This window comes from Lytechinus pictus, chromosome 2 (genome assembly GCF_037042905.1).
Source record: "Lytechinus pictus isolate F3 Inbred chromosome 2, Lp3.0, whole genome shotgun sequence".
In the NCBI taxonomy this organism is placed as follows: Eukaryota; Metazoa; Echinodermata; class Echinoidea; order Temnopleuroida; family Toxopneustidae; genus Lytechinus; species Lytechinus pictus.
Genome location: NC_087246.1, coordinates 27,248,187 through 27,392,365, shown reverse-complemented (window position 1 = coordinate 27,392,365; position 144,179 = coordinate 27,248,187). Strand labels below are relative to the sequence as shown.

General features: G+C 37.3%; 4 protein-coding genes and 1 long non-coding RNA gene across 5 annotated transcripts in view; 3 read left to right on the top strand and 2 right to left on the bottom strand.

Annotated features, from left to right (window-relative positions):
- LOC135157753 (uncharacterized) overlaps positions 1–5,434 on the bottom strand; it is a 9,280-nt gene extending 3,846 nt beyond the window's left edge. Inside the window, exons 1-3 of the mRNA XM_064114569.1 lie at positions 5,326–5,434; positions 1,477–1,561; positions 1–346 (exon numbers count right to left, since the gene is read on the bottom strand). The exon at positions 1–346 is cut by the window's left edge and continues 3,846 nt beyond it. Of these exons, the coding sequence (XP_063970639.1) occupies positions 1–346; positions 1,477–1,561; positions 5,326–5,333 (439 nt within the window). The 5' untranslated portion in view covers positions 5,334–5,434. The remainder of the gene's footprint in view (positions 347–1,476; positions 1,562–5,325) is intronic.
- A 39,412-nt stretch (positions 5,435–44,846) lies between these two features.
- Positions 44,847–50,071, top strand: LOC129273176 (homeobox protein Hox-A3-like). Its single transcript, XM_054910213.2, has 2 exons — positions 44,847–45,404; positions 47,462–50,071. The coding sequence occupies exons 1-2, from the start codon at positions 44,942–44,944 to the stop codon at positions 47,749–47,751; spliced, it is 753 nt and encodes a 250-aa protein (XP_054766188.1). The 5' UTR covers positions 44,847–44,941; the 3' UTR covers positions 47,752–50,071.
- Positions 50,072–73,341: 23,270 nt separating this feature from the next.
- LOC129273184 (amine oxidase [flavin-containing] B-like) lies at positions 73,342–110,803 on the bottom strand. The gene is made up of 17 exons (XM_054910221.2): positions 110,639–110,803; positions 102,253–102,347; positions 100,043–100,180; positions 97,636–97,740; positions 96,747–96,942; positions 86,750–86,787; positions 86,104–86,167; positions 85,268–85,356; positions 84,723–84,806; positions 83,565–83,640; positions 82,933–83,020; positions 82,573–82,626; positions 81,794–81,851; positions 81,050–81,147; positions 80,551–80,662; positions 79,802–79,864; positions 73,342–75,431 (listed from the first exon to the last, which is right to left on the bottom strand). The coding sequence occupies exons 1-17, from the start codon at positions 110,685–110,687 to the stop codon at positions 75,273–75,275; spliced, it is 1,566 nt and encodes a 521-aa protein (XP_054766196.2). The 5' UTR covers positions 110,688–110,803; the 3' UTR covers positions 73,342–75,272.
- LOC135157751 (uncharacterized) lies at positions 87,890–91,175 on the top strand. The gene is made up of 3 exons (XR_010296740.1): positions 87,890–87,966; positions 90,135–90,251; positions 90,816–91,175. It is a non-coding gene; the product is annotated as an uncharacterized LOC135157751 (long non-coding RNA).
- Positions 110,804–122,659: 11,856 nt separating the features above from the next.
- LOC129273196 (uncharacterized) lies at positions 122,660–130,686 on the top strand. Its single transcript, XM_054910232.2, has 2 exons — positions 122,660–123,373; positions 126,526–130,686. The coding sequence occupies exons 1-2, from the start codon at positions 122,981–122,983 to the stop codon at positions 127,063–127,065; spliced, it is 933 nt and encodes a 310-aa protein (XP_054766207.2). The 5' UTR covers positions 122,660–122,980; the 3' UTR covers positions 127,066–130,686.
- Positions 130,687–144,179: the final 13,493 nt, after the last annotated feature.

Below are 144,179 nucleotides of genomic sequence, written 5' to 3'. Positions count from 1 at the left end.
CTGTTGCATTTTTCCCCAACTTTAGATGCCTCGTTCTGCCACCCTTAGATGTTCGAATCTGCTTGTACTCCATACTGGCCACATCAAAGTCTTTCCACCCTATCTCCACCCTCCTTTCCTCTTTTTCTGCATTCCTGTTACCAATATTTTTCTTCTGAGATTTCTTGATCTTAATTTTTAATCTGTTGTCTACCATTGATGGCTTTGCTGCTTTTGGTGAACTAGTAGAGCATGATGGCCCTGATTCACACTTGCAAAATGTTACCACTGCTACCCGGTCTCCATATGCTGGGATGTACTCGGCAAGTTTCTTATCATCAAGCAATGGGATTATTTCCACATCAACCTAATAAGAACAAACAAAAAGATAAAATCTTAGCTTTACTGAATATTGAATTAACATAAAATAATATATGATAGACACCTGGATATCTTCCCCAAAAGTCAATATTGTGCACCACCCCCTGCAACCAATCAGAAGCGCACATTTTGGACTTGAGATTCAATTTCAACCAATCAGAAGCACGCATTTTGGACTTGCGAATAATTTTTTTGAGGTGCAATATTAAATGTAGTTTTCCTAATTAAGTTCTTTCTTCCCCATCACAACTCATTGTTTTTTTCTTCTCCAAATTGGTGCTGTGCGAAAGGGTGGGTAGTGTCGCGTCACGTTGCGTGGAATGCCCCCACCCCCCCCCCCTCCACCCCCGGTTTTGCCGAATGGGTGCATTAGGACTTTTCTATTATAATATTGATATTTGATAATAGGTCTTCTGATAATAAAAATAATGATGATGATGATAATAATAATAATATTTATAATTGATAGAAAGAGAGGAGTCTCAAGCCTCCCCCTCCCCTTCTTAAATTCCCATAAAAAGTGTCCCTTTATCTTAATATTTATAATTCATTGATTTTATTCATACCTTTTTTAAATTCAAATCTCATGTGCCCCTCTGGGTTATCAAAGGGCATGGCCACAAATGATGTCAGTTCAGCATTCACTACAAATTTTGTTGGGGGAGTGGGGGGGGGGTAGACATTTTTTTAATTCGAAATTTAGTCCATAAATTACTGTTAAAAAGACATTTTATGTTTTGAATTTTTGGAAATAAAACCTCATTTGAACTGTTGAACTGAACTGTATATGTCTCTCTTCAAACCCTGCCTTAGTATCTTGTTAGAGGTGTGCTTTGTCTTCTGTGTGTGTGGGTGTACATGTGTCCAGGTGTGTTAGGGTGTGTGTGCATTTGTGTGTCTTTGACACAAGACTTGCACCCCAAGCATCACTTCTCCAACAGCATTTCATCACATTTCCAGCAGATGGATGAGATGGTATCATTTTGCCTTCTTTGGAGATGAAGCAATGTAGGGTGCTTCCCAGCCGTCCTTTTGTCATTGGACGGCAGAAAAGTAGCAACACTTCTTTACAGTTATGCTCAAAACTCTGCAGCCAACTCTTGTACAGGTACTAACCTTATCTTCAACCATTTTCTGGATTATGTCTTCCTTCAGCCCTCTCTGTCTGAGGAAATCTTTCAATTTCTCCATGATGACTATACTGCAGATGGAAAGAAAAGTGAATAGAAATAAATAAATGAAAAGTGATGAATAAAAGAAAAAAAGTTTTGGGTATGCATAATGCATCCTTACCAGGTTCGAATGTGAAGGGATGGGATGTTATACAGCAGATATATCACATATATTCCACTAATATTTTCATAACTGCAGTATTTTCTTTCATCATTGATATGCTATGTGAGTATTCTAACAAAGTTTCTTATAGTCACATAGAACATTAAAGATGTACTTTTCCTGTATGTTCAAGCCCAGTTACCGGTACTCGCAATGACAATAAAAAAGAACAAAAGTAACAACAAGAATACTACTATAATGAGAACATTAATAGATGTGAGATATTGTGAGTAGGCTATGTACCACATGTTTGTGTACACACACTTGGGTCGACCCCCGTCAATAGCAAATAATCCCTCCAGCCCACGATCATCATTCTATCATTGTCATAAAGTATCCATATCCCCCCCTGGCTACGCAAAACACATTTCTATACTCTTTCTCGACTGTGAATACGTCTGACTGACATTATAGTTTTATTTTCTCCTTTTGTCTTAACTGAGCCCACGGGCGGATCCAGCCGGTGGCAAGGGAGGGGGCCTAAAAAGGGGCCCACTTCGTGCGAAAAATTGAAAATCGTGCCGGCCGATTTTTGGCCTAGTGGGGGGGGGGTAGTGAGCACAATTTTTTTTTTTTTTTTTTTTTGGGGGGGGGCACCCGAAAAATTTTTTACTATGAGAATACTTTTTTTTTCCACCGCCACCCCCCCCCCCTTGGGCGCCAGGGGTAGTGAGCACAATTTTATTTGGGGGGCACCCCAAAAAAAATTTACTATGAGAAGGCTTATTTTTTTTCCACCGCCACCACCCCCCCCCCCCCCGTTGCCCCCCTCTTTCTTTCTCTCTCCCTCTCTCTTTTTTTCTCTCTACCCCTCTCTCTATATTGATAGGTTCACATGGTGTGATTACCATGATAATCAGAATAGATTGATATATATGATGACGGTACGTAAATGTAAGGTGAGGTAGATCTAGGCCTATATCAGTATATGTAATTAAGAAAAGTAATATTTCAAAATGATATTGTGTGGGTTTACGTTAATTTTTAAACTCACCTAGCTGGCAATCACATTCACAACAGTACTTGGAAGTGTAATTATTTAAGCTTTGGAAATGTCTGACTTGTTATAGTTATAACAGGACCCCCTCCCCGCCCCCCCCCCTTCTCTCGATTCCTCTCTTGATCCAACTCTCTCCCTATATATGGATCGAGGTTGATTAATCATGATATTAAGAAGAGATTGGTAGATATGACAACGGTATATAAATGTTTAGTGAGGTATTCTTAATTAAGAAAATAATTATTATGGGCCTACTCTTGATTTTGGGTATGTTTTAGTAGGATATCTCCACGCCGGAGTTATGGGTCAAATCTAGATACGATTCCGGACTAGCGTCGGCTAGGCTAGACAGAAAAATCTGTTCCGACTCTGAGGAGAACAGACGGATTTTTGTGTCTAGAGCTATAGGCCTACGTCACTCAAGGCTTGGTGATAATGTGAAATATTGATATCAATATTTCACATTATCACCAAGCCCTTAAGGCTACTCAAGCCAAGACCAAGCCATAGCTAGCTTCAAAACAATCAAGCTGCAGCTGCATACATTCGGATGGCTAAGCGCTGAAGGAGGAGCTCGCCGGCGATGGCTAACCGGCCTGGGGATGCAGCGGCACCCTCCGTTGATACCCTTTTCGCCGGCCTGGTCGGAACGAAGTCAGTCCTAACTAGAACTGCAATCGTTTCATTACGATGTGCATGCATTGACGTGTCTGATTTAGAGGTCAAGTCCACCTCATAAAAATGTTGATTTGAATCAATAGGGAAAAATCAGAGAAGCACAATGCTGAAAATTTCATCAAAATCGGATGTAAAAAAAGAAAGTTATGACATTTCAAAGTTTCGCTTATTTTTAACAAAAGAGTTATATGAACGAGCCAGTTACATCCAAATGAGAGAGATGATGATGTCACTCACTCAAAATGGTGCATGCACTGTCATGCATGAATGAGTTTAGAAAATGAAATATAAGGTACACAATAATGCATCATGGATAACATGTCTACCAAATCGGAATGAATTTGGATGAGGAGCGGAGGCAGGGGAGGACTAACAAAAATTACATGTTAATCAAAGTGGATTTTGGTACATTTTGCCCTCCATAGGAAGTTACATTCTCAAGTCAAAAGGATTTCGTCCATTGGGCCATTTTTAGACCATATGGCCGCTCAAAAAAAAGAGAGAGAACAGTTCATTAACGTAACTCAGTGTAAAGTACATAGCAGAACGATGTGCATGCATAATACGTTATGCCATAGACATTGTGTACAATTCTGTTGTTGATAATGTGTGCATTGTGAGTAGTATACCATGTGTTCAGATTGGCTTATCTTGAAATTTTCTGTTGTAACCTATGTCGTATTTGGTATCACTGGATAGAGCATTCCAATGCGGTGACATTGATACCACTTTTATTTGTGCGCAAGCAATAGACCGGAAGTAAATGCCATATAAAGAAAGACATTAAAAATGACAGTTTTGCACAATAATTTTGAGCTTACGTCAGCTCTATGTCAGTTTCTGTCACAAAAGGTTAACGAACGATTGAAGTATATATCAATACTCATATCTGCCAAGTTAGAAAGGATAAACTTCAATAATAAGGAAATAAGAGCAAGTTCAAGTTGTGCTGGCATTATAGTGCATTTTTGCGAATTTTGCTGATTTTCGGGAGCATTTTTCAGATATTTCGTCAGTGGTAAGGTATATTTTTTTCTAAATGGCATGAAAGGGCATATCTTGAACACCCTAAATCTAAAAAAGGGTACGGGTTTGGCCATGCATGACGCAATGAGGAGCATTCAAAGATAAGCGTTTTTGAAACTTTAGAGGGCGCTATTTCAGTAACGGAAATTTAGTGATGCGTGAAAACTAATTCCTATGTATGATATGGTACCAGTATCAATTCCTGAAAATATGAGCTCGAAATGAATAAAAACAAGAAAGTTATGGCCATTTAACGATTTTTTAACTTTACATTTCAATAAATATCAAGTTTTTGAAGGAAGGCTATTTCGGATTTGAATTTAAGGCATGAAAATGGCATTTTAAAGGTCAGGTTATACGTCGCAGATGATGGAGCAACTCTTTGACTATCTATAGCAATTTGTTAGAAGTCTGTAGCATGCAGGATGCGGGATTTAGGACGAGATTAGTAATGGTATGCAAATGGACTTGAAATTTACAAAATGGCGCATCGATGGTCATGCATGAGTGATTTTGGAAAATGGAAGACGAGGTGCACAACTACGGATGCTGGACAACATGTCTACCAAGTTTGGTTTAATTTGGATGAGGGACGGAGCCAGGGTAGAGCTAACAAAAACCATGTGTTAAACAAATGGGATTTTGTGGAAGAAGAAGAAGAAGACGACGGAATAGGAATACGGAACAAGAACAATGCATTGTCGCCATTGGGCGTCAATGCAAAGAAGAAGAAGAAGACGACGGAATAGGAATACGGAACAAGAACAATGCATTGTCGCCATTGGGCGTCAATGCAATTAGACCTAACGTTACAAGACTGTGAAGACTCTCAATTAAATATAAATCGCTCTATCCTAGGCCTATAGGATAAAGGTTTATAGTCGATCTGTAGTCACGTTAAAAGCAGTAAAATAAAGTAAACGTACCAATACATCTATCCAGGTCTTACTTGTCTCCGTCCTCGGCATGCATGACCGACCCCACTCAGAAAATCGTCAGTAGCATGCTTCTTCTTCTTGTTGTTATAATGTTGGGTACCCAGGTCTGTTGACGTTGGCGCTATATCCATCGATTTCGATGATTTTCGCCAGGCTTGGTTTGAGAGCTTCGGCGTCGGAGCTTCCTGGAGTTAGGGCGCGGCGTACTGCTCCCTTCTTCATAATTATATGCCATCAGGTGGTAGTTATAAATAAGTGGTGGGAACGACTTATAAGTGGTGGGAACCACTTATAAGTGGTGGGAACCACTTATAAGTGGTGGTAACGACTTATAAGTGGTGGTAACGACTTATAAGTGGTGGGAACCACTTATAAGTGGTGGGAACGACTTATAAGTGGTGGGAACGACTTATAAGTGGTGGGAACCACTTATAAGTGGTGGGAACGACTTATAAGTGGTGGTAACGACTTATAAGTGGTGGGAACCACTTATAAGTGGTGGGAACGACTTATAAGTGGTGGTAACGACTTATAAGTGGTGGGAACCACTTATAAGTGGTGGTAACGACTTATAAGTGATGGGAACCACTTATAAGTGGTGGGAACCACTTATAAGTGGTGGGAACCACTTATAAGTGGTGGGAACGACTTATAAGTGGTGGTAACGACTTATAAGTGGTGGGAACCACTTATAAGTGGTGGTAACGACTTATAAGTGGTGGGAACCACTTATAAGTGGTGGGAACGACTTATTAAAAAAATATTGTCATGCATGTCCCCTCCCGGGCTCCGTAGTTAAGGGTAAATATACTGATAAATTTGCCGTACGAACAATTTATATTAATAGGTAGGGCGTTAGTGCTGTGCTGGGATCGACCCCCATGTCTTAATAGAGTAAACATAAGTACCTCAACTGTCGAAATGAGGATGTCTATATCAAGACAGGATATTATCTGGGAAATGACAATTGATTGGCTTACGTTACTATCACAATCAGCAGTTTTAATGAGCGTTCGAAATTGTTGTTGACTGAAACCCCTTTCTGCACAAGTTATGTTTGTTTAGTCTAAATTTCCGTCTTAACATAATCTAGTACAAGAAGAGGCGAATCATAATCCTAGGGATGATGGCTATTAAGTCTGTTTGTGTTATCATTTTCTTTTTTTGTTATTCTAACATAAATCTATAATAGTTAAATTATCTTGCATCCACGCGATTTTACTAACCTTTTATAATCATCATCTAATACGCTTTTAATCATTAGACTACTTTACTGGCGTGCTGTCTGGGGAAATGAAAGTGAAATTGTGAAAACACAACAGGTACTTGTGTGTGGACCCGTGGGAACGTACAAGCACCTGCTAAATTAAGAAACCTACCCCCCCCCTTAAAAAAGTGATGCATCAATATGATAATGAGAAGATGAAGCCCCGGCATTGATTGAAAGCGAGTCTGTGAATGTACTTTAATGCGCGCGCTCGTCGTGTGTGAAGAAATCGACAAGCACGGGGTTTTTTTTAACCATTTTTTTTGTCCAGCCGTTAACGCAAGGGCAGGTTAAACGAGGACAGCAGTTATTACTATGGAATGCGAACTTGTCTGTATCATTTATCTTCGTGGCAACCGGTCTGCATACGGGCAATGATCGTATACTGGCCTAAGATTGAACTTTGATGGATTGAAAATGTTTTGCGCTTTGACCTTTGGATGGCATCTTGATTCAACTTGGTTTAGTCGTAAGATGATTATAAGGAATACTTCAATCGATATCATACATTATATGTTAAGAAAGATGCTGAAAGAAAACATGGCTGGCACTGGCGTGAGGATGGGGGGAGGCTTGGAGGGCTCTTGCCCCCCCCCCCCAAAAAAAAAAAAAAAATTACAACCATGAAAAAAAAGAGAAAGGGAAACTTAGGGGAAAGAGAGAAGGGTGAAATATGATATAACTAGCTGAATATCATGTCAAAATCTATCACAAAATTGGATTTTTGTCATCAAAATGTCGAAATTGTTGCTCACTCGATTCGCTTGCAACTAGTTATACAATTTTACGCTATACACCATATCTAGCCCCCACCAATTTTTTTGCTCATTACGCCACTGATGGCTGGGAGTTGAACCTACACCCCCCCCCTGATTGGAAAGAGTCAAAACCACTAGGCCAAGACGCCCCATCACCATTAGTGTTATGATTTATTGGTATTATTATTATTAGTAGTAGTAGAAGTAGTAGTAGTAGTAGTAGTAGTAGTAGTAGTAGTAGTAGTAGTAGTAGTAGTAGTAGTAGTAGTAGTAGTATAGTAGTAGTAGTAGTAGTAGTAGTAGGAGTAGTAGTAGTAGTAGTAGTAGTAGTAGTAGTAGTAGTAGTAGTAGTAGTAGTAGTAGTAGTATAGTAGTAGTAGTAGTAGTAGTAGTAGTAGTAGGAGTAGTAGTAGTAGTAGTAGTAGTAGTAGTAGTAGTAGTAGTATAGTAGTAGTATAGTAGTAGTAGTAGTAGTAGTAGTAGTAGTAGTAGTAGTAGTAGTAGTAGTAGTAGTAGTAGTAGTAGTAGTAGTAGTATAGTAGTAGTAGTAGTAGTAGTAGTAGTAGTAGTAGTAGTAGTAGTAGTAGTAGTAGTAGTAGTAGTAGTAGTAGTAGTATTACTATTACTGGTTATCTATTTCCCAAACACGTCAAAATACTAGATACATAATGTCAGTGACCTAAGCACTGATAATCACTTGTCAATCGTCAAACAGCTGAGCTTGACCCACCTGTAAATAGGATATCAGCGTGATACTGTATGTCTTTTCCAGGTAAAAAAAAAAAGGGAAAGAAGAGATCCCTTGCTCATCTCTGCACCCAGTAGCACTACTCTATCTCAGGCATGCTGGGTTCTAATCCTCACCTCAGTTATCGTACAGGGTATGAATATATTTTTACTAGCAATCATTACTGGATATAAATTCTGCACAAGTGCCGATATGCAGAGATTCTGGTCGATGACCTCTTGACTAAACTTAAGAGAGGCTATACTTAAATTTTTGAAATCTAACTATTAAAAAAAGTAGAAAATATAATATTTGCGTAATTTAGCACTCGCTTATTCACTTTAGTTGAGAATGACCTGTTGGTAAGCTTGCAAAACGTGAATGTTCAGAAGCTATTTCGCCAATTACAGTATTCGCTGGGGTTGCTTCGAGTCACTTTTAATTCATGATTAATTTTAAAAAATCTGAATATTAAGCGCACGTTTACAAATGTTTGACTTGGCTATTTTTGACATTCGCGTCCTTCGTAAAACGTTCTTGAGCCCCTGAAAACGGCGCTTTACATACACATTCAGCAAAATTACGAGTTTCTGATTGTTTTCCCTCTAAATTATTAGTTATTAATGTCTCTGTGTCAAGCCATCAGCCCATCAGTCCTTTTTTCCACACCGCTCCTCAAATCGTCACCTCCTAGACCGACCTAGCGGTAAATCTCACACCTTCTAGTCCGGTTTCACAGCGTGATGCCCGACCGTTCTTGCCCCCTTGCTGAAATATTGGAAGAGGTTTCTCATCCTGAAGGTAATTTGGACTTTTATTCACGGAAGAAAAATACAGGAGTTAGAAAAAATCGGACGATAAGCGAGAAGAAATTGTGAAAAGTATGAACTTTTCATGAAATGTGTAGAATGTTCTGCGAGTGAAAATGGGAGGTCACAATAAAAAAAACCAGCATAAATTGGAAAAGCCCCCGACCGCCCAATTATCGTCCCATTATTACCAAAAATTGTAAAATGTCAAGCAACGTAAGCATTAGAAAGCAATACAAGGTGGAAGCAAACAAACAATAAATTAATCATTAAGTTTCTTTATTTTGCGAGGTTGAATTGAACCAGGGGTCCGTTTCATAAAGCTGTTCGTAAGTTAACGACTGGTGATCCTTTCTTGTGGTAAGTGGTATATTGTATTGGCAATGGTTTAGCGCGTAAGAAGGGTTCTTAAAGTCGCTCTTAACTTACGAACAACTTTATGATACGACCCCATGTACTCATTACCAGCAGTCCATTTTCCTAACAGTTACGAACAGCACTGAAATAGTTATCAAACTTTGCACTCTATTGGGATTTTTGTTTAGAATAAAACAAAATGACGCATTGAATGTCGATATTCCAATAGTCAACACAATTAATGCGAATCTAAAGAATAAAATATGAATCTTCCGTTAATGAAGCTAGCCGCTGAAGTGATTTTTTTGGGGGAAACCTTCATGTATAATGAAACCAGTGCATGTGTTGGAATAATTCGGCACATTAGGTCATATTTCGGCACACTTACAGCATCGGCATGTTTCGGCATGTGCAGTCGACGATGAGACGACGAGGGGGAAGAAACAGAAAATACATTGTTGTTGCCCTGACAACTTATGATCAACAAGGAGTTGAGTTGGGGAGGTGTAATTTTTATGCATTCTCCTAACAATTGTCAACATTTTGATTTAATTTGTCAGTTTTTGTCTCACCTGCATAGCAGAGTGAGACTATAGGCGCCGCTTTTCCGACGGCGACGGCGACGGCGGCGGCGGCGTCAACACCAAATCTTAACCTGAGGTTAAGTTTTTGAAATGACAGCATAACTTAGAAAGTATATGGACCTAGTTCATGAAACTTGGCCATAAGGTTAATCAAGTATTACTGAACATCCTGCCTGAGTTTCATGTCACATGACCAAGGTCAAAGGTCATTTAGGGTCAATGAACTTAGACCATGTTGGGGGAATCAACATCAAAATCTTAACCTAAGGTTAAGTTTTTGAAATGTCATCATAACTTAGAAAGTATATGGACCTAGTTCATGAAACTTGGCCATAAGGTTAATCAAGTATCAATGAACATCCTGCATGAGTTTCACATCACATGACCAAGGTCAAAGGTCATTTAGGGTCAATGAACTTTGGCCGAATTGGGGTATTTGTTGAATTACAGCCATAAATTTGAAAGTGTGTTGGTTTAGTTCATGAAACTTGGACATAATAGTAATCAAGTATTACTGAACATCCTGTGCAAGTTTCAGGTCACATGATCAAGGTCAAAGGTCATTTAGGGTCAATGAACTTTGGCCAAATTGGGGTATTTGTTGAATTACAGCCATAAATTTGAAAGTGTGTTGGTTTAGTTCATAAAACTTGGACATAATAGTAATCAAGTATCACTGAACATCCTGTGCAAGTTTCAGGTCACATGATCAAGGTCAAAGGTCATGTTAAGGTCAAAGAACTTTGGCCACGTTGGGGGTATTTGTTGAATTGCCATCATATCTCTATAAGTGTATTGGTCTAGTTCATAAAACGTGGAAATAAGAGTAACCAAGTATCACTGAACATCTTGTGCGAGTTATAGTAGTTTTCAAAATCAGCACTGCTGCTATATTGAATCGCGTGATGCAGGTGAGACGGCCAGAGGCATTCCACTTGTTTACTTTATAGGCTTTCACCTGTTTTCAACATCAGATCGTTTTTGTCAATGCTTCCTATACCATATAGGTGACCTACATGTTACAGATTATTGTCTAACCCTCTGTCTTTGTTTTACAAAGTTGAAGTCTGCCTCCAACTACACAACATTTGGGAAAGGTATATTACAATGGGCGTTATTTACATGCCATTTCCCACTGAATTTCGACAAATTTTGATTGTTCAATTCCGATATTACAAAGCTATTTCTGAATTCCCCCTCAAGTAACACATGATGATAATGTCAAACAAGTTCATCGATGGGAAATTTTGTATATCCACTTATGTTTTATTTGAGTAACTATCTTGCAAATATTATTCGTGAATCGCAATTACTGATGATTAATACCTCAGTCTGCAAATTTCTTACCCCATGTAAATTTGAACTTAAACAAACTCTGTCATGTCTGTATCATACCCATTACATGAATTCATGGATGCGGCTTGTATTTTTGGGGGTGTAAAATTCTTATGAATTTCTGAATCAACGGCTATGAAAGACAACATATATTATTTCGATATAATTTTCCCCGTTGCGGTGCTGATGACATGAATTAATAAATGTAACATGTTGACTTTCGCCTTTATCTCAATGCACTTTGCGTTTATACATACATGCACCCTACTATACACAAAAGATGAAGAAAAAAAAATCGACCACGCTTATTTCACGAAAAAAACAGACAAGCAGAATCTTGCAAGTCTGGAGTAATAATTGAAGTATATCTGTCTGGTACGAGAAGCAAGTGAACGTGTGCTTTTACTCCTGATCCGAGATGATAAGGGGAGCAAATCCACACAATTCCACCGATAAATGGGGGTAAAGCTATCCCCCATCCCGGAACAGTGGTGGTATAGCTTATTCGTGGACGCTTGATGCCGAACATGAATAAGTGGTGTCGACTTCTCATGGTCATCTGGAAATACTCTACCATTCTGCGCTGTCAAATATACAGTTTTCCTATTGGGAAGAGACCAAAGTTCCATTTTCTTGACACTCTCAATCGTGACGAGGGGTACTGATCTAGCCCCCTATATGGCAGAATTTGGCTTTATTGGGGCTAATTTTGTGGTAGTCTGATGTTCCGAGGGGTGAACCAGGTTTGACTTTGTCAAGGTCTTTTTCCAAATACAGTGGTATTATGTTGTCTGTCATTTCAAAATGGAACCAATTAAAGCTCACAGCAGATATTGTACTCTGTAAGGTGGAATTCGACAGTCTTTTTTGTTTGTTTATAGTTTCCGTTTATGTGATCTACAGCGTTAAATAATAGGCCTACATGACAAATGGAAGGAAGGATATTCATGCCGTGTCAAGGAAGAAAGCGATGAAACGCACTCACCGTGCTGTTCATGGTAACTCCTTGATTTCTCATACTAGTAATTCATTTGCACTTTTTAGTCCAAGAAAATAACACTGGGGCCAAAGAGACTATGTTTGGCATGTTAAAAGGAAAAAAATACCCCTGATCAATTCATAGCTAAACTACAAGTCTAATTCATGATTTACGCCCATTCCATCCATAAAACTCCTTCGAGTCTTTTAGCAATTCCCTTTTCAAGAACTTTTTAAAAGTATGAAGTGCTCACTCAAGCGGAATCTTTTGTCGACAGTCGTACTGTCGCTCCATACGCTCGCTCAGAAAGACTTATAGCATTACATAAATGTGGAAAGGTCTAATAATACACCAAATATTTCATTTTATATGATTTTTTTTTCAAATTGTAAATATTTTTTTCACATACGCAGCGCAGTATTTAGGGAAGATAGAACAGAGAAGAGGGAGTTAAAACACAAACGATCAAAAGAGACGCTGTCAACGAACGCAGTTTGGTATATGATCTAAAAGGCATAAAATATCATTCCAGTGGGAAATTTGTTCTAGCAACGAAAATATTTATCCAATCTCGCTACTTTAGAACAGATTTATCACCATGAGAAAAAAATATGCGGGGTAGATGGTCCATTCAAAATTTCGTGAATGGGGGATTCCATAAACCGGAGAGAGAGAGGGAGAGAGAGTGGGGGGGGGGGGGGACACAAGAAAGTTGGAATATAGGCATGATAAAGAAAGTCAAGGCATAATTTCAAGAGGTACCAAAAACCATATATTACATCGCATAATCATAATAAAGAGAAAAAAAGAATAACGGGGTTTCACTTTTCATTGTGTTTAAATCATTGTCCACAGACATGAAACCAGCACAGAAATGTAACACATTTTTTAAGATTGTTTTTTTTTGCCTATATTAAAATGTCAAAATTTTACTTTTGGATCTGCAAATGCTTCGGAATAGGAAATCATATTATTATGTACACGAAGCAATCAGGATTCGACAGCCTTGTATACCATCATCTCTTGTCCACTACTGCTCAAATCTGGTCAGGTTTCCAACCCACAATGTAACGTTCTCGGCGGTGTAGTATTGTAATTATATAGAACCTCTTGAATCAGGGGTGGATCCAGATTTTCCAAAGGGGGCAGGGGGCAAATTTTCCCGATGAAGATTTGACCCCAAAAAAGAAAAATAAATGGTTTTCACTTAAATTGAAGGCCATTTCGTCCGCAGAAAATTTGACAAGCCCCCCCCCCCAAAAAAAAAAAAGACAAGAGGCCCTCACTCTCGAAAAGGGGGGAGGGCACTTGGGTCATATCGGTATATTCACATTACACATTTTGATTATGGCTCTCAAGGGGGGGGGGGGGCACTGTCTTGAATGATAACACTAATTCACTATTCAATAAATTCATACTGCAAAACTTATATTATCAAGTCGCAAAACGAGTACGTGTCCTTTAAAAACAGTTTGTTTATGTCTACAAATAAAATTACAATGTAGGCTTTTTTTTTTGCATCAAAAGGTATATTTCCAAGACTCAGACTGAGTCAATAAAGACACCATACACTGCACCATGGTAATTTCATTTCCGCTTGGAAAACCTTTCATACATTTTCTTTTTTTAAATACCTGTTTCATTTATACTACCATGCACATTACGTTTAATTTGAATGTCAAGTCCACTCCAAAAAAAAAATGATGATTGGAATAAAAGAGAAATCGGATGTAAAGCAACAAAAAAAAAATGCAATTTTTTTTTCAATGAAAGTTATTTTTATTTGTGGGGTGGATATTGCTATCATCAGAAACATTATTCCATATCCCCTTCTATATGAAAAGAACATATTCATCCATGTTCCATTTAAAGTGGAATTCATGGAATTTATATTTTGGGGAAATAAAAAAATGATAGAAAATCACAACTCTTTCATTATTTGGTGCATTTTCCTGAAAGCTTCATCAAAATTGTTCTCGATTTTTTTTTCAGGGTGAACTTCCCCTTCAAAACATGTTACAAGGTGTAAAATTAATTCCATTTCGAACGAATCGTCATGGCCTTTTTACCGTTGAGGTACCCTTTCTCCTACATTAGTTAACAAAACACACACTAATATTAACATTGTCATATATTAAATTGATTCATATCCTTGGTAGGAATAAGACATGCAGTCAAAATAATGATCTCTTGACCAGAATGAGGGAGGTCTGCATATTTGAAAACGTTAGGCGTTATCACCCTTTAAGAAACCATTTCATTCATGAATTAACATACGTTAAATATCAAATTTGAGGAGGAAGGAAGCGAAAGCCACCAAAACGGAAGAGATAAATTAGACAGGTATCAAACCGATATGCTTTCAGCAGAATTTTAGATTACTATTAGAGACATCAAAAATAAAGACAATTGAAAATACATATCGCGATTAAAATAACATGCCTATCGCGTTTACGTCGTATTCAAAGTAATACTTCCGGTCCATCTGTTTTTATTTTCTTCTTGATAATTATTTTGGATTTCCCAAGCAGGCCGCAGAAGTGGTCGAGATGTCTCAAATAGATAATTCATTAATACATCATGATATGCGGTACTTTTCCTATCAGTTTGAGTGTAATATACATTGATACTACACTCTTAAAAAATATTTGGTAAAAATGCTCCATGAGGGTAATTATGTGTCCAACCAACATTGGGCATTTTCATTTATCCAGTGTGATGAAAAATGTGCCCATTCTAAAGTGATTGCTGCTTATTTTTTAACCTTACTGGATGCTTCCCGCATTGGGTAAAATACTGCCCGAAATTGGTTGGACACATTATGACCCACGTGCTGGTTAAAATTTTACCCAATATTTTTTACAGTGTACTACAAATAGTAAGATCCATAACATTCATACGCTTATTTTATTTCCAAGAATAATAATTTCTATCGTTACACCTTTGATACGTCAAGTAAATACTGGTACAATAATCATCTTGAAAGACATGTTAAATCCTAAGAGCATATCATTTGTCTATAATTATTAAAGGACAAGTCCAACCCAACAGCTAGTTGATTTGAATGAAAAGAGACAAATCAATCGAACATTACGCTGAAAATTTCATCAAAATCGGATGTAAATTAAGAAAGTTGTGTCAGTTTCGCGTTCTTTCACAAAACACTATATGCACATTCAGGTCTGTATGCAAATGAGGGAACTGATTGCATCACCCACTCACTATTTCTTTTGTGTTCATTAAATGAATTATGAAGTATTTTAATGTTCTCCTCATGTGAAACAAACCTTTATTCCTCGTTGAACAAGTAGAATTGTATCTTTTTTACATTTTTGTGAAAATTAGAGAAACTTTATAATGTCATAACTTTCTTATTTAACAACCGATTTTGATGAATTTTTCAGCGTTATGCTTGTTGGATTTTTCTCTTGATTCAAATCAGCATTTATCTGGGGTGGACTTGACTTTTAATGTGACCTACTCTGTCGGTTTCTTATAGTCTATCTGGAAACCGTGTAAACAGTGGTGGTTTAGATGTTACCAGAATACACCAAAATGCTACAAAGTGTAAATAAAATGTAAGGTTTCTTTCAAAAGTGCAAAATATGCCTGTATACAATAATGTCGCAATTGCATGATCCCTAGCAGAACGGATGTTCAAAGTGGACTTGGTAGAATGAGAAAATATTAATGTCTTCCTTCGCTTTGCGATACGGTCGATCACACGCATGACACATGACTAGTTCAGTCGTGAAGTTCACAATTTTCATCGCAAACTTTACAATATTAATCTTGAAGTTCTCGATTTTCGTTGCAAACATTGCAAAGCGTGTAATTTGTTAGTCGTGAAGTTCGCGACTTTCGTTGCAAACTTTGCAATTTTAGTCGTGAAGTTCGCGACTTTCGTTGGAAACTTAGCACTGATGTTCACGATTTTCGTTGCAAACTTTGCAATTTTAGTCGTGAAGTTCGCGACTTTCGTTGTAAACTTTGTAATTTTTGTCGAAGAGCTCGCGACTTTCGTTGCAAACCTTGCGATTTTAAAATCGCGAATTTCACGACTGAAATTGCAAATTTGCAACGAAAATCGCGAACTTTACGACTGAAGTCGTGTGTCATACTTGCGTACAGCTGGGGGGCTTGGGGGGCTCTTGCCCCCCCCCCCAAAAAAAAAACAAAGAACAAGAAAACATTACGCCACTGGTGTGTCATGTGCATACATGGTTGTGTGTGATCGAACGTACTTCAGAGCGACTATAGGTAGAACAGCACTTAATGTCGTCTCATCCCTTGATCCAAATCAAACTTGTTATTTTCTCCAATCTCTCTTTTTTATTTCAATCAATCATCGCAGATCATCGGCTCGTTATCCGCCCACTAATGCTGAACAGAATATCGTCACCAAGCATCAAGATAAAAGGGGAGCAAGCAAACACGCGCCTACCCTAAAACATGAATTAATTTCAAGTTATATTCGCGGAAATGCGTCGCGAGATACCAAATTGAGATCAAATGATGCGGCATTTCAACAAGTCCAACCACGTGGACACCAAATGAGAGATCTTCAAACAGCATTCTCCCCCCCCCCAAAAAAAAAAAAGAGAGAGAAAATTTCACGACTGAAATTGCAAAGTTGCAACGAAAATCGCGAATTTCACGACTGAAGTCGTGTGTTACACTGGCGTACACAAGGAAGGGGGGATCCCGAATTTCCATGCCCAAGGGGGCAAAATAAAAAAAGAGAACAGGAAAGAAAGGGAAAGAGAATATGATATACTTTAAAATCAACATTTAAGAAATTTTCCCATATACGACATGTTGTACCCTGGCATTTTTTTTCGGGGGGGGGGGGGTGGGTCATTACGCCACTTGTTCAACCAATATTATCCCCGTTCATATTTGTCGTTCGGGGATAAGGCAAAGCCATGGCAACATAATGATTTAAAATTCTATAAAAAAACTCTTGAAAAAAAAGGTTAAACGATGTAACTCTGGAACTATGGTCTAAACCAAGCTATTAAAGTTGGATGCTAACACGTCACTCCGCTCAACCGGAGACATATTTATTTTCTTTATCTCCTTTGTATGGCTGTCTTGATTTCGTTGCGTGCCGCATGTTACAGTTTTGTTTTCAGACTTCATATTTTTGTCACGATCAGCAATGACTTTGAGAACATCTGCTATCCATCATGTTTTACATTCTAATATCAACCCTCCTCCTCTGCATTTGCTTTAAAGCTTTCGATTTCTCCTCGCTGTTAGTAGACTGGGTTTTCAACAGGTTGTTACATATTGGACTCATTTCACAGTTGAGGTGTGGGGGGAAACGGTTCATAGATGACGCGAAACATGCTCGCGCGTCGATGGATAATGGCGTGCGAGATGCGGGCGACAAGTTACATTCCCATAGCAACACATAACGCTGACAATCATCTTATATTGGGCTAACATTTGTCCCAAATATGATAAAAATCAGTCTTCTGGGAACCAATTACTTAATCAAGCGATAAAAGTTATCATTCATCGGTCTGAGCTCAATAAATGAAAAAAAAAATGAATCCAAATCTGTACTTACTATTGATAATTAATATCCCATGACGGAAACATAAGTCTTAATATGGTCATAATGAAGAGATAACAATGATGACAAATGCAATGTGTATGACGGAATATTGTTATCACATCCAATCAAACAGCACTGCACATAAAATTACATGGATGAAAAAAATGTAATGACCTTGAAGTCACGCTATTCTATATTGCATACATGTTGCATAATGTCGTTACGCGCGAAAACGCGCACGCAATTTTGTTTAAATGATCCGAAACGATCTTTGGTTTGGTCAGTGGGTGATTTTGAGCATTCTAAAATTTTGAAACTAAGTGATTTAAATTTGTTTTATATTTTATTATCCGTTATGACGATATGGTAAATCATGTCATTTAACAAAATGGCGCCTGGATGATGTCATGATGACCTAAAAATAGATTAAGTGCAAACATGGTTTATGTTATAAATGTATGTTGTAAATAGAATGTTCTAAAATTGTCCAAATAAGGACGAGTACACATTCATAATTAAAAAATAAAGATACTAAAAATGTATCTACAATAACGAAGCATACACACAAATAATGTCTACAGATTACAAATTATGAAGGCGATGTAAAATGTGCCGACGGTTGCTATGGAGTTGCCTATGATTACAAGGTGTTTTTTAACAGTGTTTTTCCACAGAAATGATGTTTCTGGAAAAAAAAATAGAGGGATGATTGATTAAAGACGAACTTGGAAGAAACTTGACATGATTTCGGATGTCATGGTGGTCTCAGGGGATAAAACGATGTGAAACTGTACGTCATGCTCAATTTAAGAACTGGATCTCGATAAAATACATTCTAACAGTATAACTTCTTTTTATCCATTAGAACCAAGGGACAAAAAGTTGAAAACATCCACCAAGTTATGAGATCAGAGTTGAAATAATTCTTCACATTAAGTATATTAATTAGGTAAATGCCTATTAAGTATGAAACTAAAGTCCGAAAAAATACTTTTATAAAAGGATTGTGTCATTTTGTCAGCGTAAAATAGTGCATACATAAAGTCAGATTACCCCTCCTTTCAACTAAAGAAAACACAAGAAATATAATTTAAAAATATCACGTAGGAGTCTTTGTCAACAATAATATTACCATGGTTACGATGTGAAATAAGCCTCGATTAAGCAGCAAGTTTTCTCTTTCCAAACAAACAAATCGGTAACCAACAATCAAATACTCATTCAGTACGCCTAACTCGCCTGGGGACGTCATTAAGAATATATAAAGAAAGAGGAAAAGGCAGTATAGCTGCAGTTTCTTCAACCTTTACATTAAGTAAACAAGTAATTAGAATAATAATCTCATGTGGCATTATTTTGTTTTGTATATTGTACATTAATTTGTTTATTTAAGACATTTTAAAGTAAACAAGAAATTATGACATTATAACTCGGACCAACTGTGAATCAGACTCTGACCATCGTGTCTAGGATTCGGACTCGGAACAAAAGTCACGCCAAGAAATGAAAATAAAACTCCGATCAGAATGAGGTTCACTTATGAGTTCTGAATGGGACCAGAAAAGGCAAAAATGTAGATACGAATTCTCCTCATCCCCCTTACCCAAAATAGCAGGACTAACAAATGTACAATCGGACTCGGACCATGTGACTGGGGCTATGACTCGGACCATGGTTACTCGGATTCGAACTCAGAACTTGGGTACTCAGACTCCGACTCGGACCACGGTGATTAAGGTTCGGACTCGGACCATGGTGACTGGGGCTAGGACTCGGACCATGGTTACTCGGATTCGAACTCAGAACTTGGGTACTCAGACTCAGACCATGGTGATTCAGATTCGGACTCGGACCATGGAGACTGGGGCTAGGACTCAGACCACTGTGATCCGGACTCGGACCATGGCTACTCGAATTCGAAATCGGAACTTGGGTACTTAGACTCGGACTCGCACCATGGTGATTAAGATTCGGACTCGGACCATGGTGACTGTGGCTAGGACTCGGACCACGGTGATTCGGACTCTGACCATGGCTACTCGGATTCGAAATCGGAACTTGGGTACTCGGACTCAGACCATGGTGATTAAGATTCGGACTCGGACCATGGTGACTGAGGCTAGGACTCGGACCACGGTGATTCGGACTCGGACCATGGTTACTCGGATTCGAACTCGGAACTTGGATACTCAAACTCGGACCATGGTAATTGAGATTCGGACTCGGACCATGGGGACTCAGACTCGGACCAAGGTGACTCGGCTACAACACAGTCTAGTTCACTGACAAAATGTTTATTTTTTTCAGAGCGAGAGAAACTCTGCACCAATAGCTTGCCTTGCCCAGGGCCAGCAACCAACCCCTATGAACACATCATTAAATATGAAAAAGAAGAAAATTATCCATAAAGAGATTCATTTAACGATGTAACCTGAATCTTACGCATTCTTTTGTTTATCATGTCTTAATCGTAATAAATAGGGAAACACCTGTGGGAAAATTCTTGTCATTTTCCTCACTGGGTCGTTTCTGTAAGGAAATCCGCAGTGACAATTTGCTCAAAAGAAACTGATATCAATATTTCCTTGTTTCATTCATTTTTGCTTTGATTTTTTGCTATTTTCGATGAGCACTTTCGTTGAGGGGGAGGAGAAGAATTTATATTTACATTTCGCCTCTTCCGCTCCCATTGAGTCCTCATATGTCAACCTCATTCTGATCGGGGTTTTTTATCTTCATTTCTTTGCGTGACCTCTGACCCCATGACATGATTCAGTTCCTTGAGGAGTGGATACACAGCTTTTTGAAGGCAAAATGCATGAATGAGTTGAGACGACGTCACATTCGCAAACACACACACACACACACACCCACACTCACACACCTGAGGGGATGAAATCATAGACTATAGATTTCGTATAATGATGTATGTGGATTGGATGTGGCGAGGAGAAGGCGGGGGGGGGGGGTCAAATAATAACCTGTTTTGCTGCAGCCCGAAAACACTCTTTCTTCATCCTAACATGGCATACTCAGTGATGGATTTGACATGCTTGTTCTTGCATTTCAAGACAATCCAAGATGAAAATAAATGAAGGGGTGCCCCTGTGCACCCTCTCCCCCGAACCAGTGTAACGAAACATAAGCTTTCACCATCAACCAGGTGTTCAATGAAATTCTTGGGTCTCTTGAAACCTCAATATGTAGATTGATTTCCCGAAATGTTACACAATGCGAAGACCAACCATTAGTCATGTTAGTACCTCTATGGATCAAAATGTACATACGGACTATATGTAGTCTGCTGGGCAAACCCTTCGCTCGAGTTAAGGGTCTGAATGTGCAGCCTACTCATGCCTCGTGTACTGAAGGCTTTCTCGCGAAGTATTGGAACAGCAAGTTTTGTATGTGCTAGTCTTTGCGTGGAGGCACACTTGTTGATCAAAGTTCCAATGAGGGTCTGTGCCTGCAGACTAGACTATACGCGTGGAGCTCGCGACCCCCTGTAATCTAGCGCAATGTGTGTGAAAGATTGAAGTCACCCATGCGTGATGACCGAAGAATCACCAAGCAAGCTAACTTCTTCAGTAGATTCGAACTTAGCGCATCAAGATTTCTGATTGCAGTTCAGACGTCCTACCCTTTTAATGTCTTAACTTGTAGATAAGCTGGAGATATTTGTGGTTTACTACCAGGTACAATAACGATGCTTCGAAATACCTCGGTCTTTTTTTAAACTAAGAAAAACGTGCTCCTTTCAAAATAGTAGTCTTATTTGTTATTACTTGCGTGGTCCCTTATAACTCTATATCCTAATTCGTCAATAGGTAGGGTTACTTAATTCCTACCCCCCCCCTCTCTCTCTCTCTGTCCCCATTTCGGTCTTTACCTCCCCCTCCTCCCCCTCTCAAGATTTCTGATAACTCAATTCAAACATTTTGTGTCTTTCTCATACCAAACATATCTCAGCGTGGTATCAATTCCCAACGTCAAACATGTCGATGACTTTTGTAAACACCTCATCGGAGCGTGGGACCCCTTGGCAGCCCAGGTAAGGCTTGGGAAAGGGGGGAAACACTGCACCCACCGCAACCACCTCACAGGTGCTACTATGTGCGACCTCCTATAACCACGCGCCCAATTATCGGAAGAGCAGTGGGCATTGCCTTTTATGGCGAAGATGAGATAGCAAGTGACGGCTTGCCCCAAGCTTCTATAGCGTCTTCTGATCTTAGCCTGTTTCCCAGATTAGGCTTGCAAATTAACAGAAGAACTTCTCCCACACTTGTCTTTTACGCTCAACTGTCAACCAAAGACGATAAATAAGATAAAATAAGAGAAAATAAATGGACACCTCTCTGAATATATACATTTTTCTTATATGTAGCGGAATGGTTTACCATTCTCCAATTGTATCCAAATGGTACGAGGGAAAATTAAATTGAACCATTTTGGTATTTGATGTCAATTTATCAGTTTTTACTAGAAATTGTCCCTTGTTCATCATCTACTCCAAACCTGTTTGTGTGATAATATTGATTGTATATTTTTTTATGTAGAAATTGGTTAATTGTATTATTTTTAATATCAAGATGTACAGAATACATTGTACATAAACTTTGGAATGAAAATAAACGAAATTAATTGAAATAATGGGCCATTTATGTTCATTGAATTATTTGTATGTCATAATGATCATAATGATTGCAAGGTGATTACAAAAATATCTTAGTGTGATATAATATGATACGTTACGCTAAGACAAAGTGACAGATATTTTTTATTTCACAATACATTTTCTTCAAGATGCTGTACACATTCAGCAAGTTTGGCTGTATGATTTATCGGAATAATTTTGGAGGTGTTTATTTTGTGAAAACGTAGCACAATGTGAAAAGAACTAAATGTTGATTTACTTACATCGATATATTGATAAATCAATAAATAAATGTGGTTGCATCTACACTGCCTTCTACATCACCATCAAAACTGTCATAAATTGTAGTGGTATCATCGTTGTTGATAATTATTGAACAGGTTGAATATATATTTTTAAAAGCTTTCCTTTTCATTAAACACGATTGGTAAATTTAAAAAAATGTCACTGGGAATTTCGATTTCGTGGCTCTTCTCCAATCATTGATTTTGCTCGTCATTTGTGTTTTCAGAAAAGAAAACGAAATCATATATTGATCTTAAATGTGAAAAGGGAAGACGAGGGCTTGCCTATATACTATAGCTACAGGCTTAGGGGGGAAGGGTGTTGTCAGATCGCTTATTATAGAAATTGGGGACTTGGTTTGATCAGTGTGGGAAACAAACGGAGGGTTAAGGGTAGGGGGGGTGACAACGACCGTGGGAGGAGGTGGGATGGGAGAAAAACAAGTTGTGGGAATCTTCATTTGATGGCTTGACTTCTCGGACTTTGTGTTATGATATTGTTGTCATCGAGATCCCACGAAAGAGAGGATGAATGGATGGATGGCTGACAAGCAACAACACGCTTGTACATTTGATTCTATCCCGCTCTCTCTTTCGGTCGCCATTTCCTCTCTATCTTCCTCTCCTCCTCATATTATCCAGACTATTTTACCCTTCTCTAACCTTTTTTTTTAAAACAAGGATATCCCGAAAAGTAAAAGTCACCCACCCTCTCCTTTCTTCTCTCCCCAAATTTCTCCGAACTCACTGCATCTACAATGTCAATATTCATTGAATGTTCTCATAAATTATTTTCAATGGTCCATGTTATTCATTTCAAAATAAGAATACCTAAATCAATCTGATCGTTATATCCTCACATTACTACCCCTTGTATCAAAGAAAAATAGTATAACAGATCACCCCTTTTCATTTTCCTTCCCATTTCCATTCTTTCACATATATCCGTGTCTTCTTATAATCTTTCTTTAGATCCGAACTCCATGTCTGTTCGACGTCTTGTCTACCTAAACCTCTATCTTTTTTGCACCGTCCCCCCTTTCTCTCTTCCTTTCTATCGTTCACTGCCCCCTCATTCTATTAAGAGTGACCCACTTATGGATTGTTTTGTGATTATTCGCATGTACCCCCAAGAATTTACAACTCAAGCCGAAAATAAAGCCGTAACCCTCGTCATCAAAGTCAACTTAATAGAAAGACAATTTTACGCGCCAAGATGAGTTACGTTTTGATAGAATAAAGAAGAGATGATGAGAAAGGTGGGAAAATATTTCGAGCCCTTCCGAGTCGCCTAAAGATTCTTGTGTGTTGTGATTTGCACCGGGACTTGAATATAATTTAGGTTGCAACTTCATCACCAAAAACATTGTAATTCAATATACAGTATTATCTAATGTATTTTTTTTTTTTTTTCTTTCAATATGTATTGTTCATTTTTACAAACGTTTGCCATTTTCAACCACGCTTCTATTTTTTTTTACTTATTTCATTTAGGTTATAAAAAAATTTAGAAAAACGAACATTTCGAGAAATGAATATAAACATAACATAATCGAACAAAACATATCTCTTTTAAACAATTTTCATCCATAATACATACAAAGATACTCTTTCAGACTACAAAATATTATTGTCTGCTTATTTTACTTTCACTTCAACAATGTACTTTCCTTTTCGCAGTAATTAAGTCTTCATTTTTTATTCATGGATTGACGCGCGTCGCATGATTGATTCCACTCTTGCTTTGCATCCGGTCTACATTAATATCATCAATTTTATCATCATTATAGAACTTCACCCACCCCCACCCCCTTTTACGTAATTTCTTTCGTTCTTCTTGACTTCTGCGAATTCAGGTTGGCGTGCAACCGGTCAAAACAACGGTCATCTATGATGTACAGTTTGTTTTCGTATCGGTTACGCTAGTGTGAATAATGGGCACTTTTGGCGAAATCAAATCCTTTGGAAGAATCCCGGCAAGCTCTCAAGACGAGAAGGCACCAATCAAACCTCAATCCGCAACTGAAACAAAACTTCCCGTCTCGGGTATGGATGCTGCGTTTTGGGGAGAACAAGACACGAAGATTTGCAATAAATCTCCGAAAAGTGCGAAGTGTTATACCCCGGTGTCTAGAGCAGGGCTTTCGGGTGTCTCATTACTCAGCTCCGTTCCCACTGAAAATATTTCCCTGTGGAGATGACATTTTCATTTTATTTAAACAAAAACTCCTTCAATGTGCTCAACTACACATTTGGTATCTCACCATCATTAGCCAAAGGTACTAGACATTACAGGCCAACATATTTTCATTAAACCAAAAGAAAGAATATACAGTCTCCGTAACCATTCCATAAACCTGTTTGAAATTAACTCAATACTTAACGCATGACTGTGGATCTGTTCTAGTGCTAAATTTATCTTTCCTGTTGTACCATTAAAGTTTGACAAATAATAAATATTGTATTAAGCTGGTTATTAACATCGAGCATATCGATTCGAAAAGATCGGATTTCAACTTTCAGCTAAATGGGAATAATACCTATTGAAAATTTTATAAAAAAAGAAAATTAAGGACTGAGAGGATGAAAAGAGAAGAAGAAAAGAAAATACAGGGAAAGAAGTGAATTAATTTAGGAGAGGGAAGAACTGGAAATAAGAAAATCTTTCAAATCAACGAATGAAATTTCGCTCTGTTTAATGAACTATTATTGTTATTGTAGTCTAAAATTTGAGGTGATGCCGTTCAAAGTGAAAATAACAATTTATTGTAAAGACAATTGCAAGAGTGTATTAATTTTCCAACGAATCACTCAAATTGCCTAATATTCATGCCAAACAGGTTAATATGTTTTTGGGGGGTTACGTTCAAGATTTCGGAACTGTCTACCAATTCATATCGCGCCATAACATATATCGAGCAGTTAAAACTATTTACAAAGTACTTGGTGTCGAAAGTTTCAAGAATGGTCGAATTGAGAGCTATAGTTTAATCTGTAACTTACCCCACTTTGTAGACACTCTCATCCATCTGTTACTACCATTAATTTTTGTTTTGTTTTGCATTTGCCCCCGCCCCTCCCCTCCCCCCCCCCCCACCTCGTCCTCCACTCTTAAAGGTCAAGTCCACCAAAGAAAAATGTCGATTTGAATAAATAGAGAAAAATCAAACTAGCATAATGCTGAAAATTTCATCAAAATCGGAGGTAAATTTAAAGTTTCGCTTATTTTTTTTTACAAAACAGTGATATGCACAACTCAGTGACATGCAAATGAGAGAGTCGATGATGTCCCTCACTCACTATTTCTTTTGTTTTTTATTGTTTGAATTAAACAATATTTCATTTTTTACAGATTTGACAATAAGGACCAACTTGACTGAACCATATATTATTAAACAATGCTAACTCAACATGTTCAGGGAGGAATTAATCATTGTTTCACTTGACAATGAGGAGAATATTTGAATATTTCATATTTCAAATAATAAAATGCAAAAGAAATAGTGATGGGGTGACGTCATCAGTCATCTCATTTGCATATCGAACAAGATGTGCATACAACTGTTTTGTGAAATTAAGCAAAACTTTAAAATGTCATAACTTTCTTATTTTACATCCGATTTTGGTGAAATTTTCAGTGTTATGCTTGTTGGATTTTTCTCTCTTTATTCAAGTCAACTTTTTGTTGGGGTGGACTTGTCCTTTAAGAAAAATGAAAGGGGTAAATCACTCCTTAAAACGGCCAAGGTGTGGCATTCCTTTTTAAAGGGCTGAAAATGCTGTTACTCCTCGGCCCTTTCCTCCTTTCCGCCCGCCCTTTGTGTTTGTAGAGTGTCTTTTTTATAACTGAAAAGCATAATGTTCTTTCCATCTTGTTAAGATCTGGATCACAACTATTACAAGGAGGCGGATTGTTACATCCTACGCGTGGCCGAGCTGGCATTGAATTCAGTTAGGTTTAACATGAGAAATAATCGTGTTAATCTCGTAGACGGCGGAGAGGAAAGGGGGGGGGGGTAAGCATGGTGGTTTTTCTTCAAGTTCATAACGAGGTCGATGACAATTCCATAGCTTCTTGCTAGGTAGGCACTGTACTTTGTTCGATGACAAGGTGGTTTCTCGAGTTAAGAAATGCATCTCGAAGTTGCCACAAGACACCCACATCAGGACATTGTGTGAAATATAGAACTTTCTTTTTGAAAATCACAATTTGCTTAAGATTCAGTAGAGCAGACATTTTACGGATACCTAACGATTTTTTTTCCTTCATTTTTTTTGCACAGAAATGTAACAATTACAAAGCAACAATTACAGAACACTTGTTTTTCTACTACTACTTCTTATTCTACCCTTTTCCTTTTCGTCGTCATCATCATCATCATCATCATAATCATTATCATCATCATTATCATCATCATAATCATTATCATCATCATTATCATCATCATCATCATCATAATAATTATCATCATCATCATCATCATAATCATTATCATCATAATCATTATCATCATCATCATCATCCCCATCATCATCATCATCATCGTCATAATCATTATCATCATAATCATTATCATCATAATCATTATCATAATCATAATCATTATCATCATTATCATCATCATCATTATCATCATTTTATATATTGGTGAAGCATGAAAATCCATCTATGATGGGGTGTAACGCCTGTAACCTGCGGCTATTCGACTACACTGAGCGTATACACTGAGTACTCTACAAGGGTACTGCAACGAAGCCTGTTGTCAAACTTTAAAAAAATAGTTTGTTCTGTGTTGCAAACTTTATCCGTTTTTTTATGTCTGACATGTTTAAAAAAATAGTAAAATATATATACCGCTTCCAAACTGTCTATCACCCCTCCACTTTGACCACTGGTTGGATGTCGCGGTACAGTGGTTTATTGAATTCATATGACTTTCAGTCAAACGACTATGGGTTCGAATATCATCCACATAAGAACGTCATTTAAAAAGACACCAATTCATAATTGTTTTTGTCAAATTACAGGGCTTAATTTTTTTAGGGCAAGGCCCTATTTTATTTTCATATTTCCAAAGGTAGTGAGTAGGCCCTACCTCTTCAGATGCACTCGATTGACTGCTTAAATTAATTTGCATAAATCCTCAATCATTTCAATGTTCTAATCACTATTGTAAGGATTGGGGGCGATTTTTTTTTACCTGATTGCTACTAAAGCATGAATGCTTGTTAGCAAGTAACCATCGGACCAAAGGCTTAAGGTCCTCCCCGAGGGACATGACAATGAGGATAGATAGATGCCTTGCCAAAGGGCAATAGCGCACCAAGTGGGAATCGAACCTGGGTCAACAGAATCCGAACCCCAGCTCTACCTATCGAGCCATCACGCATCCTCTATATCCAACATGTGTCGTCTGCTGTCGATAAACCATCATCACATTGTTATCTGTAATCTTGAAATTGCCAACCATAATTTTTACCTATCAGGTAAAAAAATCAGGTTAAAAAAAAATCGCCCCCCCCCCAAAAAAAAAAAAAAAAAAAAAACTGGTTGTCTATTCGTTTGCCACATATTGAACTTGTAAATTATTTCAATTATTTTAAATTATTTGAGATATCTTCCCATGCCCTTCAAACGTTTCATTCTATTCGTATCAAAATAATGTAATTGTCAGAGTTCGTACAGGTTGGGTTCGTTGAGGCAAAGACCCTACAAACAATGTTTACCTTAACAAGATATTTATTGCAAATTTAACATTTTCCATGTTCGACAATATTTATTTCCTCCCACATTTAAACATTCTCACCCACTCCTATATCCTCCCCTATTTTTATGAGAGACGCGGTAAGATGTTTGGGAATGTCCTTATTTGGAAAGCGAAAAATGAGTGAGTCTGGGACATAATATTTTTATGATTTGGCGTGGATTGACGGGAGTTTAACGGTAGTGGTTTGAAGACGCGAACGGTGTGACAGATTGAATCTGATGGTGGCAGGAGCGAAAGTCAGTGCTGAGTATTTGGTGTGCTAAAATAATGTAAAGATGTTCAGTCATTAAATATGGTGTAGAGCTGGTGTTCGGTGTAGTGTAAATGTAATGTGTATCTGGTTGCCGTGTGTATGATGTACAGATAGCAGTTGCGCTTTCAGTGTATTTTGAGAGAAGAAAAGACGAAATAAATAAAGGTGAAGTCATATTTTTTTCCTCAACTGAATACTATACATAGGGGTATATATCATCAAACACTCTAAACAATATTGGGTAAAAATACTCCATGAGGGTAATTATGTGTCCAACCAACATTGGGCATTTCTTTTGGGCATTTTTATTTATCCAGTGTGATGAAAATTTTGCCCATTCTAAAGTTATTGCTGCTTATTTTTTAACCTTACTTTACTGGACAATATGCTTCCCGCATTGGGTAAAATACTGCCCAAAATTGTTACCCTCGTGCTGGTTAAAATTTCACCTAATATATGGGTTTTTTTTTACAGTGTATAATTTAATCAACCCAGACCAAGGGGGAGGGGGGGGGGGGCTAAGAGTTCACCCTGGTCACGGGTTTTTTTTTCAACACGGGCAAAAAGTTAGTGTTGATGATGAACAATGCTTTTCAAAAAAGACAATCACAACATTATGATGCGAAAACAGAGCCATCTAAAGATGTCTTATATGAATCTAAAAAGAGAATTCCTGTATGAATTTGATTACATTTATTCGTCAACGGTACTTTTCTTTGTACGGTACTACAGTTTGAAAAAAAAATTAACATCGAAAATCATTTTGAGAAATAGACTGAGAAGCTACAAGTAAGATAGGGTGGTGTTGGTGGTGATGGTAGTGGTGCGTGTGTAAGGGTGTGTGTGTGGGGTGTGGGAGGGGGTGACATTGAGATATGGAAGCGGGGAGCGAGGTCATAAATCAAGAATGGGGAAGGCTTGCATGTTATAACAGACAAACTAAGAAAAGTTATTTTCAAGACAAAGCGGAATCGTCCGGCTTCACCCTTCCCATAAAACCACTTTGTGAAAGGAAAGAAAAGCACAAAAGTCAAGCAATCAATATCCATGACCATGATCACAAACAAAAAATAAAAGCATTTTGTTAATTCAATCTATTGGCAGCTAAACAAAGGCAACATGAACAATACGAATGCCATTTGGCATTGACTATTCCACTTATAACCGAGAGTGTGTTAACATCGAGATTATATGCACGTTAATTTCTAGTAGAATATTATCATTAACTCAATTTCGTACAGGTCATCATTATATACCGCATATTAGCGATAAAAGCTAAGCCCACATTCTCTGGTATGATATGAACATGATTGAAGTGAAAAAAAATGAAAAAAGCACAACGGTGCAAATTTCATCTAAATCGGAGGTAAAATAAAAAAACAAACAGACAGAACAGGGATTTTCATCGTTCATGAAATAAATGCGAGGCATGGAAATGGGTGAGCTGATATCGTCACACTATTTTTTTTTTATGTACAATATTCCTATTTCTTTGTGGAGTTAAAGGGACATTTTGAGGGAATCGCAAAACATCTGCCATAGCAAGCTAACGCAGTAGAACCAGACACTAATACCCTTTTCATTTCTTTTTAAACAGAATGGTGGAAAACTCTCTGTAATTAAAACCCCTGAAAAGAATCGATACATTTCCCCGAAAAAAACGAGTATACCTTATATATCACGAATAACTTTCTTAATTCTAGAATGCTCAACTTAACCTTGACTATCAATAGCCTTGATTCATCGGTTACACTTCGTAATTCTTTGATTCCGGAATTACGAATGTATGCGGATTCATCCGCTGTACCATATCCTCATACCAACTTTAGGGGTTATATTATATTTAAAAAAAAAACACAGGGAAGTGTACCGAATGGCCGAGGAGAGGGGGAGGGGCTAACATTTTCTAACACTTTCATGTATTTTTTATGAAGATTTGGAAACATCTAATAATTGTATTTAATCTCTACATCGTACTTCACACAAATCCTGACAAATCATATTTTCAAAGTTAGCAAATCCTTTTAAAACATTTATGAACATGATCAAGAGAAGAGGAATAGATATAACTATTATTCTTTGAAAAGGAATTAACATCTGTGCTATTCTTTTCTCTCATACAACACGAACATATTATGAGAGAGACAGTCCAAGAAAGTACTATGCCCCCTTTCTCAGAAAGCTAAATTTGTAAAGCCGGAAATAAAATTGATTGGAAATTCAATCGCGAACCCTTCAGTATACCTACATAGACTCATACAACACTGTCTCATACCCCACCTCGTCCACTATCTCTCTCTCTCATTCATTTATTCATTCATTCATCAATTATTCATCCAGGTTTGTTCCATGAATTTTACATATTTTATGGGTATATTTTCATATTATTTTTCGTTATTCTCATCTAGCCCCCCTCCCGCTCCCCCTGTCTCTCCAATGTCTCTCTGTCTCTTTCGCTCTTCACTTTGCACACAACTACACCTTCTTCTTAATTATCCACACGAATTCGCCGAACTTACCACTCATCTCTCATCTGTAATAGTCGGCAATGCATTTCCCCTGATTTTGTCGAAGAATTAATAAGCGAACTTCCTGGATTGGTCTTAATTTGTCTAATCTGTACCTTTTGGAGAAAACCGGAACGATGTTCCATCTTTCTACGAAGTATACAGACCTGCGATTCGTAAAAAACTCCATATCATTTGAACAGATATTATTAAAGAGACATCCTTTCAAAGTATGATATCAATGATCAAAAACAGAATTGTTCATCACATAAGTATTTATGTCTATTAAAGGAAAAGGCCACCCCAACAAAATGTCGATTTGAATAAAAAGAGAAAACCCAACGAGCATAACACTGAAAATTTCATCAAAATCGGATGTAAAATAAGAAAGTTGTGACATTTTTAAAGTTTCGCTTAATTTCACATAATAGATATATATGCACATCCCGGTCGGTATGCAAATGAGGTAACTGATGACATCACTCACTCACTTTTTATTTTGTATTTTATTATATGAAATATGATTTATTCTAATTTTCTCCGCATTATCCTTTGAAACAAAGTTTTATTTCTCCCTGAACACGTGGAATTACCATTGTTTAACATCATATGGTTCGGTCAAGTTGGTCCTTATTGTCAAATCTGTAAAATTGAAATACTGCATATAATTCAAACAATAAAAAACACAAGAAATAGTGAGGGACATCATCGATTCTCTCATTTGTATGTGACTAAATTGTGCATATAACTATTTTGAGAAAAATAAGCGAAACTTTGAAATGTCATAATTTTCTCATTTTACATCCGATTTAGATAAAATTGTCAGCATTATGCTTGTCTGATATTTCTCTGTTGGTTCAAATCAACATTTTGATGAGGTGGACTTGACCTTTAAGTTATTAAATAATTTCCTAAACCGAAAGCCTCAAGTCTGAATCCCAATAATATGTTTTCATACCTATGTGAAGAAAATGGACCAAACCCAACGCAAGTTCAAGTGCGCTTTACTAGGGCAACCCATTATACCAGGGGGTTGTCCTTGAACTATCCAGGGATGTGCACGGGAAAGGACATGATATGGTTCGACTTGAAACAGTAAAAAAAAAACTGACCGGTCGTCTGTTAGTGATACGACCACCGACAGAAATAACGTTTCTTAATAAAAATTGGCCCATGCTATGTTGAATGTTGTTTGTTACTGGATATTCAAAGGTAATACGTTAAAAGTTTCCGCATTTGCAATGAAGAAAAACAAGACGATATCCACATGTGGCAGATCCTTCCCTTTCCAACACGACTTTTTGCTGTGTATGTGCATATGAATAGTGTTTTAGCTATGGAATACAAGCTGACAATTAAGTATTCAATAGTTATTGGCATACATGAAATTCAAAATATTGAAAAATATATACCTAAACAGCACTTGTGATTTTCATTTCAATATTTACAAACTTTTGAAATCTCCATTTAGGAGTGCAATATGGGTTAAAAAGAACACGTCCTTAAGACCGGTGATACTGATCAGTCAAGCTCTGAAATAACCTGTCCCACCGTGCTAGATATGTTAGTGATCGTACTGATCATATTTAATTCACTTCTGGTATATCACCATGGATGAAGGAAATCCATGATTTAACAAAATCTATTTTAGAGACATTACAGAGCTCTTATTTTTGTTAAACTTGAGCTTTGTTGTGTGTTGTTTTAGTATTGCTCATATGGATGAAGAGAAAAAAACTAGAAGAATAAACATTCAAAAAAGATATCTTTAGATAAAAAAATCACAATTTTTTTTCCGCAAGGAATAATAATTGTAATAGTTGTATGCGAAATAAAAGTGGAATGGTTTTTTGGGTCATTAGTACATATTGCACTTTTTTGAAACGCTAAATAATGGCGTTCAGGTGCAATCTTTTTGAGGGCATCATTTTACAACTTATTACAACTTTGAAGTAGCAGTCGATCCCAACAGTCTAGAATTCATTCCCTCTGTACATCCGCCATGCTTCCTCACGACAGTCATTTAAATCTTGACTTAAAGCTTACCTGTTTTTTTCCTAAATCCATGTATCACTTATATCATTATATAAAAAATGTTGAAATAATTCCATATACTGCTTTATAGTTTATTTCGATTTTACAGATATTGATAAATATTTACGGGATCATTGATAAATGTCTTATGCTTAACTTTGATTTGATTATGCTTGGTTTTATTTTTATGCTGTATCAGTAATTTATGTCCTTGTTTGCATTCTTAAAATGACTTTGTTTTATATTATGTTTATATGTCTTATACTGTAAAGCGCATAGAGAGCTTTTTCTCTTATCAATCTTTATCATTATCACTATTATCAGAAGAACAGACAATATTATCGGAACCTTACGCTTCAGCAAATAAATGTACATCCATTCATATAAATATATGTTTTCTTCTAATTCACTAATTTCTTCATATTTTTCACAAGAATTCGTACAAAATCACTTTCTCATAAAATAATATTAATATATACAAGTTATCTTTACATAATAAGGCGTGGGTCCCTAAACGCAAAAAAGAAAAAAACAATAATAAATAAGTGAAAAAATGTGGCGGGATACGCCTGTAGACACACCCCTTTGTGTATGCTGCGGTGGAAAGTCAGTAGTATGTTTCAATCATAATTTCATATTCAACATCTTCTTTCGGGGGAGGGGATGGTAGGGAGGGGGGGGGGGTTACAGGAGTGCGGTCAACGTTATACAGAACAGGAGGAGTAAAGGGAAATGGGCTGCAAAATCGATTGTCTGGTCCGAACCTTGTTTAAAAAAAAGAAGCGTGCGTTTCTGAGCCGGTATAAAAGCTGTGATTGTTTCAACAGATTGGCTTCTGTTTGGATCGATATAATGGAGATATGTTTGATGAGAAGAATATTTGGGTTGGCAGGTCAGGCCTGGAGAGGATGGAGAAAGCAAGGCGAGTGAGTGGGGGTAAACCGACAAGCGAAGGACGGGACATGTCCCTGGGTACTGAAGGCACTGGTCCGGTGGTACGGGTCGAGATTGCTACTACAGCAGGCAAAACAAGGATGGTTGAAATATACCTTTGTTAATGCTGGCGTAAACTGCTGTTTACCCGATGACTTGTTGCTTGTTCCCTAAGTAAATGGGACTGCCCCCCCACCTTCGTCTCAACATGCGGAAGATTGTGCCGTACGCAACACCTTCCGAACAAAATAAGACGCTACCCAAGCTGGCAGGTCACGTGATTATCTTCTGTTTTAGCATGTCACACATCGGCCAAACTTTTACGAACGACGCCAGACTCACATACCCATCACTGTATTAATACTACACACAGCAAAAAATGTGGTGTTAACCGGTGTACATAGAAGACCACACCAGTTATTTTACACCGGTGTTAAATTGACAGTGTTAGTTTAACACCTATAGGAGTTATACAACACATTTGGTTGTTAAATTTACACTCTTTGGTGTTCAATCTCTAGGGTGTAATTTAGCACCTCAGGGTGTGGTCCTCTATCAACACCAACTGGTGTCAGTTTTAACACCACAGTTTTTACAGTGCACGGGGTAAGATATGGTATTGGTGTACATGGTATATCGGCCAGCTTGTGAGTTGGTGTAATAGGGGTAACGAGGCGATGGAGCTGGTGATGACGAAGGTTGGTTATGGGGTTGGCTGGCTTGCCTCCTTTAGGTTACCCCTTGACCTTGATGGCTGATTTTCTTTATACCAGTTTAGACTGGAAATGCCATCTATCCCCCTTTATAACAAAAAAGGGAATGAATACGTTTTGGGACATCCAATCTTTCCGAAATAACACCACGGTCTTTAGGAACATGCAATCAACACCCTTTTCATACTTATTTGCTTGCATTAACCATTTATTGATTTATGAAGCATGAGGATGAATGATATAAAAAAATTGTTTAATAAATCGGACTGAATATAATTTTATTTCGTTACTAGCCATAGCCCATCTATCACATATCTTCTTTATTTTTTTGGGAAGGGGTGCAGCATTTTGCACAAACTTTCACATTAAAACATATAAATATTAGACCTAATCTTATTATTTTGGTAACATGAACGTAGACGGAACAGATGAGAATGAAATCCTTAGAACAAGATTGCTTGTATGAAAACAGGAAAATGAAACAATAAGATCAATGGAAGTACCACCAGACAAACTATAAGCAAGTTATGGATATTTGAATGCTAACAGCGCTTGTGCTATGAAGATCAATATATGCGATATCACACGTGAACAACTCTCCCCTTTGGACGCTGAAAATGTACCCCAAACATCTCTTTCTGATAGTAAATCTCTTCGTCCATGATATTGTTTTATGATACCTATTTTCCTCCCATAAAAAAGAACACTTAATTTATGGATAGACTAAGTTAATCAAAGCGATGATTTAAAGGAGAAAACCATTGGAACCAGTTACATTTATATAAAAGAGATAAATCAAAGAAACAGACAAATGAAAATTTGAGGAACTGAGAAAGATTGACTGAATGATAAGAAAGTTATGAACATTTGAACATTGAGATCACTGATGTAGATCCTCCCATTGGCAATGCGAGCAAGATGCACAGAATAATATTGCGCCATTACTTTAGTAAACTATTTCACCCCTCTTCCCCACTTTCAATGAATGTTCCATGGTCTCTGAATATTGTCTACATGAATAAACATGAGTGTTTACATAAATTAACGTATAAGGTGTTTGCGTGGTTATACTTTGTGGAATCAGCTGTCTGAGAAAAATACATATATTTCTTTGGAAAAGAGTACGATGGAGCTTTCAACACGTGCCTGCATCAGTCGCGCCACAGTTATCATAATTATGCACATTCTGCAAACGATTTGGAGGTTATTGGATGCTATGATACTGACAACATCGACATGAGACAAGCCAAAGTTGACTATATTATTTCAGTCGAATTGACCAGGATCCTAGAATACATATCATATGAATGATCATAATTGAGAGCCTACAATATCCTATCAAAAGTTGACCCAGTTTTGATGACTATATTTTAGTAAATGATTGTATCTTAAATCTTGTTCGCTTCAAGCAAAAAAACTATAAAAAAAACTTGCAAATCAAATGCATATAAATATCCTTGCATTTATCAGTTTTACATTGTGGAGGTTTCAAAACATGAACTTATACTTTTTTTGGTACACTGTAAAAAATGAAGTGCTAATTTAGCACTTACAGTGCTTGTATAGTGACTGCACTATACTGCTATAAGTGCTGATTTTCTAGTTCAAATTTAAACTAGAAAATGAGCACTCGTAGTGCAGTCACTATACGAGCACTGTATGTGCTAAATTATCACTTCATTTTTTACAGTGTGTAAACCATGCCTGGATTCCATATGTACAGTAGAATGAGGCAATGAGTTATAAAAGCAGTAGATCAATTACGGTACTAGTAATACATCAATGATCTATTCAATGTTGTGTATTACCTTACAACTGATTTACGTTAACTGAATTAATTGGCTGTTGGAATAATAATATTAATATTCACATCCAACGGCATAATTGAGCAATAAAACAAATCAAGATAAGACGATCATTGGCAGGCTGGCGGGAGAAAATTCAGGTACAAAGGAGCCTAAATTCGGGAAATATATCAAATTTTAAAATCATTATTATGTCATCAGATTGATTTAGGAGAATGAATAAAGAAAAGCACTGGTGTGCAGGTTAAGACAACTTTGTATGTTCATTTAATCGGAGCCACTATTTTGGAATTTTAAATACATGTACATATTGTATGTTCATATGAAGCTTTTTTATTTCCGAATAACTAAGGAATCTCATGAAGTAAATTGCAATATAAAGGAATAAAAAGGAAAATTACAAAAGCAGACATAGTAAACTGGGGCCCGTCTTACAAAGAGTTGCGATTGATCTGATCAATCGGAACTATGGATGGCCAGCAACGTCAACATATAAAATGCATGTTTGTTCAAACAAATATTCTATATATGATGTATATTTATAAATTCATCGATTTCTTGACAATTTGGTGTGTTCCCCTTCGTTTACAAAGGACATTTTCCTGTAGAAAGTTATGACACTTTTGGATTTCCATAGAGTTACGATTAATTGGATCAATCATATCTCTTTGTTGTAAGACGGGGCCCTGGTCTTTTTTTAATTGAAGGATAAGATGTACCAGTTAATTCCGTTTCTTACGAACCCAGGAATTGGCTGACAAGGATAATAAAGTGATCGCAAAAATACAATTGAAAGACAGAAAGTGTGAATTGTATAAGGGATTTCAAGTTGTGCTCAGAAGTCAGTAAGCCCCACCATTCTTTCATGCCGAGTGTTGAATGTATAGACAACAATTAACCTTACACAATTTTCGCCGAGCCCATACAGGATACAAACTTTTAATACTGAATGTAATATTTTATCACCTGACTTCACTATTCAGTATGTGAAACATGGCAGAAATTGAACACTTCAAACATGTTCATTTTCTGGAGGGGTTAATTAACCTATGAGCACCACTGTGTAATGATGTTAACGACAGATTGAGGATATCCCTAATTCTAGCTCATCTCATCTCATCTCATTGGGCATGTTGGGAGAAGGAAGTCCTTCGTATCTGCATCAAACCAGTAACTACCACGTACGTGTAAAATCTTTCTGCTATTCGCATTATTTCAATATGGATTTCAGGCTGTTGAATTCCCCGTGGGGGTTGAAACCTGTAAAGGTTTCCTTGTTTTAATAAATCACTTAACCATTATGATAATATTCTAAAACAACAAAAGGAAACATATCAAAATGTTGCCTGAACGTGGTGAGAAGAAAACGTTTTAACAGATGATGGGAGTTCCAATCGTCTTTCTAATCTCTATCTTAAGTCTCTTTTGCTCCTCTCCAACTCTATTTTTTATTCCTCTCTCTCTCCCTCCCTCCCTCTCTAAAACCTATTTCTCTCCTTTCTCATTTAAGTAATAATATATAATTTTAAGACTGTGTTTACAAGGCCCTATTCTACTAGTTTTCTGCATTGAAACATAAGAAAACCTTCAACTTTTCTAACATGCGCAGATGGTGCTTTGAGGTTTGGAGAGGAATCCCCATTTGTATCTTATATGGGCGCTTATTGGTCATGTTGGTGCGAAGCCTTGATTGGAATTACTTTTCAATTACAAAAAGTAAAAAATAATAATTAAATAAATGGCAGAAAATGATTTTCTTTGGCATCTTATTTCAGGAAAAAGAATTTATATCTATTTTCATATAAAAAACAAAAACCAAGTGCACACCTATAGTTACCATGAATGCGTATAGTATTTCCATTTATTTGAATGTAGGATAAATGAGCATTGTCGATTAAATGACTTGCTCTCGGGTAGAATTGCCATGGCTGGGGATCGCCTTGTAGACCACTCTGCGACGGCACCTCCACTGGGAAAATAAAGAATATTTGATTTTGATTATAAAAAAAACATGACTTAAATCATTCTTCCAACAATATGTTTTTATGTAAGTTTTTCAATGTAATTTATGAAACAGTATTTTATCAATTTATGCTCTTGTCGTGAACCTTGCCATAATTAAGAATAAACCATAAAATCTATCTGGTAATTATTTACACCCTTTTTTTTTTTTTAGATACTCCACCTCTTGTTTTTCGTAAAGCACAAATCACTATTTTTAATTTGGACGACGGAGAACGTATAGCCTAGAAGATAGGAAACGAATAGACAAGGGGAAATGATAGGGGCAAATGAATATAATGTACACGGCACAGGTGCGATCTTATACCAAACCAAGCCAAGCGACTCCCAAAGGGGGGTCAACATAGACCCGAAAAGCACACCCCATGGTCTCGGGTGCGTCCCACTGGGCACCCTCCTCCGGTTCCATTTTGTAAACCAATCCCAATTTCTTATGACAGGTCCCATTACCTTTAAGGAAATAGGTACATCAGCATACAGCAAATCATAACCTAGCATCCCTTATGTTAAACAAAATGAGGGTAAAATAATACGAAATCAGTATCGACGGAAACATGTTGGGGTTCGACTGTTATTCTATGGATAATATCACGGCAAAAGACGGCACGCTATGCTGTTGGTGCATGTATCCATAAAGTAACCAACCGGTGCGGTGGTTTCTTCTCACAAAACTTCTGGCATGGGATTTCCGTTTCACCCTGAAAAGGGAGTATTTCTTGATATACCCGTTTTCTTTTGATATGATTGAAATAATGCAATCCATAGCCAACTTGATCGCATAGATCACGACACTGATTCATCACAGACAAATAAAGCTAACTGGTGAGATTTCACAAAGTGACACATAAATGATACGGTCTCATTATCCGAGGAGCTTTGAATCTTGAAGAACTGACGCGATCGAGAAGAAAGAAATGCTTGTTGAGCGAGAACTGCCCCTCCCACCCACCATTTATCCCATACTATGGTGTCAGGCGTTATTGTGTAGGCTACAACTTATTTGTCGTTGATATTTTCGCTCGTTGGGAAAATGTCAACATGCCATTATTATTTTCTTACTAATCTTATGACTAATACCTTGGTCACATTTGTTCTACGGCGGCCGTACGGCGAGTCGAAAACAGCCGTTTTAACATTTGTTTGTACCAGCTACATATCGGTGGTTTGAATAAAAATGAATAAAACGACTGTTTTCAACTCGCCGTACGGCCGCCGTAGAGCAAATGTGACCAAGGTATAAGTTTACCTCAACAGCAAATTGATTTGAATAAGAGTTTAAAAAAATAAAAACAATAATATCACTGAAAATTCCCTCTCAAAGTCGGATGTAAAATAAAATCTTTTTACCTTGTATGTTTTCTTAGACAGTCTCCTAAAGCTTTAATAAAGGTTCAATATTTTGAATTATATTGCAACAATCTGGAATTCCAATCTTAAAAAATTAAAGTGACCTTAAATCTGTTTTAATGGGTTTTTTGTGAAAATTATTTTGAATTTTACATTTGACGATACCAATCGCGCGCGCTCTCTCTCTCTCTCTTGGAGTATCAAATATTTCAATTTTGTTGATTTGAAAATAAAGGGGATCGAATCTTACTAAATTACGTTAATTGTGATTTCATATATTATTCGGTGGAGCAGTCAGATTATATTTTACATTGAAGTAGGTTTTAGATATATTTTCGTATTCCGTATAAGCAAACAAACATGCACTAGTGAGTGTGTGACATCAATGGCCCCCTTAAGTTTTATACACTGCACCTGTTCTACATAAAACTGTTTTGTGACATTAAACAAAACTTGAATATTAAACTGATTTCTTATTTTAAATCCGATGTTGATGATTTTTTCAGTGCGATCTCTATTTTCTATTTTTTTTTGTTCAAATCAACCTATTGTTGAGAGAACTTCATTACTACAGAATCATAATGATCTATCAAATTGAAGAAGACAAATAACAAACACATTTTTCTTGTTATTTCTTATAGAAGAAAAGTTTTCACATTTGATCGACTTTCCATATGTTTAACGAGTGAGGCATGGTATAACTCGAGTATAGTTGCAGTGACCAACGATTTCAACAGAGAGTCTTTCAAATCAAGTTTGACTGTTTCCATATAAATATGGATAAAGCTTTAATAAGTTCTCAAAATGCAGTAAATCGTAAATTTGTGTTGGTCCTTTTCAGGACCAACACTTGCCCAAGAAAGATACATGGTGTACCGTGAAACCTGCTACACTATTCTTCTTCGCCATGGAAACCTTCAGAAATTACAAATTGTAAATAAGTTTAGAAAAGTTCGGTTCAGAGACCGGCTATCATAAACAGAACAGCTGCCGAGATTTGATATATAGGCAGCGAAATAGAGGCATATACATTGTAATGTATGCTTATTGGTGGCAGATGAAGTGGTGATGAAATTATTCGTTACATCATAATGAGGTACTCGGTTTGATTATGTTTTAAAATATGTTACGTGTGACAATCTTCATTTTTCTACGCTACAACAAAACTCATTAGACACGCTAAGATGCAGATCATTGTTACACGATCCGCTTTATTATTTAATTGCTCTGAGTAAATAAATTGATTTCGTGTAACACGAAAACTTTTTTAAGTATCATAACATCTGTCATTAAGACAATCATGAGCGGTTTGTGCCATTATCAACACCAGGTAATTATTATCACCTTATCATTTGCAAAAGACACACACACAAAAAATGATATTTTAAATGTTTTGTCGAACAAAGCTTTCGAGGACACCCCCTCCCCTCGACTCCTCATGGACTCATTTAAGCTCGTCGTCTAAACAAACAGATTTATACAGACGCGAAGACTAACCGAGAAGTCGTTTTCGCATCGCGTGTTTTCAAACAAAAGAAATAAATTACTGGATATAGAACAGAAGAGAGAAAAAAAACTAATAAAGAAAGGAGAACAAAGAAATATGGATTTATCCTGGAATGATATGAGTGGAACAAAGAAGGGTGGAATGCAAAGCGTACTCACAGTTTTGACCAAAACGACGTGAAAGAGACTAATTTGTTAGAAAAGCACGTGCTCGCATGTTCTTCCAAACACGAGGAACTATGTCGAGTGAGGTTTGCTAAAGCAGACGTTGGGCCAGTATAATATGTGTAGGAGATCCAAAATTTTCTCGAAACCCAGTATTTCAACCACCACTCTATGTCATGTTTGTTGATTTTGTTTTAACTTCCACTTAATCATCATCTTAAAAATAAGAGATTCTTAACTGAGACTATTAGAGATCAAGTAAGGAAAATGAATGCAACTCTAAAACATTACTGCTACAGATGATAAATGTAAGAGAAATATTACTAAACTGTATTTACAGTTAATCATATCAATAAGAAAGTTTCACTTTCTTAGGCTACAAAAGTTTCGCATGGCTCATCGCAATACAATTATTAGACATGACTTATATAAAAACAGACCGTATACATTTTAGCGTTATCAAAACAGTTTCTCTCTCATTTCAATGCTACACTTCTTTTCTGATGACTTGAACATTTATTTTTTAATAGTTTTTTTTTCTTTCTACTTTTCATCGGTAACGTTTTTATTGAAAACCGCATGCTTCCTGGATCAATTAGAGACCCTGGGAAGTTGAACCACAAATGTATGTGAGTGAATAATAACAACGTCTACGCCCCCTCCCCCATTTGCCCATCTGCTTACAGATGTGACCTTTCCCGTACAATGTCTCTAAAAATCACCACTCTGGATATGTCAACTCCCTGATTGGACATTATTCACCCTTAATTCATCATTTTCCTTTATTTGCTCATGTTTTTTGTTTCATTATTTTTTGTTGTATTGTTTTCCCCCATTTTCCCCAATCAAGCCATACCACCGTGAAAGCATATTATGCCTATACCACCTGTTAGCCACACTTGATATGCCACAGTAAACAGTTTAGCTGCTTTGCGATCTTCTCGACAAGATGAAACTTATGCCGATGAGGTAAAAGAAAATTCATTTTCCGAATAACACGTTGATTAAAAATATGTATCTTTAAAGTACTGCCTTTCGACGGGTTAGAGAAAGCACGTTGTATTATTTGAGAGCAGGTATTACAACACGACCTAGATGAGAAGCGAAGCAGACGACATGCTACCACTTACCGCACACTCTCATTCGAATTCGACTGTCTGCCAACGCTGCTAGGAGATGACGGGACCCTGGGCTTGGCAACGACGCAAAGCGTTTTGTCTACCTGAGCGATCAAGACATTTCACTATTAATATGACTCCACACATCTAGTTTCCAGGCAACATGAATGCTGTGAGAAACAGACCACAAGTATTATTCCAAAGTAAAGAGAAATCACTGAAATATCCACCATAATGTCACATTTTCGGAATGCCGAGCCAACCGCTCTTTCCAGCATCGGCTCACAAGTGCGTCTGCTTCGATGGGTTCTCGGCTTTTATACATGATCAAGTCGTCAGCAAGCCACAACATCATATATATCATTACATAATTAATTAAATAATTAAGTGATAAATCATAAAATAAACACATGATAATATTTAAAATAATAAGTTTAATATATATCAAAATTTTAAAAGTGTAAAAAATTCACAAATATTTTTTTCAAATTCATTCTTTCTTTTTTTAAATACATATGTGCGAACGAGCCTGTAAAAGTCCCGTTTGTGTGTTCGCTACTCTTTACTCTCCTTAGGAAACTAGCTTCATATCTCTTCTTCTGGGGGTAGGGTTGTGAGGCAAGAGAGAATAGGTGTATATCACTTCTAATAACTTCTCTCAAGATTGTCGAATAAAATGAATAATTGAAGTGTGAAATTCTGAATTTCTGGGACAGAAACCTTCCCCACTTATGTATGAAACTTGAACTAATGACCCCGTTCTCTACAATGCACTCACGCCTCCAGCAGCTGTGCGGGAAGCAAGTGTAGGGGTACCATGTTGCTCCTCGTTTAACATTGCTCGTCGTCACCACATTTATCACCATTTTGACACGGTTAAAAAGGGAAATATTATTAAGAAAAAATAATAGAAACTCATGAAAAACTTTTCTAAACTATGATTCTTAGAATTAAGGGACCAAAAAGAGAAAATAAGGCTATATAACCAGCATTGAGGGAAGCCTTCGGGTTGACATACCTTATCAATCGGCACATTATGGTTTAGACGAAATCTGTTCGTTCTCCTTCAATTTCAACAGGAAAAAAATGTAAAAGAAAGAAAAAAATCATTACACAGAAACTTAGCAGTTTTGCCGAGTATATTCGACAATATATAAGCGCCATCTAGAGCTCAAAAACAAGACATTCGTCACTCGAATCAGGCGTAATGTACCTGAATAGCGTCTCGGCACCCTTGCCGACACAGTTCGTTCTCGGTGTCTTTGGGCTCATTTTCTCGCTTTTTCGATGCGATTCGTTTGGAATTTTTTGAAAGTTTTTATAATTTTAGAATATTTCTCAATCGATTAAATTATAAAATAACATTTTCTGATGAATATGCATGAAAATGACGATGGTTAAATACATGCCAACGAATGACAACCGGGGGATGACGGCTGATTGTCGAGCTCCATCCAGGGTCGTCTCTATTCAAATGTCCCGCCCTGTCTTCCAAATTCTGCGTTTGTAGAATGGCAGATGTGCTATTTTGTGAAAATTCAGGGATCGTCTCATGATTTTTGCAAGCAATATTGATAAGTTTATCATCTAAATGTGTGAAAGACGCAGCAAAAAAGTCTAGATACATGGTATGGTGACGTAGATACTTTAGAGAATGCGTATGTACCATATTATGTTTATTGATTGGATATGGTCAAAGCTGTGAAACTTTTTATTGATCTGTGGAACAAATATTATTATTTTTATCCTAATTTTCATCTTAACATTTAAAATTTCAAAAGCTTGAAAGTGTGAATGAGTGAGTTTCTGAATCGTTCGGACGGCTTCTCCACTTCTCAACCTAATTGTTCGAGGTCGTGCGTAAGGACGGATGCGTATAAGGCCTACTGTCCGAGTAAGTGATTTGAACCGTCATTGGATTTTAATACTGCCCCTTTGAGCTGAAGTGAGTAATGATTGATGTGTGGCTGCTAGCAACTAGGAGGAGTGTTTACGCGTATCCAACCAGACGTAAAAGTATAACTGAGTCGCGCTGGTGGTACAGGCAGCAGACCGTGCTGTGTCGTCGAGAGGGTCGCGTTGAAATAGAGGAGCTATTCGCTGGGTTTTAAGCATGGATATGCAACATTGTGCCTCGAATGATGCTGTCTGTTACCGTGATTCTTACCGTGGCTCCCTTGATGCCACCTCGCTCGTCTCCGGCTCCGATTACGATGCCTTCGACCGAATAGGGACAGGGAATTGGTACACAAACGCCCCTGGTATTTACCCTGGCGATCACGGACCGGTGGCACCTCGCCCATACCCTTGCCTATCGTTTCCCGGTCCTCTGGCGTCATCACCTACCACTTGCTCTCCTCCGTTCGTGCCTTCTTCGCCAACAGTTTCAACTCCAACATCTTTCCAGCATCGTTCACCGGTTCATTCGACTTCGTCGTCGATGTTTGATGCATATACGGACAATTCGACGTCGTGTGAACGACAGAGTGTTCATGAGGATCTATCTCCCTCATCTGAGACAGGCAGTACAAGGGTTTATACAAGCTCATCGAATGAATCTACGCCAGAAAAATTAGGTAAGAAAACATTTCGTCACCTCGTTTGTTAATAATAAATTCATGAAACGTTTTCATGTGGAACATTCTTCGATTATACTTTTAACGTAAATTTGTTGGTGCAAATAATATCACTTTAGGTTTAACTACTCTTCATATGTTCATTAAATATTTTCATATAAACTTTTAATATTTAATATTCCATCACCGTACATCACTATATAAATTGATAGTAAAAACAAATTTACAAAATTACATCGCCGATTTTTTTTAATTACCATTATTAAGCGTGTAATTGATATATTTCTATTCGAAATACATGTGGATTTGTTGGAATTAACAAAATATTTTTTTTCACTGGAAAAGTGAACTTATAATTCTTTCATCGAAGTTGAGCTTTTGAATCTGTGATTTAGACTACCGCTGGCATCATCGCCATCGGCGGTCACGGACTCGCTAATGAGTCGTCCCAGATCTCGCTCTCGGCGCGTGCCAGACGACTGACCAGCGAGAGCGATGATGCATCTCGTCATCGACATTGTTCTGGCACGCAGTCGGGTGTCCATAGGTATCGTTGAACGACCCTTAATCCATCGCTCGCGAGCCGCATTACGACTCTCGATCCAGTATAAACTCTCGGCTCTCGCAGATATAACCCGAATAATAGTCCCCAAGGGCAAAGATGGTCTATCTTGGCTAGCTATTCCATCCATTTAATTGCAAATGTATTGAAACAATTTGCTCTCCTCTCTCTCTTCTCTCTCTCTATCTCTCGTTCCTTTTTTCTTTCTGTTCATTCCTCTCCTTTCCATGTTTTTTCTGGAATGCAACTATGTCGACAGATATACCGTCGAATAGAAGGAAAATTGAAAGAAGGGGAAAAGGTGGGGGAGGGAAAAAGATTCTTTCAATAAGTTCTGTTGATTCTCATTACTCGTCTCATATTTTTCTTCCCCGCACGTTAATAGTTTTGGCTGAGTGAAATATTTCACATCCAGAGTACCTCCATCTGTAATCACTCACACTGTTTTCACTGCTCACCCCTTTCTTCGTTTCTTACCATATGTCTCTTGAACGGTGTGTTCTATTCTGTGACATTTTATTGCTTTAAAAATGTTAAAACAATTTGCCGCATAACATATCCTTTTGAACATGATCTCCTATTGATTAGAAATATAGCATTCGGGTTTTTAATGCTGGAAATGCAAAGCGTGACACCGTAAATTGCCTGTCAGCAACAGGACCTTTGCGTTGACACCGGTGCATTGATTTCTCTCTTTTTTATATAATAATGTGCATAGTTATTTCTTCTAGAATACGTTTCAATTTCGTTTCATCCTAAAATATTAAAACCATACTAGTTTGCATGTCGAAATCTCTCAATTGAAATTTTGATCTGCGCATAATATCTATCGTATATAGCAACAGACCTCATTAAAGCCATAATATCCCAAAGAAAGACGGGCTGTTGTTTTTTTCACAGGTCTTTTTGCAAATCGCATTACAATTGATGGTTATTGCTCAACATATTCCATGATGTTTATATTATTTTTCTTCATAATCATGATTGATAGTCGGGAATTCGAAAAAGCTCTATTGGGACCCTGCGCCGATACGCTCCCTCAAAAGGGTGACGAAGACGCTTGGAAGAGACCGCAAACAAACTTCCATCAGCCAATCAAGATCGAGCATTGATGTCGATATCAACCCCCTGACCTAATTAACCCCAGAATCGTTGACGTGGCAAACCGCATATATTTGTATATACATACCTGTATAGGCCTATGTATCCTCACCAATAAAATCGTGTAAAAATAACGGATTTCGTTGGATGTTTTTTTGAAAATATTAAATTTATGTTTCTTAAATCATTTTATGCAATTGATTGATAAAATGTCGAGATAACACCCTCGAGGAATACAGCCATCATGGGGGAGGGGTAAAAGGGTATTCTGACCAAAATAACGATTTAAACCTTCTTTCAATCAATTCTTTATCGGTTTTAATAGTTTCACTTTGATTATCAAGCAAAAGTATATATATATATAACTATTATTTTTTATGTTTTCCTTTCATAGATGGCCTGACAAAAGACCCGAATAGCGACGGCTGCCGAGCTAAAAGAAAACCTTATTCGAAACTCCAGCTCCTCCACCTAGAAGACGAGTTCAAGCGAAGCATGTACCCATGCCGTGAGCGCCGTGCCTGGCTCTCTCAAGTTCTTGAACTGACCGAACGACAGGTAAAGATCTGGTTTCAAAATCGACGCACAAAACTTCGACGCACAGTCGAGCGGGAGCAACGAGAAAATGAACAAATGCAACGGGATATGGCGGACTTGGCCATGAGGTTTTACGTGCCCCAGTAAAAAGAAAAGAAAAAAAATTGAACTATTTATGAATATTTCACTTATTCGTCGATTTACTTTCATTTATTGGAGAGGAAAGAGATGGTAATCATAAGAGATAGATATGGGAAAAGTGCAAGGATCTGAAGGCATCGCGATTGGTTTCCAAGTCACGCAGCTGGCGTGCGTAGTGCAGTGTGAATCGACTTGATTCGCGTGCCTTCTTTTATTTTGGATGTGCGTTGGTGTAGGAGAAGCCAACCTGTCTCATCTCGTCACTGATCTTGACATGACCTCAACCTTTGACCTTAACGATCACCCATCCCATAAGTTAGCCTCCAGGCTATTGGCTGACTGTTTGCCTGCCTGCTGCCTCGTCGAACGTTAGATAGATACCGTGCGTCGCGTGGCTGTGGCGTGCCTTCGGGGTTGAGACCCAGTCAGCAACTCGACGCAGCCAACCAAATACACTGCTTGTCTGTGACGTGGGAGAATCATTTAGATTCATCGCTGAAAGGTGAAGTTTGTGCGGGGGCACTGATCAAATACGAGAAAAGCATACCACAGTCGTTCTTTTTTTTCTACATCACCCTTCTCTTGGGCTATTTCATTCACATTCATTTCTTCCAACTCTCTTTCACTGACTCTCTCTCGATCCCTCAGCCCGTCTACCGCTGTGTCATATCCTTGATAAACTAGTGTTATATCCCCAGAGGAGACAAAGCCACGTGCCTGCCTCACGCCTCACACGCTTGCTCTCCAGCCAGCAACCGTACTCAGTTCAAACGCAATAAACAGATCCCCCAAAACCAGATGGAAATGCTATCGCATTAATGCTTTTCAAGAATTTTCTACGACTCCGGGAAAAGAAAAATGGTCAATATGGAGTATGGACCCCCCCCCTAAAATGTGATGAGTTAATCGACCTGTTTGAATGAAATAGCCCCCCCCCCCCTCCTCCCCCATGTAGCTCCCGCATTGGCAAACTAACTGGGAGGCATTTTATCAATATGGGTATATACCTATTCTCTTGTATCATGTCGATCTCAAACTCCTATATTGTTGATATGTATGTGATCAGCGTTACAAAATGATATTTTCATATTCATCATAATTATTTCTTATGATAATTTTATTGAACATCAAGCCAAATTTTTACTTTATAAAATAGTAAGAAAGAAGCAGATAAAACTATGTGAAAATTATCTGTGCGGAACAATAGATAACAAAGGATCAAAGTAGGCCTATAAAACATTACAAATCGGTAAAAATGCCTTATTAGATATATTGTACAGCAGAGTGTTTATTTTTCTAAGTTCTAAGATTTATGACTTATGAAAATTATGAATAAGTGGTATTAAATTCTTCCATTAAATCTTTCCGGTTTAACTTGAAGACAGTACACTGAAAGTGTAAATTAGTATTTTTTTTTTACATTCTTTTAATCTGATTACTTGATGATTTTCAGGTTTAGAATCAAACTCTGCTGCTATGTGATGATTGAATGTAAATAGTCTGCTATTACGTGAACGGTCGAATGTATATACATATGAAATATTTTACTTGGATTTCAATTGTCAAGCAAAATTTACACAATTCAATTTCATTTTCATGTTTAAAATTATTATCATAGTCTTCTACATTATGGTTTTCCTGTAAACTGTTTAATAGTTATATCTGTACGCTGCATGCCTATTTTGGATGACACAATACTTGTAAAGTAATGAAACATATTGACGAAACTTTCAGATTAATATCTATTTCTTAAAATTTCACAGCAGGGCCTTATTTCTATGATACTTAAAACATGAATTGTTATCAGTACCAACGATTTGAAACATATACCTATTTATGTATTAATACAGCATGTTTACTGGTTGTTTTCATTCTCTAATAAGACATTATATTACAACAGTTATGAAATGTAATTGAATGAAGAGCAATATGGAATCCCGATTTTTTTTTTTCATAAAGATTGTGACGAAAGTATGTAAGTCAGGCATTGTTTAAAGATTTTTGCCTTTACTTCTGACAAACGGAAAACACTAATTTGCGTATTGTTCACCTTTTTCGCATTGTTGTCATTGGGCACGGACATAAACTACTGAAATTTATTCACATACTAAAAGCAGCCTTCAGGTCCTGACCGTTGACGTATTGCATTTTTTTAAGGAATGGTATATAGCTATTCTTGCCTTGATTCCTAATATCTTGAATTCTTCCACCTTTGATATTCATAACCTTGAGCTGATGTAAATACTTTTTATTTTTTCATTCCATGAATTGTAAATATATGCAGGAAAAAAGGAAATCAAAATAAAAAGGATATATATTTTACTTTAATTTATGCTCTGTTGTCTATGTTGATATATGTAGTTTGTAAATAGTGTGAGTTAATTCTTTTATCAAAAAGAAATTACGTAGATTTTTTGTTCGACAAATTGGATAAAGTTTAAAAGTTGGTGATGGTGCCGGCGGTAAATTTTATCATGTTGAATTATATGAAGTCAAAATAATATTGCTAAAAATATATTTTGTCAAGGGCAAATATGAACGCTTCTTAAAATAATTAACTGTAATCATAGCGATAATTTTAATGTTGATGATGACCATGGCGACAGAGACGAAGATGATGATGTCTGTGATAATGATATGCTGAAGATGATGATGATGATGATGATGAAGATGGTGATGACGACGATGGTGATGATACTGATGATAATGATGATAATAATTTTCTTCCTTCCTTCCTTTCTTCCTCCCTCCCTCTCTTCCTTCCTTCCTTCCTTCCTTCCTTCCTTCTTTCCTTCCTCCCTTCTTTCCTTCCTTCCTTCCTTCCTTCCTTCCTCCCTTGCTTCTTTCTTTCTTTCTTTCTTTCTTTCTTTCTTTCTCTCTTTCTTTCTTTCTCTCTTTCTCTTTCTTTCTTTCTTTCTTTCTCTATTTCTTCTTTCTTTTCTTTCTTTCTTTCTTTCTTTCTTTCTTTCTTTCTTTCTTTCTTTCTTTCTCTATTTCTTCTTTCTTTTCTTTCTTTCTTTCTTTCTTTCTTTCTTTCTTTCTTTCTTTCTTTCTTTCTTTCTTTCTTTCTTTCTTTCTTTCTTTCTTTCTTTCTTTCTTTCTTTCTTTCTTTCTTTCTTTCTTTCTTTCTTTCTTTCTTTCTTTCTTTCTTTCTTTCTTTCTTTCTTTCTTTCTTTCTTTCTTTCTTTCTTTCTTTCTTTCTTTCTTTCTTTCTTTTTTTTTCTTTTTTTCTTTTTCTTTTTCTTCTTCTCCATCTACTTCCTTTTCTTCGACTTGTTGTTGCTCACTTTCCTTTTATCCTTCTATCGAACAATCGAGAGTGGGAGAGACAGATGGTGAGTCAAGAAGAGGGAGAGAGAAATTGGGGGTGACGAGAAAAACAAAGAAAATTTAAGATATTTCACCACAAATTATGATAGTTAAATCGTCGCTAATACATAGGCGCACTCCTTGAAATGTCTTCACGCACATCTAGACTACCGCAGATAAATCACTTTCTCTTTTGTCAAAATTTTCATAAATCTCCCACATTTGTTAGACTTGCTCCCAATTGGGTCATTGTAACCCCCGTGACCCTAAGAGGAACAAACTTCTTCTGTCGATAAGCTGATTAAACAACAACTCTCCCCTCGTCTTCTAGTCGCTAGGGGGTTAAACCAAGGTAGAAATGACACTGTTCGTTGATGTGATGTACTCGGTACGCTATTTAAAGTTTACCTCAGTTTTTTTTTAAAGAAAAATTATACTTCTGAAATCAACTCAGGATATGTTAAGATATCACTTTGGAAGAAAAATCACATAATATAATTCAACCAGTCTATTTTATCTAATGATGACTTCCACGGTAATTACAGCCACTCAAAATTAAGGATTCAAAGGAAATTAATATGGCCGGCCGTACGCAGAATTCTTTTACTGGGGGCAGGACGCGTAAACTTTTTCCAAAAAAAACCCTCGAAAGTGAAGCAACCGAGCTTGTCATTGGGGGTGCTTGTGCATTTTGTGAAGTGGCCATGGAAATTCCTATTCGATGTCATAGTCTTTAATGTAACGAGGCACAGGTTCTTCATTTGGCCATGCCCGGAAATACTTTAGTATGTCAATGAAGATTCGACTGCTCTTCTTGTAAAAATTTAGACGTTTTTTTTTTTTTTTTTTTTTTTTACTAAAAACACACATATTGAAGCTGATATTCGAGGCTACATGGAAACCTACAAATTACTAAAACTTTTTTTTTAGTTTACCACTCGACTTCGTCTCCGTCATGCTAGTACTTCGTAATCGCCTTGGGCAATAATTGTATTCGTGTTCCTCTCAGATAACGTTTTTTTTTACGGAAAATGATGAAGAAATCATACTGGGAAAATTATCATTCACAAAGTGGTGTTTTAGAAAAACGTTAATGATTTTAGAGATATTCAAAAGGGTATTATTATATTATTATGTTGGCGTTTTGTAATTGCGTTTAGAATCATGATTCATGTTGCCGTTTGAATATGAAAACGACACGGAACACACTCTACGGCAAAAACATGTTTTTAAGATGGCTTAGGACTGATGCATCTTTGCAATTTGCTAATTCTGTTTTAAGGACAGTGCTTACCATTCACCGAACAAATATCCATGGAGCTACTGTGATAGCTCCATGAAATATCCAAATGATTTCCTTCATTGCCAATGATAAATCTTCCTGCATACATTTACTACCCCATTGAACTCGGGAAGGGGGGGGGGTGGCATTTTTCCCTGGTCTCGACCATCTGTTGCTAGACTGGTATCAAGGTCAAAATTGAGTTTGAACTAAACATACATGGGGCCGGTCTTTGTGCAAAATAAATGTAATAAAACCAAATATAAATTAAATTCAAACCAATCAGAAGATCGCCTTTTGGATTAGTTTTTATTTGGGAAGTAAACGTTGTATACTGATGAGTTATATGGAAAAAGAAACATAAATGGCAAACGGTAATGGAATGATATTCTAGGCCCTGTATCACAAAACTTAGTGATTGATCGTAGGGTGGATTTTTATGATGAGCTTCATTGATTTTTTTTCTTCATTATTTGTAATCGATCGTTAAAATTAAATATGCGTCGATCGCTAAATTTCGTTTTCCTGGACCCTGATATAATCAATTGTAGTTAATTTGACTCAAAATCTGAAACAAACAAAAAAAAATAATGAAAAAGTAGTATGTTAAGGGATTCAACATATGGGCTGGTTATTTCAGGTTGAAAATAAAGGACCTAATGGGGACATAAGAGGTAATCGTAATAGGCAAGTGAAACAGATTGCAAAAATGCAAAGGGGTTAGCGTGGGCCACATCCAGACACTTATTCAAATAACACGAACCAACGCAATATTGAACATGGTGAGAGACACATCTAGGTCTGCAATCGTTTTGTTTCAATGAGTGATCATTATATTGGTGGCTTTCTTTAAAGAACAAACAGTTTATCAATCCATTTCAATCGTCAATCGCTTTCTCGACACGTGAACAACAATGTCATTTCAAAATGACACCGTTTCCCCCTATACTTTCTTTCTCGCCATGATTTTATTTGCACATGAAAAAAAGCAGTGTCAATAAAGCTCATTCAGAAATATGTATGAATAGTGAATTGCCCGAACGAGTACGACACATGACGCGTGCCAGAGGTGTATCTACGGCGGGGGGGGGGGGGGGGGGGGCTGGGGCCATGGGGTATGGGGACATGGGGGCAAGGGGCATGGCTACACACAACCCCCTCCCCATTAGCTAGGAAATACAGATACATTTGACGGATGGCTTACCACCATTTATCCTTTTTTTTAAAAGGTCACCAAAATTTTGTTCTGAACCTATGATATTTAATTTGAGATTTAGAATTTGAGAAAATAACGTTCAATTCAATTATATCTCCTTCACCATGGCTAATAGTTATATCGTAATTGTGTGAGAGTGTGTGTATGTGATTGAGTTTTGTCAGACGTGTACCAATCAAATATGAATACTTACGTCTTGGATGTAAATATTTCAAAGAAAAAAGTTATATGACATTTTAAAGTTTCGCTTATTTTTCACAAAACAGTTATTATGCGAGACTGGGCGTTGTGGCGTGCGCCTGTAATCCAAGCTATGTGGGGAAGTTACACATTGATGCAGAGGTTCGAGGTTCGAGCCCCGGTCACGTCTTTCGGATGGTGACGTTAAAGGTTGGTCCCAGACGTAAATAATCATATCTGATTGATACACGTCTGACAAAAACTCAAATACACACACACACAGTTATTATGCACAACTCAGTGATACCATGGACCTACTATGGTGATATGCAAATGAGAGTCAATGATGTCCCATACTCACTATTTCTTTTGTTTTTTATTGTTTGAATTATACAATATTTCAATTTTTACAGATTTGACAATAAGGACCAACTTGACTTAAAAATAAACTTTTAAAATAATGATAATTCCACATGTTCAGGGAGGAATTTTTTTCACATGACAATGAGGAGAAAATTAGAATCTTTCTTATTTCATATAATAGAATACAAAAGAAATAGCGAGGGGGTGACCTCACCAGTCTCCTCGTTTGCATACCGACCAGGATGTGCATATAGCTGTTTTGTTAAATTAAGCGAAACTTTAAAATGTCATAGCTTTTTTGTTTTACATCCGATTTTGATTTTTAAAAATAGTGTTATGCTTGTTGGATTTTTCTCCTTTTATTCAAATCAACTTTTTTGGGGGTGGACTTGTCCTTAAAAAAAAATGAATAAAGATGATTATTGCATTTTTTTTCAAAAGTGCAACGGGCGGGAAGTGGAGATGGGTGAAGGGGGAGCTATAAGCAGTCGACGTGCATGTTTAGTACATTACTTGACATGACCTACTTTTGCAAAGACACCAACAAACGCGTAAACTAGAATCGAATCAACACCACGCTGGCATTCGCAACACGGGGGACAAATGTATGTTTATATCGCTGGTTGGACATTTTGTCCTACATAAAACAATAATACAGACTCTTGGAGAGAGAGGGAGAAGAGAGGAGAACTGTTTCTCGATAAACGCTTCATAATTATTTCTATAAAATTTTGTTTTTATTGAAAGACAAACTTGAAACATCACAATACTTACAAGTAATTACTGCACATTAGAGAACAAAATCATAGAAAATAAGAAATTAAAATATAATAAAGCCTGATTTGAAGTTACCAATTCCCAAATAAAACAACAACAAAGTAAAACAAGGTAAGTAAACATACTGCCACATTATCGGGAACGAGAATATTTTCGAATATGCCGATCATTGATCTCTGACAGTTAAAACAGAAATACATGAATATCATGAAAGAAATTACACCCCCAACAACAACAAATGTTACTAAATATCTCTTCATATTTGCAGTTCATCCAGTATCAGAGGTACAGAGCTACGTGATATATCGCGGAAAGTGGAGCCAGGTTCTTCAGTATCGGCTATAGATTACCGATGTTTACATCTGGACATCCTGTATCATCTTCGACTCCTCTTCCATTCTGTCATATCGCTAACAAGGCTATCAACCATGAGTTCACACAGTTTCCCACAGATAACAGACTTGAGGTTGTTTACGTCTCCACCATTCATTTGTGCTCTCTCACTTTTTTTTGTTCCTTTGAAGTAAAAAGCACAGAGATGCGATTCATGTCGAAGTACACCTTACCCCAAACCACTGACCAGATTTCAAATTCTTTCCAATTAAGGGGCGCTGATCGGTGCTTAAGCGGGGCTCCTTTTTCCATTCATTTGCATGGTACCGACTACATCTGGTTTTTCTGACTTCTTTCTTTTGCTTTTTGCATCTTAAGAGTGTCTCTCATGGCATTGAAGTAAACAGGCTTTTCGGGCATCCTGTCTTTCACAAACAAAAGTACATGTCACGGGGTACGCACGCAATATAGATTTCCGACCCCGTTTTGCAACCTCCAGTGATTGAATAAATAAATGACCACCGAGAGAGATTGATTTGAAAATAAGTCTTCCGTACAAAGATATTTTAAATTCTAAACTAGCAGAAAACAGACTATTCACCATCATCATATACGCTTTATATATTTCTCAGAGCAATCAGAATGGAAAAAAGGTTTTCAAATTTCAATTAGAATAAATTTCACGTCACCATTTTTTTTGAGGGGGGGGGGGGGAGTTAAATTCATAAACTGAAATTGAAATCGATTTTATTATTCTATCGGAGCACACGTTCTTTAAATTCATTTGAAAAGAAATGGTATTACTCAATCCAAGACTAAATGCGCACAAATATTACTTTGTATTTAACTAATGTACATTGTTAAGGCTCTTGAATTTCCTTGGGACGTTATATAGAGTCTTCATTAATGTTTGAGTCTCTAGATTGTGGCCATTTTCTTTGACGATATACGTTTATAAAGTTCACCCAGAAATAAAATTGATTTTAAAGAAAGATGAAAATGAAACAAAAGAAGAACAGGGAAATGTGAGAATAGATTATGAGGAATCTATCCAAAAATCCACGTTATTATGAGGTATAAAGAATGATTTCATACGTCACAATTCATCTCAAAGTTAAATGATAACATGACGAGATTTCTTCGTTATTTGTTTAAATGAATACTGGCTCAATCTCATCACATGGTGATGCTGAAGAAACTATATGATCGAGATAAGCAAGAGGAAATATTTTTGTCGAGAAGGAAACGGTGTTATCATATGCCATTCTACGCATACAATAATGAGCTAAATGCACATGATGAAAGGGTTGACATTCAGGAACTGAATTAAAACAACAAGATATTGATTAAAGATCCAAAAGACTAGCAAAGCGCTATAGATATTTAGGAAAGCAATAAGGTACCATTTTCTTTGTTAATCATTCGACTTTTCATCAAACAATGTACAGTACTAAACGTATTTTCAAAAAATTACTGCTGCGAAAATTTATTGAAAGTTTCGATTTGGAATGATGCAAACATCAAATGTTAGTGGTTGTTTGGATCGTTGATCTTGCGGTTTTCATCAATTTCATTTCATTTCCACCTGACTTGGATCCTCTTATTTAGGAAAACATGTTGTTTTATAAGATATGAGTGTCCGACAAGTGGCTACCAATGCGGTGACGATACAGGTCTGTAAACAGTTAAACAGTATTCTGTAATCGGGCATTTTGCTGTTATTTTGTGTGGGGGCATCGTGGTCTAGTGGTTACAACACTCGTCTTTCAATCAGAGCGACGTGGGTTCGAATGCAAAGGCGTGTTTTCCTTCAGCATAAATTTGCCCTCATTGTGCTGCACTTAACCCAGGTGAGGTGAATGGGTACCAGTCAGGGATTATTCCTCGAATGCACCAAAAATAGCCGGGGTGATATATAGTGCGCCATTAAATACGCAACTAGATAATCGGCTCAGTCCTCATATTACTATCAATATCAAAATTTTCTGTCATCTGTATCAAAGAAGAACAATAATAATAAAGGTAAAAGAAAATAATTGCGGCAAACAAATATTTCATGAGAAAGTCTTTTAAATCAATGTTAATTGTCACCATATTATCATATATCTAGATCTAGTACATTAATATAAACTTATCTTTGTGAAATCATGAAATTTTAGCTCAAAACCGATGTTCTTGATGATCACTAACACAAAAAAGCATATGTGGGACAGTGTATTAATATTGCTGGGAAAAATGCCCGACATTTGGGATTCATCGCTTATTTTGCTAATTTCTCAGCAATTATGCATTTTCTTCCAGAGCCATTTGGCACATTTTTTTTCTTCATTTATACATACAAACACGTTGGTGGTAATTTCATTGGATTCTGTTCGAACTCATTTTGAGATCATGGTTATTATACCGCAACTGGTATTTATCTTTAATTCAGTAATACGAAATAGATGAATAATGACAGAAATAATTCAGAAGAATAGCTATATTTGATTTTAAAAAATCCACTGATCAATGATACATCTTTTTAAATGGACACACTGGGAATTGAGTTGTACAGTCCGAGATACTTACTAATCTTCAGAAATGATTATTTCATGCAAATTGGGGGAGGGAAGAGGAAGTGGGTGGAGTTATGTCGCCCTGCAGGGAATTTGAAAATAGAGTATTATTCTTGTTAAAAAATTCAAGACAGTAGACATCATGTATTGCGCTAGGTTTATTCCACAGTGGTAAAAAAATGCACTGCAGTCACATAATCGCTAATCAAATTTTGATTGAAAATACTTATTTATAATCAAACATGATATAATGAAGTGCTAATTTAGCACTTAATGTCCTTGTATAGTGACTGCACTTTGAGTGCTGATTTAATCATTCAAATTTGAACTAGAAAATCAGCACTCAAAGTGCAGTCACTATACAAAGACATTAAATTAGCACTTCATTTTTAAAAATGTTAACTATGTATTTTTTACGAATTCGATAATAAAAACGTTATGTATTGTTGGAAAATATGAAGTTGTCAATTTCATTAAAATTGAATACTACAATTTTTAGAAGAGAATGTGCCCATAATGAAATCGGTTTGCTAGCATTTGATATTTCTCAAGACTGAAATATAAGTTAACACTTGGGTGTAAAACTAAAATGAACAACAAATGAGGACGACATTGGGTTAAAAGTCAGAGAGGAAAAACATCAAAGAATGCACTCAATAATGTATATTTAATTCATAGTATTATGAACGCAAAAGAAACCTCTGTCGCATGTACATCCTGAAATATCGCATGTTTATGTCATCAAGACAGCGTGCTATTTACTACAAAACAACAATAAGGAAATTCTAGAGCCCGAGAAATATATATGAATATATAGTGTACAAAATAAAAAAAAGAAAATCAATTTCTATTCCCGAGGGGATGGGGTGGACCTAGTGTATGAATTGATACAAAAAAATAATTTTATCTGTTTTATTTTTGAGGAAATGAACAGTGATTTTAGAATCAGCGGAAACAAATAGTGAGCTTTGATGATTATATCTTCTTGCGCGATTTTTTTCAAACGAAAAAACCATGTAGTATTTTACTTGGTGTCGAAAATAGATAAAGAACAATTGTTCATGAATGACTGGAACATTTAGAAACATACCATGCCCTGATGTGCTGTGCTTGGATGGGGTCTACGTACCCCCAATTTTTTTCCCACATATATTTTCTCACATCAAACTTCATGCTACTTCCATTAGACTGTTACTTTCCATGTAAATCCAATATTCCATTTCGATAATGTAAAATGTCGAACACATAATGTCGATTTTTATTGCATTTCATTTATAGAATGATGATTTGGCTCTTATGTTACCGTTAAGAAATCAGGAACCCAATTTATCCAAAACTCTGCCCCTCAAATTGTTGGCATTGATCATTACGTGGGGGCATCTAGGTCTAGTGGTTAAATGCCACCGTACACCTTACGACTGTTCGCGATCCGATTTCGGAACAAATCGCATTTTGCTCATTTTCTGAAAATGTGAATGGAACATATCATTTTATTTGAGGTTAAAATTAATTGAAAGAATACTAATATAACCATTTTGAAAGACTGCAAGCCTTTATTTTGGAGTAAAGGCCAAATTAGTTTCAAATCGTAGCCAATCGTACGACTGCTATGACGTCATTACGACTAGATATTAAATTCGCTTTTATTATAATAAGGATGAGAGCATGGTCACAGATTTGAACATAGGAATTCTTCCGATGATTTAGAACATTACACAGTAAGATATTCCAAGTCTCGATATTCGCATCAAATTCTACTACATTTTATTTTGAAATCGGGTCGCAGACCAATCGTAAGGTCCTTTCAATATTATGGTCCGTTCCTCTGGAATAAGCTTCCCTCTAATCTTAGAAATTCGATATCCCTTCAAGCATTCAAAACTAAATGTAAATTCTTTCAGCTGAAGCCTTAGTTTTAGACCCCACTTGGATTTTTTTTTATTTATATGTATACGCTTCCTAATGTTATTTGTTTTTTAATTTTTATGTATACGTTTCCTAATGTTATGTTTATTGCATGATTTAATCTTATTCATATGTCCATTTTAACATATGTATATGTTCTTTTTATCGTTGCAGGGCCTCTTTGTAAATCAGTTCTATAACTGAAAGGGCTACCCTGCGTAAATAAAATTGAAATAAATAAATAAATAAATCTGAGGGATATGGGTTCGATTCCAGGCCCTGGCGTGTTTTCCTTCAGCAAGAAATTTACCCACATTGTGCTGCACTCAACCCAGGTGAGGTGAATGGGTAATTCCTTAGAAGGCTGTGAGCACCAAAATCGGTAGACTAGCTTAAGCGCCTTGATCACCTTAACAAGGTGGATACGTGCAATGTACAAATCATATATTATATTATTACCTATGCAAGGCATTTTAGCAGATAAATAAAAGTCATATTTCGCTCGCTACTTTCAATACGAGACCAACTAGGTAAAACAGAGGGCAATATTGGCCATATTTCTGCTAATGCGCTTGCGCAGTAGGAGCCGATTTTGATCGCTAATTTCAGTATTTGAAAAATCCGGCTAGGAGAAGTTTATGAACCAACGCATTGTAGATTTCTACGCGTTAAGTGTATGTGCGCGCCATGCATGATGCGCGACTGTAAGGTAACAATTTACATCACGATTGCTTATTAAGGGTTACTTCGCTAAGTTCGTGAATAACCTGAAATAGTGATGAGCAAAAAGGCCTATAAATTCTTCCAAAAAATAGCTTGAATTACACATTGTACAGCCTTAGGTAATAATAATAATATTGACTGGCTCTTCTTTCGGGAAACATCAAATATGTTGCCCTTAAAAGAACCATATTGCCCTCGTCTAAAGACTCGGGCCAATATGATCCTGTTGCGGGTGACATATTTGATGTTCCCCTCAAGGCTAGTCAATATTATGTAATTATTTATATAATATTGACTGGTCTTGAGGGGAACATAAAATATATTGCCAGCAAAAGAATCATATTGGCCCGAGTCTTTAGACGAGGGCAATTTCATATGGGTCTTTTAAGGGCAATATATTTGATGTTCCCCGAAAGAAGGGCAGTCAATATTTTTATTATCATCCAAATCAGATATCTAGAGCAAAAATCATGATAACAGTGATATCTTTTAAGAATAGAGTTCTGTTGTGTCATGATAATATCAGTGTCTAGGCTCTGCACTTTACCCTTATGACGTACTTGCAAGCGCCCAGATCCAGCGTTGTCTTTATTATGACGTAGATCGTTGGTGCGCGGAACATAATTATGAAGCGTATCACGGGTGATAATACATTTTATCATATTTATTATATGACATGATATGATATTACATCATATCATATTATATTTTATATCCTACATAGATTGAATCCTGTATAGTGATTGGTTCAAGTAGCATCATGTGACCAAATATATTTCAACTATGATGTTGCGTGACGTCAGACCTCGATATATTTTTGGATATACCAATATTCTGACGTCATTATTTCACAAAACTGGATATCTCGGCGCACCGGCTTGCGCGCTCTCTCTCCCGGGCGCGCAAGTCCAACGCGATGCGTCAGCGCAGACACTAATCTGCGTTCCGCTGAGCGCGGTGGCTCGGAGAAAAGTAGGTAATTCAACGCAAGTAACCGGAATTTGCAAGCTCAGCGCATAGATTTTGGTTATAAATTATTAAAAGTAGGATATAAAACAAATATATCAGGCGTTTCATTCGAAAGCATAGTGGGAATTATTAATCCTCGGTTGGACTGGCAAAACTACTATATTTCCCTCGGGGCTTCGCCCCTCGGGAAAAATAGTAATTGCCAGACCAGCCTCGGATAAATAATTCCACTATACTTTCTCAAAGCCTGATATATTTGTTTAATATTATATCGTATTATATTATATCATATTATATCATGTTATATTTTGACGCAAGTGATGTCATGAATGACATTAATGTTTAACAGTTTGAAGTTTATTGTTATGTTGAGGGAAAATGAATTTTATTCTCCCCCTATAATTGCTGCCCTTTTATTTCTTACCCCTCACTCTCGCCCATCATTTCTTTCATTCCATTATATTGTACAGTCCAGTTTCACCCACATGATTCGTATATACCGACATTCCCTACTCATTCCCAGCATGTCTTACTTTTACTCCTTTAATCTGAGTCTGTATTTTTTTATAAAGCAGTCGCATTTCAAAAACGTTACCATGGTTTCCAAAGATTTCCATCCATTTTTCATCTTTACATCTGATGTAAACGACCGCTCGGTTGTTGACACCTTCCACGTGCCCTGGCGTTAATGACATGGGGTGAAAGGGCTCGTGCGAGTTGGAATGATTATTCATTTTTAGTCAAGAGAGAGACCGAAAGGTGGGAGAAGGGGAGAGAAAGAGAGAGACACAGAGAGAGAGAGATAGATAGAGCGAAAGATTGGGAGGGGGAGAAGAGGAACATTTTTAAGGAAGTTAAAACGAAAAGAGGCTACAAGGAATCAGCCCACGTAACACGACCCCGCGAACAACTGACGAAACTTCCGAACATTATTTTAAGCGAACCTATTGCACACATTTGTCACATAAAATATGAATGATTTTTTCACATTCGCGTCCATGCAAAATCTTCGCAAATCGTTTGCGTGCTCCGTGAAAACGACGCATGAAGCGCATTTTTGTCGCGTGTAATGCTAATGTCGGATTGTGCCATTTTTATTTTTTAAAATATTTTTAAACATTTTTCATTTCACTGCCGAGACCCACCACGAACAATCGACGAATCTACGCGAAGTTCGCGCGAATATTTAGTTGTGATTCTTGGAGCATTCATTTCATTCGCATTTCGTTCGCGTATTCTTCATGAATGCATATTGGTTGAAGTTTATATATAGTGCACATTCTAATATCTTCTAGCGAACTTCGCGCGAATTGCACAAGAATGATTTGAGGACTTGATTGTCGCGAAAGTTTCGGGAAAAAGCTTCTCCGAATTCGGACTTTGTCATTTTTTCGACATTCGCGTCCTTCGAAAAACGCTTGTGATCCCTTATAGACTAGTACCCCAGGAGATTTTGTACCTGCCTACACACTAAGAAATTCGGGTTCAATTTTACACCCCTAGGGGTGCACAGGCTTGTCTTTATACGAGTACCCCTAGCGGTGCACACGTACACCCCGAATATGGGTGTACAGTGTGCACCCCTATTTTGGGTGTCCATCTGCACCTTAGAGGGTGTACACGTCTACCCCTCAGAGTGCATTATGTACCTCCACCCAAAATAACGATTGTCGAGAGTTCCGGTCCATTCACTTTCTGTATCAATTTTTTTAGTTACCTTGGATGGGACTCGAACTCACCTCGTTCTATCTGTAGTCAAGATTCTTCCCGCTATGCCAGCGAGAAGCGCTGAGAGCGAATGAGGTCTCTAGAAATATGATCCGATTATTTTTTTGACCTGTGCTTATAGTTGTGGTTCAACTATAGCTCTATGTACTGTTTCTCCAAATGTATACGTAATCAAATGTGTTTTTGAAACAATCATCATCATCACATAAATATTAAATATTAAAAAATGATTTCACTTAGGTAAAGTGAAATGCGTTAGTGCATTGTTATATCTGGTAATCTTCGATCACAAATCAACTTAATCTATACCATATACGTCTATCAGCAAGACGGGTGGTGTGCACGCAAATCGTACAGGGGTGTACAACAGACACGAGCTCTCACATAAGAGCTAACTTGCTCCTCGATGGTTTTGCGAGGTGTACGCACGTATCGTACACCCCATTTGCACCGGGATTTCTTAGTGTGTATAACGCGGCGGCACACTTTCACCTATTTTGGTTTAAACAAAAATGCGATTTGTAGAATTCGAATTGTAGAAGACGACGAAAGATGATATTAAATACAATATCGATTAGGCCTTGGAGAGGAAATTGCAGTTTACATTATGTGACATTGATGAATTCGTCTCCCATCCCCTGTTATCGATTGTAACACGCGATAACTGACAGGATACTGTGATCGGAAGTGACTGTAATCTTTCAATTCCCGGCTAGCTACCCCTGGTTGTTGGATGAGCATTGATGGTCCTCTAAATCTCCTGTTTTACTACGGTTATGGATCTATGATTTTCCAGACTATCATGTATTCGTTATACTTCCATGTGCTATTGATTTCTCAGAATCGACTTGTGGGGGTTTTCCCATCTGGCTGTGATTTGCAAGAGAGATTAGTACAATCACCGCCATGATTCGACCTCGTCCTAATGACGTGAATAAGAACTCGTAAATACAAACAATGTTACTTTCATTGTTTAAACCAACACATTTGTGGGTAGTATATTTATTGTAACAAAATATGTTTATCGACTTTTTATGATTTTTGTAAGACTGCACAATGCAACAGTTTTTTTTCACAGTGCAAAGGGATTGGACTCTTTCCAACATACTGGGCAACATACTGTCCACATAACTATTGTTTTAAATCTGCCCAAATTGGGTAATAAAAACTAATAATTCGGTAATAAATTTGCTCAATTGGATAATAATTGCCCAGAATATATATATATATTTTTACCAACATACATTACCCAACACAGTGGACAGTATATTGCCCAACATTTCAAGTGTGTACTATTCGGAGACCAATCGAATATAAACCGCCCCCTAATGATGTCCTTTCAAAAAAAGAAATCTATGTGCTTTGTTTTAGTTTAAGCAAATATAATAAAAATATGTATACAATATCTTGTTACAATTCCAGTAGATCAAGGATTAAGTCTATCTTGAATTGAATTGCAAGTCAGGCTATAGTGTGTCGAACGATTTTACTCAAAACTTGTCCACTTTTCTTACAAGCATGACAAGTAGGCCTATCTTTATTCGAAAACTGTGTTGATTTAAACAAGACCTGTACTCTGGTTATGTTCGTCGGTTAAACAAGTAAAAAAAAAAAACAGATTAGTATAATTATCTTTGTAATTATGATTCTATTTACAAAGGATAACCAGCAGCAAACTCAACTATTAGCTGGCCTTCCAGCAGGCCTTGCACTTTCCAGTTCTAAGACCCTGGCCAGGTGACGTACAGAGCTTCGCAGAAGATCCTATTTTCATCAGTGAATCATACTCAACCGGGGATCGAACCCACGACCTCCCGTTAATTAGCGTTCATGGGACGAGCGCGCTGCCACGAAGTCGCCAATCTCGGTATTAGCGAGTTTTTGCAATTGCAACGGGGACAGATTGTACAACATACTAACTCTATTAAAAATGTCCGTCAAACCACAATGAACAGCTTAGAGGTCTCTGTCGAAAATTGGTGAACTGAGACAGCAGCTCGTCCTAAGATTCGGAGCTGACGAAAAATTGCAAATATGTGACTGTCGTTTGTCCAGAGTCTAGGACGACACTGTTGTGTTTATTCATCGATTTTCGACAAAGACTGCTTTGTCCTCAAGGGCTTTTGACAATAGATTCGCAGCATTCCAGATATCGTCTGCGTAGTGGTTGCGAAATCTCCCTATTGTAATATGGGGGCATAACCGGTAACATTCTCTCATAAAATAGTCCTTTCATGGAAGCACAAAACACATTTCTATATCAGGATAATTATTCTATATCTGGACAAGACACAAACAAAATATGACAAGTTCACATCTGTTTTGTATTGATTGAACTTTATGAGGCGTGAATGCATGTAAAATGTGAACAATGACCCACTCTGCATGTCACATTTTAGCCAGCGTAATACTATGTCGACGCACTGTACCCGCGGCCTGTCGTTTTCTATTACTATTTTTGTTTCATTTATTGATGCATGCCATTTTTATTTCAAGAATTACATTTTCTAAACAACCCAAAATATCATTAACCCCAATTCTTTAAATGAAGAAATAATTTTGTGTTGTTGGTAAAATACAATTCTTGATATATTAATGAACGGCTGACATAACCTACGAACGTCGGCATATAAACTGGCTAAAAACTTCCAGGTATGGCTGCCCCTCAAAGAACAATAGCTTGTATATTTTATTACATTAAAAAGCTCGCGCAGTAAGTTCTCTCACAGGACTTGATAGGAATGTTTCAATTGAGTAAACTATTTCGGTATATGACGATGAACGTCAGTCTTTTTGTTGATTTTATGTCCCAGTTTTCATACCATCCCTAACAAGAATAGTCGTATAACCATGTTTCATTCAGTTGAACAAAGAAACGATTCAATAAGCGTACTGGTAGTGCCATAACGTAAAAAAACCCACAATGTTTGTCATGTTGAAATTGGGTAACCTTTTTTCATTTTAAAACTTGTAACAGATTACTGAGATGTATGTCACATGTTATTTCAAATCATCATCCTTAGACTGCATGTGCGCTGTTTTTTATATTTTGAAATCGATCATAAACTTGCTGCATTAAGACATAAGTCACTCTAAAGGCGGCTAGGTGTGTGTGTGGGTGTGTGCGGGCGTGTGTGGGTGTGTCGGGGGGGGGGGGGGGTCGGTGATCTAGTTCGATTATAGTATTAAAAAAAAAAAAAAACATCGGGCATGTATTCCGAACTTTGGTTTATACTTGAATTGAGGTCTGCAGCTACGCTGCACGGGTGTTGATTTAACACCGGCATGCCAGAGAAGCGTTGAAACAACACCAGTTAAGAATCAAACCGATATTAAAGCCAAATTGGTGTTAGCCTAACTCCAAACCAGTGATGTTTCAATACCTCTCTGATGTGGACCGATATAGATACCAGGCTGGTGTTAAATTAACACCGGCGTTTTTGCAGCGTATATTTCAACTACGGATAGCCAAATGTGTGGCACAAATATCTAATATTTTAGAATTCAATTTATGCAAGTACTTTTGGCGCTCAAATTAAATCTAACACTCTAGGAATGACAATAAAAAATAGCTTACGTCACCATCAAACACGAAAAGCATCCTAATACATTGCAAACCAAGTTGTTACATACTGCTATAAACTATTATTTAAGCTAAACCAGAGATTATAATATGGGCAAAAGAATACACACGATTACATAAGATACTGGAATATTGGAATAACAACTGATTAGGTGCATGAAATATTCATTGCTGCAACTACAAGGGAGACACGTCATTCACAGATGTATGAAAAAATGAAACAGTTATGATTTCATGTAATAGCATAAGAAAAAGGAAAGTGATGATGTGACATCATCAGTTCATCTTATGAATATTCATGACGGCGTGCCTATAACTGTTTTCACAATATATTGCTAAACTTCAAAATTCAATAACTTGGCGATTTGTTATCAGATCTTGATGAAATTTTGAGCATTTTGCTCTGTAAATTTTACTCTATTTATTTAGATATAAATATTTTCAGCCCGGAGCATCCCTTTAAGGAAATTCAATGAATATCATTTGGAAAAAAATACCATGCAGTTATCTTCCAAAACACGAAAATTTAAATATGTAAAAAAATATATATATATTTTAATCCAACCAGTGCACCGGTAAAGTTTCTTTCATGTTTTCCCCTCCCAAAGTGGGTTAAAAGGGATATTCCACTTACACATGTTTACAAAAAAATCTAATATGGACTGAACTGTTTGGTTAAATCAATCTTGAAAGACTGGCAGATATTTCTTCATATTATTCTAAACGTCATGCTTTGTTATAGTCATGAGTTTTAGTTGAAAGCGAATGTGTTGATATGTTACCAGTAAGTATTACTGTAAGATGGCCGCGTGCACTGTACACATAAATTAATGTATCCGACAAATTTCAAAGCCTTTTCATTTTTTAAACATATTTTGGCGACCCGTTGGAGGTGTCGTGGTGTAGTGGTTAGGTCACTTGACTCTCAAACCAAGGGTCGAGGGTTCGAATCCCACCAAGCGCTATAATTTGGCAAGGCACTTTTCCACGTTTGTAACTCTCCATCAAGGTGTTATTTGTGTACCCGGTAGGACGTGAACGTCAATGTGATTAAGATTGGCATGTGTGCGCCGGTAAAAACGGTTGCCTGGTTATGGTGCTCCCCAGGAAGTGGAGATGGTGCTCTTTATGTGTGGAACAGTAATGGATCCTATGACCAACAATTACATTTAAAAACTCTTAGCAATGCAAAAAATGGGCCGCTTTTCAAATGTAACTATTATTCATCTTATTACATTATTATTATTATTATTATCATTATTATTATTGTTGTTATTACTATTATTATTATTATTATTATCATTATTATTAGTACTATAATTATTATAATTGTTATTATTATTATTCGAGGAGCAATACAGCTTGAAACTTCTTAGTTCCCGCATTTAGGTGGACATCCCATCGTCTGGAACATGTGCGAGTATGCGAGAAATGGATTATGATTATTAATCACCAAATCTCAATTTAAAAAGACATTCAGTATTTCATGTCATTTATAACAGAAATATTAACATCTGTCATCTCGCTTCATTCTCTCAATAAATTTGGGCATGAATTTTGTCATATGAAGGTCATTCATATCGAGTAGGTGGCTACGTGAGTTTATTAGCACCCAAAACCCATTTCTTATCTCTGCAACAATTCTTGCTCTGAAACTTGATATTGAAATCTAGATGCGACATAAGCTTTGTTTCTTGTTTTTCGAACTGAGGTAAAAAAAAATCCTATCATTTTCTTGGACTGTTAACAATACAAAAAATATCTATAATTGTTAATATAAGTGTTTGGTTTGTTGATTTTGGGCAAAGCCTCAGTCTATCCAGAAGGATGCGAACGTCAACATTTTCAATAATAGTGGTAATTCGAGCAGCTTGAATACTCATTGCTCGAATACTCTTCTCGAAATGGAGATTGCACACAATGTATGTTTGTAGGCAAGAATATCATTTATGATAAATGATTTTGTATGGATTATATTGAAAAAAAAATATTATATTCTGAAAATGATATCTTTTGAAAATGGAAGAAAATGAATGTTTATTTGAATTGAAAAGAATATTCCTTATTTAGTGTGCACACATCATCGATAGCATCAAAAATGCTCCATATAATTATGTGACATATCAAGTCTAAAGTGAGAAAAAATAATAGTGGTCATTAATATAAAGTCAAAGTTCAAAAGTTTACAGCTTTGAGATAAATTTAGAAAAAGTGTATAACCCCACTGCATATATATATATATATAATAGATGAATCGCAACAGATTTACTACGAATACAATTTGGATTTCATTAGTTTCAACTGGAGCTTCATTTGCGTATACTGTTTTATCAATGGTGAGCGTTACTACTTCCATGATCCTTTGCGATATTTCGGAACTCGTCACTACTTGATGCTGAGTTCTAGACCCTCGCCCGAAGATATTTTCACTCGTAAGTGGTGAAGTTGCCATTCTGTTGACATTATGTTCCCCGTCGTTTTTTCCCCTAGTTTTATTTTTTATCCTGGGGTTGTCAGCTAGAGCACTAGTTGACTGCATATGAAAACGTTACCGTTGAGTTCCAGAAATAACAGGATCGTATCAATGTTTCCCTTTTTAAAATAACAAACCGATGAGGAATCCCCAGTCGTTTTGGGAAGAGACGGGGGGGGGGGGGGGGGGCAGGGGTGCTCAACTCTGAGTTGTCTCTTGAAATATGTAGGACAGTACAGACAGGGGATTATGACATTTTTATTTGCTTATCAGCTGATTTTGGTGAAAAATGTCTCGTATTTGTCAATATTTTTGACGAAGAAAAAAAACACCTTTAAATAAAACTTGTTTGAGTTTGGTATGACCCCAAAATACACACACCCATACACACAAATTGACAAAGTTCAGGTTAAGTTATGTACGTCACGGTTAACCATACGTCCTTCCGTCCGTCCCATTATAAGTTTCACTGCGTAAACTAAGTAAGTTTGTGGCACCGGCTCTGTCATTTGCGTGTCACTCATGTTGTCCTCATAACTGTTTGTGAAAATAAGTAAAAATTTGAAATCTCATAACATTCTTATTTTTACACTCGGTTTGATGCAATTTTCAGGAGAGACATTGGAAAGAGAGATAGAGAAAGAAGGAGAGGGAGAGAGACACAGAGAGAGAGTGTGTGAGAGTGAGAAAAAGAGGGGATGGGAAAGAGAGGACTCAGTCATACATGTCTGCAACATTGAACATTCTTGTAAAAATCTGAATCGAGAGTGATGAAGTAGAATTGTGACTAGGTGAATTCTGTTCACAAACACCTGTGTATTTTCTTTATTTTTGGATGCCATTATACCCCCCATTCCGCGTCCAACGCTATATGCACCCATGGACCTATCCATGATGCACCTGACAGTACTGCAACACCACCCCCGTACTACCGTCTTGAAGCCTGTTCAAATCGCAAAAAAGGGTAACACTTTGTAAGCTAGGTAGCAGGGGACGGCGATTACGAGGCGTGAACAGATCTTTTCGTCACCCCACCCGCCCTGGGGGCAGGAAGTATGCCTGAGCCCTTAGATGGATGCATATCGTCCAAATACCTTCTAAGCTAACTGTACTTGCTACTATCAAGCACGATCCTTACCGACTTCGAAGACAAAAAATATAATTTGAAGAGACAACAAAGGGAACATGTAATGTTTTTAATCGGCTAAGTACTTGTTATTTTACCCCTATTTTACCTTTAAAGATTAATTTCAATGGACATCGCACTTTATATCGTTACGATATATGAAATGGGGAGAGGGGCCTCAAATGAGCCAAAACCAAATGAAATCTGAGAAAAAGTCCCACAGACCTAGATCTTATCTCATAGAATCAATGTTTATGGGAGTCAAATCTTCGTGTGTTTTTATGAAAACACTGTTTCAGATATGTTCTAGCCTGACCCCCCCCCCCAAAAAAAAAAAAAAAACTTGTTCTCAACCAAATTTACAAAATCATTAAATCAACCAACACATATATTTGGCGACTTCTGATGTTTCATTGTGAATATAGAATAAAATGAATAATAGGGAATGTGAAATTGAGAACGCTTTCCTCACTCCCTCCAAATATCATTAGACACATTTGATGTAAATGTTAGGTTATAAAATATCACAGTTTAGGACACGCAATATTTAAAACATTTTTATTATTATTTACAGATATTTGCAAGTAATGGATATTATTTCTGTTGTCGTCCACAGAATGGTAAATTGTCAATGCGTCCACTGCCAACTCGTCCACTCACCACATGATCTACATGTACCTTCATTTAGCTTAATACCATTCCGTCCATTAACATTTAGTCTAGCAAAAATTTGGTCCAATCATCATTTCGTCTAATCGCCAATTCACATATGACCATTTCGTTTCATAACCATTTGGTCTTATATTCGTGTTATTTTCATTAATTTTGCACAATTAACACTTAGTATAATTAGACCAAATGCTATATGGACTAAATGGCAATGGGACCAACTGGTTATTAGACGAAATGGTGAGTGGACAAAATGGCAATTAGACCATGTGGATAGTGGGCGAACTGATGGTAGACTATATGATAGTAGATGAGTTGGCAATTGGACCAATTTGCGTTGGACCAAATGAAAATAAACCCACAGTATAATGTGTGTAATGACCATCAATATCTCAACCTATTCACCGGCGATGAAGATGATGAGATCACAACACCACTACTACTACCATCATCGCCATCATCGACACCGTCATCTTCATCATCACCATCCCCACCATCAACATCCTAATAACAATAAAACATCAACATCATCACCGCCATCATCGTCATCATTATCATCGTAGTCGTCATCATAATCGTCGTCGTCGTCATCATCATCATCGTTGACGTCGTCATCGTCGTTTTCATCGTCATCATCATCTCCAAAAACAATCACGATGACTACCACCAAGACCAACAGCACCACCATCATTTTATCATAATTATGACAGAGGCCACTCTCCTGGGAGGAAAAGTGCCCCCACATTTAACCAAACCCAAAGGCCCGTATTTAAGTTAAACTCAGGTTTAAAGTTGTGGTTTAAGTATGGGAGGCCAAAAGTGTCAAATTTGTTATTAAGTTGTATGTTTCTTATGTTTACTGTGCTCTTTCCTGGTTCATCGATGGTGAAGCCAATAATCTTTTTATACTTTATAGACAATTATGAATGATTTGAGAGCCAAATGAGCCGAAATATGATATCTCTACTGTTAGTGATTTATGTAACAATTGGCTCGCCATACTTAAACCACAACTTTAAACCTGAGTTTAAGGACGTTCCACAGTTATGTTTGTGCGCATTATGATCTGCGCATATTTAACACTGCGCGCTGACGTCACAATGGATGAACAGGTGTTTAATTAGCTGTGGGTATGAGCTGATTTTTCTCATCATCTGCACCCTAACTGCAGATCCGATGCGTTATTTTATGAAGCTAAAAAACTGGAATTATTCCATGGATCATTAAAAAAAATATTTCTACTATTTCAAAATACTTTACTCTGCAGTACTGCCAAGAATCACGAATATGACCCCGAGTTTGAATAAATGGTAGAGTGGTTTTGATTTTTCTTCACATGGATACAAAGCATTTGGCGCATTTTTGGTGTTTTAAAAAGCACATTTGCTCTTATAAAAATGCTGATAGTTTGAAAACAAGCACATGAACCCCTATTTTTTAATGTTTGCACCTCTTAGGTATAGCTTCCTCTACAACTTTGCAAATTTTGGTGAAAATGACATGGATTTTGAATAAAGTGCAGCATTTATTGTACTTTTGTAGTCTGTTATTGAAATTTCACATTTTTGAGATTGGGTTTTTGTTATCTTTTACGCCATTTTTAAGAACTGACTGTGCTGTTAGACTTAAAGTTGCAAACAAATAGCACTATAAATAGACTCTTCATTCTAACGATACAATTATTAACTCTCTTGCGAAATTTGATGACTTTTTCATGTATTTTGACTGAGTAATAGAGGTTTAAACTCATTGTAGTATTCTTGCGAGGTCTAAAAATGCCAAATTCTTTTGAATGCGCAATTCTTAAGAACATCAATTTGGGTGAACTTTGAAACTCTATAGCAAAAAATCAAGCACATGGACCTATGTTAATGTTTGCATATTTCGAATATTAAGGTTCTAAAGTATCTATGTGCAAAGTTTGGTGTAAATGACATGGATTTCACTTTAACTGTGGAACGTCCTTAAGTTAAACCCGACTTCAGAATACGGGCCAAAGGGTCTCACTTGACCCAACGAAATGTTCCCCTTTTCATAACTAATAATAGACGACTTTTCATAGTTGCCTCTGTCAATATAATCATCAGGATCATATCCTCATTGTCAGATACCACTCGTGAATTATCATATTCTTTGTGGTATCATGATTTGAATCACCTTCTCTAACAATGTCATTTTCGAAGAGGTGTATCCCAGCAGGAGCGGATCCAGATTGGGGGGGGGGGCGCGAGGGGTCTTGCCCCTAGAACTTTTTAAAAATATTTGTTTAGGTAATTATGACCCTTTTGGCAGAAAACATTTGTACACTACTAGACCACTCCCGGTGAGACCTGTATCCACTCCTCTATCACACTACATCCGAAATGTTAACAAACACAGATCACAACGTATTTCACATTTCAAGATGAATCAGACTAAGGTGACATTTTTTTTCTCTTTGAAAGCAATAATTATAATCGAATGGCAGTCATAATCCAAGGCAACACATTTACAGATTTACAAACCTAAACTGTAATTGTTGGATAGTTGGATAAACCGCAACATGAATGTTTTATAACATTTAACAAATATATATTAATGCAGTTAATGTAAATTCATTTGATGAACATTTGTCAAAATGCTAATAATTACTTTCATATATTGCATATACGATATGACATTACATACAAAATGTCAACATTATAAACGTTTTCAAAACATTACAAATCATAATAATAACGCTTTTTTTTACCGAGATATAGGGACGCTGAGAAATTGTTGTGAAGTACTGAGTACATAATTATTGACTATATCACTGGATCCGCGGGAATCAGGCACGATTCTAGTCAACCTGGACACTATTCCTCTTTACTCAAACTTGATTCCGTTCTATCCTGACACTTCATTATAGTCAAAGTTGACACCAATCTTTTCAAGTCAAAATCGACTCCAATTTACGTCAAAACAAGACTTGTCTACTCGAATCGAATTAACACCGTTCCTGTCAAATTTGACATTTATCTTATTGTAAAAAACGAATTAAATTAAGAATTAACAAAGTTTCACTACAATAAACATTACTTACTTTCCAATAGATCGCCATATAATTTTTTGGGTTAGTTGTACTCCACTGTATTTTTGCCATAATATCATTTGGGTAACGTGTAAGCAGGCTATGATGTCAAATAACTGTGTCAACTCTTACAGTCAATCATAAGGTAACTATTTCTTTTTGCAAATTTCTACATTTCATATTACCTCTTATATTCAGCTTAAACAAGGCTCATATATACAATTCTTTATAACATTATATTCGATATAAGGCATTTTAGTATCTTTCTTCAAATCTTTATGTACACAATATATTCACTCATCATACCCATACGAGTATTTCATTTCATTTCATTCTTAAATAAACGAACACTTCACGCATGTCATTGTTGTTTTGAATTTTTGTAAATATGGAGCCCATAATGGTCACATATTTCGGATGTAATGGTTCTATAGCTAGACACCAGTAAAACACACAGTAAATATCAACCGGGCCTCATGGTATTACTCGGTATATCTGTCTACGTGCCATCGTGGTTGAGAACAGTTGGGCATCTCTAGTTGACGTTTTCATTTCATTTTAACACACTATTATGTAACGCCAACCTGACAATTCGATTTGATATGAGGTATGTATTGATTTATGCTTTTTTTTTGATCGAACAAGCCGAACGTGAGATATTCCTGAGATTTAGAAAAATCATTCCACAATCAATCGTTAATGATGCATTTCTATCAATCAATACACTCTAAAATCATGGTTAATAAACATTTGGTAAAGGGAACATGCATGTTTGCTTGGTGAAACATCTGGCAAAAAACAATGTTTCTTGGATGAAATTTCACGTAATACTTTGTAACAAATGTAAACAAATATGCAAGTTGCCTTGAACATCAAACACAAACATGGATATGAAATGCGCAATAGTAATGATACAATTCATATACAAAGCGAACAATATAAATCTTTGGTATAGGTAAATAACATATTTTAAGAAAGATGAAAATGTTAAACACAATATGAATTCCATTTTGTTGACAGATGAAAACTTCTGTCACATAAAAATCGAAGGATACCATCAGTTTTCAACCTTTTCTACGTATAAAATGTTCATCGTCTTTGGTAAAATCTTACATGTCTTCATAGGGGGAGGGGCGTGAAGCATTGTCATTTCCAATTCAAATAATTACTTTTCATCGCAAGATATTTTCTGAATACTTTCTGTGTCACTGTTAACTCTTTAAACCAAACCTTCTCTAAAAATATGATTGAAAGTGGAATTCCGTCTATGTTTTTTTTTTCAATCTACTTTCCGAGAAAGCTCCTGATCTGATCGTTGTAAAGGACAGCCAGACCGGCAACAAGGAGACCTGTTGCACAGGTCCCAAGAAAACCAAGCAGACCGTTGATAGAGGGCGCCATTCTCTCCAAGAAACTCATCTCGAATTTGGTATAAGGCCAATCCTAGAAGGACACACAAAAAATGAAAATGCATGCATATTAGATAAAAATAGGTGATTTTATTTTATATTGTGGATGCATCGATATAATGAGACTCTCCTCCTGATTTTCTTGACATTTTTTTCCAAGCGTTAATAAAAGTTACATGAAATTCATTATCACTGATCAATTCTCTCCACGACCATTCTGACCTTCTTTAAATTACCTTCAACTCTACGTGACAACTCTTACCTCCGTTGGAAAATAAACTAAGAGATGAAGAAGGACTTAAATACTGGCCTCTCGAAATTCCTTTCCATTTCGTCTCAGGCTAATTACACAAACCATGGGGTCTTCCCCCTAAATCCTCGAAATTATCCTTTAAGAACCCTCAGTGAGTCATCTTTGGTGACACGAGGAGGGTATGAGGATGCAAGTGAAAAAAGTCCCTTACCCTTTACACATTTCAATTGTCTTTAATTACTTACTCCAGTAATGGTTGAACAATAAACTACTGTAATTGTTCCTTTGGAATTTATTGATATCTTTCGTATATTTTGGGAAATCATATTGGAATCATTAGCAAAGATAATGTTGGACTTCCAGAATAACCCGGGTCAAACTAATACTTGGTATTTGCACTGCTATCGGAAAGGTCAGGAGTTGATGAGGTGGGGGGGGGGGGTAACTGGGCCGCCTTACAAAGGTCAACGGAGATTTAATACAATAACAAATCGTATACAAACTTCTTAACTCGATAATCCGTAAATGGGTGTGTCTTGGCGTGACCCGTCACCATTAAATGAAAAAATACCCTCTTCCCTCGAAAGAATCGAAACATCGTCACTCCCTTCTCACACCTTAACTGCCCTCTCCTCTACCCCTAAGCTCTTTCGTGAGGACTAAAAAATATAACCCTTCCTTTGAGGATCACTCAAGCTCGGATTTAAATATTGTTTAGAGAAAGAATTCTTACTGTTTCTCCATTGGAAGTGACAGTGACAATTAGCGAGTTTTCGCATCGCCACGCAGAACATATTCTAGAACACAGTTAATGTATTGAGAATGCCCGTCAAATGACAATGGACAGCCGGGAGGTCTTTGTCGAAATTTGGTGAACCAGAACAGCAGATTCGTCCTAAGTTTCGAAGGTGACGAAAAATTGCAAATAGGTCGTTTTTTCCAGAGTCCAGGACGAAACTGTTGTTTTGATTCACAATTTTTCGACCAAGATTTTATGGTGGCACATTGTCATGAAGGGCATTAAAAACAAGTTTTGAGGTGAGTATTGTCTTCAAAAGCGTTGGTTAATGTTTAATAATGTGAATGAAATTAGAGTATACACTGTAAAGACGCTGTTTAGAATTTTAAGCACGTTGTTTAAGCCCGTCACTCTAGCAACTATTTTTAAAAACTTCTTAAACAACTGTTTAAAACTTTTCTAACAAGTTGTTTTAAAAGTTCAAACAATTACAAAAAAGTTTTAACAACTTCTTATTATTAGAGTAACAGGCTTAAACAATGTGCTATTTGTTTACTGTGTAATCTAATATTGACCTTGGATTTTTCCATCTGTTGATTCTAGATGAATATGTGAATTTTGCATATGAAGATGAGTAGCACCCTCTATCGGCAATGCATTCACATTTTTAATAAAGACAATTTCAATATATGACTTCCAAACTAAACAATTGCATATTAAGAGAGCTACTATAATTTTCAGCCCATTCCATTCTTTAAACAAGTGGAACGCCTCTAGCAGTCTCGCCTGCATTACGCGATTCCATATAGCAGCAGTGTTGACTTTGAAAACAGCTATTGAATTAATTTCACAAAAGAAAACATTCATGATAATAATGTCCATTGACCCAAAATGACATTTGATCATGATTATGTGATCTAAGATGTGTGCAAAACAATAATTTATTCTTGATTAACCTTATGTCTATGTTTCATGAACTAGATCCATAAACTTTCTAAGTTATGATGCCAATTCAACAAATACCCCCAACATGACCACATTTCATTGGCCCTAAATGACCTTTGACCTCGGTCATGTGACCTTAAACTCAGGCAGGATATTTAGTAATACTTCATTATCCTTATTTGTAAGTTTCATGAACTAGGTCTATATACTTTTTAAAATTAGGTTAAGATTTCGATATTGATTCCCAAATATGGTCTAAGTTCAGTGACCCTTAAGGACCTTTGACCTTGGCCATGTGACTTGAAACCACGGAAGGATGTTGTTAAGTAATACTTGATTAATTTTATGTCCAAGTTTCATGAACTAGGTCCATATATTCTTTAAGTTATGATGTCAATTCAAAAACTTAACCTTAGGTTAAGATTTGATGTTGACACCGCCGCCGCCGCCGTCGGAAAAGCGGCGCCTATAGTCTCGCTCTGCTAAAAAAAATGTACACCAATTAGAAGAAATATACAGATCCAGATCAAAATCAATTTTGATGAAAAATAGCTAAGCCCCCGCTAAACATGTCTTTATCTAATATCATCCATAACACTAGTAGTTTAAGGACAAACAATAATCTGGAATGGGGGGGGGGGGGGGGGGGGAGGAGGTGGGGGTTACCAAAACTAAACAGAGGCATCTTTGGAAATGGTGAATTTCAGGTATTTTCAACATCATTCGTGAAATCAATTCGAAATGAATCATGCCGTCCGAACGCGGAGGCATAAAGAAGAAGCATGTGATTTTAGCATCAACAAAAAAAATCACTACCCTACTGGCAGGCCATTAGGGAACAAAATTGCCCAGGAGAGGATAAATAGAACGAAGGGGGAAATAAGGAGGATAACAAGTGGAAGTTGGAAGAAGGATTGAGCGGGCAGGTGCCTGGCTTAAATGTCGTTCCACTCTGTTAATTTAGCTTGAGTACTATAAGATTCTAAAAACTCAAATTGTTTACATCATATCTGTCCTAGCACTAGCGTGGACGACAATGGCGTAATAAGGGCATTTTTTTAGAGGGGGGGGGGGTAAATTCTAAATAAGGTACACAATTTTCTGGAAAAATGTTAAGGCGAAGTTAGACCATCACCTCTAAAGGTATGCACATACCACAACACCAGAGACCTTTTCATTGGGTGGGGCCGGGTTTACTTCAAATTTGAGGGGGCGGTGTCTACCCTAATACGACATAATTATTTCAATGGTTTCCTGATTGCAAAATGATTTAAAAAATAAACATACTTTACATGTGTCTTCAAGCAACATAATGTTATAGTAAGAATACATGTATATGAAATACTAATTACACTCGAACATTGAGTCGTAACACATGATAAAGCTTTCAAAATGATAGCATTATTTGACTTTCTTTTGTTTTAATATGATCGAACAGAAATATGAATTCCCTTGGTATATGGATATTGATATTGCATCAAAGATGTATTTTGTTCCAGTAGACAAGGTTTTTTTTATATTAAGATTTACAAATTTGAACAAATTGAATGTTTTTGTTGTTGTTGTTTTTGTTGGAGGGGGGGGGGGGGGAGGGAAGGGAATTTGGCACGCTAAACAAATACCGTATTATATTATGCTTAGTATATTTAACCCGACAAGGGAATTATTTTTTACAAGCTTTGCTTGTAGTATAGTTTTCATACTTTTAAATTTCTAATCTATATTCTAAAATCCTAAATTTTGCTCAGATTAGAATACACATCATGTACATGTACTTATTATATTAATTGTTATATTATCATGGTTATCTAATATTATCTTACATTAGTTAGGTGCTTTCGACGAATCAATTTGCAAAGACAGAGAGAGAGAGAGAGAGGGGGGGGGGGGATTAGAACTTATTTCAAATCTAATTTCGAAAAAAGCGGACCAGGAATTCGGACCTATGTAAGAAAACTATGGCTTTTCATTGATTCGTCACAAGAGGGCGACATATGGCTTAGAATTATATTTCTAAATGAATGAAACCCGGCATCATTTCAAAGTGCCTAACAAGCCCCAAACACATATAAATGTCACTGTGTCACGAACCCACATCCATAAAAGTGAAATTGATATTGATACACGTGAGGGAGTTGCCATGGTAACGCTTTGATAGCATGATGCACTCGCATGCCCTTGATTTATGAGCCTTTGTGCAGAATGGCACTTATCATAAGTAACAACAGAGGCATTTTCACGTTGTAATAATTATTATTATATAAATAGGTCTATATTAGAAACGAAACATGATACAATATACAAAGATGCAAGGGGAAACCCGAAAGAGACGCGAGACGTCACTTCGCAAATAACAATTTCATTAAATAATCAAAATAAATCTGACAAATAACAGAAAGGGCAAACAACCGTATTAAAATACAGATGACAGATTAAATGCATATTCTATTAATGATGTTCAACTTACTGGATTGTCTGGTTCCACGTGCCAGATTTCGTTCTTCTTTATCTTGCCCTGGGCATAGAGAACCTAGGAAAAATGAAATCGAGCAAATTATCGACTTTCCATTCTGATTAAAAAACATATTGCGATGGAAGAAGTAAGGTGAAAACATGCACATAGGCGCAAACTAGGGGGGACTCCCACAATCATGACAATCGGCTGGCTAAAAATAAATAAATAAAACACGAGAATTAAAGGGGGAAGAAAGCGGAAAAAATATGTGTGTGGGGGGGGGGGGAATAAAACATAACTTGCAGATCCAGGGGGCGGTAGCCGTCGCGGTCCCTCCCCTTAACGGAGGCACAACAAATGAAGAAGAAAAAAAAAAGAAAATAAGATAAGAAAGAAGAGGAAATAGAGGGGGAAAATAAAGCAGAAAAATAAGAAAAATTGAGAAAATAGATAGAAAAAAAATCACAAATCGCTTGGCGGTCACATGACTATTGAGATAGATATATTGTTCACACATGAGGATTGAATGGCGCTTAAAACACCCCGTTTTCATAGTTATTATAGTATATTACATATTATGATTTTTAAGGGCTGTCGAAATTGTTGGGGGGGATCGGTATGTTTGCCGCCAGTATTTTCAATCGGGGTGACCGCTCTGTCCCACTCCCGGATGGATGCGTCTGCCACGATCCTCATCCCACCACAACCCCCACCTGGAACATCACAGTCCCCTTCCTCGTCCTCCTCCTCTTCATTCTTACCTCTCTTGCTGCCCTCTCTCCAGCCTGTACCCCTCCTTCCATGTATCCCGACCAATGATTGGCAGTCTCAGTCCCGGCAAAATACACCTGGCCTACCGGTTCCCTCATCACCCTGTAAACGAATCAGATCAAATCCTCAAATTAGTTGTGGGACCCCCTTTCACAAAACTTGTTATTGATGTCCAGTAATAGTAAACTCTAAAAAATATGGTCCTATCATAGTAAGAGGATTAATCTCCTTGAAAAGGGCGATTCGCCCTCTTTCCTTCGTTCTCTTTTCTGTCTCTCTCTTTCTTTTTTGCATGTGAGGGCAAGGTCCCCTCGACCCACTCATTAGGCTCACAAAAGGGGCAGCGCAATGACAATTTCTGGTAACAGGGAAGGGGGGAGGGTCACTTGCTGCCCTCTGGATCAGTGCAAGGGAGTAGCCAAAGACGATCATTGATGTGGAAAATAAACCATGGGGGCGTGGCTATGCCAAATAGGGGGAGTGACTTACTTGCCATATATGGACAATACACCAGGAGGCGTGGCTCCCATGTAACAACCTCCGCTGTATTCTTCTTCCATCCAGTTCTTCTCTACATAATGAGTTGGCTGAACATTTCAAAGCGAATAAAAACGACAATCTTAATCAATCTTAACATTCTATTCCAGGTAATCCAAAACTTATGGTCCTAATAAAACACTCCCAAAGCATTTGAGCGATTTTCACAATTTTAAAAGTACAAGCATTCAAAGATAGACACCCCTGTTTATTGAACTCAATCCTACACTTTGGATGTATATTTTATGGCGCCCTCTCATGACTATGAATACAGAGAGATTGAAATGTCAATAATATTTACCAGCCTTTTTATTACGCAATAATTTGTAGAAAGCAAAACGGAACCGCATGAACAACGTAATGATGCAAACAGAATTAAGGGGCTGGATTTTTAAGTACAGATTATATTATAGAAAAATTGTGAGACCGAAAAGAGCGTGTTTAGGATCGAGCCAAACAAACAGGGGTTATTCAATGAATGGAAAAGAAAGTCAAATTCGGAAGAAAAAATATTCAAGGCAAAATTATGAAGTTGAACAAAATACAAAAAAAATAAGAAGTAAAAACGAAGATTAAATCAAACTCATTTTGTGTGTGAAAATATAAGGGGATGGGGTAGCCCCCTTAAATACCCTTCATCAACTCTATGCTTACGAAATAAGGTAAATGTCTATAATCATCTTAACAAGTACTTACTCTCAACGCTTCCTCACTTCCGAATACTTTGGCATAGCATCTGGCGACCAGCATCTTTCTAGTGTCAATATCAAAAAACAGTTCTTACATTTACATCTGAGTTTTTCATTATTTATGTATCATAATATAACATGAAACACTTATTACATGTACATTTGAGTTTTACATTATTGCGTATCACAGATACACTTTCTGTTTCCTAGCTGAGAAAATAGGGGGAAAGGTAAATAAAAAATACTGAGGTCAGCACAATTGTCATAATCATCATTATCAATACTGATCAAGTCTCTTCCTGATAGAACATTGTCAGTTTTCCTTTTCTTCCATGAAAACATTGCCACTCTGTCACGTTCCATTTGACTAGCATCACTATGACTGATTTTGATACTATACGGGCTGTTTCGTGCATTATTCGGGTAAATCAAATAGAGAGTGATCGAGATTTATGACCAAAGACTTTGGTTTGAACTACTCCTGGTTCAAACGTTGCCACGTCAGGCAAAGGAAAGGAATGGTTGTGATTCGATGCGATGGTACAGCTAATTGGCTGTATATATCCAAAATATGAAGGTATATTACAAGGATTTAAAAAACTTTCACTGGGCCTGGTATCTACGTCCCATGAAAGCTAACAGACTGACTTTGATGTGTGAGAAAAGAGCATTGTAGATTGATCCCGACAGCGTGAATCAAACCATGGAGGTAAAAATGATAATCATTTACATTTTCACCACCCCCCCCAAAAAAAAAAAAAACGATGGCTTAGTCATTTGTGCTACCTTTCTTCCATGGATACAGAAGTGTATTTCCTGGCGAATGTTCCGTTGACAAATCTATAGACAAAATGGACAGAATATAAAAAATTAGTAACATAAATGGCACGTTTCGTTTCTTTTTTCATTCCTTCCCATTTTTCACTACTTAAACAAAATCTTGGAGGCTGCCGCCCCTGCCCCCTACAGCGCCGAGCTTATTTTTTTTTTCTCAATTATTTCATCTGCTTTAAATTCTTAACTAAATTTCGTAAACAGGTAAATACTTTATGTGGGAAATAAATATGCAAAAAAGGAGATAAATGAAAAGGTGAAATTTGAGGATGTTGCGTTTCATGACATTGAAGAGCGCCCTCTCTTACGTACCCGACGAGGCAAGCAAGACTGCCATCAGGTTTCGTATCATCAATGGTTGCTACAACGATGTCATCAGTCAAGATAAAACCTGAGAAACCTGAAAGGAATCAATGATTAACAATTCGAATTATTGTTATAGTCTTAACAGTGTTGAGCCCGAGTTCGCAGACAATAATTTGTTGCATATAATTAGACCAAGTTATGTGTAGTATTAGTATTATTGACTCAAATCATTCAACTCAGTACAATTCGATTCAATTATTTATCAATTTCAATCTTTCCACATTTTGCAACATACAACATAATTATGAATCAATTTGCACAATGAAATAACAGCATGAATTCCACCCACACATAGAAAGTTGGTATTCTGACAACAAAAAAGTCGAGAACCTTCGCGCTCCGCGGTCACTGAATATAAATTATGACCAAACTTTTGATTGACTTCATTCTGTCTCTAGCAGTAAACTACCCAATAAGATGTCCATATCTCTAGTTTCGCATGCCCCTTTTAGTATATGACCTACTTTGGACTAATTTTCACTTAAATTATTATGACATCAACCAATAAGTAGACGTGACAATTATATTGGTTATTAAACCTATTAGACCAACATGCATAGACCCTTTTTTGGACTTACTTAAACCTCTCCAGAAAGGTCGATCATAGTACGTCATTGTCTTGATGCATGAACCCATTGGAATTCTTTGGCTGAGCTTTTGACAAAAACAAAGCAAAAATCAGACAAAAAAAGAAACAAATGTATATATTTTAATGGAATCAATATTCAGCCTGTTCTTATTTGAGACATTCGTACCTTTGAAGTGCTACTTCTGCTTCTCGATGTTCAAATGAGCGAAATGGAATGTGATTAAGTCTTATGGCAAGAAGATGATAATCATGTTTTAAAGATGTTGAGGGGTTTTGAAATAGTTTAATCATTGACACCATTCTATTAAAATCTTTTACTATGATTAATGTTCCTTTGTAATTAATTATATGTTAAAGGAGTTTGAAGGAAAAAATGGTCGCGAGCGTATACTGTGATAGGCCTATTAGCCGAGTGCTCCTCGTCCCTAACCCGCGGGCTCCAATGAAACTAAAAACAAATAGAACTTTGATTTGACATGTTTGAGAACACTTCATTTGGAATCTCTAAAGTCTAATAGTGAGCTATACCAATTGTAAAGGAACTCTATATATAGTACTAGTAAAAACAATTGAATTACAATTATATTGCTTTGTGAAGGGGCGCTTTCAATTGCATAGATTCTCATAATTCTAGAAAAGCGACAAAATTCTAAAATCATATTACTAGCATTCTTGTCACTTTTGACAATTATTTTTTAAATGAGTCTATCAAGTGCTTCACCTGATACGGTGACGGTGAAAAACAAAAATATATTTAATAGGAATACATTAATCTTAGAATGAATCCCACCATGAAAATTAAAAAAATTGCGGGTTTTTTTTCCAAATGTTTCAGAGGGTTAATGCAGGAACGGATCAAGGATTTTCCAAAGGGGGGCACATTTTCCCGAGGAAAAATTGGACAAAGCCAAAAAAAGAAAAGTTTTTAACCAAAAATTAAGGACATTTCGTCCACAAAAAAAAATTGACAAGCAAAAGAAAAAAAAAGGTCTCCACTTTGAAAAGGGGGAGGGGCACACTTCTGTTTTAACGGCATTTTTACATTACAAATTGTTTTAATTGTGCCTCTCAAGGGGGGCACGGGCCGGCTTTGCCCCCCCCCCCCCCTGGGTCCGCCAGTCGTGCCAGTGGGTTAATGAAGGGTTACCTGATTTTTGAGAGCTGGAAGTGGAGGGTTAAAAGAGATCTTGCCGAGAAGTGCCATTGGAACTGCACTGATTACATAGTCTGCCTGAAAAAAAATAATGTGACACATTATTATGGTTCGTATAAGACGATAATTATCAATGAGAGATTGAAAATGCAATACTTTACTTGTTCTCCGCGATAATTTCCACAAAATGACTATTCCTAGAGTTGAAAAGGTACTACGACCACTAGTACTACTGCTGCTGCTGCCGCTGCTACTACTACTACTACTACTACTACTACTACTACTAATACTACTAATACTACTACTAATAATAATAATAACAATAATAATAATAATCTTCATAATGATAATAAGAAGAAGAAACAGAAAATAAAAGGTAAGTTTTTATCAGAAAGGGGTTCATTCATGACCATTTTCCCTATTCTTTAACCCTTTTCCTCATCCAAATAACCGTTTCCCCCTTTTGCCATCAACTGGAGGAGGTCCCCCCTCCACCGCCCCTTGGCTATATACAAAGACATGCTAAATGAAGACCTCACCTCAAATGTTTTGCCACTGACTGTGGTAACGGTAATGCCCGCTCCTTCCTGGGATATACATTTCACTGGATGTTCCAGGTAGACATTTGCTGTTGTCAAACAAAGACACGAGACTCTCCAAAGTTCAGGGTTCCACAACACAAAGCTATGATTGATATCGTACGTTCGATTTTTAAGATTGATTGTACATATTGGTCAATGCAACCAATCGTAGAGATATTCTTCTGCAATGATTGCTAAGCTTTGTGTTACGGGCCCCTGAAGGTCAAATTTGCAAAAACAAATATACAAACAAACAAACCAACTAACTTGATAATCTTGAAAAGCACTTGTATGTGGAAGAGACTTCCTAATAGCGGAACTGTTCTACATTGATGCAAAGTTCATGTTCTAGTAATAGTTTGAAATCAATGTTACCCATTTCCTATTTGGTCATGTTCATTGGCTCATGGTCCCAGCTAAAGCGATCGACTTTTTCGATAACATGGAAAAAATAAATACCAATAATTATACCAATTTCTCGATATGAAAGATGATATAATAAATAAGAAAAAATACAATGTGCTTTACAATCTCATAACACATATACAATACATCACTTAGATCTGAAAATACATTATTAATAATCAACTGAATTAAAATATATCTGGTATTACTATAATGCAAATTCAAATCCAAGTTTTAAAGTAAGTTATATAACATGTACAATGCTTTGGAATTTAATGTTTATTTGAAAAGACACAATTGTAAAGGCGAGTTTGCGAATAAGTAAGCATGTCCCCAACGTATAATTATGACATTGAACTATGATATGAATTCAACTGAGTCATATTTACCATCTCCAAGTCTATCTGCTATCCCTTCGCTGATTTGCTGTGAGCCGCCAATCAACTTCCTTTCCTGATAAAAATGTATGGGACGCCAAAAAGGGGGGAAATTTTATCATCATAATGCATAAAATGTGATGCTTTGGTCTAGGAGCGTATATAGAACGAAATAATGGGAGGGGGCAAAAGTGGGGGCCAAACATGCAGAAACCTTCATCCATTATGGTCGTAATTCTTTTGATATATCTGTAATTTTGTTTTGATTATGTTGCTATATTGTTAATAAATATTAAATTTATAAAAAGAAAATAAGAAACCACGATCTAATGGTTATTTTTCTACTTTTTGCACATGGTTACTGAAAAGATGAGGGGGGGGGGTGAACCCTCCCCGTCTAGTCCGGCGGCCCCTGTAGTCTATTGAATTTTTAACCACTGTAACTGCTGAGTGTAATACAGTTTCAGCTTGTATCAGTCTTATAACTCGGCGTATATACCGATGTATGGTTTTATTTACTTAGTAATTGAGAATTATCCACCGTGCTTTCAATTCAATAGCTATAGCCATTCACTGTTTAAATTGTAAATGTTCAATTATACTATTAGTCATTTAAAAAGAGCCAGAGTAATATACAATGACAAATGACAGAACTTACCTGACCACCATTATCAGTTGAAATGATTCTGTATATTCCTGTTGGAAAAAAGGAAGAAGGCTTTAAAAAAGTGAGTTTTGTCATTCCACATACTACTGTCATGACTTTTATACTATTTCACATGTCGACTGAGCCAGTGTGTGTGGCTGCGCTGTCCGCGAGACAGTCCGGAGATTTTTTATTATTGTCGCTTGCTTCCATTTTGTCGAAAACTTCCTGATTCCTGCCGAAAAGTACAAATAGACATCACAGTCATCATGGTCATATTATAGTTAAAACATGGTCAACTGTATGAACACAGTGTGACCACAGTTTGGGCACAATGTGAGCACAACGTGGACACGACGTGACACGTGTATTGCATAGTAATCATGACCTGGAGCTGGAGGCTGGTAATGACACAAAGGGCATTTTCACACGTGAATCTTGAATCATCATTGTAATGATGATTGCGATTGTTATCGTGACTGTGATTAGCGTTCGTGATTCTAATCATGTTCTAGTTTGGTTTCACACGTGCTAAATATTCGTCATTAGCCTTATTTTTCACTGGAATCAGCATTCTAACTACGATTTTTTTACCGTGTGAAAGGGCGGAAAGTTGCAAGAAGAGAAACGGTTCGCGCACTATGTGATTTAACTTCTTCGTGGTAACAACATACGCATTCTGTTCATATAGTTAACTTATAGTAATAAACTTCCAAATCTGCGAAATCCATTTGTCACAACGTGTTCAAACAGTGCGTGGCTGCGTGGTCACTCAATAAAAATATTATTTAAAAAAAAAAGCTAAACAGAAAATTACCACTATGTGACATTCGTCCAGCACAATTTGTTCATAATGTATAGTTCCGCATTGTGATCGCATCATTGTGACCACACTGTGAAGACGATTGACACTTTGTGGCATCCGTTTAGCACAGTGTGTTCATACAGTACCACATAGTGACCACACTGTGAGAGAGGATTGACACTTATGGGGTGTTGCAAGAAAGTTACGTTGCAATTGATTGCTAATCAACTGCAACTTTGCAGCCGATTCCGATCGACTGCAACTAGCAATCAATCGCCAATTTGCGTTGCAAGAAAAAGGCTTGCGATTGAACGCAAGTTGCAGCTGATTTGCAGACGATTTGCAGCTGTAAACAGGGTCTGCAGCACAAGACTAGCCGAAAAAGCAAAATAATGGCTTGCAACAATCCTGGATCTGGAAGAGAGTAAGTAGAAAATATTCATTTTTCAGACAATTCTTTCTCCATTATGTATGTTTTCAGAGAATTTATATATTTTAGACCTATGCCAGGGAAAAATTTATTTTGCAAAAAGTGAAAATGTATCTTTATCGCCGGTCGAAATTTCACCTTCAACATTTTTTCTACCGCACAGTTTTAATCCCAGTCCCACATATGACTTTTTGTGTCGGTAATGCACGGTTGTATCAACAACACGGCAGGTCACTGCCGGTGCAGTGCTGTTAAAAATCACCCTGAAGCAAGTAAATGTGTAGGCTCTAATTATGTATGAAGCATCGAAAATGACCTTTAAAGATTATTTTTGTTCCTATTTGAAATGATTGTTTAAGTAAATAGACATTAAAGACTTCCAGTACTAGTACTTTACTACCTAGGGCTAGGCCTAGTTCTAATTTTTTTTTCCACAAGAAAAAAAAATCCTCTCCAGCTCCATGAGTCCATTATCTCTCTTTTTTAAGAGTCTGTCTAACGTTAACCTCCCCTTTTATGACTTTCCTTGGCCTGGCCTGGGATAAAGTGAAAATTTTGCTGTTTCGACTTTTGTCTCTGGAGGATTAAAAAAATATATAGGCCTATTATTATTATTATTTTATTATTATTATTATTATTATTATTATTATTTTTTTTTTTTGGGGGGGGGTTTCCAGACTCCACATATCTCGCCAGACAAGAAAAAAAAACAAAGGTATAGGGGGTCTACATGTATTGGGCTACTTTTCAGAATCTATTGGCCACATTCTTGGGGAAGTTTTAACATTGAATAGGGAGTTACCCGCCCAGGGCTCTTTTAAAAATTTCTTACGGGCAGATTGCTCAAGAGGACAGTCTATTTGTGTCGTTGATTTGTAATGATGTGCCGTATGAGTCACATTTTTAATATCCATCACATATGAATATAAAAAGATATACATTTACATGATGTAGGCCCAAATACATTTATTTTTTAGATTCAATATGTACATCTACTATGCCGGGAGGGGAGGTACTTAGATTTGGTTTGGACAAAGGTGTGCGGCTGAAGGTTCGAAACCCGTACTCATATTTACAGGCCATTTTGGCTAAAAAGGTACCCATTATTAAGGATTCATTACAGGGGCGGATCCAGGATTTCCAAAGGGGGGGGGGCACATTTTAGCCTGGAAAACTTGACAAGCAAAAAAAAAACGTTTAAGGACATTATCTAGAAATTGGGCCATGTTTAGGGATTTTCCAGCATAAAACCATACCTCATGTTTAGGGATTTCTTCCAAAATGGCGACCCATTCCTGCGGCATATCCCCATATGCCTTATTTCGTGAGTACCCCCCCCCCCCCAGCTACTATGTAGCTGACTCTTAACTTGATTTTTATGCAAGCACATGAGGTGCTATATAGATGACAGATTTTTTTTCACTTTAAATTGTTTAATGGATGATTAGAATGCTTTTCCAGGTGCTTTCAGTTAAAGGGTGTCTCATATGGTGCATCATTATTAATATTGAATGCATAATCATGATTTTTTACATCAAGCACAATACTCGGGGGGGGGGGGGGCGCATATGGTCCCCCTTGACATTTTTCAGAATAAATCTGCCACTCAACATTTTATTACCGCACCGCTGACTGACGTTTTACTTTCAAGTCTCATGCAACTTTTGAGACCAAATTTGCAATTCCCAGGTACAGTGTCAGGAAATTTTGCAACATTGTGTTTGTTTAAGTAAATGTCAGACAAAAACATGATTACATGTAAAAAGTCAATATTCATAATTGGGTAATTTTTATTGACAATAGTAATTTAATGTCACTGATGAACTTTGTCTTGAAATTAACAATTAACAAAAATACATTTAAGAAGTTAAGAAAAAATATTTTAAAAAAAAACATGAAAGGAATTTATTTTGATACCAGATTTTTAAAAGTAAAGGAATGCTCTAGAAAGGAATATGTACACCAAAATTAATACTTCTATTACGAGCTTTTTTTAGTAAATTAAAGCAAATTGTGCCCCTCCCCAGGCCAGAAGTGACTTTGATCAAAACACCCTGGGACTACTATAATGATTAACACACTGGCAACTGAGCTTAACTTGTATATTAATATCATGAACATGTTTTATCTCTTTGCTTTTTGCTTTTAATTGCTTACTACAGTTATGATGACAAAGAAGTCTGGAATAAACAAGAAACCTCAGAACCACCATAAATGTGTCTGCTACAATGTGTGTTCTTGCAACCAGCTGATTGATTCATTTTATCAACTCTTAAATGGTAGGTTACATGTAAACTGTATTATTATTAATAATTCACCATGATCGTAATGCGGATGGGGCTGAAATCTGTACACATTAACCCAAGGATAATGCAAAATGAAAAAGGCAAACACAAATCTCTATCTTGACTGGACTTCTCAGCAATGAAGACACCCCCATTGAGGGGGGGGGGGGGAGGGGGTGGTTGTTGTGCTCATCCAAGGTGTACTGTATGAAATTGTGTATTTTGCTTTCTTTGATTTAATTTATTGCATATTTTAATTTCCATGATTCATTTATTTGGGGAAAAACAATCAGTTTTCACACTTTTTTAGATTACATCATGGCAAATTGCCAATTATTATGGTCTCGGGAGTAAGCCACTATCCCTCTATCATATCATCTTGTCGGTGCAAACAACGCCCTTACCAGCAGGCATAGGGGCATTTCTGCACTGATGGGGTGCACAAAAATGTTTTGCTAAGGGCGTTCTTGCACTGAAAGGACAAAATTTGAACTAACCCAAGCTATGTATGGTTATGGGCTTCCATTATTTCCTATATTATTACTTTTTTTTTAACAGGTTGATTATCAGAACTGAATTCAGAGCTGCTCCTGTCTGTAGTAACATCATTATTAGAGTGGACTTCAGAATGAGGGTGTTGCTGTTTTAAAAACTTCACTCCATGGAGCTCTCCAAATTCATCTCAAATTAGACTGCTTCTGGAAACCAGATTTATTCCTTCAAGCAGAGACGCTTGTGGCTTTCCTGACTGGACTTCTATGGATTCTTCTTGCCAACATTAAGGACTGTGGGCTGACATTCAGTGGTAAAACACTTGATGAAGATGATATGAATTTTTATTTGATATAAATGAATCTCAGAAGTAATTCCTCAGGAGTAAGAAACAATGAAAATTAAAAATAAAAGGTCCATCAATAATGAATGTCTTGAGCAGTGTTCTTTTTGTGCACAGATCAATGGATCTTTTCATTTCCAAGCAGGGATGCAGTCAATGCTGACCTCGAGACAACATTTTGCTGGCCTTGGTCCGAGTCACTGTACAGAATCTATGGGAAGTTCTCTCAAGCTGCCTCATGACTCGGAAGAATCAGCCTCGACCTCATCCCTGTATGCAAGTGTGATATATATCTACCATGCAATCTCATGATTAAAGAGAGAGAAACAAGAGAGCTTCAGATTTTGAAGTGTAGCAATCTCCTGAAATGTATGTTTTATTTGAAAATCAAACTAAAATAACTTAATTGGGCATGTTATTCATTATGATATTTATGAATGAAAGCATTGAAGCAATTTGGTGCTCTTGCAAAACAAATTCTGAGTTGTATTTACTGCAAACCCTCAGAAATATTGATAAGCATTTGCCAGTGCATGAAGTGTTTTAATGAAGAGTGGCTTTTTTGTGCCTATGGAGAGTTATTATTTCTTCAATATTTTTTCATACAAATTATTTCAGAAATCACAATTTGAATATTCCATGACCTCTGATAACAAGAGCAGAATATTTTTGGTGATTGACACACTTTAAAATGATATTAGGAGAGAATGTAGTGAAATTGTGTGAAAATAATGGCATAATTGCTGAAGAGGCCTATAAGATTGAAAATAACATTATTTCAAGTTTTTCTTGAAAAAAACCCATGGAAAATTGAAAATGGCATAATTTACACAAGTTTTCAAAACAAAATACAAAAAAATAAAATCTTACATAAGTTACGTTCGATTTGCAATCAATCGCAAAGCTTGCGCTTGATCTACGTTCAATTGATCAAACGCAACTTCTTCTTGCAACAGGATTAAACGTAACTTGCGTTCAATTGCAGATTTGCGTTTAATCGGAGGACTTACGCTCAATTTTGGGAGTTGCGTTCGATTTGCGTTCAATCGCAAGTTTCTTGCAACACCCCATTAGTGGCATTCGTTTAGCACTGCGTGTTAATACACGCAGTGTATTCAGCGCGTCCCCCCAAAAATGTCCCTCTGACATATGGCTGAATTAATTCTAAAATGTGGTAGTATTCTCAAAGAAATGTTCATGAGTAGAAAGCTCACTTCATGATCTAACTTCTATGAAAATTTCATTGGTCGCGCTTCAGCGGTTTTGAATACACACTCTGTTACGTAACAGTGGTGCATTTTAGCCCATTCCAAGTTTACAGCATTGATGCATTTCTGCATTGTCTATGGCATAATTTATTAACCCCCCATTTTTACATCCAGGATCTGAGCAGGGACATTTCCTTAATCATATCCAGGCTCATCAGAAGGACAAGAAACATAACAAATTAAGCTTGTTTGATGATTGTATGACCCGTTGTCTTAATCATTGTACATCTCCTGTTATCAAACATGAAATTAACTGTCAAATATTGTTTTTGCCCTTCTGAACATGCTCAAGGTTGTGATTTGATGAGCCTGGTTAGATGATGGAGATTTCCCTGGTCAGATCAGGAATTCCTCGATCAGAATGGTCAAAGGGGGTTGATATGCTAGAAAGTGCAGAATACACAGCAGTGCTGCATGCATGCAAACTTGTAATGGGCTGAAAAGCACCACTGTTACATAATAGACTGTGTATTCAAAACCAATGAAGCAAGACCAATTAATTTTTTTTATTGAAGTTATTACATGACGTGAGCTTCCTAGTTCCCAACATTTCACTGAGATTAACTTTTTATTTTTTGAAGTAATTTAGCCGCATATCAGAGGGACATTTTTTGGGACGCGTTGTATAGGACTGATTAACAAAGACGTAAAATGTTTCCTAGGTAATTGGTTAAATACCAGCTTGGCGTTTACCAACAAAAGTGTTATCCTGCCGAGTTCCTACGGAAGTCACCATAAACAGAAACAGAAACAGTACCACAAATTGACCACACTGTGAAGCGATTGGCACTTTATGGCATTCGTTTAGTGCATTGTGCTCATACAGTACCACATAGTGACCACAATGTGAAGACGATTATCATTTTTCTGAAAACGTAGGGGAAAGTGGCGAACGCAGGGAGCAAGTGCGTCGACGCACGTCACTCGTACGACTACGCAAGGTGTAAGTACGTAGTGCGTGCGCTGCCCGCGTGTCACGCCTTGCAGTGAGCGATTGCGTGCAATGTACGTCGCGCACGTGTGGAGTGAGTTGTACCTGCTTACAACGTACGATCTCCGTGCGTTCGACACATTTTGGAATGGAGGCCGTACTTACACGTGCTGCTCACGTACGCCGTCCTTACTTACGCGCAGGTTGCAACTGCATGCACTTGCGATGAACGTAAGCCCCCCCCCCCCCCTATGTGGTGGGGTATATTTATAGAGATTGATCTTCTGACGTCCTTCAAAATGCCGCCTCTACTACCACAGAGACTCCAAATACTTTTGATACTGGCAGAGCAGATTCAAGTGGCAGTGCATGAGCAAGACGTGGCACCTTTATAAACATCGATAACTTGGACGGCAAATATTACTTGACGTGTTATAAACAATTATTTCATTCGCTACTTCTAACTCCTTAATTTTGTAATAAAGAATATTGACAGTTTTGAAGCAATCCTTCTTGAATAGAAAAGGTCCATGTACTATTAGAAAGGTTTGGGCAAAACTAACTCCAATTATAATGCCAATTAAAACTTATATTCTCCATTATGGGGAGGGGGATTGCCTTTCCTTTTAGAAAAAAAGAAGGAATTGTCTTTACGTGTGATTACACATATTGTGTGCCACCCGGAAGTCATACGCAAGGGACTTGCTTCCCGTTGCCAAAAAGCGAAGAGTGATGGCGAGTTTCAGGCCAGGTTCCAAGGCGCGGCGACTCCTGAAACATTGAAAGTATCTACACCATTGATATATAGTCAGTACGATATTGACTATATATCAATGGCAGGATCTCGTTGTGTGAACGCAGGAACTCGTAATAAGCATTATTTCATTCCATAGAAATCTATGAAAAATCATTTAAAAAAATTCTTTTTGTGTTTTATTTGGCGGACTAATACAGTTTCCCACTGTCTTTGTTTGAACTCATGATACACGATTCGATTTCATTTTTTTACATTCTACAACCTCTTCAAACACTCATGATAATAAACTTTAGACATAGTTCATGAAATTCATGTATTATATAGTGTGTGAATAAATAAGAATAAGGTCATTATGTGAAACATGGTAATAGAATATGACTTTGTGTTTTCTTGTTTATATTTGAGCACAACGTGCGTTGTAAGTGCTGATCACATGCTTACTCCGCACGTGCACGTGAGTTCTTCACGTTCATTTGAATAATTACATTGGGAAAGTGCCGAGTAAGCACGGGTCACGCAATTATCCGTGCGGCAACGCGCACTTGCTAAGTGCACCTTCGGTACAGGAAGTGGACGCGGCGAATATCTAAAAAGTCTCACGGAGTCGGTGCGTCGTGCGTACTTTGGCAGTACCGAGGGCGTGCGTGCGCGCACGTGGGGCGAATCCGTAGCTCGAACGTAGCCTGCACGCAGCGAAAGTGCCTCCTGCACTAAAAGTTCTGCGTCGTGTCTGCGCACTGCCAAATCCTGTACCGAGTCGGTACTCACCACGTGCGTGACGTACAAATTTCCCGATTTTTGCCCACGTTTTTGCACGTAGACTGCGCGCACGTGCAAGTACGACGGGATGTGACCACAGCTTTAACACAGTGTGTTCATACAGTACCACATATTGACCACACTGTGAAGACGATTGACACTTTGTGGCATTCGTTTAATACAGTGTGTTCATACAGAACCACATATTGACCACAATGTGAAGACGACCACAATGTGAAGACGATTATCAATTTGTGACATTCGTTTAACACAGTGTGTTCATACAGTACCACATATTGACCACACTGTGAAGACGATTGACACTTTGTGGCATTCGTTTAACACAGTGTGTTCATACAGTACCATTGACCACACTGTGAAGACGATTATCAATTTGTGGCATTCGTTTAACACAGTGTTCATACAGTACCACATATTGACCACACTGTGAAGACGATTGACACTTTATGGCATTTGTTTAACACAGTGTGTTCATGCAGTACCATTGACCACACTGTGAAGACGATTATCAATTTGTGGCATTCATTTAACACAGTGTGTTCATACAGTACCACGTATTGACCACACTGTGAAGACGATTGACACTCTATGGCATTCGTTTAACACAGTGTGTTCATACAGTACCACATATTGACCACAATGTGAAGACGATTATCAATTTGTGGCATTCGTTTAACACAGTGTGTTCATACAGTACCACATATTGACCACACTGTGAAGACGATTGACACTTTGTGGCATTCGTTTAACACAGTGTGTTCATACAGTACCACATATTGACCACAATGTGAAGACGATTATCAATTTGTGGCATTCGTTTAACACAGTGTGTTCATACAGTACCACATAGTGACCACACTGCGAAGTAGATAATCACTATGTGGCAATCGTTTAACACAGTGTGTCCATACAGTACCACATAGTGACCACACTGTGAAAACGATTGACACTTTATGGCATTTGTTCAGCACAGTGTGTTCATACAGTACCATATATTGACCACACTGTGAAGACGATTATCAATTTGTGGCATTTGTTCAGCACAGTGTGTTCATAGAGTACCACATAGTGACCGCTCTGTGAAGAAGATAGCCACCGTGTGGTATTCATTAAGCACACTGTGATCATACAGTTCCTCATAGTGATCACAAGATTACCATTGTATTATATGGCATTTGTTCAACACAGTGTGTCCATACAGTTACACATAAAGACCACTCTGTGAAGACGATGGACACACTGTGCCATTTGTCTAGCACATGCGTGGTGATAGTATTATTTTTTTCTTTAAAAAAATGTTATTCTTATTGTCCAATGTATCTCTTGCAGGGTTGGGGTCCCTCGAATTCCAAGATTAAGAAATAAAAAAAGCAATAGAAGAAAAGTAAACAGTGTGCAATATAATATTATTTTGTAAATACTATTCCAAAATCTATCATAAAATACAATAAAAGGCTCGCCCACGACTTGTTTGCCCCATCTGCCATGTTCTGCCACCTTATTTGTGGTTCATTATGCCACTGAACACATATATAATTAAAATATGGGACAGTGTACTCTAATTCATCCATACAAATATTGTGGAACTCGGTGAAAGTGTAATTTAAAAAAAAATTAAATCCATTATAATGTATTTTAACACTCGACAATGTAAATTCTTTACTTCCTTGTTACATTCTAGATAAAGTTGAGTAAAAAATGAAATTTAGTAAAATTTGAACGTTTGTATTGTTTGGGTAAAATTTTGTGTAAACACGTGTTTTATTGAAAAATGTTATACCACACCGTTAATTCTACACTTGTGCAATAAACAAGCGAGTTATTACTTATTGTGGACTCAACATTAGGTGGACATGGTGAATATTAACTCAACCTTTTAGCGCGTAAATATGAGGTAGTAAACATCAATCGCCCTTACCTCCGCCATTCTTGACGTACCAGAGGAAGTAAAGAAGCGACATGTTTTGAGCTTCCGTAGCGAACACGACCCTAGTAAATGCCTCGGCCACCTTCTTAGTGTAGGAAAACCAACAGATCTTGTCCAGCCATTCAGATGTCGTCATGTTATCCCATTCTTCAGCTCGAGCAGAATTCCACGGCGCATCGACAGGAATCTGTTGAACCACATATAGAGATCCGAGAGTCATGGTGGATAGTTACTGAATCTTTAGAGTGTTATTCTACTTGACGACATGTCGACTTATAATAGCCTTATCAACTTATCAGTATAACAAGTCGACATGACTACATTAAGGTATCTAGACAAGCATTATAGTAACACTTTAGGTTGTCTTGGCTGCTCTTGTCAGGATACCATACGCTATGTCGACATATCGACTTAAAAAGTTGATAAGTCGACTACATCATGGTTGGGACAAATGCAGTGTGTCAAAAATAAAAAATGACTTCCAAAAATGGAGTCCAAACTTATGGCTAGACATTATTTTGGTATGTATATGATATAGTATAAAGGTCAAATAATATATTTGGACAAGATACGAGGAGAAAAAGTATGGTGAAAACGCAAACGTTTCATTTTGCGATTTCATATTTTCATAATCAGTTCTTTTTATGGGTTTGTGGGTATGTACGTGCCTTTTTTCAGTTAAAGTATTTATCTTTATCACATGGTTATCCTTTTTTATTATTAATATGTTTTGTTATAAATCATAAACAATCACAATAACATCACAGTCTTTAGTATCGTATTTTGTTTATGTTGCAACAAGTTCATTTTTAATGGAAATGTGTAATCAAACTCTGAACTTTGAACGTTGAAAACCTTGCTTATCCTCAAATACATGTACCTGTTCTCCAAGTTTGTCGACTAGTTTCCAGAAGTGAATAATATCCATCATTACAAAAGGGTTATTGGAGGTGGGCATCCCAGTATAGTATTTCTTTCTTCCTCCCTAGAATATAAGGGGAGGAGAGAGAGAGATAAAAGTATATTCATGAAGACGGATAGTATGCAAACAATCACCAGTATCAAAAATAGCCTAAGATAATTATGTGAAGAGCAGAAAACATTTTCGATCACCATTTCTGCCGAATATGACTTAAATTTGACACTTTATATATTTGCTGTTAAAAAACCCATCGAAGCCAAGGGGATTATTTACATTGTAGAATTAGTTTGCTTGTAACATCCTTCATATAATATATATTAATACAAGTGAGCACAGTGAGCGATAATTTTTGGGTGGGGTAGAAGTATATTCTCCATGTTTTTGCGCCGCCATTATGGGACTGCGGTCGCTTCACCCCATGGATCTGCCTAGGTAAGAAATAAATAGATGTATGGATGAATGGGTGGATATATAAACAGTTATGGGGGAAATGTGGGAGAGAACAATTATCAACATTATGGTGTGTTCTATGTTTGTTCATGTTCACTGTAAAAAAAAACCTGTGAAAATAATCACAATAATTTACACTTAAATATTACGTTATTTACGTTTGTTATACGGTAAAATTTCGGCATACCGTAAATAACAGTAATTATTTCCACGGTTTCTCCGTTAAAAGCTACTTGTTTTATTACACTGTTCCGAAATTGAATACCTACGAAATATGCCTTTAAGCCCAAACTGTCAAACCACTATTATAGCTTTAATCACTAGCGTACCTACGGGGGGGGGCAGGGGGGGGGCACTCTGCCCCCCCTGACGAGTCACAACCCATGCAAAAACGTATCTTTGCCCCCCCTTTTTTTTTTTTTTTTTTTTTTTTGCTTGTCAAATATTTTTCAGGTACGAAATCCGTTATTTGAGATCGAAGACCTTTTTTTTTTTTTTTTTTTTTTTTTTTTTTTTTTTTTTGCTTGTCAATTTTTTTGGCGGACGGTTTTGCCCCCCCTGTGGAAAATCCTAGGTACGCCACTGGCTTTAATACTTACAGTGTATTAAATAAACTTTTATAAATCGTATGAATAACCTTGAATATCTTGATAACCAAAGATAAGTGACCAAAGTACAAGGTGATATTTTCTTTAGTCTGATACCAAATGCCACGTAGGAATTTTATTGATGTCATGCGGTAGAAGAATATCCGTTTCTTTTTCATTGTTTAAACACTTTTCCCAGGGACGTTGATACGAAAATCAAATAAAATATATAACAATAAAAATATTGTATTACAATAAACAGCTCCATTATGATTTGAATGCATGATATATAGCGTATAAAGTGTGGGTTCTAAACTTCAGTAAGACCATCAGATGGGGGCGGGGTGGCACAGAACCTCATGTGAATTACGAAGGGTGGGGTGGTTCGAAATAGAGAAGGAATCTTATCGGGGTGTCGTGGTGTACGTGTAGTGGTTAAAGACCCTCGTCTTTCAATCTGTGGCACGTGTATTCGATTCCCAGCCTTGGCGTGTTTTCCGTCAGCAATATATTTACCCACATTGTGTTGCACTCAACCCAGGTGAGGTAAATGGGTACCGGCAGGAAGTAATTCCTGAAAAAAGCTGTGAGCACCGGAATCGGTAGACCAGCTTACGAGCGCCTTGAGCACCTTACAAGGTGGATACGTGCACTCTATAGATCCTATATTATTTATTCGTATTTGTGATTACATTCTTGACATTAAAACACTTTCATTTTAGTTTTGTATGAAATTGTAATCATTATGAACAGTTCCAGTGCCTATCATTCTTTTCCTTTCATTTATTTGTATTCATTCACTGTATAACAAGTGATCCCTAACACATTGACTATATGCCGATGACCATGCAGCGGAGCATTTCGTGGAACAAATAATTTCACTGGCCCCGTATTCTGAAGTCAGGTTTAACTTACACCATGGTCTAACTCTGTGCTTTAAGTATGGGAGCCAAAAGTGTCAAAATTTTTATCAAATTGTATGTTTCATATGTTTACTGTGCTCTTTTCTGATTCATCGATGGTGAAGACAATCATTTATTTATACTTCCTACACAATTATGAATGATTTTAGAGCCAAATGAGCTGAAATATTTGATCTCTACCTTTAGTGATTTATGTAACAGTTGGCTGTCCATACTTATAAACCACAACTTTAAACCTCAGTTTAAGTTAAGCCTGAATTCAGAATACGGGCCAGTACTGAGTATTGTTATAAGCTACTGGAAATCCTTGCTTATGATTGGCTTAGAACAGATGGAAATCACTAACTGATTGTTTCATGTAATACTCCCCATACAAGTCTCACGCTTGGTAAATGTTATACCTACATTGAGAGAGAGAAGCGCCGCGTCTTCGTCAAAGACTCTGTAGTTCTGGATGCCAAGTTCTTCAGCGAGCCGGATAACTCGGTTCTGGGTCGGACCTACGTACGATCCGCCTACATCTACATATTTCACTTTATCGTTCTGATAAAAAAAAAGATAAAGACATGTATCGTGAGAATTAAAACTACCTACAGGTTCACATGGGTATTGTTGTAATGAGAGCACTGGCGATTGAGTTGTATGAAACATAAATATTCTAATGGAACTAGTATCATGGCATTGAAGAAAACAATCAATGATTGCTGCTTGAGAGAATGTGAAAACGATCCTAATCAATTATTTATCTGACATTATTCATTTCTGGTCATAAGCAAAACAACTTTACTTGTTGTGGATTTGAAATGACGATGGTTTTATAAGATAGCATCAATTCACATGATTTTTTTAATTAAAACAATACACGGAATATGCCCCGGACAAAAGTATTATTGCCCACACTTTAACCCCAGAACAGGGAGTCCGAACATCCTTGGCTACCCCTCGGACATTATAGGCTTGTTCTGAAGGGACCAAGTGTGGGCAATTCCTACTCTTGCAGAGTGCCTTCAAATGTTTTCATTTACTGCTCAGGATCATATGACCATGGTCATTTACTGATCGCAATTCTTGCTGAAATTCACAATATGATTTTAACCATGTGTGTATGTCTCAAGACTGCCCCACAGAGTCAACTTGAGACCCCCACTCAACAGAGAGCAAGACCACTGTAAAACCCCAGAAAGGCTATGAAACTTTGTTTATCCTCAAATTCAGTGGTCTTTCAATGAGCCTTCAATGAACATTGAGGTCTTACACGATCCCATAACCGATCTTTCGATGATTTTCGTGCTCTCCATGAGCTCCAAAGACCTTTTGAAACAATTACAAACAGTCTTTTGGTGGTTGTCCAGTAGTCTCTCAATGATCTTTGAAAAAAATGTTTATTCTTGCCATGATCTTTCAACAATGTCTCATTTTTGCTGAGATCACGGAACGACTCTTGAGAGATCCTTGAATGATCATTGAAAGACTAGTTTATGTCAGGCCCCCATTCCACAGAAGGGAGACCTTTGAAGGACATTTGAAATACCAAATATCAGTCTCAAAGATCACTGTAGAATGGCTCCGAGAGACCCCTCAAAGAACTCCGAAAAAGTGATTGATACTTCTTGTCTTACTGAGATCTTTCAATGGTCTTTCGGAGATCTTTTATGCAACAAGTGATCTTTTAGAATTCTATCCATGGGCTTTTCCTGGTAATTCAATGATCTTTCAATTATCTTTTAATGATCTCTCACGGGCCTTTCAATGATCTTCGCAAATATCTTGAGAGACTATCAAAAGATCATGGACAGACAAATAAGAACTTTTAAAGCTCATCAAGACACCGCTGAAAGACGGTTGAAAGACCATCAAAAGACCATTTTCGTGAAAGACAGCTGAAAGACTATTTTGATCCGTTTAAAAAAAGTTTGGAGATCATGGAGACCACGAAGATCACTGAAAGATCAAAAAGGAATTATGAAAGACCTCGGAGATCTTTGAAAGTTGATAGAAAGATCAAGCAAGTTCCATGGTCTTACAGTGGTCTTTCAGAGGTCTTGCTCTCTGTGGAATGGGGATTTAAGAAAAGAGGTATCAGTCAGTTCTTTCGCGGGTTTTCGAAAGACCACGAATTTCAGTGATCTTGGAGACTGCTGGAAGACCTTGCCAATATTTGGTCTTTCTGTGGTCTCTCAATGAACTTTTAATGGTTCTTGTTTAGTCTCGCCATGATCTTTCGACATTCTGTCATTTTTTCGGAGATTACTGAAAGAATCCATAAAGATATTTGAAAGATCAGTGAAAGTTCATGGATAGATTTCTGAATGACCATTGGAACACTTTTGAAAAACAATTGAAATGTTTTAATGTAAGACTTGTCTACATTTAAGTTCAGCAAGACAAGAGATTTCAGTCTTTCAGACTTCTTTCTGACTTCTTTCGGGCTTATTCAAGGCAATATCACAGAGACCACAAATGTCACTGATCTCCAAGGACTTTGCCAATTTTCGGTCTTTCAGTGGTCTTCCAAATGTCTCCGTTCTGTGGAATGGTGCCTGTGGCCCCAAATTACCCAAATGATCATCTTTAAGAACTGTCTCATTTAAAACCAAAGTGGACATCCAACTTACCCTAACAGTGTGTGTCCTTCCACCGACTCTATCCCGTGCTTCCAGCACAAGTACATCAACATTCCTGTCGTGGAGCCATTTGGCAGCGGACATACCTTCGAGTTAAAAAAAAGAGAACACTGTAAATAAAAAGTTATTTTACCATATTTTAACGGGAAACCGTAAAATCTATCTTGTTATACATTAGTTATGGTGGGTCAAATTTTACGGTGAAAATACCATAAAAATTACAATAAATCAATTGTTTTAAGCCGAAAAAAATAATACAGTTAAACTTACGATGGAAATTCGTGGAGCAAACTGTCAGAAATTTATCATTAAAAAATTATGTTAAATTTCTGGCTGCGCGACTCTACATCGTTGATTTTAGTTGTTGGTGTTGTTGTTCCGTTTTTCACGGCCCTCTCGTTAAAAAAAGAATAAAATTTACTTGTAGAAACTTTTCATTTATTTGATTTTTTACGGTTTCTCTTTGTGATAGTTGAAATTTATATGTTATTTTAGAATTGTGATCTAAAGTTTCAATCAAGACCAGGTTTGCTTCTTGCAATGGAATTGACAACATTCGTATTAAGGTCAGTTGTGTCTCATATCACAGGCAACATCTGTGATGTTAATTGAACATGAAATCGTAACCGAACCTGTGTGATGTCTTTCATCCAAGCACAACTATAAACATCGAAACCGTACACCCAGTTCACTGCGATTCAAACAACAACCAGAAAACCCTGGTACATAAAAAGAAAACCCTCCAACATTCATGTTCAAGACCTAGCCTGACTCTGTACTTTGATTAGGTCATGACATTTGTACTCCTTGGTTCACATGAAACTCCCGAAAGGAGAGAATATGTTACCATGCATATCGCATTGCATGTTGTCGCGGCGTCGATCTATGTTTTTTTTTATTTGTCTGTTACATGTTGATGATAGTACGTTTATTACGGATAACCACGCGTTCAAAGTTAGAGTACAATGCAAAGGTGATACAGTCCGTTAATTGATGTTTCTTAAACCACACTGTTTTATCATCTCTATAATGGCACAACAAACCATACATGCATAGCATCTTCTTTTAAGATGCGATCCCAAAGAATGGATGAGCTTTATTTAAGCACTTCAAGTAATGTTATCTACCACGCGACATCGATCATAAAACTATAATATACGACCAAGGGAAAGCTCGGGATGACGCAGTATGAAATAAAGATGACATAAATTCAAGAAACGGGGGGGGGGGGGCGACCCCCAGGTCCGATCATCTTTCTTTCTTTAAACCCCCGCTTATTCTAAGATCCCCAAAATAATAATTTGGAATTGGTAGCGTTGAATGATTATTGAAGAAAAAACCCACTAACAGTTCATAACACATTCTAAAAAAAATATAGGGTGTTATACCCTTTAAGAATGTTAAGTAAATCTAAGATCATTCACTTTTGAAAATGAATTTATTGTCAGATAAAATATTTGTATATCACAAAACATTAGTTGTGCGAAAGATTTCGTCTGAAATATGTGGTATATAAATTCGTAGCATTTGCCATAAAAATTGTCTAAACTGAAAAAGTCGAGTTTTCGTCAACAATTTTGTTTACGTATGATTTTCTCTAAAGTAACGATTAACATCTTCTGACAGTGGCGTAATGAGCCACAAAATTTGAAGGAGGCAGATATAGTGGATGGAGCAAAACTATAAAAATTATACGAGCGAGAGAAGCGAGCGAGCAAAAATTGATCTTTTTAAGACAAAAATCAATTTGTTTTAAAGATTTTGACATATTATTCAGAAAATGACATAATATTCATTTTTTTTTTTTTTTGGGGGGGGGCATTTTCAAGTTAGAATAAATCAACAAAGAGTGACACAACGGACAAAACTACAAATACAGTTGTAAGATTAGTTTCCAAACCACCCCCAAAACGTTTTTTTTTAATTGATCCAAGTCTAACCATATTCACGTTTTTCTACATGCTTACCCCTCCCCTGGTAACCACTTTAGAATAAATAATAATGAAACAGATTGGAAAAAATAAGACTATTATGGATATAATAAATATAAAGAAATTGATACAGTAAGTGCGATTTGGTAAATATCACTACGTCAAGAAATTTATTTTGGCATCCCGCCTCTTAATTTGTTACAAGCAGATATTTATTTTTATTTATTTTTTTATTCATTCATCTATTATTTGATATTTTTTCGATTTTCCGCATCCTTTTCTTCGATTTATGAATCTTTCAAGTTTGGCCTATTTATTTATTAATTCATTTGGGGTTTTTTTAGGGGGTGGCTATGAAGGGATGGCTATGCGTGATTTACTGTACATGTAGGTTAGAACAAGGGGCCGGTTTATTGGAAATTGTTATAATAACAAATTTTCAATTTCAGTTTAAAGCTACTGAAATCATTCAATTTGATTGGCTGATAGTAAACTTGTTACGGAAATTGTCTTTTTATTTTAATAACAAATCTTGATGGAATAGGGCTTAGATCATAAATGATAGGATGAATGAAACTCCCTCCATGTCATGAAACGTAAACATCACATAAATCAAAACGATTTACCAAGTGAAGAAAAATTACAAGTTGTTTGTAATTTTAGCTGTGCTTATCTTAACCTGTAAACGACTTCCTCCTTCACATAATATATTGATTTGCACGTATGTATCCAGGGATTTTTTCCTCGCATGCCTGATAATCTCAAATCAATTCCATACTGGGAAAAGGGAATCGACATTCTCTTCAACTTTTTTGAGAATATTGAATGGTTTAACAACTTGGCATGCAACTGACATATCAAGACATTCTCCTGTCATTGCCAGATTCAAACAATTATAAAAAGAGAGAAGCTAGAAGCAATAAGGTTTCAGAAGTTAAAAGAAATGAGAGCGAGGAATGAAGGACCTCGAATTTACTTGATTCATTGAGCGTCTATTTTGTAGGGTTTCCAGATATGATTGGTAGCGGAAGAAAAACATTCTGAAGAGATTTTGAGAGGATTAAGAATCTATCGTAAAAGGGTCACTCATAAAACTAGGCAAATGAAAATAAAACACATATTTTAATATTTCTCGCTCACTTCATCGGGGGCACAACCCTCTCCCTCCCATCCTTCTTCTTAGTTACACCGCTCAGGGAGAGAGAGAGAGAGAGATTAGAGAGAGAGAGTGGTTCAGTTTCGTCACCCTATACACATGCAGAGGTCAGAGGTTTGGTATTTTTGGAAACGGTGTCGATACGCACAAAATTTACTTTTGCGTTGTTTTTCATCGGAGTGCATTTAAGAAACCGAACATCATGTGAATTTATGGATGGGAACAACGATTGTCATACACCCCAAAAGCAGATTGGTTAAAATAACCAATGATATCTCATCAAAAGTTGTCAAAACAAATAAATATACTATACTGTGTAGGCCTATTCTTACGGTCGTAAGCAATAATTTGATTGAATTTGACAATTTTTTTAATGTCGGTAAGAGACACTGGCTAGTTGACTGATCGTTTTTATTTAAAGAGTCATTTTATCTACGCAAAATTTGAAGTATTGCGTTCAAAATGTCCACTTTTCGCTACATTTGATATATGCCATCTAAATAATGATAACAACGGTCTATTGAGAAAAAAACAACAACTGAGTTTAACCCTCTCTGCCATGGCAAAGTTTGTATCAGCGGAAAAAAATTATAATGAACTAATATGATATCAAAGCTAGATTCTTTGCAATGCTAACAATATCGGCAACACAATTAGAGAAAGTGTATTTACATGTAGTAGTTCATGGCCGTAAATTAGAGGAATTTTCTCCATGGGGGGGGGGGGGGTTCGTTAACTTGTCACATATTGGCGAAGCGATTTAGCTAAATTAAAAGGCATTGAGCATTTGTGAGAGCCGAATGTGAAGATTTATGATAGGCGTACTTAAAAATTGATATTCTGTTAAAACAATATATTCTCGAAAATTTCGGGATTGCATCCTCTTTCTGATTCGCTACATACGGCATTGGCCAAGTTGTAAGTCTTACGACTGATCTTATTGATCTCTCGCCCTGGATATATATGCCATTTCCACAAGCGGTATTCTAAACATTGCGACATCTTCGACGCTTCGAAAACACATCCCATCAAAGCACCACTAACTTTTCGTCACCCTCCAATCCAAGAAATTTATAGATTTTACGTTGACCATGCTGACACTGCAGTCATGGTAGGTGGTCGTTAAACCAAGCGGAAAGAATATTTCCTCATATAACAATAAAATATTCGGAATTCGAATTCGACAGAATTTCCGAGGATGTAAATGACAGCATAACGTTTTTCGTCAATTCTCATTGCATTATTTCATAAGCGCTGCCTTCGATCCCTAGGGAGCGTTTCATGAAATGACTCGTCAGACGTTTTATCCGACAGTTACTATGGTAAAAGTGCCTCTTAGCCAATCATAATCAAGGAAAGTTGTCAAACCTGACAATTTGACGGACGAAAATATTGATGAAACACTCCCCAGGATATCAGCTTATACAATTACTGACCAATGATGTGCTCGGTATTTTTTTCTGAAACAAAAAATCATCATGAATGCCATGATACAATGTAGTATATCATTTTGGAAAGATGAAGTGAAGGTTTGAATGGTGCATAGAGATAATACAGAACTTACAATTTACAACTGTACTTGTATTTGACAGGATCTGAATATTGGTGTTCCACACCTTAACGCTTTTTGTCCGCATTAGAAAACGCTTCCACACTTCGCCTTCGTGGTTTTCTGTTACCTCATACAAAGTTGCGTTATTTAGTCAAAGGATTGACGTAACAGCGATTGTTATAGAAAACTGAGTCGCAGTCAATATCTCCCTGGGGGCGTTTCATGAAAGGACTTGTCGGACGTTTTATCCGACAAGTACCATTTTATCCGACAGTTACCATAGTAACAGTACCTCTCAGCCAATCAACATCAGAGAAAGATGTCAGATATGACAACTTGTCGGATGAAAATGTTGATGAAACACTTCCCTGGTGTGTGTGTGTTTTTTTTTTTTACATCGGATTTTACAAGTCCACCCAAACAAAAAGTTGGTTTGAAAAGGAGAAAAATCCGACAAGCAAGACACAAAATCGGATGAAAAATAAGAAAGTTATGACATTTTAAAGTTTCGCTTAATTTCACAAAACAGTTTATATGCACATCCTGGTCGGTATGCAAATTGGCAAAATGATGACGTCACCCACTCATTATTTCTTTTGTATTTTATTATAAGAAATATAAAAAAAAAATTCTCCTCCATGTCATGTGAAACAAAATTATATTCCTCCCTAAACATGTGGAATTACCATTATCTTAACAGTTTATGGATAAGTCAAGTTGGTCTCTATTGTCAAATCTGTAAAAAAATGAAATACTAGTATTGTATAATTCAAACAATAAAAAACAAAAGACATAGTGAGTGGAGGGCATCATTGACTCTCTCATTTGCATATCGCTGAGTTGTGCATTTAACTGTTTTGTGAGAAATAAGCGAAACCTAAAAATATCATAAGTTTCTTATTTCACATCCGATTTCGATGAAATTTGCAGCGTTATGTTTGTATGATTTTTCTCTATCGATTCAAATGTACAATTTTCTGGGGTGGACTTGACCTTTAACGAATCATTCTCTGCTCGGTATTTCCATATTACGTATTTCCATGGTTTTACCATTGCGAGTATGTAGGTCTACTTGTTGTGGATGCAACATTATAACTTGCCCGAGTGAGTTCTCCATAGTGCTCCGTTTTACCGCCAAGAAAGTAATGAAAAAAAAAATCACCAATGCATTTTAGGTAACTGGCCGTGGGATAGTGGACTTGAGGGGTTTGGTTCGGCGTAAAGGGGCAACTTTTGGCAGTGCTCGGTCAGCACTGAATGCATTTATGACGCAAATCGGTGCGTCAATAAATGTAATAATGGTTGATTGAGGCCTGTGATGAAAAAAACTTAGGCTTAACTTAAAACTATTCCCTGCCTAGTCGTCGAAAAGTGGAAATATATTTCTGATATAAGATGGCCCCCAAAACATTGATTTACAGTATACATTCGTTTTCAGTTTAGCACGGACGCACTGCATCTCGGCTATCTAACGATTGAAGAGCAAATATTTGTGTCTGGTATATTATACTTTAAAGTGTTTGTTCTTTACATGTGAAGGTTCTGACCTCTTAAACACATTTGATGGTGCAAAAGTCAACCCAGAAAGAGAGCGAAACGGATTTGTTGAGCATATATTTCTTGTATAAAGGTCTATACAGTTTGAAAGTGACTATACGCCAGCTCCTCCAAGCGAAGACTCATTCTCAAGCCCTTTTCAAATCTGAAAATATCCTTGAGACCTGAGACCCTTTCCTCTGAGCCTCAAAGGACTCTATGATGCAAGACGAGAAGCTAAGAATTTCAAAAATTGTTTTCATAACACAGATGAGAATGGAAAACATTATGAAAATACTTCACACGGGGAAACGTATTTTTCTGTTTCTATTTTTTTCCCTTCATTCGAAAGTAAAGGAGCGGTAGTATATTTGTCTCCACTGCATGTAGAAAACGCAGAGATTCAGTTTATTTTAGAAATAGAAATTCAATTAATAAGAGCCTAGTTATTGAGTAAACATAACATAAATAAAGGAATAGACGTGATAGGTGGGGTTTCGAGGGTACCCCTCCCCTTCTGAAAATTAATAATAGACATCGAATAAAACAAAGGAATATAAAGAAAAAAGGTTCCACAACCAAGAAAAAAACAAAGGAAAAGCAAAACAGAAACGTTTAAATTTGATATGATTTTCTAAATATCATGTCAAAAACTATTACAAACTTTTCATTAAATTATTGTTTTTCCCAATGGCCATGCTTTTTACCCCTCAAATTTTTTTGCTTATTTCGTCATTACATAAACACAATAATATATTCCTTTATTGAAATATATGTACACATTCACACACACACACACACACACACACACACGGGGTGGGTGTGTGTGTGACGCCCTCGGAGATTTTACGAGGGACATTGCAAATTTATAAAGCTATCCATTGTATATTCCAGTATATATTGTATTGTATTTTTGTCTATAGGCGTATCCCGCCACAAGCCTCAGCTTTTAGGGTATACGCCTTCTTCCTTAAACCCAACATGTACATATTTATATTTTTCATAACAAATTGATTTATGTATGAACTTATGTTTAAAAGAAAAATATGTGATGAAATGGAAGAAAATAAATGTTTCATTTGAAAATGCTCAGGTTGGTATTAGGCCCGTTTAAAATTTAATTTTGATTTAAAAAAGGCCAAGATTACATGTAGGCCATGATTGATCATAATAATCGTGATTTCCATAAATTGACATTTTTTTCATTAGAAAAAATACAAACATGTGCATTCAACATATAAGAAATCTTGTGAAATCCATGAAACTAAGTCAGCCATTAACCATTTACATTAAGTGTGGCAATTTGAATACCGACCCAAATGATTACATAACACATGTCATACGGGGTGCCGTTTCCAATGTGTGACGTCACAAAAAGAAGATCTTACTTATTCTTTGGTGGATATTCGTCAAACCTTCAATATTTTGTTTTGCTGTATAAAGTCCCACATAATATCCCAGCTAGCTTCACTTAATTCATCGATGGCAATCTTGTATGGTTTCTTAACATATAAGCGTATGTACACGGGTGTTGGGCAAAACGGACAGAATTAGGTAATCCTGAATATGTCATCAGCATCGACTACCTAACACGATATGGATCTCTCGTTACCGCTCTTCATCTAGATGGAAATCTGAATAAATTATATGAATGATTTAGAGTGGTGACAGTATGGTAATATTTATCCCCTTTATTTAGTCAGTATTTCTCCTACTAATTTTCAGGAGTATTCAGAAATGTTCAATTCTTTGAAAATAATCCTTATGCATTCATGTTTATTTCCGATCAGGCCTACAATTCATTACTTTTGGTTAACACTTGCAGGTGTGATTTATTGCATTTATTTAAAAAAAGAGATAAAATATTAAAGTGTCGAAAAGGGAAATCTCGAATTAAATTAAACCTTTTTTAACAGATAAAAATCTGCATGTTTTCTCATAGCGATTATGATTCAGGATGAATAGCTGAATGAAGAAAGATAATAATGACTTCCAAGTGTTACAATTATTGATGGACTGTTCTTTGTAGTAAAGCAAACAACAAACATAGCCTTTCGAGTTATCATTAAGAACGACAAGATAAGGACAACAGCTAATGTATTCAGCAAAACACGATCGTGTCTTGTGGCATTATTTTAATTCCTCATACGAAACATAATGGCGATAATCAACGACTAATTGCAAGGGCATGGATTGACTTACCACTGATGCCTCCGCCAATTACGATAACCTGTCTCTTATTGCCGGGCATGGTTAATCCTCTAATGATTGCTCCTCAATAAAGAATAAAGGAAGAAACAGGGATGCTGTATCGCCGTTCAGCGCCTTGATATCGAATGGCTGCCGTCGTCTGCTACAGTGTGTTATAAATAACGGAGAGATGAAACGACGAGCAACCCCGGACAACAGAGGGAGTCCACGGTCCTGTGCCCAGGTAAGAATCTTGCCTTGGATGGGAGGGCATGTTCGGCAGGAGCCTGCAGCTGTGGGTAGGGGTAATTTGACGATAACACCCAGCGGTATGCAAATTCAGATACACCCATATATAAAGCAATTAAAGATATAATATTAGACGTTTTCTGTTTCGGGAGTTGCATTGCTTTTGGATATCGATGCCTCCAATAATGGAAGTCCCCAAAAGTCAAGCTCGTTTTTTTTTACTTTCCCATTTGTTTATGTTTTTTGTGCCTCGAAGGGTAGCAGCATTTAGAAAGAAACGATTTTTAGGCCAGAGGGTGTGCAAACATTATCAGTATTATTTTTGAAATCCTTAACAAATAATCATATTCTTCATATACAATAAATAATGAGTTTATGGGAGGAAATAATAATGCAAAGCTACCGTGCGGTTTAAATTCGTGCAGTGTAAAATATTTTATACGTGATGACATGATTATTTGTTAGAGTATGTTTTCCTTCACTTTCATTTTTCATATCTTTATGTCTGTATTATGTATGGATGTGTGTGCGTGTCGGTGTGTGTTTTCTGCGCGCTTGTCCCCTCGTCCCTCGTACTCCGGAGCTTATGCGTGCCAACCAGATGACGAGATAAAAAAACAAAACAAGGAGGGTTTAATGGCGAGTAGACGAGTAAGTTGTTGGAACTTGGCAGGTCCACTCGTTTAGGACAAGAAAAAAAATGCTGACGAGTTGTTGGAACTTTGCAAGTTGGAGTGTTTGGGACGAGAAGACGAGGTGACGAGTTGTTGAATCTTGATACTTGTCATTGATGTTTTTGTAATCCAAACAAGTCGACTTGCCGACTTTCGACAACATGTTATCTTGCCTACTTTGCACAAACAAGTCGACTTGCCATACGTTGCCAAGTTCCAACAACTAGACTTTTCATCATTTAACCCGCCTTGTCGGCTTTTCCCCCTCGTCATCTCATTGGCAATTTAAGCTTCCGTATACATTACCTCTCAGTAGATAAGCCACTGGATTTCGTTATATTTTACTATGTTTTTTTTTTATGCAAACAAGTATATGAGTCATGAAATTACCATCTTTATTTAATGATAAAATGCGAACTTTGTAATAAGAGTCAATTAATAAATTGGGGTTATTCGTGTACTTCATGAGTCTGCACTTATTTGTATAGAGTCTGAAGTGGGGGGGGGGGGGGGGGGGGTGACAGACAGGAGTAGGAACGGAGCCCTGAGATCGAGGGGTGGGATGTACCCCTGTGCAACTGTATGGATCGTCCGTCAATGGTAATGAACGAACGAAGCCTTGATTGTAATAGACTGTTGAGTTCTAATACCATGGTTTATTATAAATCGAACGCAGATAATGGAATAAAGGTATGTTCACAATCATTCTGTACAGGCCTTATATTAAAAACTCAGGCGTTAACCCCTCAAATTGGCGCAAATTTTCATAAAACTTACAAGCCAGTGACGTACCTCCATAACAAACCTTACCAGGATGGGCAAATTATCTGAGAAGCAAAACAAAAAATAGCCCCCATAAAACGTCAGAGGTCATTCCTCACCACTCTTCACCTTCGATTCGGAGAAAATTTCCCATCCATAGAAATTCTTACAAGCCACCCCCTAAAAAATAATAATGATTATAATAAATCAGCCCTTGAGGGGCTCTGGTATATATAAGTATATATTTCACAACTTTCCATTTTGCCGCCCCCCCCCCACCCTATATACATGTACTCTCTCCCTCAAGTAGCCTAGTGATGTTACCAACTACAAAAAAAACTTCCCTTCGACGATCATGGCCACTCTATGCCTCGCAATACGTGGAACCATCTCGATTATGACTTGAGCTCGATGAGTGATAGACTTTGCCAAGAGATATTCAAGATCCAAGATCAAAATATCCTTAAAGATAAAGTTCAGGATTGGTGGACATCATCACCAAAGTACTAAAGTATCCAATCGAAAACGATTATACGTACATGCATATTAAGAAATATTGCACAAATTAAAACATATTCAAAATAAAAGTAAGACTTATTCAGTTGATTTGAAGATTGTATATGCCCCCCACCCCCTGTGGGAATGGGTGTATAGGACTATAAACGAATAACTAAAAGCTGCAAACTCTGAGATTTTTTTCTCGATTTTCTTAATCATGTACTGTAGTAATCTCCAGTCAGACGAAATATTTTCAATTAAAGATCTTCTTCATATTCATTGATAATCCAAAGTTGTTAAGATATATCATTGAGCAATCCCAGGTCACAAACGAAGAATGGGAACAGTCAGAAATAAAATATCATAATTCTCTTGACAGAACTAATCCCGCCTTCACAGCCATTGAAAGAGGATGGGTAGTATTGTAATATCACACGGGCGATGATGGTTCGAAGGAATGGAAGTCATGTCATGTTTGATGGAGGATAAGGGGAGGGGGTGGAGGGAAAATGTGTTTTCAAAAAGGTAATAAAGGTGGATATTTCGAGTTAAAAAAAAAAAAATCTTCAATTTTGTCAAAAAATGTAAGTTTTTAATATGAATTATACAAAATCATTTGACATAAAAATATAAACATATATAACCTATTTTGTCAACAGAAGAAGGCGTCGTTCCCTGAAAGCAAAAGCTTGTGACGGGATACGCCTGTAACACAAATACACCATACGAAAAAGGAAGAGGGGCGAGAAAAGGGCAAAGAAAACATAAAAAAGGATAGGGATCAAGACTAGAGAGGAAGAACGTGGAGAAGTGAGCGGGAAAGCGGGCATGAATTACACTGAACAAAAAGAGGGTACTACGAATGTTAGTGTGGAAAGGGCAGCAACAACGACTGCACATAGTTCATAAAATTATCTAAAATGAAATAAAAAGAAGCGCGAATTTAAAGAAACAAAACCAAATATTCCGGGGCCCATGGTGTCGGGGAGCGGGGTGATTGGGATGATTGCCTTTAAATTTTTGTGCTTGTTAGAATTTTTTTTTTTGAAGAAATGTACGCCCCCTGGTGTACGCCCCTTTTCAGAACCCCTCTCCTAGATTATCAGCTACTGGGTAATAGTAAATTTTTTTTTTAAGGGCAAGAACACAAAACATTAAATGTGCATGTTCATTTTCCATGAATACCTGTCCGACCGTTCACATTCTCTTATCATGGTGGTGTTTTCCCCCTATTCTTCAAAGAGAATGAATTGTGTTGCCTATCACTGTCAGAATGACCAACGACAAAACATTCGTGGAGGTTCACTCGCAACGAACCAGCAGCAGCCTTGGGCAGCATGTAATAGCGCCACCTTAATTCCTCAACTACTCGCATCTGACCCAGCATAATGAAGCTGCATTCTGCATTGTTCTGAGCTGTGCAGTCATGTAATATAGGCCTATTCCAATGACAACGTATACTAATTCACCACTCAATGATTCTCCGTATGAATAACATTATAGGCTCATTCATTTACTGTATTGTTCATGGTAATCTCAATATATATATTTCTAAGACTAGTTGTTTATAACACACAGTCAATGATGGAAAGTTCACCCCTTTCTGAAACATTGTTAATCGTGTCAGTCATGTCAGTGGCGTGCCATGGCATTTTCGACATGGGTGGCAAAGGTAACTTCATGTTTTGAACAATTTATTTCACCTCTTTTTGATAAAAAAATAATAACGATAGGAGAGGGCTACCTCCCCCTGTAGGCCTATAGTACCTATCCTGAATCATATACATTGTACAGAATGTCAGTCCCTAATTTGTTGTTAAATATCAACCAATATGCATGGGTCATATCCCAGGTAACAATACAGCGTTGGACCAACGTTGGATCAACGTTGGGAAATTTTTTCCCAACGTTGCCTCAACGTTGGCAGGCCAACGTTGCATCATCGATAGAAGTGCACGCGCATACATCGTCAGACCAACAACATTTCCAACGTTAGTTCAACGTTGTCCAGCAACAATGTTTCAACGTTGTCTGGCAACGTTGATCCAATGTTGGCTAAATAGTCAAATACAACATTGCTACAACGTTGGTAAGCAACGTTGTATCATCGATAGAAGTGCACGTCCATACATCGTCAGACCAACAACATTTCCAACGTCAGTTCAACGTTGTCCACCATCAATGCTCCAACGTTGGTATAATGTCGGCTGAGTCATCAATAACAGCGTTGCTGCAACGTTGATGGGCAACGTTGAAGCAGCGATGGACGTGCACTTGCATACATCGTCAGTCCAACTATGTTTACAACGTTGGTTCAACGCTGTCCAGCAACAATGCTCCAACGTTGTCTGGCAACATTGCTCCAACATTGTTACAACGTTGTCACAACGTTGCTCCAACATTGCTCCAACGTTATTCCAACGTATGGCAGTAATTAACAAAACATTAATTGGTTTCAAGGTGAAGTCCACCATTACAACTCTACACTCAAATCTTTATCATCATATGTCTTATCCTATCCTAAAATCCTACAATGTACATCCTAATCCTATATCCTATTCCTATCATCCTACACCTATCCACTGTATCCTGTCATTGACTCCTATATATAGAGCAACTTTGCTATACTTGGCAGAATACAGTTAATATCATTTTCCACACTTAACCTTGAATATTTCACTTAGAATAATATGTTTTGATTATATATGATATGGTAATGGAGCCACATACTTTTCTGAAACTTTTCATGGTGGAAATATTGAATAAACATAAATACTCTAATTATTATAGCAATATTACCTAAAATTTTGGTCATTTACTGATGTAATGAATATTCATGAGTGCATAATCATTGTCCAGATGAGGCAGGTATGGCAGCGTTGGTCCAATGTTGGTCCAACGTTGGGTGACGTTGATCCAACGTTGGTATAATGTTGGTCCAATGTTGATGGAAAGTTGATTCAACTTTAGTCCAATGTTAGTCCAACGTTGGCGTAAACGTTGATTCAATGTTTGTCTAATATCGGTTAAATGTTGTTGTAACGTTGATTCTTTGTTGGTCTAATTCTAAACAAATCCAACGATGCGCCATCTCCATCAAACAGTTTTCAACACTGTGCCATCATCATCTGTAATCTGTTCATGATTCTATCAAAAAACATTACAACTATTATTACAGCTATTCATTTCTTTTCATTCTTTCTGTTACAAGTCTCTTCACATAATTAAGAGAAATCAAGATAATTACGTGTGATATTTATTGAGGCCTTTGTAGCATTCAAACTTTTTTGACATCCTCTTTTTCTCAAACAAGACTAATACCAAAAAAACATATGCATATGTAATAAAAATTAAGATGTATTACATTTTCTTGCGAGTTGCAATCTCTGTTTCTGTCTACAATTGTTTAATGACTCGGTATGCAATGCCAATTGCAACGTCAGTAATCATCACAAAAACTCACATGTGTAATTGCAGTCTCTCAGTATTTACAAAATCAAAAAAGGAGGTCGCGTAACTTGGCCTCACTCAGAGTAACGTAGCTACTGCCTACTGTAACTAAAGAGTGCCTCTTTTTGATTAAGATAGAAGTCAACTGATATCTCAATATGCATGGCCATGGCCTAGTCTCGCTCGTGCCATAACTATTAAATGATATTTCAGCGTCAAGTGTAGCATGCCTCACATAGCAACTACAGGTTTGACTGCAGTTGGAAAACACTCGGTCCAGGCTAGGCCAGGCAGGACCGACCAAGTCAATTCAAGGCAGCGTATAATAAATAAGGCAGGAATGCCAGGTAGCAAGTCATTTGGGTGATTTCAAGTACGGTGTACGGTGTTGAGAGCGTGAAAGGGCTGCTGAACTGAGCTCCAACACCAAGCGTAATATTATTTTTCATTGAAATGTATTAAAACTCTAATGATTTGCTCTCATCTTAAATGTAAAAGATAATTTTACGGAGATGGTTCGTCGTGTTCGCCCCCTGTTCGTAATTAAGCTACAGTTCATCAACACCAACACTGAACTTTAAATCACGATTCTCCCAATCCCTGGGGTACGTCGGTGTTGCTGAATGGGGAAATTGCTTGTAGATCATCAACACCATGCAGCCACAGTGCAGTGTTGGGTTCAGCAGATGACAATCAACACCAGCCTTCAACACAAACTGCCGGAAATACACCATATTTTCCGAGGTCAATCTTAACACCAGCCTGATTCAAGTACGGTGTTGTCACAACACCAACACTAACCCAGGGAGCTCCGGCCCGCTCAGCAAAATGGCCGTTCGAGACCGGTACCGAGGGTGTAGGGCGCATGCGCGAATTTGACAAAGTCTATATCATAGAGATGTATACTAATGCACTAGTGCTATTAGTCTCGGTCTCAATCGGCCATTTTGTTTTGAATTCTGAAAGAGGAGAGCTACCGCGACAGAACTTTTCGTTTTTTTAGGTTCCAGTCTGTGCCTCGATGTCAGGAAGCTGCCACTCGTTAGACCTTCATCCATATAATCGTGGTAAGTGCTTAATTTCTGTTTTAACTATTTATTCGGATAATTATTTAGACCATACTTCACGCTACTACCGTGGGTATGGTGAATTACACGGTAAGCCCCTGGGCTCCGGCCCGCGCAGCGGGCCGGAGCTCCCTGGGTTACACTCACACGTATTGCCAGGTTAGTATTAGTATACTAACCTCGCACCACGAACCGCGTTTGGCAGTGGATTTCTTACTAGTGGGTCGCACGTGCTGGGATCTCACTTCTTGGGTCCACAACACACGACTTCTATGGCTTGATTTTTCTGTGCGCGGCGGCATGTAATGAACCCTTGGGTGCCTGGGTTACACCAACACTAACCCAGAGAGCTCCGGCCCGCGTAGCGGGCCGGAGCCCAGACGCTCAGTGTGCAATCGGGCATTCAGACGAGAGTTCCGTGAAGTTTGGTCTAAATCATTTTCATAATAAATAATTAAAACAGAAATTAAGCACTTACCACGATTGTATGGATGATAGTCTAACGAGTGGCAGTTTCCTGACATCGAGGCACAGACTGGAACCTCAAAAAACGATAAGTTCTGTCGCGGTAGCTCTCCTCTTTCAGAATTCAACACAAAATGGCCGATCGAGACCGAGGCTAGTATATAGCACTAGCGCATATACTTTGTCAAATTCGCGCATGCGCCCTACACCCTCTCGAACGGCCATTTTGCTATGAATTCTGAAAGAAGGAGAGCCACCGCGACAGAACTTATCGTTTTTTGAGGTTCCAGTCTGTGCCTCGATGTCAGGAAACTGCCACTCGTTAGACTATCATCCATACAATCGTGGTAAGTGCTTAATTTCTGTTTTAATTATTTATTATGAAAATGATTTAGACCAAACTTCACGGAACTCTCGTCTGAATGCCCGATTGCACACTGAGCGTCTGGCTCCGGCCCGCTACGCGGGCCGGAGCTCTCTGGGTTACACCAACACCAGATTTCAACACTGTACTTGAATTTTGAAAATCATCCAATGACTGTTGCCTTGCCATTGGTATCGCATACTCGTTCCCACTCACACGTATTGCGAGGTTAGTATTAGTCACTCACACAAGCTAATTACGAGGTTAGTTAGTATGTTATACTGTGCAGTGACTGGTGTTAAGTACTACTTTACTACTACTTACGGTACACGAATATACTAGCGTCGGACTGTACGCACACAGAAGCTGACTCCGTGATCTTTCGGAGGGGATCAATGGTTGCAGTTACCGATTATCTGCAAGTGCAAAGAAAATTCAACTGTAGATTGTAGGTCCTAAATATACAGCTTATAAGTACTGTTCCAGATCACTAGATATTCTGGAATTTACTTATCTATATCCACTATCCAGTCCAAATTCTGCCAGATTCTTCAAGTTCAAAATTGAAGGAAGCAGACTACACAGACATGACAGAAGGAGTCCGACGTCGCGACTAATTCTGCGCATCAGAATAGTATGGTATTTTTAAATAGGCACATTTGATGCTTGTATTTCCTTCTTCAATTTCTTCTAGTTATGTGACGGTAGGCCTATGACATATCTCGTACTTACTGTGAAAGGCCTTGCCAGCTGCAAAGGATCGACGAGGGCGTTTCTGGAAATTCTGGTCTTGAACTACATTTTTTTTCTTGTTTTTCTTTTTTATTTTCTATATTAATCGACACATTTGCATCCCCAGGTGCATGCAGCCTCTCTATTCTACCCCATCTTTATTTTTGTTTTCCCCTTAGACTTAGTTTTAGTTACTCTTTCCCTTCCCATTATTTTCCTTCTCTCCCGATTTCTTTTCCCCTTATTGCTGGGGGATACCAAGGGTGACATGGATAGACAAGCAAACTAATTACTTGATCGACCCCCCCTTGGCCCCATTGGAAATTATGCCAGTAGTCTTGTCTTGTCTTGGGTTAAGTCGGCATATGCAGACTTGCTGTACTCCGCCAACTTTATCAATTATCAATTCTCCAATGAACCAGTTTCTAACGTTCTCAACACTGTGTATATTATGCCGGGATATTATGTTGACTGTCAAACAAATATCCAACAAACTATAGTTTCCAACATTGTGTCAATGTTAACTGTCCAATAAACTATTCCAATTACGCTGTCCACGTTGTGCCATTGTCCGTTGTTCAACAACTCTCCATCAAACTAGTTTCCAACTTTGTCAACGTTGTGCCATTGTCGACTGTCCAACAAATCTCCAAGAAAATAGTTTCCAACGTTGTTCCTTTGTCGGTTGTTCAGCAACTCTCCATCGAACTAGTTTCCGACGTAGTCAACGCTGTGCCTTTGTTGGCTGTTCAACACCTATCCAATCAAACACGCGTTTCCAACGTTGTGACGTTGTTGGCTGTCCAACAAATCTCCAACACACTAGTTTCCAATGTTGTGCCATTGTCTGTTGTTCAACAACTTTCCAACGTTGCCAACGTTGTGTCATCGTCGACTATCCTACTGATCTCCAATCTACCAGTTTCCAACGTTGTGCCAGTGTCAGTTGTTCAACAACTTTCCATCTAACTAGTTTCCAGCTTTATCAACGTTGTGTCATTGTATACTATCTAACTAATCTCCAATCTACCAGTTTCCAACGTTGTGCCATCGTCGACTATCCAACAAATCTCCATCGAACTAGTTTCTAGCTTTGACAACGTTGTGCCATAGTTGGTTGTTCAACAACTTTCCATCGAACTAGTTTCCAACGTTGCCAACCTTGTGTCATCGTTGACTATCCAACTAATCTCCAACCTACTAATTTCCATCGTTGTGCCATTGTCGACTGTCCAACAACTCTCCAACTAACAAGTTTCCAACGTTGCCAACGTCGTGTCATTGTTGATTGTTCAACAACTTTCCAGCGAACTAGTTTCCAACGTTGCCAACGTTGTGTCTTTGCTGGCTGTCAACAACTATCCAATCAAACGTGTCTCCAACGTTGTGACATTGTCGACTGTCCAACAACTCTCCAACTTACTAGTCTCCAACGTTGTGCCATTGTCGACCGTCCAACAAATCTCCAACAAACTAGTTTCCAACTTTGTCAACGTTGTGCCATTGTCGGTTGTTCAACAACTTTCCAGCGAACTAGTTTCCAACGTTGCCAACGTTGTGCCTTTGCTGGCTGTTCAACAACTATCCAATCAAACGTGTTTCCAACGTTGTGACATTGTCGACTGTCCAACAACTCTCCGACTAACAAGTTTCCAACGTTGCCAACGTCGTGTCATTGTTGATTGTCCATCATCTTTCCATCAAACTAGTTTCCAACGTCGATTCAACGTTAATCCATCAAGTTTTCCCAACGTCCAACGACTTTCAAGTTTCCAACGTGGAGCCAACGTTGGCTTGTTACCTGGGATACATTATTTCAAGGGTGAATTGACATTGTTGGAAGTAAACAGGTTTGCTACTGACGAATTGGGAGGGATCTTTTGAAGAAGGGCTAAAAACAATACCTAAAAGTGTTAAACCTTATAGTCGTTTCGGTATCTTTATAAAAACGACAAATGTCTAGATATATGAATAACCGTCTCATGCCTATAAATTCAGGTGGTTCCCTTTTGGTTTTGCAATAACACTGCAAAAATACCGGTGTTGATTTAACAACAGCCCGGTATCTATATCGGTCCACACCAGAGAAGCGTTGAAACAACACCAGTTAATAATCAAACCGATTTTGGTTTAACACTAAAGTGCTTAAATGCAAAATTGGTGTCAGCCTAACACCAATCCGGTTTTGTTTCAACACCTCTGGTGTGGAACGATATAGATACCAGGCTAGTGTTAAATTAGCACAGGTGTTATTTCAGTGAGGTCACAACAAAAGATGGAAAAGTTATGTCGATTTTGAATACTGCCTTTGGCGAAAACATGTTATAGAGATTGCAATATCATAGTAATCAAGCCAACTTAAGAAAATCAATTTGATTTTGTATTGATACACAATTAACTAGTAAACAGCTAGGGGCGGTGGAGTGAAATTTAAAGTGGGACCACAGAGAGGAAAAGGGTCTTTTGAAAAAGGCACTATCTTAAAAAAAAAATAGCATACAATAACCATACTCTAAATTACAAAACGCATAAGTACGAATTTCATGAAACAATATAGCATGTTGGATCAGGGGCTGTGGAACGTATTTTCGGGAGGGGGTGGAGGTAAAGCAATAAAAACGACAACTATAGGTGGTTTCAGACCGCCTCGAAGTTCGCCAGTTCCAGGTATTCTCTGATCGGGAAATTTACCCCGATCAGAAAATACCAGGTATTTTGGCGGTCTGAAAGCAAACTACGCGTAATATCCCCGAAAGAAAATACCCGATAAATAGTAGGTACTTGGCGAAATTACGAGAACTTTCGCGGGGATTTTTCCAAGGTCGTGGGTATTTTGGCGGTCTGAAAGCAAATTACGGGAACTTTTAGCCCAGCGTGTCGTTGGGTGCGGCGCCGTGCATGGGTTGCTGCTGGGCTAGTGATTTTGAATTTCGCGCCTTGCTGCTTATCAGACCATACTGCGCATGCTCGTAACTTCAGGAACTTATCCCGAAGGGTATGTTTCAGGGCGGTGTGAATGCAGGAATAATTAATGGGTATTTTTCAGCCTAAAAAAGTTCTCGTAATTTAACGGGGATTCTTGTGATCGAGGCGGTTTGAAACCACCTATTGTCTAAAGGGGAATTTGGTACAGACAAATATTTTCACCACTAAAATTTACGTTTCTGCCTGAAAGAGATTTTGTGTCATGGTAATATGAGCAAAATATATTGATGGTAATTTCCGATTATTGAATATGAAATATAATACATATAATATATAATATTCACGATATTCCGCGAGCGATTTTTTTTTTCTCCTTGCACCTTCCCAGAGCAATTAATGTGTAAAATACGGGGTCTTGAGTACTGTGAGTATATACATCAATATGACCGAGTATTTATGATATACTATAAATTTCAGTAGTATCAGACAGAATTTACCTACCGACCATATTTTAGTTTATTTATTTATTTTTTGTTGGTAAAGGAAAGGCAAACAAACATTATTGAGGTAATGGTGGTATCCGTAATCCGGAAGATCACTCTGTGTCATCATGTGACCTTGTCACCTGATAATTCATCATAGAGGCTGTTCTCACTCAGTTCCTTAAACTAGTTTAGTGGAAACTAGTTTAGTGGAAACTAGTTTAACGCTAAGTGAGAACGGTCGAAGCGCTCTTGGAAGCGCTCTTCCAAACCAGTTTGGAAGACCACCTCGCGATGTAGTTTTCAAGATCGCTTCGCATCGGAAAAGTGGTGAGGACACAACCGTTCTTCGGGAAGCGATCTTCGCACATTTTGAGCGCGCTACTCCACACGACAGGTGTAGAATGCCTATGCTGCGGTTTCGAATTTCGCGCGAAACGTGTCTCCCCACTGAGAGCGTTTCCATAGCAACAAGAGCGCTATACTTGAAGTGATTTTGAAAACCACTTTCGTGTGATCAAGTGAGAACGCTAGCAAAGCGATCTTCCAAACTGGCTTTCTGAACCGGTTCCCAGTAAACTAGTTTTAGGAACGTAGTGAGAACAGCCTCATAGAGATGATAGTTGTTGTGTACCGCGCGTACCGTAGATGTGTTGTGTGTGTACGTGCACGTATGGAAAGCAGAAATGGGGTGCACGGTAACTATGATGGACAGAAAGCCAGCATCTCAAGCAGAAATACGTTCTTTTAAACGCCAAATTTCTCTTAGTGATCTAGAAAGGTTCCTGAGAACTAAAATTGACAGGGGTTTGATCTCGAATTCTGATCTACAGACGAAAAGACAAATTGAAACTGCCAGCAATGCACCGAGGCCGAGTGATCATCTGCAAGTGTATGGGCGGATTTGCACAACAAGAGGCGCCGACGCTCCCCCGGTGAATCTCTCTGATGTTCCTGGTCGCAAGACAGTATTCTTATTTGGCCCTGATACAGTTCATGGTGCATTGGTTGAACATATTCATGATCCCTATGCAATGCTTCTTAAGCTGGGATTTCTTCCAGAGTACATACATATGAAGGTAATTACTCTGGTCATATTTTAATTTTAGGTAGGGCCTAGGCCTAGACCAAAAACTTCAGAGTTCAGTCTCTGTATTTTGGTTGTTCCGCTGTACTGTGTCTGTGTTGGCTCACTCACCAATAGTAATACATGGGTGAATGGGGATGATAGTAAAATGTCAGAAATTGTTGAATAAATCCCCAGAAACGACGGTTATTCCTGTCTAATTAATTTTTAGGTAGACAGCCGGCAGCCGTCTGTTTCGAGGACGAGGAGTTTTTTAAACATTTTTTTAAAATAATTTTTTTTTTATTTCTCCTTGTACACAGACGGCTCAGGATTGTGCAGCCACCATTAGGGGTTAACAATGCAAAATCCCCCGACAGGGCTCATTGATTTTCGTCTTCACAAAAATGAAAATATATAAAAAGGACTGACCAAAATAAAGATTTCGTTTTGGCCTGAAATGCACCAAGTCCAAGACGGGAAAAATAAACTTCAAAGGAAAAAAAACCAGTGACTTACTTCGGCTGTCGCGCAACTCTCACTTCCCTAGTTTATCTGAACTTGAAACATATGGCCATTGAGTCCCTGTACATATCGAGTTAGAACTTCGGTCTCTGTAATTGGTGAGTGGAGCTAACAGAGTTCAGCGGAACAACCAATATAACATAGACCAAAGCTTTTTGTCTAATTTTTAGGGGGACCAAAACAAAAGAAAACTAAAACTACAGTTGTGTCACACTGTCAGTCTGTATACTCTAGTCTTGACTTGTCTAGATTTTCTAGCTGAAACTTAAGTTTGAAGTTAAATGCCAGGTAAGGGTAGACCTGAATAGAACATCAGTTCTGGGGGTTAAATTAAAACTCACCAACCTTCACGATCAGCCTATTGATTTATGTTTTTAAAACTAATGGGTAATCTCTATCAATTGCAGTGGCGTAACAGGCAGGGGGGCAAGCTGCCCCCCTGGCAGATTTCACCGGGAAAATAATAAATTAAAAAAACGGGAAAAAGAGAAAAGGGAAGGAGAAAGAAAGGGAAAGGGGGAAAGGAAAGGGGAAAGGGAAAGGAGGAAAGGAAAGGGAAAAGTGAAAAGAAAACAAAGATAAAATATTTTTTTTAATGGAAAAGGAAGGAAGGAAAGCGGGAAAAGGAACGAAAGAAGAACATTTGAGAAAGAACAAATCATTCCGAAATAGGCCTATTTAATGCAAGCATGATGGGAAATAAATTTAAAGATGACAAAATGGCAAACAATAGTGGGAAATGAAGTTAGAATGGAATTAGTCAAAAGCTAAATTGGAAAACGAAGAAAAGGGACAAGAAAAAAAAACACTTTATAACACGACTGGGCTGCCATGGATTGAACATAAAGAGCGGGAAGAAAGATGGACTGCATACAACATTGCATGCTATAAGCTTGCTAAATTTTATGCAAATAAGCTACCGGGGCTTTGCCCCAGACCCCACGCAGTAGGTGCTCTTCATCTATAACCTTCAAATGGCTCCATAACTTCCCCCTATAGGGACCCGTCCTACATTAAGCTTTACGTTCAATCACTGGCGTACAGGCGGGGGGTCTTGGTTCCACACCCAAAAGGAAATAAAAGAAATTATAGGAGACAATGTATAATGAAATGAATGGAAACAATGAAATGTATATTTTGATGAATAAAATATCTATCATATAATTAGAATTTAATTTCAATAGGCAATATTTTTTCCAGCTCGCTTTGCTCGCTGGCGACTTTTAACAAATATTCCCACATTGCTATGTTGTGTCCCCTCAAAATATTTGGTTCATTACGCAACTGGGTTAAATAAATGTGTTGTGTAAAAGCTATACTCTGTATATACCAGCGATATTTGATTAAAAATAAGTGACATCTGCGAGGTTTAAATGGTTTTGATAACAAGAAGTTATCCCCAACCACATAGCGCACTGTCGTATATGGGTATGGTAGGGTTGGGCCATGGCCCCCAAAAGTACTACAACCAAGAACAAAAAAAACGAGGAGGAAAGGAAAGCAAAGGAAAATTGAAGGATATGAGTTTTTACTGAATAAAGGTAGATTCTCATGAAAAGGTGATTTTTTTCTCGCTCGCTAGGGATTTATATTAAGCAGCTTTTTTAGCACATGTGCCATACTGCACCCTTCGTTGTTGTTTTTTTTTTACTCTTCACGCTACTGCCGCAAAGAATCCTGTTCACAGTGGCATACAGACCACAAGAAAAGGAATGGAAAGAGAGAAGGGTGAAATATATTATTCTCTGGATATCACAAAATTTGATTTTTGTATAAAAAATGTCAAAATTTTTGCTCGCTCGCTCGCAACTTAAAAAAGAGAAAAATTCTGCCCAATACGCAATATCTGGCCCTGCATTACACCTGTTCATACCATGATATGACCGGGAAATTTTTGGCTCTGGCCACCGACCCCTGTTACGCCGCTGATCAATTGTGAACATTAACAATGATAACTTCGCACACTCTAATACTCTGCGATAATATAGTACTTATGTTATTATATTTTACATAGGGAAAAACTTCCCATAGTGTAAACCGTACAAATAAATTTGAATACATATCAGACACTAAATGGCCATGTACCCTCACTGTAAACTTACATCACATATTATTGATTAAAATGGCACATTTCTGTGTAACAAATCATCAAAGAATTGTGATTGATGTACATGTACCACTATCAAGTGGAAAGATTGTTTTTATTACAAAAAGGTACAGAAAGATACGGCTATGGCTAGGGAATAGTCACTGCATGCTAATTGCTAAATCCAACTGAACTGTTGACTCTAGCAGCTCTTCTCAGCTGGTAATGATTAATTCTGAAACAGACTCATTATATCACCCTCTCAAAAACTGTATTGAATCAACAAATACAAATCTCCTACACTGTACACACTATTTTACTTTTGAAATTATAAAGTCACTGGTAAATAGGTGACATAGAATTTGTTACAGAAGTATAAAAAGGGAAACAAGTTTAACACTTGAAATTAAGTTCTTTTTTAATCTTCTCTTGCTTATTTCATTTTCATTTCTGTTTTTATAAACAAGAAGTGTGCCAATTGCTATTCTTACTGACCCTAACTCAAATCTCATTCAAGTCTACCTCACTTCTTTCTAATTTCATTTTCATTTTAGCTATTTAAACAAAAGGCATGCTACTGGCTAGTCATACTGACTCCAACCCAAGAATCTTTCAAGTCTACCTCATCCAGTCATGGGAATCTGATATCAATTCCAACCGTTCCTGCAACATGGGAAGGTCTTCTGTCATTCATCCGTGCTTGCTACCCCGAGGCATTGCCTGCCGTCCAAGCCCACTGGGACATCATCACCACCAAATCGGTTGAGTATTTCGAAGAGAAGTCTGACGTCCGTTTCATCGATGCCATCGCAGATCACCAGGCACCGGCCTTCATGAGCTATCAGAAGTTCAAAGAGCTTCCCCAGCCTCAGCAGGACTGGGAGACAAGACTGTTCCTCTACTGTGAGATACGGATCTTAGAACTCTTCTCGGGTGACGGACATACGTTGACCGAAGCAGGGGCGAAGGGGGAGAAAGAATACTTGGCTCCAAACTACCACTTTGAGACCGATCTTGGACCAGAGAACTACATTGTTATTCCACTCAGGGTTGATATTCCGCAGGAGATCAAGGATAAATATGATGATAGATGAACAAACTCATTTACTAGGCAAGTGGATGTTTTTTTTTGTTGAATTCTTTACTGGTATGCATTTACTGGTATGCATTGGTTATTTTATTACTGGGTGGTTAATGGTTATGTATTCTTGACGAAAGCCAACGATTTGTGTTTTTCGTAATACATGCATGCAAGATGTGCTTTAATTGCGACATCACTCCCATCAGTTAATCTTGCGAGATTAGTCAGCAACATGTGCTCAGCATCATGCATTTAGTAATGTGTGATATTAAGCGGTCAAACACATACTTACTTTTCCAGATTCTGGCCCATGTAATTACTGACTTAGTGCTCAATTGGTTAATATTGGACCATCTGATCCCTTCAGGGATTGTTTCCCTGGGGCCCGTTTCTCAACACCGTCATAAGTCTAACTTCTTGACTAAATCGGAGATAGTGAGCTACTTGTCCGCTAACCGTTTCACGAAGCCCTCTTTACCAAGATCGGGTACAACAACCTCACTAAATATTTATGACACCTCCGAACCTGTCATAACTTCTTTCTTAATGACGTAGTGGCATCATGTGGATAGACTATGACATGCAAAAGTGCCTAGAAATTTTAAAATCATAATATCTTACGTAATCAATCATAGAGGTTGAAATTACATCACAAAACAAGTGGGTTAATGCATTCAATGATAATTGTAATACAAAGAAACTGTAAAACTGTTGGTAAAACGCCACAAAACCATTCATTTTGAAATAGTAAAATGATTTAATTGATAAAGATTGTACCACGTCAGGCCATCCATAACTGAACTCGTATTTGTTGTTTTCAGACCCCTATTAACAGTTGAATAAATTCTATCTCTAATTTATGCATATAATTTGTCAAATATCGTATGTTTCGGTAACAATGATTAAAAACGTTTAGTTAAACTGTATTTTGATGACGTTTGGAATTGTAAAAAACCGTATAATTATCATCATTTTACAAAGAAAACCGTAATGGTTTACTTTCGTAAACTATTAAAATTGGATATCCCGGGTATACCCATCTCAACATCCACAAGTGATTTTTTAGTCATGCAATGAATTATTCATAATTTAATTTTCTCTGCAATTGAATGCTCCAGTCGTCATGGTCTAAGTATGTATGATACTTAATTCACCTGTGTTATTAATTTGAAAAGATTCATTTCCCAATTCATCACAATATTTGCAATTTTGTCATAATTTTTCTTTTTGAAAATTATGCTGTTTTGTGACTAAGGCTATGCCTCGTCTGCTCTTTTTACCGATAGTATCGATATCAAGGTATTCTAGTTAGGAAGCCTTTCGAGAAACAGGTTTAGTAAGATTGGAACTAACTCCGTGGTTGGTGGATTAAGATATGACTAACTTGTCCATGTGTTGAGAAACGGGCCCCTGTTTGTCATTGAGACTACCTGAAAATTGACTGATTTGTCAAGTGAAAAACTGCAGAGTTTCAACCGTTTTCTTATTGATTGATTGGATTGCGAGTAAACGTGTAAGGGGAATGTTAATGTTGGCAGCTCTGTCCCTGTGCAAAATTTTGGATTTCAGGACTCGGTAGTCAACAGGTAAACTCATTGCCTACTTTGAATCATAGCATTCAATACGCAACAATACGAAGGTCACTGAAAAACACATCTTGATTCCACTCAAGCGCAATTACATGACCAGAGCCAAATAATGATGATAAAATTTGTAACATTTCTTGAACTAGAGGCGTTGTGGGCGTGGCACACACTTACTGCTTTCACTCATCTGGGTGTGATTACATCTACCTGATCAGGAAAAATACCAAGATTGTTTTTCTTAAAGCTGTTTATTTCAATTTCATAATAATAATCTACTTACCAAATTTTGGGGGCCTACCACCTTTCTCAGGGCTTCATATGTAGCAACTTAAATTTGGTGAATCAATTATGATTGGCAAAAATGCATTGACTTATTGACTTTTGTTATTATTATTTATTGTTTTTATGCTCATATGTGGACTGTGTGTGTGTATAAAGCATGGACCTATTACGAATAGGTCCATGGTATAAAGTAAATACTTATATTTGTATGATAATGTGGTATTGGACAAAACCTACATGTACACGTACATGTATGTACTACTATAAGTAGCTGGGTTTTCCTGTTTCACCCAAGGGAAGATGTATACACCTGTTGTATTATATTAACATAACTTACAACTTAAAACAATTTGGTTTTTGGAAATGCTTCCCAGAGATATCTTATGTATGTTTCATGGTGGCATAGCTTATTACTATATTATCTATAGTGACCATGAAATTCTACTTGTCTTTCAAAAAATCTGCCATTTTACTTGTGTAAACAAAGTATGTTACTTGAAATGTTGCATTAGCAAAGATAGATGTTTTCCCAACTGTTGATAATTTCATCACCATTTCATTTATGTAGAATGTATGCTTGAAATCTCATATTGAAATAGTATAGCAGATACTACGTAAAAGATACGCTAAAGCACTTTTTCAAATCAAGGACCCAGCACATGGTTGAGTTTTCAACAACTCAGATATGAAAATAGTACTTTATCAGCATGCACTGGATGTAGGGGAAAAAAAAAGCGAATCTGTGTTTTGTTATGCTGATTCCAACCCTTGTTAGGTTTATCAGTGACACTCTTTGATATCATTCAAGGGAAAATTCATTTTTTTTAAAGAAATTGTTAGGCAATTCATTAATGAATTGTGCAGTCATTTATTATTTAAGTAATAATCATACAGATGTTTGTGTATAATATTTTATGAACGTCACAAAAATACCTATGTTTATTTCATTTTTTAGAAAGCAATATATCTAGTTGTCTATTTAGTAGGTCATGAAATGTTTCCTTTCTGAAATTGTTGTGTTTTGTTGTGTGTTTTTACCTCATACAGGGTATATGTTGCAATATATATGTACACTAAATGTAATAAAATTTGCATTTGTGCCGTACCCTTGATACTGATGTTCGATGATGTTGCACAGTTCATTTTTTAATATATATATATTTTTCCTGGTTCCATTTTGTCCAAATTGCAATCTTATTTGACAATTATTTTATTAGAATATACAATTTTTATTGTGAATTTCTTGTGATAGGGCCAGGGGGGAGGGTCAACAAACTAATGTGTTACATGTATGATTATTTATAGAGTCTTAAATTCAGCATATTAACATGGATGATATATCAGGTAGGGATCAAAGGGAGAGACAATGAAACTGAAATCCTTAGAGAAGTGTTTCCCTTCTGTGCCATCCTTGGTTGAATACATGTAGGTAATTTCAAGTCCGGTGTTGGTGATGGACTTGGTGTTAGAAGCACAATTTGGATTGCATGCCTTAGCTTTAAAACTTATTCTTAGTTTACACAAATAAAACCAGATCACAATTTGATGGCTCAACACCTAGTGAATGATTTGTCAGAACCATTTTCATTTTACGTTTGGTGTTATACTCGTGTAAACAGTGACCTAACACCAATACCAAAAGGTCAACACTGAAGTAGAAATCCCCCAATGTGTATTGTGTTTTTTTTGTGATGGTGACCATTCGATGTAAACTATAATGAAATAAAAATTGGCTATTCCATTGCCTCATTCATTTATGTTTTTGATTTAGCATTTTTTAAATTTTCATTTATTTGAGTTTCTTTGTTTCACTTTTATGAAAAAACAAACAAACAATGCAGCACGTTTCTTTGCCGAATTATAAACGGCGAGAGAATAAATGCGGGGGGGGGGGGGGGTAAGTGAGGAGAGAGAAAGTTGAGATGGGACGGGGAGAGAGCGCGAATGAGGATGGGAGGGTGGAGGGATAATGGATGAGTGTTGGCCATGCAGTCAATGGTACGCTGGCAGAGGAGTGGTATGTCGCCATCTACCGATGATAACCCTACATTGTCAATGAGGAGTTTTACAGCCTACAGGTCTCTTTTTTTCTCTCTTTCAATCAAATTATTTAAAACAAAATGTGCATCCTTTGTTCCAAATGATACGATCTTTGTTTATGAATTTATACATGTGTATTCTAATGTAGCTTGATGGGAAAAAAAAATCATTATGACTGATGCCGTTTGTGATTACATTACCATGTGATATACTTGTGAACCAACGGCCTTCTTAAATGACAGAGGGCTCATGGATAGTGGATGTATTGATCTTTTATTCTAGCATAGGAGAGAGTACATCGCTAAGGAGAATGGGGCCGAGGGGGGGGGCTCAAAAATATTTTAATGCTAATCCCATCCCTCTATGATTGCCTTTCAATGAAGCCATGTATCTCGCATCATAAACACCCCCCTCCGGATTACCCTCTTTAACCTCCCCCTTTATCCCCACTTATACCCCCTCTCTCTCCCATCCACACCCCTCTCTGCTTCTCTGTCTGTCTCCCTCCCTGTCTCTCTCTCTCTCTCTCTCTGTTTACTGTACCTTTCATCTACAGTAATCCACTCCCTCTTTCTTCAATCGTCAGTCCTCTTGCCCCTTACAATTCTGTCAATCCACACCCTTCCTTGTTGAGTTGTGCAGTCACATCAACAAAACCCATCAGGACCGATGGAATCTATTACATTATTTCCAACGACATACCATACATGTAGGTCGGTTAGGAGTCGTTTTCGTTGGTGTGACTGTGACAATTGACCACGCAGTTTGTATACAAACACGGGGATAACTTCACATTGACCGTCATTTCAACACGTGTGATCTTACGATCAGGTTCGTAGGTCGCCCACTGATGGCATTGTCCCGAGTGGAACATTGACCATTAGCATGATTTTAGCAAAATGGACTAATCTACTACTTTACATCATTATGATACCGAAATCTAACACAAATACAATTATTATAGCCTTGTTAATTTGTGTTGCCCTTAATTATGACACCCCCATCTTCATATGTCATCAATTCCCTTAAGGATTTCTCCCACACGAACTTCACGAACAGACGAAGCCGCTGAATGTAATTGGTACCATGGTAATCTAGACACGAGGCTTCATCGTTAATAAAGAGTAAGTATCAAAGATGTAATAAAAATATAAATGTATTTATCTATTTTCATATATTTAATTATTTTTTATTTATTTATTTGTTTATTAATTTATGTTATTAAATTATTTTCAGACTTATTTCTTGATGAATAATTTATTCATTTATTTCGGTTGCACACCATATCAACAACAATCTGTTTTTCTTTTTGGTTCTGAAATATCCAAAAATATAAATACAATCATATCTGGGTAATTATGTACAAATCATTACGTTGAAACTGCTTATTTGGTAGGTATCATCAACTGTAAGCAAATAAACATTTCCAGTCTTTCATATCTCATAACAGAAGAGAAGACTCATCATCAGGATTTTTAAAATTTCATTGTGAATGTGTCCTAATAAGGAAAGAGTATTTGATTATAGGTACAGGACTACTTTGGCAAATCTCAGTATTTTTCATCAAGGGGCCCCTTTCATAAGCTCTGCTTCTATGGGGTCCCAAATCTTTCATGTTATATTCTCTTTGTCTTCCTTTGTACTAAACATTTGTATTATATCACTTGATTGGTTTGAATAAACTTATATCACTTGTATCACACTTTCACAGTACATGTACTTTTGTTTGATCGCCTAACACTTTCTCACAAGAAGTAACTCAGCGTCAGTACCAGATCAGAAAAGCGGAGATCTAAATAAATATGTATATGCTATTCTGTAATTTACATCCAAGAATATACACATTCTTTCCAGGAACGTCTCCCGCTCCCGTTTTCATCCCTACTTTCCTCTTTCCCCATCTTTAAAGCACTCTACTTTTATTTTCGTCGAGCCAACATCCAATGTCTCTTCTTTCACGTACAACATTAATGAGCAAGCAAGGTCATGGCTCCATGTTCGACGAGTATGAGCACGATTCGACCTCGCAAGAACTTTTATGTTTTCAGGAGCTTTGTGAAATTGGCGGGACAAACGCGATTAGGCCCCCACTTATGAAATTCGTTGTCATGACAACAGGATGATGGAGAAAATTACGAGGAAAGTGGCTGGGAGGAAGCAGCTTGACTTTGAAAGGTGTTTTCTTGTGTGCACTTGGCTTAATATGAAATTATTTTGAAATTATTCTGCCAAGGTGTGCTCCTTTTTGCCAGTCATTCTGTTTGTTTTAGTATTTGTCTTGTTGGTTCTATGCTTTCCCGTCATGTTTTCATTCACCATCTCAACAATGCATTCATTCGTCCTGTCCAACATTCGATTAGCTCTCGATAACCGTGGACGTCTCCTTTCAAAAACCTCATATTATTGAAGAGATTTAACATAATAACGGTACAGATTAATCTTGTTAACATGGTTAATGAACAAGCATTGGATGAAAAATTTCATTATTCCGAATTATGAAAACCTCACAGTGCAGTGGAGAAGAAGATTAAAAACAAACAAGTAGATGAAATTTTGAAACATAAAAAGAAATAATATGATGCATGCGTCAGAGGTCGTCCATGCAAATCCCCCCCCCCCACACCTACCTCCGAAAAAAGAGAGAATAGAGAAAGAAGTGCTTTAAAAGCAAACATATCGAACATTATGTATGGAAACAGATTTGATTTAAATCATGTCTTTATTGAGTCCATTGAGTCCAAGATAAAGTATACGTTAATACATGAACCAGGTCCATGGCTCTAATTCTCTTAACGCATGGCAGGTCATAAGGTCAATAACAAACATACAATAGCATTGATTATGATCACAAAATATAATACATTCAAATCATGAGGCAGTCAAAATAATAATTTAAGAATGAGATGAACTACGGTTTTGCATATTTAAAATGGTAAACAAACCCCGCCCATTCACAGAAAATTGGGAGGGTCATAGAAAGAAAGAGAGAGGGGTGAGAGGTGATAATTGCGCATTATAAAGGAAAAAAGACCCCCTACGTAAACTGCACGTGAAAGGCCCACTAAATGCTTTACATGTTTATGGACAAATTTTAGAACGAATTCTGAAAATAGATAATGGTCATAATCAATATGAATATGTAAGTAATATGTGATTGGGAGGAGTTGATCCGAACGAAAGGGTGGAAGTATTTATCCCTCGAGAAATTACAAATCCTGAGCAAAGTTCAGAAGTTCGCTCGGTGATGCCAGTCGCTTCCCGGCTACCCGTCATCCAGATCTGACCTCAGGGGAAAATTAAAAGGGAAGGGCTAAGGGTAAGAAAGCGAGTAAAGAGAACCTTCTCATGCACGATCGTCATCATATCAAAGGATTTTGATCAAGAGGCTATCTTCCCATGCAGTTGGATGGTTCACGGTTGAAGCAGCCCTGTTGTGGCGTTTTTCTTCTTTTTTTCCGCGTCCCCTTGCTTTTTCAGCTCCTCACTTGAGCCTATTCGGGCTGAGCTTCCACGCGCGTGCGGCTGCACAGAGCCGTGGGACGTGCGACGTAATGATTATTTACCCGCAACACTTATCTTGCTTATGATATGTTCACAACCATTCAGAGTCTCGGGTCGTCGTCGTCGTAACACCAGGCCGCTGGAGCGTGAGTAGGTGCTGGAGTATTCTTAGCGCTCGTTTTAAAAAAAGAATACGAAGAAAAAGAAAGAAAAAGTACAGCGCTTTGTGGGGCTTTGTGATCTAATCTTAAGCCAAGGAGGGAATTAGGGGAAGTCTATTTGAAGAAACTGGATACATTACAAAACAGTTCTGTGTTCTCTGTTTCGTCAAGTGAAGGCTGTTTCCGACAGAACCTTTTTTAATGTCATACATTACTCATGGAATCTTCCTTGGGTTTTTTAGATTGTTTTTAATACGTTAGTGTTATGATTGCGTTTGTTTCACCGAAAGCTCATCGCCATCTACTCCCCTACGCTGCATTTGACCTCGATGAATATTCGTGTGACAGTGATGTCGGTGTAACACCTTCATTTTAATTCAAGAGCACTTCAGTTGAGCCGTCCATCCGGTAGCTGGGTCGCGGCTGCAAAGGTTCGTGAGAGGCTTGGTGTGTTATTTACATTCGCCAAAGAAAGTCAAACACGGGGCAGGTGTGCTAAGTGGAGTAAATACCCTATCAAGAAGTCGCCAATGAGATGCGGCCAGTCATGAGAAAACACCTGCCGTAAAACGCAATTTAGACGTCTTTGACGGTTCTTATTCACGGAGAGGAAATCGCGAGAGGTAGATTCGGAGGGTGACAAGAGGAGGAGGGGGAGAGGGTAGTGAAACAAACACCAAAAGGGAATTGCATTAGGCTTGAGTTGTGCTGAGGAGAAAGCTACACACGAGTGCCCACAAACATCCAACGTACTTAGATTCCGATTGCCGACGATTCAATTCCTAGTTCGTTGACGATTCCGAGATCAAGATCTTTGACTGTGAGAGCGACACAGTGAGGCAGCCATGGGGAGTTCACTGTGATAAGGGAGGTTGAGGAGCGAAACACTGTAGAAGTTACATGTTGCCATTATCACAGAATAGATTTAATTTGTTACTTCATTTCAAGTGGTCTTGTAAAGAAATCCTTCCTGAGAGTTTCTGCTCGCCAATGATACTCTCCTTGATGTGATCTGTGACGTTGTTTTGTGAATAAACGGACAATCCGAGTCGAGTCGTGGTTTATAAGGCGAAACAACCCTGGATATATACTGGCCCATCTTAAATCGATCGATTCCCGTTTCGTTCTATTTCCTCCTCGTTTCTACCTCCAATTTAACATCATCCAGACTTGATCAAGTCAAATGGAAGAAGCGACATGTGTTTTTATTGATCGTACTGTTCTTGTTTCTGAGATCTAAAACTAAAGGAAACTTCTTGATGAGTGATTTTGATTTCTCTTTTTATTCATTATTTCATCCAATCCAGCATTGACTAGTAGACCTTCAGATATGACTTGATGAGATTTGGATAAAATAAGACATAATTCTTTCTCAACGGAATGCCGATAATCAGATAATAATCCATCAAGAATGAATGATTGTGTTCGATGTGGAAATTAGATATTTTGGGTTATTATTGTCACCACTTGATTTCTGAACAATCATCTACGATATTAAACGCTTGAAAAGAGCGCATCTGAACTGAAATTTGCGCAGGTGCTTCATCATAGACTTCATTAAAGTATGATTCATGAGCTCATTTAGAGTGTGAAAATCAAACATTTAGCGACTTCTCCTGTAATAAGAAGAATTAGACAGGTTCACGGTCCGTTTAGACTTTAATACCCTTATAATCCAAATTATAAGTGCGACTTTTCTCCAACTTGAAGCATGAAAAATGTTATTATATTTTCTGCCGTGAATGACTCCATCCATCTGACATGATCAGCCAGATTTTTTCTTTGCTTTTTAAGGAGGATCGCTGCAACAGCTTCGAAATCTATATTTTCTCACCATTTTATCAATAACGAGGAGCCTTGGAGTGTGGCATTAGACGCGAGGGAAGCGTCCATTAATGCAAGATTGCATCTACTTTAGAAGGATAATTTATTTGGAGAAGGTGATGATTTTGGATCTCTGACTTCGTGCAGCTGCGCGTTTGCACCAAAGGAAAACCCCCGTGGAGATCTATTTTTTTATCCAGTCCTCCACGTCTCTGTTAATTACTCACGGATCGTCTCACACGAAATGCCAAATTTGAACCATTCTTCATATTCGATTTCATGATTTGATATGTATTCATGATAATGTGCTACAAGCAACGTGAGCGAGATGCGTAGTGCCCATTCATCTGTTTATTTCGCTACGGTATGAACGAAACGGTGTCGTCCGAAATACCACGTGATTGATAAACAAGAGCGGTGATTGGATAAAAGGTTTCCGCGGAGATGCATATTTACAGGACTCGTCTAATTTTCTCACTGGATCCTGTCAGAACTGACAGCGGATATTTACTAACTCCCAACTGGAATATATTTAACGCCGCCAAGATGATTTGGATTATCAATCTATATTTTGTTATTTTAGGTGAGTATCTTGCTTTTAATCAACTTTCAGTGTACACATGGTAACATGTGGTATTATTTTCTTTGAATGTCATTTTTTATGACCCATTAATGAGATGTTTACCCTTCGTGCATGCATGGATATCAAGGAAGGAGTCTCTGCTCTCGTTCGCTATTATCATCCCTGTGTAGTTTTGTATGGCGTCGAACTTTGAAACAAAATTGTGCGATTTTTTGAAAATCAATTACCATCATGGTCATGGTCGTTGGCAAATGATGTATTTGGAAATACACGGACGATGCAATTGCATATACATTGCACTGCAATTGAAATGAAAAAAGGGGGGTGGGTTGAAATGTTTAACAGGGGCGGGGTTAAAAGAAGGATGCGCTCCTTATCCACGCAAATGATCCCTGATGTTGCAGTGGTGTTGCGAACATCACATGGAATTCAATGTTTATCACTGCCATCCTGATCATTGGATAATTGGTCGTTTTCCGTGTGTGAAAAGCTTAGTAGAAGACACACTGCTTCATTCAAATACCTCATAATATAGGTAAAGAATCTCTAGCAAAAAATAAACATGGAAAAGGTCTTACGGTGTCAACAAAATTTGAGAGAATATCAATCCGAACAATCGGCGAATCCTTATGATTTAAAGTGGTAGATAAAAGGTGAATAAATGGGGATACAGGCTATGACCAAAAACGTAGAGACACTGTATTCAGGTGTGCCGCTAGGTAGCCGCCGGCTACGTCTTGAGAGGAAACCTCATGTGTGCATGGTGTGGATGTGTGTTGGTGCTTGTGTAGATTAAACCTGCTTGTTCGGGGCCGCTGGACGGTTTTGAAGGGGGGGGGGGGGTAGGGGGCTGAACCGAATGACATGAATGAGGGGTCGACTATGCAAAAGATCACAATCAGATGGCCATTTTTACGTTATGTACACGGTTTGGGAAACACAAAAATGTGGGGGCTGAAGCCCCAGCCCCCCCCCCCGTTTTGCGATCCTTGGTATCGGTAATGAGAACGCAAGAGAGACAAAGAGAAAGAGATAGAGAAAAAAAAGAAAGTGGAAGAGAGAAAGACATAAGATGAAAGAAAGAGGGAGAGGGAAAATAAGTTCAAATATACGTTGAATCTCAAGAACCTAATTTTGTATTATTGCAAATCGATCGCATATTATCGCATTGTCAGTTTTCTAGTTTGCATTTGACGTTTAACATCAATTTCAATAGCTTTCTCGCGCCACCCATAATTCTTTATGCAATAGAACAATAATAAAACTTACAATCATCCTTACCAAACCAAGTTCTCAACCATCTGCTCTGAAACGGTTGAGAGGGGGTAGACTCTGGTGCTATTTTGGTGATATGGAAGTCGAGTGTTCCTTACACCCTGGCTTGAACTTGACTGAAAATGTTGAACTAAAAATGAAACCCAGGAATAATATATCATATATTTGTGCCTCAAGTCCATGTTGTTTCTGTGGAGACCTACCTGGCCTTGATATTGTTGTTTCCCCCGAGGGCGCAACGTCGCATTTCCTATCTAGGTGTATAGTAATACCTCTCGAAAACATTTGTGTATCAATATCATTTCCATATCTTGTTCTGTTTATTCTTCGGTCTTCATCCCTCTTGTTTTCCTTTCCCCTCTAAACATCGAGCGAACCCTCCGCTTCAGGAGCGCCACCCCTCTCCGACCCTAGTCTGCAGGCACAGACCCTGATTGGAACTTTGATCAATAAGTGTGCCTCCACGCAAAGACTAGCACATACAAAACTTGCTGTTCCTGAGCGAGAGAGCCTTCAGTACACAAGGCATGAGTAGGCTGCACATTCAGACCCTTAACTCGAGTGAAGGGTTTGCCCAGCAGACTACTCCGACCCCACCACATCCATCCCCGCAAAACCTTACCCGCCAAGATATATTTCATATTACAGCAAATATTTTTATGCCCCACTTGTTTTAAAACGGCAATCATCGTTCCTAGTCTTGGCGATTTTTTTTTTACTTATCTATCGGGTAATTCGATATTTAAGCGACGGTTCTTTGCGCTGTCACCTCTTCTCCTCCAACCCTCTTCTTTTTTTTCCAGGGGGAGATTGATTTGATGGAGATGAACACAAATTATGCTGCTCTTAAAACAGCCCTAGAGTTCTCCATGGATTTGGATATTAAATCGGGACGGTGATGTGAAAGATTTCAAGCGCATTTTCTCCTCGTTATAGCTTTTATAATTAACCCAGTTTTGATATTTCTTTGTCATTATATGAGGGAAGAATATCAAGTCTGTACGAGGATAAGACGAGACGAGATGTGTTTTATAAAAAAAATTAGGTTGATAGACATGATAAAGGAAAATACTATTGTTAATTGATGAAAAGGAAAGGGGATCGATTAAAATAGCATGTTTATCTTAAACATTGTCCATGCACTTCCATCTTAAGCACACTCTTAGGAAATAACAGTTGAGTCATTTTATAGACGCCATTTTACACCTAAAATGAATATATTTTCTTTTCGTCGTGATGATACCACATTGTCATTGAAATGCTCAAGGAGTATCCTGTCACTTCTAGTAAATCTTGTTTACTCATTTTCTTTACATTGTGATGTCAGCTCAGATGTCCAAATGTCCATTAAGCACATGGATCTCTTTTATTCGGTGGCATTGTACTATTCTTGTTAATCTTTTTATTGTGTATTTCTTATAGTGTCATGTTGGAATTAATACCCCCAAGTCCTTTAAAGGGAAGGTACATCAAGTCAAGCTTCCAGTGTTTGAAATGTCATTTTGATGGCTCGAATGATGATGGCTGTTGATGAATAAAAAATCTTCACTTCAAAGATATTAAATATTTTCAAATACCGAGTTCTGCTGTTTTATGATACCTTATGTATAACAGTGCAGACTATGGAGAAATTTGTCTGGTATTTCCGGTCAGTCAAATTAGTCAACAGTTATTTTAAATGAACATATATTATATGCTTTCGAAGCTGAGTTCTACCAGGTTAGGTTTTATACTTATATTGCTATACTCGTAATAAAGAAAGGGGTGCAAAAGGAAAAGAAAAGAAAAGAAAAAGCCAAACATTTTCTACTCCATGAATCCCTACAACAGTAAGTCCTTTAAAAGTTCACTTGAGATGAGATTGAGGGCATCGTCCTACATCTGTGGAGTGAAATACCTCAGTGACCAGATCAAGGGGTTTCAGGTGTGCGGAGAGGACTGGCGATGCCATGATAAAGACACGTTTCACTCCAAAAACAGATCTACTCACATAATTTAGCGAATTAGCACACATTCGAGCCAAAATATATTAGACTACGTACGACGAGATTCTTTGGAGGAAAAAATGAATTAAATGCACGAGATTTTTCACGTTTGCTAAATTGCGCCACTCTAAGCTTTTGAATGGTGTTATTTCCAGCGGGATCTGTTTTTCAAATAAATCTCGTTTTCCATTAATTTTCTAGTTAATGGAAAGGGGGAAACAAATTAGCTAAATCGCACGTCTTTTGCCATAGGCCCCTGTGGTTGAGGAGTGTCTTGATATAAATTTAGATATTCCTACCTTTTTATAAATTAGTACATTGGAGATAATGTGACTTTCGGTTCTGAGATAGTTATGATAGCTAGCATTTTCAGCATTTACCTGTACTTAAACATCCCTTTCCCGTTACAAGAAGCTAATATGAAGCTTGGTAAATCTTTCATTTTATGATATTTTCATGATACTGTAACTCACTTTAAAAGTTTTAAAGACACTACACAGAAACCATGATGTTGCAAACTTTACCTTATATCGGGCATGACTATCATTTCGGGTTTGTTACCAAGTTCTTACACCTGTAAAATAAGATGATATTGATAATATCATTTTGTACACCTTTCACCTCTGACGTGGATGTGATATTATGTTGCTGGAAATATTGAATGTGAGCTCACGTATGTCGACTACGCCATTGTCCTTACCTATCACTTGTTGCTCTTGTATATAGTCAAAATAATGCAAAAGTTCATTCACAAAGTGCCACACTTCACCCGGATGAAGTTAGTGCCTGGAACAGGTTATTTCTTTAAAGCAGTATTTTTTTTTATTGCTGTTAATAATTTTTATTTTATCTTTTATTTGATTTATTTATTTCCACATTCCAATAACAAAAGTATATACAAGTGTAATCATTTTTTTCCAGCATGACATAACAATAAGCAAATGACATAATGAATAGCATATGCATACATGCATTCTAACAATCTAATAATATATTTATACCAGATTATTATTTTTTAATTATTAAAAAAAATAGCAGAAAAAAAATATATATACATATATCGACATAATACATCTAGAAATGTGGCAAACCTCCATCTTAAGCTTAGAGCTTAAAATTGATAAAGGCCTCAAAAGGAAAGGGGGGAGAAAACCAAACAAACAGTGCAATAGTAATAATAATGACAATAACAACAGTAATGATGATGATAATAATAATAATAATGTTTTTAATAATAATAATAGTAATATTGCAATTATTATTATTATTATCATTATCATTGTTGTTATTCATCAATGAAATAAGTTGTATAACTTTATAGGCGCGGTTCTACGGGGAAGGGGGTGTTTTGGGAGCCTCAAACCTCACCATGCCCCCCCCCCCAAAAAAAAAGCAATCAATAATCCAGAACCGCGCCTGCATTTCATCATACTCATTTTCAGCTAGATTATTGAGAAAATGACTTATGCTTATGGCGGGTAATAAATTTTACTCCAAGTATTCTAAACACATGATACAAGAAATACAAATTTTCAAAAAAAATTCGAAAGTTATTTGTTTGTGTGTTGTGCTTTTTGTTTAGTCTGGAAAATTCCTCTTTGTTTCCAGGTTGCCCATATCTTGTGTGTCAGTTACACGATAAACAAATAACATCATGTTGATAAGGGTAACATACAAATAATGGTGAAACCACCAGGAATGAACAATTCTGTGACTTTTCTATTTTTGGACCAAATCCGGAGACACTGTCCGGACTTTAGTCTCGCTCGGATTCGGACCAACGGCCTCTTACATGGCTTGGGCAGCATGACGAGGAAGACAATAGGGTGAATAAGGGAGATAGAAGGACATCTCATTGTATTGTTACATGCGGCTTAAGATAAAAGAACTTTGGAAATCTCATAAAGTGCCCTAAACCCCCAATAATATACATAGTATAGATTATATGTCGAGACGACCTAACAATGCAAAATGAAACGGGAAGGAAATGGGCAAGTAGGATTTCATGAAGAATGATAATAATTATTAAAAAAAATGTGGATGCAATTGTAGTACCAGTAGAGAAATCTTCTATTTCAAATTTTGGTAAACATCACTCATTTCATCAAAAATCATATATCAGTTACGTGATTGCCTAATATTTAAAGTTTTATCCTCCCAAAAGGAATTCACGTTGTCAGTGGACCGTCAGTCACACTCTTTTATCTAGCAGTCATTTGCTCCATCAAAAATGTATCCATTATGATTTTTACATGAAAAAAATTATCATTGCCCAATAGAATCTAATTATAACGATAACAAAATGACAAACGAGAGGGGGAAAGTTTTTTTTTATATAAACAAGACGTAATTCCATCATCAAAGATCTTCGAGCAGAATGGGGGCATGTCCCCACTGTCACGTTTCAATTTCCTTCTGCCCCCATGTGTATGATGAAGTGAGTAACCCTTACCATGAATTCAAAGTGTATCCTACATCTTGAATTCTTCTTTTTTTTCTCGAAAATGTTAGTAATTCTAATCATACATCCACATGACTTTTCTTTGCTTATATCAATGTGCTTGTCCTCTAGCATTGGTCCGTCTGACTATATTTTTAATCTAAGATGATGTTAGAATCCCTAAGGTGTTTCTTAAAGCTGTTTAAGTTAGGAGTGACTGCATGGTGAACCTTTCTTACGCGCTACAGCATCGCCAATGATTACCATTCATCACAAAAAAGGATCACCAGTCGTTCTTAACTTTCGAACAGCTTAATCACGCGGTCGGTCTCACCCCACTCCTCTCCATCTCTCTCCACTCTGATCTTTTCATTATCTATTCTAGTAAACGGAAGCTATCATTTTTTATTGAATTAATTCATGTGTTGGTCTTCATTCGACGAGGTCACTCGCTATCTTATTTTAATTGATCCTCCGTTTCGCCATCACCTTTTCTCTCTGCTATTCTCTTATTTGAAAAACAACATGCACCAGAGTAAAATGATAATCCGATTTTTTTTTCACCTTTCTTTCAAGGAGGTGGCATGGTTTCCCTGTGGATCTGTAAACCAATCTTTTTTTACCCTTCCAACAAAAAATAGAGATGAAAGAAAATAAATGAAGAAAATAGAATGAGTGTTAGATATCGATTTCAATGGCGACCGCCATAGGGATCAACTGAGTGAAATGGCAGGGGTATAAAAGTAAAGAAAATTTGGAGATAATAGAGAGGAAATGAGTGGATTTTAAATAAGTTTTGTTGTTGTAGTTTTTGTTTGTGTGTTTTTTTAGGGGAGCGGTCGGCTTCCAAATATTCCCAAGTATCGCTTACTCAAAACCTGCCTCGAAACAATTAAACTATATTCAATGTCACACAAAGCTGTACATCCTGCTTAAAGGGGAATCCAGCCTTGGCCATAAAATGTTGTGTTGGGAAGGAGAAAAATTAATGAAACCGAATGGTGAAAGTTTGAAAGAAATCGAACAAGCAATAAGAAAGTTATAGCTGCTCTAAAATCGAGATCACTAATACTATGTAGATTTCAAATTGGCAACTGAGTAAGTAAATTATGACAAGGGCAAGGACAACTTTCCCATAGGCCATGTACTTTATTATCAGGGATGAGTGGTTTTCTCCTAAGTACCCATTCCCCTGGGGCAGTAATCTAAATGTAACCCAGGTAGTATATTGTTTTATGTCCTCATGAAAGAAAAATATAATTTGAAATAAAACTTTTTGGAAAAATGACATTTTAGCCATAATATGTATTGGAGTACATGGAAGAGTAGTCCTTGCCTTACATCACTATGACATCCCATATGCGGCCAATTTGAAGTCTCCATGGGTATCGGGATTACCAATATTTACAACTTTAAAAAATTCATAACTTTCTTGTTGTTTGTCCAATAT

Coding starts and splice junctions, on each gene's coding strand:
- LOC129273196 (XM_054910232.2), top strand. CDS start 122,981: ATGGGGTGCACGGTAACTATGATGGACAGAAAGCCAGCATCTCAAGCA. Junction 123,374..126,525: donor CAGAGTACATACATATGAAG/GTAATTACTCTG, acceptor TTTTCATTTTAG/CTATTTAAACAAAAGGCATG.
- LOC129273176 (XM_054910213.2), top strand. CDS start 44,942: ATGGATATGCAACATTGTGCCTCGAATGATGCTGTCTGTTACCGTGAT. Junction 45,405..47,461: donor ATCTACGCCAGAAAAATTAG/GTAAGAAAACAT, acceptor TTCCTTTCATAG/ATGGCCTGACAAAAGACCCG.
- LOC129273184 (XM_054910221.2), bottom strand. CDS start 110,687: ATGCCCGGCAATAAGAGACAGGTTATCGTAATTGGCGGAGGCATCAGT. Junction 100,181..102,252: donor GAAGGACACACACTGTTAGG/GTAAGTTGGATG, acceptor TTTTTTTATCAG/AACGATAAAGTGAAATATGT. Junction 81,852..82,572: donor TCTGTATCCATGGAAGAAAG/GTAGCACAAATG, acceptor TATTGACACTAG/AAAGATGCTGGTCGCCAGAT.